Genomic DNA, 144,179 nt, shown 5'->3' on the forward strand with positions numbered 1-144,179 from the left:
ATTTTGAGGGTTTTTTTAAAAAAATGGAATGACAGACCCTTATCTACTGACTTGCATATACATCATCTGAAGACAATACTTTGCATGTTTCCATAGATTCAGAATACAAAGATTCTCTTTGTCTTTTTTTTCTTTGTGTCTGCATCCAATACCGAAGTTAGTTGCTACTGTCTATTAAAATTAAATTAAAAAGGGCTTCCTTCTTGCATCTGTATCAGAATTGCTTCATGAACAGATTTTACATTGCAACCTTAAAAGTAGTTGTGCTTCTTTCTTGCTTTGTTCTTTCATTATGTGAGACTCCCCGTTAGTCAGTATTTTATTCTCATTAGAGCACTGCTTGTCACATGTTTTCACCAGAAACATTCATCACCAAGGTCAAAGGGTGAATATCGTGATCTATTACGCTTAGAGGGATCTAATGAAAAGCCACATAATTATCCAATTTTAAGAGAAGCATGTAAAAAAAAGAAGGGGAGCATTTCCTATAATTTAAATTGTTTTGTTTCCCTGAAGCAAAATTCAGCACCTGATTGACAGGACATAATGATAATTCTTATTGATATGGTGATGTTAATTGTATAGAGATATTTAATAAGTCCCATATTCCTGAGGTAAATGCATGCTCTTAACCTGCACCTGAACCTGATTTTTGATGCAGTGTGAGGATGAGGCAAAGATACAGATAGCTGAGCACAAGTGGATTTTCAGTCTTGTGTGGCAGAATGGAAATTGAAATCTTCAGAATCTATTAGGAGGACAATTCTGCAGTTGCTCACACTTTTATAAATTATGCTGTATGTGATGCTGAGACACAAAGTCAGGGAGTTGCAACTGGGGGAAATTACCATGACTTTACTACAGCTCCAGGAGTAGGCTTTTTCCAAAGAGAGTTGGAAGCGGTTTATATTTTAATAGAGACATACATAAATTAGATTAAAAGCCTACTGACTAGCTGTGTGACACTTGTCCTGTACAATGTGGGGCAAATAGCAAAAATGAAAGACACAACAAAAATAAATAAGGCAGAAAGGTGCAAATAACATAGCAATTTAAGTGTGGTTTAAATTCATAGTTCTAGCCTTGTGATAGTAGCCAGCCAGACCAACAAAAGGTGGATGTGCACCATAGGAGCACCAAAGGGGCTGAGCACAGGACTGGGTTTCAGAAGATCTGGATTATATTCCTGGCTCCACCACCGATTTGCTTTTTGACCTTGAGTAAATCATTAATCTCTCCGTGCCTCAGTTTCCTCCTCCACTGCAGAGAGGTCATAATATTTCCCTACGTCACAAAGCTAGGAAGCACTGTAGAAGATGGTCATTATACTTTTTAGGATAGAGGGAAGCTGGGGATCCAAAACTGATTGACCCAATGGAGCCTGATCCTGTAAAATGCTGAGGACTGTGGCCCCAATCCAGTGAAGCACTTAAACATGTGCTTAAAGTTCATTAGGACTTTTCATGTGCTTTAAGTTAAGCTCTTGCTGGCTCGGGGACAGAGTGCTCAGCACTTTGCAGAATCAAGGCCATCGTGAGGACCACGTCAGAGGCATGCGTATGTCATTTCTTTTAAATGAATGGTGCCATTTGCTACAAAGGACTTGTTTCACTTGCAGAAATAAGGCTTCATGCTGCTAGGTTCTGAACATAGGGACAGGGCCTCTGATGCTGTGAGATGTTGTGCAACACTAGATGGGGAGGACTCTGAGTTACTACAGAGAATTCTTTCCCAGGAATCTGGCTGGTGGGTCTCACCCACATGGTCAGGGTCTAACTGATCATCATATTTGGGGTCAGGAAAGAATTTTCCCTCACGTCAGATTGGCAGGCCCTGGGGCTTTGTCACCTTCCTCTGCAGCACAAGGGCACGGGTCACTTGCTTGTTTGAACTACAGTGGTGAAGGTCAGACTGATTGTGATGGTCCCTTCTGGCCTTAAAGTCTATGAGTCTATGTTATCCCTGATCCCATTTCCTTCAGAGAGCGTGGAAGGCTCTCCGCACCTTGCAGGATTGTGCCCATCATTAGCAGGCCTAGTGTAAATCTGGAGACAGCCGCCCATAAAACCAAAGAAACACACGTGGGGGAATTCTCCATCTCTGGCAATTTTGAAATCAAGATTGGAAGTTTTTCTAAAAGATCTGCTCTAGTTCAAACAGGAACAAATTCCAGGAAGCGCTTGGAGCTGGAGGGGTGATTCCCAGTTCAAAGAGACATACTCACCTTAGCTCTGATTGAGCTAGTGCATTAAAAATAGAACGTGGCCATGACAGCGCGAATGGTAAGATGGGCTAGCTGCCCCAAGTACATACCGAGGGTCTCTAAAGGGCACGTCCTCAGGGGAGCTAGCCCCTCCCACTGCTTGTGCTGCCATCGCTACATTCTATTTTTAGCTTGCTAGCTTGATCAGAGCTAGCAGGGGCATGTCTCCTTGAGCTGGGAATCACACCCCCAGCTACAAGTGAGGACATACTCTAAGAGGGTGTCAGAACTCCCTAAATGTCCCTACACTGACTTCCCAGACTACTCAGGTGCTATACAGCCAGTTACTCCCCTACAAGGGAGGTTGGTGGGAAAGCATGGAGCTTAGACTCCACCCACACATACTGGCCAGAACAAATGAAAGTGCTGTAATTTGCTGCAAGTACAAGATAGAAGCAAATGACTTCTTCCAGGAGGAAACAGGGGAGGCACTGTAGCTCAGGTTTATGTTTCTGAATCCCAATACCTCGCTGGGGCACTCCTGTGATGGTGCAGTTATGCATCCCCCCTTGTTCAAGGCTATTCGAAATGCAAAGTCTAGCCCTTAAAGAGAGGTGGCGCTTACCCTACAGAACAAGTTACATGCTTTTTTCCCCCTAGCCCCTGATTTCAGGGGAGATTCTGATACCCTTACTCACATTGAGTAGTACCTTAACCCACAAATTGTCCCCTTGACATGAATGGGTCTACTTAAGGAATAAATAAGATGAGTAAAGCCCAGAATCAGGTCCAAAAAGGCAAGCAACTCTGAAAAACATAGCTAGCCAAACTGAACCAAGAGGGAAGGAAGGGAGACACAGAAGGAAGGTTGTAAAATTGAATGAAATACACTTAAAATAAACCCAAAGCCACTTTGATCTTCAATTCCTTTACACTACTAACACATTTAATAAACTGTTATAAAAATGCCAATAAATAGTATATTCACTTTTAAAAATATCAGTTGCAGCACTTATACATAAAACTGAAAGCCACTCCTGCTGCACTGTATAGTTTGCTCATGCGATGAGCAGTCAGGATCAATAACATTGTAGGGCAACTGCTAAGAATGGCTAAGATGAGATAATTTCAACTTTATTTTTTATGGACACAAGCAACTGATTTTTCAAATAATTCTGTGATGCACCATCTAACAGCGTCCCAAGAAGTTATTCTGGTTTACCCCTTACATTTTTAGCATATTTAGGAGGTGCAAAATAACAAATTATACACGAACATTTGCACCTTGAATATTATAAGGTAAAAAAACTGCCTGTAAGTGAAATTAATGATGAAATATATCAGGGGTAGGCAACCTATGGCACGTGTGCCAAAGGCGGCATGTGAGCTGATTTTCAGTGGCACTCACACTGCCCGGGTCCTGGACACCGGTCCAGGGGGCTCTGCATTTTAATTTAATTTTAAATGAAGCTTCTTAAACATTTTAAAAACTTTATTTACTTTACATACAACAATAGTTTAGTTATATATTATAGACGTATAGAAAGAGACCTTCTAAAAGCGTTAAAATGTATTACTGGCACGCAAAACCTTAAATTAGAGTGAATAAATGAAGACTCGGCACACCACTTCTGAAAAGTTGCCAACCCCTGAAATATATATTCCACCAAACTTAAAGGGAGATACCTATAAGCAGTTGTGGACAGCAAGACATGAGTTTGTAATGCAATATTTATTAACTTTATTAACTGCACCTTCCACAAAACAAGGGGGGCATGTATACAGTTGCCAAAATAAAATAAAATAAAATAAGCAAAGACTCTTTCTTTACACTGAGAGATGGGAAAAACAAGACTATCCCTATAAATAGCCAAACCTCCAAGCCACTCCCTCCCCAGCAAAAGTATATGGAAACAAAAAATCAAATATTATTTTGGGTTGCATACTCAGAATCCTCAAGTCATGGATCAGGGAAGTAATAATCCCTTTCTGGGATGGAACTTATGAGACTGCACCATGAATAATGCTCACGTGTGCTCAAACTGAAAAAGAAAGCGATAGCCTGCTCCATATTTTAACCCTTGTCTTTCTTTTTTTACCTTTTACCAGCTGTCAATCAGGTTTATGCTTCTTTCCAATTGTATAGGCATAACCATTTATGCATCCCCTCCTTTCAAATACACCTGTATCCCGATATAACGCAACCCGATATAACACAAATTTGGATATAACGCGGTTTCACCTATAACGCGGTAAGATTTTTTGGCTCCCGAGGACAGCATTATATCGGGGTAGAGGTGTATTAAGGTGGATGGTGCTGGGCATCTCAGTATCAGAAAAATGCCAACAAACTGGAGTGTGTTCAGAAAGAAGTAACAAAACAAGGGACAAGACTGATTTATAAGAAAAGATTAAGATAATCAAATAAATAGGGCTTGACGTTACCCTCAATCACACCAGGGTGAATTGGCAGTAACTTCACTGAAGCCAGTGGAGCTCACTAGTTTAGACTAGTGAGATAAGAATCAGGCCCATATTACTTGAACAGAGGACAAATAATGAGGAGATATGATAACTAGAGATGGTCTAAAGTCTCAGAGAAGGAAACAAACCAGCCAGTCACCAGAAGAAGGTAGGTTACAGGAATATGAACCTGCAGACTGGCCGCCTGAAGATGGTGGGGAAGCGGTCCTCTGAATAGCTCCCAGCCAATCACCACCTGAGAGACTAGACACTGAAAAGGCAATAGGACACTGGAGCAAGCTGCAGAGACTCTGCCCACTAAGACAACTTACCACCTATTTAGAAAGAGTTGATGTCTGTTGTGAGACAGTAGAGAGGGGGGGAAATAGCAGGTTGAGTTTTGCACATGAAACACAGGATCTTTGGCAGTGCAAACAGGAATACTACCCTGTGCACTGTTTACTCTACCTGATCTAAAACTATCCCTAGCAGATCATCCAGACCTCAGACCAATGCTCCTGCACAGTCCAGGGTCTCCTGGACCTGCAGCCAGAATGATAGATCCTAATGGCATGGCTGACCCCACAGCCAAAGAAACAATCGGTTCACTCACCATATATCTATTTACACAGCAGTCCAGCCAAGCCTGCCAGCTGAACCCAAACAAGATCCTCCTATCCCCTAAGGCCACATTGCATAAATAGCGCAAAGTGACCTTAACGCACCTAGACAGTGGAGAATTCCCCCTGTGCAGCAACTCCCCACACTGGCATACAGCGAGCCGAGACAGGCTAGCCACTTCCTGCATCAGCTGCCACTCCAATCCCCAGCAAAGGGAAGGAGGGGACATGTCAGGACCATTCCTAGGGTGAGGCATGGGCAGGGAGGAGGCATGGGACAGCAAAGCTCCACTATGCCCAATCCTCCACTGCCTCTGTGGAGCTCTAACTTGCACCTGGGCCAGGTGATCCTGAATCAAGCACCCTAGTCAGCTCCCGGCACCCACCACTCTCTGCAGGACCTCAGCTGTGCTTGAATGTAATGAAGAATCAGGGCCTGAACGTTTAGCGATTTCATCACCAGTGATCATCGTCTACTAGCACTTCAAGGGTATAAGGAAGGAGAGGAATTCTTTAGTGGAGTTCCAAGGGGGTATAACGAGGAGTAATAGGAGAGGGAGGAGAAAGGAAGGAGAGTTCAGTAGTTAGGGTACTTGCCTGGATTACAAGAGACCTGGGTTTCAGTTCCCTACTCTGCCACAAATTTCCTGTGTGATCTTGGCGAGTCACTTAGGCCCAGATTTTCAGATGTATTTAGGCACCTAACTCATATTGAAATCAATGGAAATTAGGTGCCTAAACATCTCTGAGGATATCTCTCTGTGCCCAAGTACCCCCTGTGCAAAATAATGATATAGTCTTTCCATACTTTATAGGATTGATAGGGGCTATGCACATATACCTAGGATGTTTTGCTTGATATTCAGCCTAAGTATGGAGTACTCTCACAAGAACAGTGGTGAACACCCTATCATCTCAACTGGACTGGACACAGCAGTGGAAAACACACATAGGGAACAATCCTTCAATGCCAACAGGATGGACTAGGTAATTGAGCTCTAATTTCCATGGGGCAAATCCTGAGAGGTGCTGAAATACCCACTGACTTCTCAAAATGTGGCCCAGGGAATCCTTACCACAGGCTGCTATTTGGCTGTACATATGAAAAAAGATACATAAATCCAGAGCTGCCTAATGCAAGAAACATGCACATAATTCCAGAACACCACATGATTCCCTTAAATCATATTGCATTTTAGGAATCCTACTCCTCCAGGGATCCAGAATTGCTTAGTTGCCCCACATGACATAGACGAAACCCCTACCTAGAGGATAACAACCTTAATAATTGTTCTGACCAGGATGTCGGCTTTTATCACAGTAGCCTGCATACATGTGGCTATTTCACTTGAGAAAGAAATAGCTTGTCACTCCATCAATTAGAAGGTCATAAGAAAGACCGACTTTGTCGTCATCCTCACGGGGAGGGGAGGATGGGAGGGAGAAGGAAATTACTGCAGCTCTTGAAAGGGTCCAATTCATTTCTCTGCTCACACCTGGCTAGCAGCTCTGGCCTGCAAGTAGGGAGGGCCTGATAGATTGGGGAGACATCTGTGTCAGATTATGAACTTCATTTTGTTTTGTGAATCCTATTTTGTTTCAGGGGCTCTACTTTGTACTGTAACTTTCATTTGAGAATATGATCTCCATGGTGTATTGCAACCGCCTTTGTGGATTATAGCAGCCATTTTGTAGCAGGAGCTTGACACCGAGTGGACAGACTATGGCTATGGTTACACTACAGAGCTTACAGTGGCGCAGCTGCACCCATACAGCACTGCTAGTGCAGACACTCTAAGCAGAGAGCTCTCCCGTCGACTTAATTATTCCAGCCCCCCCAGCGAGCGGAGGTAGCTATGTCGGCGGGACAGCTTCTGTCCACACCAGTGCTTAGGTCGATATAACTTATGTCACTCGGAGGGTGGCTTATTCACATCCCTGAGTGATGTAATTATACCAGAGTAAGTGGTAGTGTGTACACAGCCTTTGTCTGAGAAGCTATGGCAGAGCCACCAAGGGCCATCAAAACTGAATGACTTTTCCCTCTTGGAACAATGGCTTTTCTATGGGTAGAGCCAATGACTTTGAATGACTCTGCAGAGAAGCTAATGGGATCCGGCTATGGAGTCCAGAACTCCACCAATTTAGGCACATGGGCACAAGGGTGAGAGAGACTGTTTTAAAAGGTGGCTGTTTCTTGAAGCAAGAAGCCAGACCACTGGCATATGCAAGAAGACCAGGCTAAGGAAGGCAGGAAGGGCTGCCTTGCCTAAGGACACTGACCAAAACTGGGACTTATTGGGGAGGAGGGGTGTTGATATCAGGCTTGAGGGGATATTCAGGACTATTCATTGTTTTTCAAAGAGCTGTCACTCTAGTGTGCTTTGTTAAGAGTAAAGTGTCTATGGTTAAGGAATTCCTAGTGAGGCCCTGTTCTTTGCTTTATGCCACTTTGTCTCTAAAGGCTTTACCTAGAAACCAGAGCTCCCATAACCAGGTGGACTCTGGGGAAACATGTCTAAGCAACTGGAGGCTTGGTAGGGCTGGGGCACTGGTTCCAGGGTCTAAGGCAGCTGGACTATGGGATCCCACAGCCCAAGAAGGGTGTCAGATATGGGGTCTGCACCTGGGAGTGTGCCCAAGAGACCCACAGCTAGAACAAGTGACCAGCCTCTGCCCAGACTGAGGGGGGGTGTTTAGAAGCCCATGGGATCTAGTGGTTAGGTCCACTCACAACAGACTTGTGTCCATCCAGAGAGAAGGACTGGGCCAAGTTGTTACAGGGTACAAAGCCAATGTTCTGCCCACTGCTTATACCTCTTTACCCCTTTGCTCACAGCTGTATTGGGACAGAAGAGAACATCTGGGGAACAGAGGCTATGCCCCTCTGCAGCGCCATGAACCAATTAGATCTCACTCACTCAAGCAACAGGAGAGGATCCTTATTCCCTGCACAATCAAGTAAGACAAGGTCACAATCTAGTCCAATGGGACTATTTTCACAGTAAGTTACTACTCATAGCAACAGACGGTTGCTTTTTACAGATTCAGACTAACACGGCTACCCCTCTGATACTCATAGCAAGTTGCCATTCTTTGACAGCCTTGCCATGAACTCTTCAGATTAGAACAACCTGTATAACCCTTTCTGCCAGATGGTCCTCCCAGTAACCAAGATTCTCCCCCTGAGGTCTAGGGGCAAAGTAAAGAAAAGAAAGAAAAAAGCAATCTGAAAAAAGGTCTTGTATTAGTCTTTAAATAAAGAGAAACAGCCCCCTCCCAAGGGGGTTCCTGGGCCCCAGTGTTCCTGTTAGGAGCCCAGACTGTTAGGGAGTTAGAGTTCTGATTAGACAGAGAGCATTTCCTTGTCTCAGGCAGATTCAGAGTCTGGCTCCCTCCACAGTCTCCCTATTATGAGGGATGGATATAGCCCTGCCGCTCCCAACTGTGACTCACTTGGGAGGCCTACAAATTCTAGCAGCCCTAGGACTATATCCCAGGTTACCTTCTGTCTGAAAGAGAGGATAGCCTTGCCCCAATCACACTTCAATGCTCTGGTTCTGGGGTCTAAACAGTTAGCAGCTTGGGTTCTCCTCTTGCTCAGTGGTTATTCTATTTGTTTGATGGGTCTGCATTTGCAGAAAAAGACCTGGAATGGGATAGCATGACCATGGAGGCCTCCCTCCTCAATCTTAAAGTGCCAGCATATCAATGTGGGGGTGGCAAAATCTAGCTCTATATAAACTCTCTCTAAACAAGCATCACCAGGACGACTCATTTGTGAAATTGCACAGAGGGATTCACAGGGCCACAGCCTGAGATCTATGTCTCTGTCCTATTACCTAATATATAACTGCAACAAACGAGGAAATGCCTTCCTTTGCCATCCCAACCCAAGGAGGATACAGAATAAGACAGAGACAAATGGGGAAAGATAAAGATGCATACAATTTTGGATGAATATTTTTAATGTTTTCCTAGATTAATGGTATAAGAGGTGCATGAAATCCTCAGTGATAAACATGAGATAGATAGATTTGTTCAGTAATCCACAATCATACTTTGTAACTAATATTCTCTTTTTAGTAAGCAAGATTTCAGGTAGAACAAACTATGAACTTCATATGTATTTCAGTAAAACAAATAACTTTTTATTCTATTTTAGCTGACTGTTCCCCTGTTGTATTGTTTAGCCTCGTATAGCTCTGAATTTAAGACTCCGGGTCAAATTGTGCCTTCTATTACTCCAGGGAGAGGAGAATTTGGCCCTATTTTTTCTAGAATCAGAGTCTATCTAAGTAATCTGAAGTTTCCATCAGTTATGTCCCCATTCCAAGGCATATTGTACCTGAACTTACACTGAACAAGGCTGGAGAGAGAGAGAGAGGCATGGTCCACCTCTTCTTGTAGTTAGGACAGTTATTTAAGCTACAAGGAGTGGAGGGGCAGGGTGACCTAAGGTTCAATTTTAGGGAACCCAGAGAAAGTCCACTGGAGCAAACTAGGCACCATGAGCAAAAAGACTAAGGAGCAAGCATGTGTGTAAATGCAGTGATGAGTTTGCAGCCATTCACGCAAAACAACTTTTCCCCAGTTTCTGCCTTGCTGCATGTCCCATTCGAACAAAACCAAAAGTCTCACAGTGGAACTTATCTGAAGTCACCAAGTTTTTCCTCATTTCGGGTAAAAAAAAAAAATCACATGAAACCACTGACTATTTTGTTCTCCATTGAAAACCACAGCACAATCGGCATGAATTCTACATTAGCGGCCTATGTTTGACATTGACATATGAGATTCACTCATATATGAACTAACATGAAAGGTTCAGATGAAAGTCCCTACACATGTGTAGCACATATAAAAATGACTACATGCTCTCTGTGTTTATGATACATATGTTCTTTCCAAATAGGTTACCTCTAAACTTATCTAGGAGCGAACCCCAGCAAACAGCTAATAACAAAATCACAAATCAGATAAACGTCTTCTGGACTGAGGTTTCACAACAAAAGTTTTGCCTGGCTCTAGTACCAGTGGCTGTATACAATAGACTAGCTTGTAACTGTCCAAAACTAGTACATTTGTTGTTGTTAACTCAAACTATTACAATCTAGTGGGGATATAACACACCCAATAAAACAGTTACCTAATCATAAGGCATATTATGGATACTATAAGGCCAGACTGTGACTGCCCCTGTGAGTATGTGCTACAGAAGCAGTAAAAAAGCCCTTTCCCTTCTTAGAACATTCATTCAGGAGAGTGAACACTGGTCTGGATCCAACACCCACTGGAGTCAATGAAAAGGCTCCCGTTGGCTTCAATGAATACAGGATCAGGCCATCTTAGCACAAAGAGGGACATCTAGCACAGACAGCAGAATTGCATACCCCAAATTGGGCATGGTTAGGCAGGTAGGGGATGGGGGCCTAACCACCCAGGGTTCTTTTATGGCCTGGAGACTGCCCCTGGGGAGGAGGGCACATATTACTCCTTTTTTAAAATGAGTATTAAATACTGCTCCTGGCCCTAGTCCTCCAGTGCCTCTGGAGCCATTATGCAGGCTTATAGACTTGTGACAGTGCCACTAGAATGCTACACCTCCACTCCATCCCACATGCCCCCCTGACACTGGTTCTGATACCCATAATTTAGCTTGTGGTTAATACACATTTGACCATGTATTTATTTATTCAAAAAAACTACATTACAAAAGTAAGTTAAATACACGGAGCTATGTTTAAATAATTCCAAGGAACAAAAAGCCAGGAAATTCATTTAAACTCTACTTCTTTTCCCCCCTGCTATTTGTAGTGAGGATGAAGTGTCAGCCGTAACTTTGAATTTCCTGGCTTTCATTGTTTTGAAAAACTCAAATGCTTGGTGTTATTTAAAATGGGGCTGGTTTTGTGGGAGTTTTTTGCATTTAGTTATTTTACAAAGAAAAAAGTTATAAATATATATTCGTACAAGATACATTTTAAAGACTGCAAGTACCTGATCCTCAGCTGGTGTAAATCAGCATTGTTCCATTGACATCAGTGGAGCTGTGCTGATCTATGCCAGCTGTGGAACGGGCTCGAAATGCATTGAAAATACATCCCGGCTAAATCAGCTCTCAATAAACAGGGAAACATTATAGTTCATGTAGATGATCATTTTAAAATCTCTATCACCTGGTACAAAATTAGCTTTGTAACTCAGCACCACACGCCATCCTTATGGAACGGTTCTGAACACTGCATTTGCCTTATATTTCCCCAGCCATCATTGAAATGTAAAAGAGCAATTGACATAACAACATATCAGATGTGGATTATTGGTTTAGAACCTAATCCAGATCCCAGGAAACCTGTCAAGCAGATATCAAGAACGCCTGACAAGGAAGCGTGACATCTGCAGCAGGGGTGATATGCCAATTAAGAGTTCTTGTTTATAGCAACTTCACATGGCAATGTGAACGGTGAATGTAAATGATCAAAAGAGGCTGGGAGGCTCTCCCATCATTCACAAAAGGTGCTTAGGCGCTCGTTCCTTTGAATGCTGTTTTAGTAGTGGTCTAATACAATACATCTTAAGGAACATTTATACTGTGTTCACTGTGCATTCAACTGTGGCCACTTCAAAGGTTTAGCCAAGTATTTTATGGCCATGGTAAAGGGTTCTTATTGATTTAAATTACAAGCCTGGCTCCCGTCAGCTTCACTTGAGGGCAAAAATGCAATAAAATATCCCACAGCACAGAGACAGACATATTGCATTGACAGTCTTAAGAGATCCTTTTCATTATAATCACCCTCAGTGATATTTTTTTTAAGGACAAGTTAAGCATAGAGATTTTTTCCATTCTCTTTAGGTTTGGGGGGTTTACCCCTGAAATCTAGCATCAGGCCCATCCAAGAGAAGGCGCACATCAAATCCTGTGGGTTTTCGTTTTTCACTATTTGTCAAAGACATACAGAATGTTTCCAGAATGACATGGATATATTGGCGAATGTTACCATGGAGTTACAGGGTTTGGTCATAAAATCATTTGCATACACAGCAAGCAAAATCCAAATGTAATTGAAAGGAGTGACTGACTAGTTTCTCTCCGTGTCTGGAAACCATTCTATTCCATTGGGGGATTAGTTGTCATCCAGAAAAACTTCACTCGGGATGGGGGGGGGGAATGTTTTATATTGGTGTTCCTACAATTGAAAATTACGAGACATAGAAAAAGAAGAGAAGCCATCAAAATGAAACATTGTTTATTGTTTTCTCAGCACAGCTATATTATAATGTACTCACGAAGTAGGTTTCCTAACCAAAGGAGTATAGAAAAATAAAACTAAACCAGGCAATATTTTTGTATACTTTATATGCAGTTTCTTTATAATAAGTTACCTGAAATGCACCCTAGGTGGAGATAACCTCTGGACACACACGGAAAATAGCAAATGACTATTATATGTCTGACATTTGAAATAACATGTTTCTGGAGGGTTGGCATTACAAGAGTCATTTCACTTCAAAATGTTATTCCTAATGTAATTTTTTTAAATTCATAAGAGGCACTTGCTTGAATTCAGCATAGCACTAAAGTCACTCACAAGACAGAGGTCAAATTCATTTCATTTCTTTTATGTTTTCTTCTCTCTGCTGGATGAAATAAATGATTAAGCCTAGAACACTTGGCAGTTCAGTGAATGTGCTCGGTAGTACCATTACAAGATCGATTTTCTCAATACAGGAGTCTTTCTAGGGTGCACATTGCTTAGCTGACATCTGTCGCGGTTGTCATGGCAGCACCCTCTCCAGCATAGTGAGAGGTCAGGCCTGACAGGGAAGGCCTCGCCAGTTTTACCCTAGTCACTTCAAGGTTAACAGCCAATGGACCAAAGAAATAGGCAATTATAGTACAGTCAATTCCGGTTAAGGAAATATCTGAGAAGTAAATATATCTGATAAGTGAATGAAAATGAAACAGCCAGTGTTATTTAGTCAGGTCTGCATTATCATCAGTATCCTTTGGTTTGGGCTTAATTGTTTTCAAATGTAATTTCGCTATTAAAACTCTAGCAAAGAAAACGATACGTTAAACATACTCTGCCATCAAACCCTCAGACCTGCATCGTGTACCTGGAACTCTGGCTGGCTGGCTAAGTCTCCTTCGATAGCAAGTGGAAAGGAACCTTTATTTGTGCTCATAAATGGGGCAACAACTCCACAAACAAATGGGCACGCTGTTAATCTATGCATACAAATGCAGGTTGACATGATACGGTCATATTTTAAAATGTGGCCCAGAATATCCTAACATCCATTCTGAATTGTAGCAAAGCAATTTTTTTTTCCCAGTCAAAAGGACTAGATTTGTTTTGGGGCTCAAATGTAATTGTCATATAGAGAGAGTATTATTTTAATTGATACCCTTAGAATGGGACTGGGAAAATGACAGGTGGAACTAAAACGTAAAGATTTCCAATTACAACCAGCATATATCAGGAATTCTGCTCCTGACAATGCCTGCTCACAATGTCTTGAAGTTCATTATGGTAGATATATTCCTATTACCTACTCTTGATTAAATTCACTTTCAGGGCATAACTAGGGCTCAGAAAGGAACTCTCCCCGTGATAGTTTATTTCATAATTTTCCATTATGGGAGAATTTCAAGCTTACTGTGAAGCATTTGCAACTGACCTCTGATGCAGCCAGGGACAGGACTAGAGCAACCATTGTTCTGATAGATTCCTGGTATGGCCATCCATATGCTTAGCAGTAGTAGTAGCAGTAGTAGGTTAGACCATGTAATAAGGAGATATTTAGATTTTACTGCAAATTATAGGAATGATAATACTTTTGCTTTTATTTGGCCTGTTATTTGGAGAGGACGACAATGGCTAAAGTAAAATGCTATTTGAATAAAAAGGCTGTTTCCATTGAAGTTTAACTCCATTAGTGGTCAAGGTTCATGATACTTATCCTTCATGGGCAGTCATCGTCAGGTTTTCACTGACCTAGTAATTGCCCAGCATGAGTGTGATAATAAAAATGGGCAGAGTGAGTTGGAGTGCCTGGTAGCCATTCACTGGAGGAATAGGCTCCGGCCCTACTGTGACAGCTGAGAGGAGGCCCTGATGGCTTCCTCATGGTAGAAACAACAGGTGGGTGCTGAAGCTGTGGGGCAAGAGAATCCACTCCAGGGGCCCTGGAAACTGGCCAAAGGTTGGAAGGACAAGATCATGCAGTCCTACCTCCACAATCCTTCATCCCCACCTCAGTTAGGAGACCCTAACCCACCCCCCTGAAAGGGAAAGACAGCTGAGCAGGGCTGGGCAGACAATTCAAAGAGCTTCTGTGTCTACAGAGGGAGAGAGCAGGAGATGAGAGCTTTGGTAACCAGTCTGGGAAAGCCCCCACTTCCCCATGCTTCCTCTGAGCCTCCAAGTCAGCTGTAGCATTCAGGGGACAGGTGTTTCTCCTTAGTGCCCTCCAAACAGGCAGATATGCTTCAGAGGCTCCCTACCCCATGCACCTGTGTCTAACGATGCCTGATCCTTTCCCATTATCGCTGGGGGTGGGTGTCATTGTAGCAGGTCTCACCCCTCTCCACCCAGGTATGATTCTGGAGGTAAGGATGCTTTACCCTGTCCACACACACGTGCCATCTGATCCTGGAGTGGTTCTCCCTTCCTCAAAGCTTCAGCAATCATGCTACCTACGCCCACCTGCCCTTTGCTGCTGCCATGGGAGAGCCCTATGGGGAATTGGGGCTTCTCAGCCATCATAGCAGATGGGCAGGGCTTATTACATTTCTGAAGAAGAGGGTTCCCGGGGAAAACTGTCAGCGAAATGGTACCAACATTGTCCTTTACATCCCTGCTGCTGTCATTGCTGTTGCAGGTGTTCACACCAATCCGGATTAGAATATGCCAGAGGCTCTGCCTCCTGTGAATCCCCTGACTTCCCTCAGCTCAGCAGAATAGTGGATTGTTCATCCTGGCAGCTGTAGCTACTCCTGAAACAGGCTATTTAAATCAGTGCAAACATTCAGCTATAATAAGCAAACAAAGAAAAAGAGATATGGACAGAAGAGAATGGAAATGGAAGGGATTTGGGAGGGAAACCAGGGGGAGAGGAAAGGAGAATGAAAGAAGGGATAGAAACACAAGTGGAAAGGGAAAGAGCATATAAGGAAAGATGGGGAACAAAGGCCAAAGAGTGATCTGTGTGGAAATGGAGGAAAGAAAGAAGATAATGGATGACAGAGCAAATGGAGAAGTAGGGAGATGTGGCTAGCAAGGAACAGAGAGAAATGGAAACAGAAAGGAAAAGAGAAGGGGAAAATAGGGAGGGGAAAGATGAGAGGAAAGGATCTAGGAAGAGTATAGTTTTGTCTACACTCAGTTTACCCTCAAATAATGGTAGGAAGTGATGTGGCCAGTTTACTAACAATGGAAATTCCACAACACTGGGGCACAGTTATTGAGAAAAAAAAGACAATCTTCCTCCCTAAGCCAATGATTTAAATCCAGAGTCTAAATCAGAACAACATGATACTTTCCAAAGAACCCTATGCAATCAAATTTTCAGATTTAGGCACTGATTTTGGAGGCCTTCAGTTTTGGGGTGCACAGCCCTACAGACTTTGGGCCTGATTTTCAAGTGGACACCCACATGTACATAGCTATGGGGGGAAGGGATAGCTCAGTGGTTTGAGCATTGGCCTGTTAAACCCAGGGTTGTGAGTTCAATCCTTGAGGGGGCCACTTAGGGAGCTGGGGCAAAATCAGTACTTGGTCCTGCTAGTGAAGGCAGGGGGCTGGACTCAATGACCTTTCAAGGTCCCTTCCAGTGCTAGGAGATAGATAGGTATGAAGCCCCTGTTGTGCTCATGAAAGGTATGACATAGTCATGCAGGGAGGTGGGATTGGGGGGGTCTTACTCCCCCTTGATCTCCAGCACAGCCCACAGACACCCAGCCACAATCTAGCTTTTGAGAAGTAATGGGTCTACTCATGGTATCAAGCACTGTTCTTGGTAGCATGCACAAGTTCAGGCCCCTAATTTGCATTTCTCCTCAAATATATATCGATACAGAATGGACACTTTTGCTCCTAGATGTTGTGATTTTCTCAGAACACTGAAATCTGAAGATCCTAGGCCAAATTCTGCTCTTTAGTTTCAAGGGAGTTTCTTCAGATTTACGCTGGCGTAACCAAGATCAAATTTGGCCCAAAGAAAGCCTAAATAGAATGAAACTCAGTCCACCACATTTGTTATTGAAGACAATGGAACTGCAAGTGCTCATCATCTCTGAAAATTGGGCCACAGTGTTCAATTTTACACCAAGTTTTCAATACAACGTTGGCCTGACGATTTTTAAAACTTATTTAGAATTCCAACAGGCATACTGATTTGAATAAGTGGCATGGCCTATTGTGATGCTCTCCTGTGCCCTGCTCACCTTCCCATCCATCCTGTCCAGGAACTGAATGGTTTGACAGAGCCCTTCTGATGCCCTGTAGACTCATGGATGTGCCTCTTGATGTCCGAGTGTTACTCTCTCCGTCTGCTAAGAAATTAATTTCAAAGTACATCATGTTTTTCCTGAGAACTCCCATTAGGTCTTTAAAAAGAAATGTTTATCCTTAAGAAGGGCATAGACTCCATTTATTTACCTGTTGCATATAGTGAAAACGCTTGATTGAAAGCTCTCTGGGGCAGGGACTGTCTTTGTGAAATGTGCTTGTAGATATAGTGTATACTAAAAAGGGACCATGATCCCTGACTAGGGTCCTTATGTGCTACTGCAATAGAAATAACAAACAATAAATATGCTTCCCAGTTCTAGGGTCACCATGATACCACTGTCTCCCATTCTGGTCATGTTCGTTGTCCCACAATTATTCATATCATCATTTAATTTCCCAACCCTGATATAGTCTTTATGTAAACAAGGGCAATTTATAATGTCCATATACTCTATGAAAGGCACTAGTATGCTGTAGCATTTTAATCTTTTAATGTCCTGTATTTCAGCTGGCACAGGTGCTCAAACTTAAATCAAACAGATCGAAATCCAATCAGGTTCCAGGCTGTGAAATCAAGGGAGATTAAACAAGGTAGTGGTATAAATGTATGTTATTCATGAGTTAGACCTCAATCCTATAACATGGACACTAGGGGCAAGATTGAGGCATTTAACTACATGCCTAAATAGGGGGCATAATCCTTCCTGGAGCTACTAGGGAGATTGGGTCTGTGTGGAGTGGGGGTAGGGAGTACAGTTATGCAGACCCTGGGGTTCCCCAAGTGCAGGGGCAGTGATTGTCCCTGGCCCTTGTACTCAACGGGATAGTTGAAGGTTCTGTCTGCTGTCCTACTGCACAGAGGCCTAAGCACAGAAACAAGCTGCCTCCAGGCCTGTAATAACACCACAGACAGAACAAAACACACTCTCAGGGGTAGTTATTATTATAGCTATTTTACACAGCACAACAAATATGCATAGCATTTAACAGACTAGTCCCTGCACAGAGAGCTTAGAAGCTAAGCTATGACCTGATGAGGGATGTGATCAAACGCTGATTAGCAGAAGGAGGGAGAGTTAACAACAATAAGCTCATGTGGTTGCTTCAGCCATTAATGAGCACATCAGAAGAGTTATATGTAAGTAGGATGCCCCTAGGTCATGGTAGTATATTATAAGGCAAAGCAGAAATAAAGAGTAGAATAATTTCAGAGACAAAAACTGTTTCCAAATTTATCCACTAGAAATAAAAAAATAAATGGGAGACTAGATGCTCAAACCCTTGAACAGAGAGTTCCCAGGTATACTAATAACCAGCAGAGCTGCAGAAAAATCAGAAAGAAATCACTAAAATTTTGCAAAAAAAGATAATTTCTACTTTGTCTGAATTCCATTTTCATCACAACTTCCCACTAAGCTCTAACTGACCCAGATTCTGCATTGTGCAGTTCTCAGACAGATTTCTGGACACATGCAGAGCCCTGGCACTGGTAACAATCAGTAAACCACACATACCATATTTTTGTCATTGCTCCCAATTAACTTACTTCATAAGTTAAAAGTGCTCCACAAAACCTGGAGTGAAATTTTCCCAGTTTGCCAGATGGATGATAAAAGATGTTGTGCTCAATTTCTACAAAATGTTTGCTTTCACAGAAAAGTCCACATGCACTGCTCTATTTTTGAGGCTCTGGGAACTCTAAAGGTCAAATTTCAAATGCTTTCACTTTTGCAGCAAATATTTGGCACAGTTCTACAGCTGACCGTACAGCATAAACCCAACTTGTACTGACATCTTGCTAGGGCACCAATTGGAGTGAACTTGTGGTCTTTGCCTAGGGCCTAGTGGACATTTCATTACAATCACAAAACCGATCAAGCTGGCACCTTTTTTGGCATTCTCAGCAGCGACACAAGGAATATGAGTGGACAGGGAGACTGAACTAATGGACTTTAGTTTGCAGGGCAGCTGATGTGATGAATCTAGCAAGAACCAAATTCAATTTATAAAAAGAGAGATGTAGAATTAGAAAAACCAGTGAGTGCTGCAAGTTGGTAAGTATTAGTAACCAGTAAGCATTAGAAAAGGAGTGTGGAAGTTTACACAAGGCCTTCATTATACCTAGATCTAGCCAGTATTAATCATCCCTCATTTTCATAAGCATCAAATTCAGTCGCTTAAAAGAAAAACCCCAACTCCAAATACAAAAATGAACTGAATGAACATAGTAAGTCACTATGAACATAGTAAATCACTATGTTCATTCAATTCATTCTTCCTAACCCAAGGGGGCAGAAAATAAAGTACGCTCAGGTACTTACATATGCTGAGGCATCCAATTGGATCAGCTGAACACATCATAAAAAAGGCACTGTGGCTGAAATTCTGGCTCCACTGAAGTCAAGGGGAGCTTTGCCATTGACTTCAATTGAACCAGGATTTTCACTTCTCTACCTGTTTATTTCATTTCCTCCTGATTTCCCCTTCTCTCCTCCTTGACATTTCTCCTCCCTCCTTCCTCTCAACTCTTTTTTAACCTTCATTGTTCCTCTGCTCTTCCTCTTTCTCATTCGTTCTTTTCTCTTCTCTATGTCTTACAACCGATCTTTCTTTCTTTTGTCCACATTACACAATTTTGCCATGTTCCAACGTAGCTGTCAAGTTAGCTGACACAATGCTGGCTGCGACTTAGTCCTCAACAGCTTGTCAGGTAGCCAGAGTTAAACCCTGTTGGGATAAAAATTCCACCTGTCCTGCAGGGAATCCCCTGTGCAAAAACTAGATTTGCAAACGTCATCAATGTTTTAGTGTGGCAACAGTCTGTGCACCGTTGCCATCGGTTTTGCGCTCAAACGCGTTAGCACATGTTGCTCCAGCCCCTTCAGTCCAAAAATTCCATTGACTTCAGTGGTAGTTTTAGGTGCAGAGGGAATATAGAATTGGGCCTTGTGGGGAGGGGGGGAAAAAGTGAAGCAAACTTCTATGCTAATCAAGATAAATCAAGCCACGACGTAGAACATAAGCACCATGCTCCATTCAATTCAACTAGGGAGCTCAACTTGTTCAGCACTGTAGGTTATTTTCCATTTGTAATTAGAGCAACAAAGAAACAGCCTTTTCCTGTTCTGCTCCATCAGCACAGCTCCAGCAAACATCCTCATTTTCAATAACTCTTCCCCTTTATCTCACTCTGCCTGATGCCTAATAAGCTGATTGCTATTTACTTTGGACCAACAGCTAATCTGTTAATGATTGATTTTAAATTTTTACAGCCATTTGTCTCTGGCAGAACTTGAGACTGTGAGCAGCAGTCTTTTCCTACCTGATGAATGGCCTTTTCTTTAAAAAAAAAAAAAAAAAAGATTTAAGTCAAAAGTCTTCACTGTTATGTTTTGCTGACAAACAGCTGATACTCAGTGAGCAAGGCTTAGAAATAAATGATAAATCTTCATATAAAATTCACCAGCCTTTGAAACCGTCAGCAAATAATATAAGTGGATATTTTGTTAATAGTGGTAGAGGGGTAAAGACCTTCTACGTGTGAAGTAAAACATAATTGTACTATAAATTTACAGAGCTTAAAATTCTTAATTAACAAAATTGATGCTCATCAGCAGGACTGGGTAGGGGGAGTGTAAACTAATACAGTTACTGTCCTCGAAAATTATCTAAATTGTATACCATATGATATATGTATTGGCATGATATATGCCTAAACGGGAATTTCATTTCCCATTAAAGGACTGCCAAATAGACAGTAGTTATTTTAATTGGTAAAACACAGCAGTGCTGTGCAATTTAATTGTTGATTCTAAAAAGGGAAGAGTGAATAACAGCTGGGCCTATGTATTCGGAAAAGAATAGGCAAAATTCTACACCAGAGGGTATGCATAGTTATAAATACTGATTCTTCAACAAGCATTTAGGGATAGGCCCTTTAAGGAAAGAACTCCTATAGTGCCTTCCATCTGTGGAACTCAAAGCACTTTACAAAGATGGGTAAGCATCACTGATTGGGAAACTGAGGCAAAAAGGTCTGAATTCAGATTCCAAATCCCCTAAAATTCAGAAGTGTTCAGATCCAGAGTTTTGGTTCAGATCCACACCTAGATAATGATCTAGATCTTTGGATGAAATGCAGCAACTTTGTGCTGAATCATCAATATACTCTAGCTATAAACTCTGTCTTAACAAGCCCAGGGACAGTGGTACATAGTGCAAGACTGATCCTGCAGTAACAAAGACGCAATGTAAATGGATTCTATGCCCTGAGGGTGGCAAAGGGAAAGGGTGTGATCAGGACATTTCTATGCCAAGTCAATCCTGCACTTCATTTTGGCACCCTGTGGAAATTACAGGCAGGGTGTAAGTTAGAGCAACACAGCACCATAAGCAGGTCAGTGAACAGGGGAGCTTTAAGCCACCTTTGCACACCAACCATCCCATGCCTCGCACTTCATGCATTTTGGCCATATGTGAAGATCTGGACCAAAATACTTACCAAATTGCATCCATAACCTCTCAACTTCAGACAGAATTACACTAAACTTAGTATCTTCAACATAAACTTAACTCTTTCTAAGCATGACTTAAAATATGGAGTACCATTTTAACTAGATAAACAGGAAATTTACTGGTGGGTACAGTATAGCATTTTGGTATTACCAGTCAGAGTTACCAAATATTTTTAGAGAGCCCCTGCTTTACATTGACAGGCTGGCTATTTGCAGAGCACCAAAAAGGAAATGTTCAACTGTTTGAAGGATAAAAGCTCTAATCTTATTAATATTTTAGAAGCTGCAAGACACGGAGGCTCCATCTGCTTTCAGCAATATCATGGAAAGAATCAAGCCAGCTTGGGAGCAGAAATCATGGGCCTCCACAATGGTCTATTGACCTTCTTGTGAAGCAGATATCATGTGACAGAGATTGCCTATCTCAGCAGACACAATGGAAACAGGAGAAAATGTTAAATATAACCAGGTAGACAGTGATGAATTGACACACTGAAAAATCGAACGCTTCAGTAATCAGCCTAAGGATCTGATACCAACAACATTTTTCAGTTTTGTCCAAATTCATTGAAAGGTGTAGTTTAGCAAGTTCACTTCTCATTGGGAAGACCTTTAATCTTTATGCCGGTTTTCTGATTGGATTCTGTGCCATCATCATTGGATTCTGTGTCATTGTTGTTCTTTGCATAGCAAACAGACAAAACATTTGCATACGATCAAAATGTCCAATGGATCAACACAGCAGAAATTGTTTGTGTAGTAATACTCATTAAATATATATATATATATATAGCTATGGCCATGGGAGCTCAGAGTCAGATTGTGTCCCCACATTTGCATGGCTGCACAAGACCTCAACAACAGTGAAACTGTGGTTCAGCTACTATGTTCTGGAGACAGAACATGGAAAAGTCAAAGATGGAGAATCCATGCCCCTGGGGTAAGCGGTATTCCACTGTGGCATACTCTGCAGCAGTGTACAAAGGGAGGCTGTGGACAAGTCAGGCGTGGTCTGGAAGAGTGGCTGGGGTGTGGCCACTAGATATGTGGCTTCTCTGGTTATCACAGAATATCAGGGTTGGAAGGGACCTCAGGAGATCATCTAGTCCAACCCCCTGCTCAAAGCAGGACCAATCCCCAATTAAATCATCCAACAGATTTTTGCCCCATATCCCTAAATGGGCCCCTCAAGGATTGAACTCACAATCCTGGGTTTAGCAGGCCAATGCTCAAACCACTGAGCTATCCCTACCCCAATGTGTACATTGGTGCTCTGTGCCCCACCACCAGGTTGGGAGGGCAATTACATCTCCCCAGCTCCTGTATAGGTCTCTCGCACTAAGCCTGTTTACTAAAAATTTGAAACAATGAAATATTACCAGTGTATTTAGCATTCTGAAGCTATTGTAACCATAATTCTAAATTACAGAAGTCTTATTAATGTCTTTATGGCTTCATTAAATCTTTAGGATATTTATATTATCCAGAGAAATAATCTCTATCCATTAAGAGTATATAAATCCTTAAGTACAACTTTAAAAAAATGCTATAGATAGGCTTATTTCATTGCAAAATACATAGGAAATTTAAAGAAATCCATTAACAGGATTATTATACCTTTCCTCCAAAATATATTTTGACCGTAATATTTTACTACAAAGGTCTGACTACTTGTGAAGAAATGCAGGGGAGGATGTACTAAAGCAATTAGCTGAATGGTCAAATGGACAAAAATTATTCAACCAATGTTTGAAAGATCTTTCACCTGCAAAAAGTTTAGCATACCTTTTCTCGGTGTAAAAAGCCAGGTTCCTTTTACCTCTAAATTAAAGAACAGGGGAATTTTACTACGTATATTCATCTCAGTTATGCGTGTTGAAATAAAAGGGGCACATCAGCACAGTTATAACCTACATGTGTTAAAGCCCCAAACTACCAAAGTGATGCACACAACAAGTGCATGTGCCCACACAGACTCCTATTGCCCAGGCTTTGTGCAGGACCTGGGGGCTGCCTATATGCATCATATTGTAAGATTGGAGCCTCCCACATTAATTGCCTGAGTCTGACTCAATGCCCATTCAAATCAATGAAAAAAACCCTGGACGTCAATTTGGATCAGGCTCTGTGCAAGTATTAGTTGTGCAAGTACTGTATTAAATAGTCTCTCCAGAAGTTTGGAGAAAATGTATGTGTATAAAGGAAAGCAAGCACCACTTAGCATCTCTGGAAAATGTTTTGAACAGAAAACTGTGCTCACACACACATTGTTTGGGTTGCTAAGATCGCACGCACATGCACTCACACTTGCACACACACTGTTTCGGTTGCTAAGATTTAAAGCCATGCTTTCATAGACTCTTAGACTCTTTTTAAAAGTATCAAATGGCATCTTTCAATAGAGTTATTCCCCCCCCCCCTTAGTTTCTAGGATGAACCATATTGTTGTTGGGCCATTGCCACATGGGATCACAAGTCCATAAACCAATTTCAGGATCTGAAAAACATCATCATGCTGGAGAACTATCATCCTGAAGATATTTTGATTCAGCCTCATCCTGGTGTGGTGTGAGAGTGCAGTAATGTCATGATTTTGTAATGAATGAGTTTGTCCCAAATAGCAAGCGCACAAAAGTGTCAGCCCATATCCACCAGTCATTTCACATGGGATTTATTGTCCTTTAAGACAATTTTTTGGGATTAAACATGATTATTATTATTTATTTGTATTACTGTACCACCCAGTCATAGTCCAGAGCCCCATGGTACTAGGAACTGTACAAACACAGAACAAAGAGACAGTCCATGTCTCAAAGAGCGTACATGTTGTCCCTGTTATAGATATTCTATTTGTAACAGTCAAATATTATGATAAACATGTTTTTCCTAATCATTAACCTTTTAAAAACAAATTCACAGTTGTTGGTAATAATCGTATGAAGCTTGAAAATGCAATATATTTCCTTAACTATATTGTCTTCCTCTGTTGTACGAAACTCACTGATTGGTTATTGCAGGGTTACTCAGGAACACTAGACTGCTGGTATTTGCTTACTTTTAGAAATACAAGAATCAAACCATTTGGTTTTTAAAAATTTCTATGTGGACTTTGCAAACAGGTATAATGAAGAATAGGGCAAAGTTTTGGGCCTACTAAACTTGGATGAATGTCCTTTCGACCCATAACACTATCAGCATAACAACACTGACCCATTGCTGACAATGGTTGTCATCAATTTGTCGCCTAGAACCAATGATATTAATGGTTTTCACCCATCCACACTTTCAGTGCCTCTACAAAACGCCTATCAAACACTCTTCAGGGTGCAGAAAGACTTTGTCTTCAACAGATAGTTTCTTAGCTTAGACGGGAGTTTAATGTAGAAAATATGGGAGTAAATTCTATGGGTAGGAATGGGGCTATGAAGGGGGTGGATGGCACTGGTTACATCAAAGAGCAATGCAGGTAGGTGCTAATCAAACTTCCCTCCACATAGTCCTGTTGATGCACCATACATCTTGACTTGCAATACCACTGCTCAACTAGTCCTGGAATTCTTTTGAGCCAAGACGGAGAACTGTGCTAAGAGATGCACAAATATTCACTATACTAAAATGACACTACCAAACCAGTGCTCAAATTCAAGGAGAACACTAATTTTTAGAAAAAGATATTAGCTTAATATATATCTGGGGAGCAGATAGAAATTCAGGACAGCCTCATCTTGTTCACCATGTTTTTAAGAGCTCAGTCATTCTCAATGGGAATTGGTACAATTTTAGGGCCTTACCCCAAGCCCATTGAAGCCAATAGGAATGTTTACTTTGATTTCATTGGGTTTGGGTCATCTCCTTAGTACATCTTCTTGCACATTGAAGGCTGGAGAAAATACCTATCAGTGAGAGTCTTAAAGAGCTCAATTTCATTTAAGATTGAGAGGTGACTTGATTGTAGTGTATAAGTACCTTCAGAGGAAAAAGTTACTGGGTATTAAGGAGCTTTTTGTTCTAGCAAAGAAAGGTGTACCAAGAATCAATGGCTAGACGCTGAAGCCAAACAACTTCAAAATAGAAATTTGGCACAAATTTCTAACCGTGAGGGTGATTCACCACTGGAACAAACTACCAAGGGAAGTAGTAGATTCTCCCATCTCTTGATGTCTTCAAATCAAGACTGGATGCCTTTTTGGAAGATATGTGTTAGCCAGGGCCGGCTCCAGGCACCAGCCGACCAAGCACGTGCTTGGGGCGGCACCTTGTAAGGGGCAGCCAATCTTGGAGTGGCGGGGGGCACTTGGGGTTTTATTTTTTTTTTTGGTTCGGTGGGGCGGCACTCGAGGGTTTTTTGTTGTTGTTTTTGTTTCGGCCGGGTGGCGCTGGGGGGTGGGGGTGTTACGGCGGGGCGGCGCTCTTTTTTTTTTTGCTTGGGGCAGCAAAAAAGTTAGAGTCGGCCCTGGTGTTAGCCACACACAAGTTATGCTAAAGTCAAATTCAAGTTATACAAGGGTAACTAGGTGAAATTAAATGGCCTGTGATAGGTCACATTAGGTGATCTAATAGTCAGTCCCTTCTGGCCTTTAACTCTATGAAATCTATGAATATCAGTATATTTTCTTCACATTTGACCATAAAGGATGACGGCAAGGACTTTCTGAAGTTTTTACATTTTTTCTAGTGTCCTACTATAATGCTGTGTTTTTTGGCTAGACTCAGAACTAATGTTAGTGGGGATGAAGCAGTCGGGCACAGAAAATTCTATTTTCAGTTATTTTATATAAGTGATATTTGCAGCAAATATTCAAGCAGATTTCTCTTGGGATGTTTGTACTGGTATGAAAAATACATATATAAACCTATCTCCAGCTTGAAAATTTGTCTCAGTGATTTCCCGCTAAATACCATAGAAAATTTGTGGTCCTCTCCAAAAACTGCCAACATTTGTAATCCATACAGCCCATAGTCTCCTCAATCCTGCCCTCATTAGTTGACTAATTTCTTGCAGGCATCAGGATAGATATACACTACAAGTCTTGAAGGAGAGGATAGTTCCATTCACAAAGATCAGCATCAAAAGAGGTCTGCAGAAGTTAGGGTGACCAGATAGCAAGCGTAAAAAATTGGGACGGGGGTGGGAGGTAATAGGCATCTATATAAGAAAAAGCCCCAAATATCGGAACTGTCCCTATAAAATCAGGACATCTGGTCACCCTAGCAACAGGAGTGGCGTTGCAATAAGCAAGGTAAGAGCAAAGCTATACAGGACTTTGAAGCAATGACAAGGTAGCTTGATCTTAAATAGAAAAGGGGAAGTCGGAGTAAGGATTCAAAGTGGTGAGGGGTGGACGATGAGGCTAGATCAAAAGTCTATTTCCTCCAGGCTCCCTATGGCAGGTTCTCTTACCCTTCTGAAATTTCTCCGTTCATGGAGTAGTTTGGCCTTTTCTGGACTAAACAGCTTCTTCTTTGTCCCTTCCCAGGACTCAGCGTCCCCCAGTTGGTGTAAGACAAGTGGAACTTCCTCACATCCTCTCCGGAAGCCCCAGCTGTGGGCCCAAAGCTGCAAGACAATGCTCAGTTCCTATCCCGAACCATCTATACTCCTTTGCCCATATGCTCTTCTTTCATTTATTTCATCCCACCCAAGAGTCCTATCTATGCTTGTCTCCAAGCATTTTCTCATAGCCCCTACCCCAGGCTGCTTTCTCAGCTGTAAAACTTTCTTCATCCCTGATCACTCTAAATTAAGCAAGAAGCTTGACTTATATAGCCTCAGTCCACAGTCACACGGCTCCTGGACTACACTTCCCATCCAGACTACATTCCCCAGAATGCTTTTTTTTCAGGCCATGCTTGAGCGATAGCGTCCCTTAGAGGGCCAATGTACAGCCCATTACATACACTCCCCTTTTTCTGTCCTTTACCCCCTTTGCTCCCTGCATTCCCTTCTGTTTCCTTGCATCTCTAAAATCCACTGCCTCTCCCTGCTCCTCCACACCATTTCTCTCTCTTCTCTCCCCACAATCCCATCTCTTTCCCTCCAGAGGTCAGACTCCGTTCTCTCCTTCTATGCCCCTCCCATTGTGCCTCATTTCATCTTTGCTTCTTTATGGGGTTTCTATTCAACTCCCAAATATGCCTACCTTAATAAAGCCAAATTTTGCTACTGTTGAGATTCGGGGTAAACGGGTCCCCCTTCATTCTCACTGTTACTTCTGCTCTGTGTCAGAAGAGCTGTTGCTGCTAGCAAGAGTGTTTGTGGGGAGATTCCTCTATTCTGTTCTCCCCTGCAGCTGAGCCAGGTCCTCCATTATATTTCCTCCCATTGTGGTTGGAGGCTTCATTGGCAGTTCAGCAACTGGGGTGTCCACTGGAGTTTGGATAAGAGCTGAATGCCATCTAGAATCTGAGTAACTATAATAGCTGGAAGTAGAGCTGCCTGAAAAAAAACTTAACACATTGAGATAATTTTTCCCAAAAAAACTTTTAGCGGTGTTCCTCAACTATTAAAATTTCAAATCCCAACATTTGTCACCCAAAAATTTCAGGGATTTTTGTTTCCTGCCCACAATTAAATGACAATTCTTGAGAATGAACACTGAGTAATAAACTCTTATGTATTAATACTGTATCTGAGCCACTTTGAATTTGATGGGAGTAAGATCATGCCTGCTACAAATACAGTGACATTTTCCAATGTAGTTGCATATATCAGAGCTTTGCCATTGCAAGGTTGTAAACTGAAAAATTGATTAGCATTTAGGCACATATACATTATTAATGACATCTGGACCTTATTCAGTTTTCTTTAGGTTTCAATAGTGTGCATTTTCCCTCAGAAGACAGTTAGGTAGGGTTTAGGTTTCCATAAATGTAAAATTGAAAATAAAATTGAAAATAGCCCTAAAAACACATTTAATATGCACACAACACCTTTTTTCTTGGACTGTTGGGAGTCAAGGAATTTAAGCATTACAAAGAAGAGCATATTATAAAGGGAACGTTTATGATGAACTTCACTGGACCTGAGAAACCAATATATTGTGGCTAAGCAGCCTTTCACCAAAGGGGCTGGTAGTCAATGTATAATGTATTCGTTTAAATCATAATCAGAGTCAAAGAGGTTCTCTCTTTTTCAATTAAATGTATTCAAATTATTATGAGCTCTGTGGAGGTTGGTAAGCCTCAGATTGTATTTCTGTATTTAAAATGTTATATTTCCTTTCCTGTTGACCTTCTGAAACCTGCAATATAGTTTTTTTATTCAAAATAACTGAGCGCTTTAGTGCATTTTTGAACTCCGAAGAAAAACTTCAGCACTTCTGAGTGACCCTACAAAATTCAAAACATCCCGTGGTTCACTAAATGTGTATTAGTATGACAGAGGTATGCACATACTCATGCCACTTATTCTTAATGTGTCTAACTGCTCCACTCTTAGCAGTCACCAGTACACTCAAACTTTCCCAGGCCCCTCCTACTCTCACAAAAACAAAGTAGTCAGACACAGGGAGCTGAGCGAGTGTGTGTGAACGTCTGCAGTCCAAAACACAATGGGTGACTCACACTTTTGACCTACCAGCTTCGACAGCCATTATTTAGGGCCCAATTTTAGAGATGCTGAACACTAGCAGTTCCCATTGACTTCAGATGGAGTTGTGGCCAGGACTTCTAACATGTAAATGGCTTAATCTAAATGCTGTATTCAGAAATGGATGGGAATCCAGTGAATGTTTGTTTGAAGATCTTCGTGAGTTTTCATTACTCAGGAGAAACAAGATATATTTGTCATAACAGTTATGTGTTACACTGATTATTCAATAAAGCACTTAGATACCTTGATTCTTTCTCAACAAATCATCACCCTAATCACTCATTATCTGATTCTATTACTTGAAACGTGGATATCTATAATTCTACCCTGTGCCAACTTAATCCCATGCAATTTTGTACTGTATCTCCTCCCACATCACTCTGCTATATAAATCAGCTCAGGTTTCACCTACTGGAGTCTAGAGTGAAAGACAGAGACATGATGGTACAAACCAGAGCACTAGGACTGCAGAAATGTGAAAACCCAGGTTCTTTCAGCAATCACCAGTGAAGATAAAGGTGACTACAGTGTCTGTGCCAGCTACTGATTTCCAGCCCTTGCTTTCTGCCCATTCCTACTCTTCCTCCCAACACATACACTTTTTCTTTCATCCCTGTCTTCAATGAACAATGTGATCAGTTTGCTGCTTTCTTTCTTTTGAAGAAGAAGAAAACTGTATACAACTGAAAGTCTGCTTTCAACCCAGGAATCTCATTTTCCTCCTAACCTTCTGGTTCAGCAGCATCAAAAGACAGACTCCGAACACAGAGGCTGGTTTAAAAATGGGGTCACCAAAATCTTCAGGAGTCCCAATGCTTGGAGATCTTAGGGCTCTGGACACCAATCCTATCAGGCTAATAGATAATCTGACTCTAAACTTCCTTATCTCTACCTCCAGAACATTGTTAAAAATCATCCTCACTTTGACTCTGCCTCTGCTGAAATCCCATTTATACCTTTATATCTTCTGATCCATCCTGACTACTAAATTTCTTTTTTTTTTTCTGGGCTTTTAAATCCCTAATGACTAAACTTCAGGAAGGGTCTAGATCCTGACAACAGCAGACTACTTTCTTGCTGGAGGAAGAACACTATTGACCATTGTCTTCCCTTCTGTCTCCAAATCCATTTCCGTGTTGTCCTGCGAGTTTTCAAAACTCTCTATGCACATGTCAACTGTGGCTCACATAATCTACTTCCCAGCCTGTTCAATCTTTGTCTAGAGGTGAAGGAGAGGACTAGGGGCCAGTAATTTCCGCATTCAAGCTTCAGATGTGCCACTGGCCTTGGCAAGCCATTTAACCTCTCTACATTTTAGTTTCCCCATCAGTAAAATGGGGATAAGAATGTTTACTTAGCACCTTCTTAGGGTGTCGTGAGGATTAATTAGCTATTGTTGAGGAAGTAGTTTGAAGATGAACAGCACTGTATAACTGTAAAGTATTATTGTTATTTATCTCAACTCATTCGCCTGCCCATTATTCTCTGCACTGGGATGGAGGGGAGTTTTCTCTGATTTTAGTGCTACTCATCTGTCTGACATTCATCTTCACTTTGAATCACCTCCTCACTAAATTTTCCCTAAAAACCCAACTCTTCTCTTTAAATAATGATAGACTTTCTGTATAAAAACACTGATATTCTGTGGTACTCTAGATGAAGAAGCAATATGCATCTCAGTAGCATTACTCTAAACATATACCCAAGCGTAGAACGCAGACAGTGCAGTAAAAGTGTTGTATATACACCTTGGATGTGTTATGAAGCATGGGAACATAGGCCAAGCTCCTAGGGCACCCAAGAAGGGCAATATGACTAGAGTTGAAGAATTTTGTTTCTTCCATAACAGCACCAGTCTCAATGGACATGCACAAGACACTGTCATTATCCCTAGATAATTGACACGATAGACTGGAGTTGTTTTAGTCTATCATGTCAATGTGTACTTAGGGAGTCCTTAATCCATGGATCATTGGCATGCTATGCTGTAAAATCTCTGTAGGAGCTGCTATGGTCATGGTGTATCAAGTCAATGCACACTTACAGACTCCTCCATTTGTGGATCATTTACAGTGCATCGTGTCAAGTATATTTGGGGAGCCTTTACTCTACAGGACCGTGCATGCAGAGTAGCTCTGTATCCTAAAAATACAGATGGAATCGTTGTTTTAGTGTATATACATTTCTAAATGAATTTCAAGTTGTGAAAAAAGAAAATCATAAAGGCATAAACACTGCTAGTTACACTACTATGTATCCAGGGCCGGCTCCAGGCACCAGCTTAACAAGCAGGTGCTTGGGGCGGCCAAGGGAGAGGGGCGGCACCTGAGGCAATTCGGGGGCGGCAGGTCCCTCACTCCCCCTAGGAGCAAAGGACCTGCTGCTGAACTGCCGCCGCCGATCACGGCTTTTTTTTTTTTTTTTTTTCCTAATTGCCGCTGCCGATCGCGATCGCGGCTTTTTTGTTTTGTTTTGTTTTTTTTGCTTGGGGCGGCAGAAATGCTGGAGCTGGCCCTGTATGTATCATACACTGTAAATCCATGGACCTCCCAAATTTCTAGGGATCTGCAAAATCTCATTGTAAGAACAAAGGCAGAACAAAACATCAGCTAACTGAATTTTTTTTAGCCTTCTGTACCTTTTAAAATGCTTGAACCACTGTTTTTAAAATACTGCTTACGAAATAAATTACTCCAGTGAGTCTTCTGTGCTAAAGGATCATTGATCATTTTCATAAGGCTCCTGAAAATAATGAATAAATTGAGGATCCAGAAATGAGACTATCATGGCAGATAAATACTTATCAGTGGGATCAATTTTATTAGCCCCTAATTTTGCACCCTCTATCAATTACAGGCCCAAATTAAAGAATGTAGATTTCTAACAACCTGCCTGAACCTGCAAACCAATCAGTTAGTTGCCTAAATGTGATCATTTGCACCTACAATTTTGTAATCACAACACACGCCAAGTACAAAAATGGAAGAGAGATTAAGCTCCCTTTAAAAGTGTGGTCTCAAAATCAAGCACCTGATCCTCATCTGGTGTCAATCAGTATCATTCCATTGACTTCAAGGGAGCTATGCCACTGACACCAGCTGAAGATCGGGCTTCAAATTTGGAGTAACTGGTTTCCAATGCTACCAGGGCTGCCACCCCTTCATGCTGGTGTCAATATATAGAATTCCAGGGCAATCTTATCAGGAGGGAGTTTTTCAAATATGATCTTAAAAAAAATCGGGGCCCAGTCTTATCTGCCTTGGTATCAGGTCTGATCCCTCCCATGGCACTTTTTGCGTGTAGGGAGCAACTCTGGCCTCCTTGGCCAAAACACCCACCCTTTTACCACCGTCAACAGAACAGCCTGCTGCAGCACGCTGGGCATCGCTTGGCTGCTGCCTTCCCGCAGCAGGCGGGTTGTGTGGAGCTCTGGGGACCCTGCGGGAGCACGTGTGCAATCGAAATGCAAAACTACCCTGAGAATGCGACTGTGCTCAGTACCGGCTCATGCGGGAACCCTACGTTCCTCCTCCTCTCCCATGGCCCGTAATAAACCGCCCCCCACTTTCTGCTAGGAGCTCATTTGTTGCCCCATTGATAGCAACAACCCCTGTCCCACCACGCCCGGCCCATTCAGTACCGAAAAGGGCGCACAGCAGCGGGCTCCTAATGACAGCCCCGGCGCGGCCAGCTGGGGCCCGCGCCACTCCCCAGCCGGCAGCAGCGCACGTAGCCTAACAGAGCTGCACGCGCGCCCGCCGGGGGCTCCCGGGAAAAGCCGGCGGGCGAGAGTGCGCGCGCAGCAGGAGCCAGGGCAGCCGGGCTCGTTTGCAGAGCCGCGGTGGGGGTGGGGGAGGACGCTGGCAGGTCTATTTGAATAGCGGGGCTCCGCTGACAACTTCATTACCTCCGCGTGGAAAAATGACTGCAGGGGACGCAAATGGCTTTTGCGTCGCGCCCTCGCCTGCCTGGTGCGCGCGGGCTGCTGCAGGGACCCCCAGCCTGAGCCCCGAGGCAGCTGAGCTTTTGTCCCGTGTAATGAGCTCATACTCCTCCCCTCCCACTCCCCTCGCTGCATGGAGCCCGGGGACTGGCTCTTCAGGCATGGCGGGGGGGAGACCTGGCTCTGGCCTGACCTCGTCTGTCAATCAAAGCTGAAAGAAAGGGGAGGAAAGGAGGGGAGATGCCTATCTCGCTCTGTAAGAAATTCCTAATGAATGTTAAGCAAATTCCCTCCAGCCTGACAAGGTGGATCTAATTAATATCATAGAAATGTCAGCAGCATATCATTCTGCAGCTAGGATTTATCACCTTGAACTGCTGCATAAGGGATGGGCACCCCCATCAATAGGTTACTTATTGCAGACAGATATTTCAGGCTGTGGCTCCTCGGTTAATCCGAGATCTGGCTCTCAGGCTCCCACTTCTGCCTGCCTGATAACACAGGTGAAGGGTGTGACAACAGGACACTGTGTGGGGTAAAACAAAAATCCAGCCCAGGGTGGCTAAGGGGGCCCAGAACAAACGAGGGAGGGCTTAGCTTGGGCATTCTGGTCCTACCGCTCCTGCTGAAAGTTTAAAACAATTAAGGAGAATTTAAATAGCTTTGCCAATTAATTCTGCAAGGGATTAAGGTAACTGTCATTACATTTTGGAATGGTGAAACTACCAAGGAAAGGGGAATTTAGGGTTGTCCAAGAAGATGTAACTAGGAGTGCTGGGATGAAAGAGCACAGGAAAATGTTGGCAGAATAATAGGAAAGATTTCCTACCAGTGAGACCTGAGACTGTAATAGTCCCCCAAGGGAGGTGATAGAAGTCCTTGCACTTGAGTAATTTAAAACTAGATTGGGTAAAGCACTAGGGAATATTCTGCTGGGAGCAATCCTGCACTGGTAGTGGAATAGAGACAGGATAACCTAATTGGTCTTTTTCAGGCAGAACTGGGAGTCTGATATGAGTGATCTGCCCCTCAGGCATTAGGTCTTAGCACGACCATTTTGTATCACTAAATGCCTGTTCCTGATTTTATGGATGGACAACTCAATGAACTTCTAGGTTTGGTTAGCGGACATGAATATTGTAGTATCTGATGTGGGGCAAAGAAACGTTAGCCCTGTATTTAGCCCTGATGGCAGATAACAGGATTTGTGATTCTGATGCAGAATGTTGGGGTTGCAAACTAACTTTTTGCTGCAGAGTTGAATGGTTGGCTACCAGTTTTCTTTTGATAGTCTTGATATTTTGATGCCTTGAAAAAGAAAGCATATGCTCTTAGCTAGGGTCATCCAGATAGGCTGAAATATTTTTATCTTATGGCCATCCTGAGATGATTTTCATTCTGGATCCCAAAATATGACTTGGTTCAACAACGAGGTTCATATGATATTGTGTATTAAAATACAACAGAATGCCACTGATGTGTTAGCATCTCATGTGTAGATTATTGTCTTCTTATTTGCATGTGCTAATTATGTACTTCAGACATCATATTGAAAGACTTTTTAAACATAAATTTAGCAGTTAAGCTCAAAATATCTTTTTGGGATTGACAAATGTTCATTCTGAGTCCCACAATGACAGGTGTTTGTCTCAAAAAGGTATTTCTCTCACCTTTTTTTTGTACCCCAAAAGACATGAACTCATAGCTTTTGTTGTTGTTAAATAGAACGATTTTTTGTCTTCCCCCACAAAAAGTAGAGGCAGCTAGACATCAAGTTGAAGGCATGCTAATAAAGTGATACATTAAATTTTTTGATTGTGTGGACACAACTACCCAATGGCCTACTACCTATATCCAGATGCTCCAGTCTTCATTCAGCTAAACATAGCTTGTGAAGTCAGGTTATAACTGGCTACAGACTCGGAGTATGAGCTAAAGGATTTTCATTGCTCCACAATTAGGCATTTTAAATGAACTACACACATGTCACACAGACACACACTCCCATGTGTGACATATTCTGCCCAGTGCACAGAAGACAACACAAGCAAGTACATAACATGGCAAGCATCACTCTACGCATGAGTCTATGTGCAGTATTGTTCCTGTTGTTGTTTTTGAAATATGAGAATTTATTGCACATTTCTGATCCTAACATTCTAACACCCAAACATGGTTCACTTTATTTTAGTGTTTATTGGAACTTCAGTCTCGTAAGAAGTAAAACATGCAGTAGTCTATTGAATTTTAAGTTCTGGGTGGATGCAGAAAATCTCTACCTATACATTACTATAGTCAGATAGCTGTACATTTATTTACAAAGTGAAGTTACAATATGCATTCTCAACACCCTTCTTAGAGGATGCTCCTGTTACAAGTTCAAAGCAGGGAAGAGCAAAATGGACAGCAGTTTACCAACATTTTAAAACTATGAACTGCAGCTAAAGAGGACTAATGGCCACTTTCTTTTTCAGCAACTTCTCAAACCTATGCTAATGAGTAGACTTAGAGATTTTCTTCATTTAGCATTTCTCATTATTAATAAATTTTGCACTGACAACTACAAAGTGAACACTTTGGATTTATGCACCTAACCTAATTACATATGCTGCATGTACGCATTTCATTATTTACTTGACAGATTCATTCCTTGGCATCATAAATAATTAAAGAAGGATCAAATATTAACAATCAGACACATGTTAATTCTCCTCAAATCTGTGGAAACAAACACATTTTATTTTCTGTTCAACAAAGACTGAATAAAATGTTTGCATCGGAAGGGTTGATGCTTTTTGTTAATAAATAAAGTTCTTGATCTTCATTTTTATTTTACTTACAATGAAAACTTAAAATGTACAATGGTTCCATGGTTCCTGGAAAACTTGTAACTATTTTTAATAATCATAAAATGTTAGTAATTCCTTCCTGACAGCTAATAAATGAAACATTTTGGTTTGGTATTTGTCTGGCAATTTCAAAGTTAGGAAATTTCAAAGATAAGGTCTGACCCTACTCGCATTAAAGTCGATGGCAAACTCCTCAGCTGGGACAGGATTGGTTCCATAGTTTTCATTATTAGCCAATAGCAATAATTTGTGCCTCTCTACAAAATGAATAAATAAATGTGTAGGCAAATTATTTGGTGTTTGTTTCATCAGAATAAAGACCTGATTCTGTGCTGAATGCCCACAACTCCCAGTGAAGTCAATAGGAGTCACAGATGCTTAGCACCTCTCAGGTTCAGACCCCAGTATTAATAAAGCGCCAGATTCTCCCCCCCCCCCCCCCCCCGTCCACTTATTCACTCTGATTAGTATCTTACTCTGCAAGGAGTTCCACTGAAATCAGTGGGGCTTTCCATGAAGTAAGGTACTACTCAATGGGAGTCAAGGTAGCACAGTCTGGCCCAACAGCCTGTATGGTACAGTGTGCCTGCTGTGAATTGCTAGCGCCCGTAACTCCCAGTCTCAGGAGGCACTCAACACCTTACAGGATTTGGTCTGTTACCTTTTACTGCTTAAGCTTTAAATTATAATTAAATCTTCAAGTGAATTATTTGTGACCAGAACTACTTCCCAATAACAAACCTATCTGAACTCTCTTGCTTGCTGTGTGAACTAAATTGATGTTTAAATATTTTTCTACACATCATTCAATCTCTCCATTTGATCAGAAATATTCTCGGATTTGATCAAATTTACTTTTGGATATCACCTCCCACAATTTCATCATTTTAAAGGTGTTAAAAATTCATAAATTGCCACATTATTCATCACGCAAGATTAATGTCAACCTGACAGGTTTTGTAAAGATACAATTTTTTTTTCCTGAGTGCACATAACCATATCTGTGTGAGATATACCTTGGTTGTTGAATATTGATTATTCCTATCTCCTTTCTTATTTCTGATGCTAAAGAGAGAATATTAGGGTGTGATTGTCAGGGTTAGTGTCTCTCTGACCTACACTTGTACGATTAATAATTTATGAGTTGATTTGAAATAGATCTCTGTGAAATGAGCTAGCAATAAGCTGAGCTGTCTGAGATGACAAAGATTCAGAACAGGGCAACTCATGTACATCAGCTTCTCAGGTTCAATTTAAAAGCAAAATGAAACAAAAACTCAATACGCCTGATGCAGTAGTTAGGAGTTTGTTATCTGAATGCACAAAAAATATCACTGTTCCCTATTAAAAGTTAAATCTGGAAAACAGTTGATTTATCAGCTTTCAGTCAAACTTTCTAAAGCATTCAGTTTCTTTATATATATATATTTAGTGGAGAATGAATGAGCACTGCAATGTGAGAGAGAAGAGAATTTGTTGGTTAACCCTATAGCTGCTGACTATAATTGAAGTGTGAAGCAATATCAGTTCAGGAACACAAACCCACCCTGCAAACCCGTATTCACATGCGCAGTGCTCACGTGAGTAGTCTCCTTGACTTCAAAAGATAACTCTGAGGCAAGTAAGGATCAGGCCCCAAAAATGAGATCCTGCTCTGTTGTGCAGATTTGGTACAAGTCGGAGAGGTGCTGTAGCACACCTGCTGAATGTCTACACTACCATTTATGTCAATATAACTTATGTCGCTCACGGGTGTGCACCAGTTCTAAGTCAGCTGCTAGGCGCCGGCTGAGGTGGAACGCCGCCCCCCACCCCATCGCCGCTGAGGGAGAGAGGGTACTTGCATCTCAAGGAAGCCACTCCTTGCAGCATTCGGCCCTTTAATTTTCAAAGTCCATTGCATTTGTTTTGCAGACTAGGTTCATCAGTTAGGGTAGGATCCTGCAAACATGTACTCACAACAGTCTCTCTGAATTAAACAGAGCCACGTCCTGATACCTTTATTCACGTTCAATACTTTACGCCACAAATAGGCCCCTTGACGTCAATAGGATTATTTTGAAGTCATGTGCTATTGAACAAGTAAAGGTATCAGAATAGGACCCATAAGGACCACCCACATGAATATTTACAGGAGGGGCCTCAATGGGATTGCTTCTCTGAGTAAGGTCCAGGTTATTGATTACCAACTCTCAGAATGATCCACTTCTCCTGGAACAGTGGTAAGTCCAAAATTATACAAACATGATACAAGCATGATGTACTCACTGTATACACAAGCAAAAATAAGAGAAACACTTGGATGAGCTGCCCATTGTTTTTCAAAGGATATTCTCAGTAATTTTGCACTAAGAAATGGACTAGCTGGTGGTTTACCAATGAGAGAGAGTCATATTACTGTAGTAAACTGATCGCCTAAATTTATAGTATTTGGAGTCACTGCATGGACAATGTTCTTTTCTCAGTTATTTGTAACCCATTGAAATAGTGTTGTCTAGTTTGCCCATCAAACTCATTTATGTGATCCTAAAATGCTTAATCTGGATGGAGACGTCACAGAGCTTTTTCTTCTGTGATGTGCTACAAAATATGTGGATCAAGTAAACGTGTAGTTTACCTTTATGTGAAGGAGAAAGGAGAATGTTATTCAAAGCAACATACAGCCAACATGCGGAAACCTAGAAACTAGTTAATGCCTTGTAACAAGTCTGAAATGAAGATGTTCAACCAAGAAAATGACATTAAGCAGCACTAGCTAAGGCAGAAAAGAACAGCTTGTCAGAATCATGTGAGTGTTGTAGTGACATATAGACAATAAAATGGGATGACACAGGCTCTTCTCAGTGGGAGTGTTTTCTCCTGCTGTCTCTTGGGAGCTTCAGTGCACTTTCTTTGTAGGAAAGCTTTCCACTAAAAAATGGCAGCAAGCCCCTTGGAGGTCTTATTAAAATTCTTCCTCTGTGCTGTAAAATATGTTGTATATGGCAGATGACAGTACCCCAACAGTTAATGCTGTATAGTGTAAAAGAAAGTAGCAGAGGCCATCATACCAGCTACTGACATATTCCAGGAAAACTGCACAGTTGGCATCTTGGAACAGGAAATTAATCAGGAGGGAGAATCAGTTCATAATCCCATGTGCAGCAGGTGTCTAAAGTCATTATTTATTATTTACTATACATAGCATCAAATGTGTGTTTCACAGACAAATACAAGGGCAAGGTCCATGCCCGGAAGCACTTACAATTTATACATCTAATCCTGAAAGATGCTGAGGGCCTCCTGGGACAAACTGAGTACCTTCACCTCTAACAGAAGATAATTTTCACACATCTCAGGAGGTCCTGCTTGCCTTTCTCACATGAACAGTCATACTGACCCCTAGGGTCTTCTAAGTCTTGTAAGTAAAGGGAGGATTTGTCTCTTGCCATGCGACCTTAGGTAAGTCTAACCCTTGAACTCTCTGTACTTCAAGTTTCTACATCCATATACTATTAGTACCTTCCTACATGACAAGAGAGCTCTGAGACTTAAGCCTGGGAGAGACTGTGAAACATCATGGTCTCACATGCCAAAATATGCAGACAACACCCAGATCTTAAACATCGCTCCCATTAGGGATCCCAAAATTAGCATGTGGTTGAAGAACGGCTGGTGGAAGCTAAACCAAAGCAAAACAGACATGAGTATAGTGCAACAGGGAAAGCATTCAGAGGACTGGCTGAAATGATAACAACTGAGGGTGTCGCTCCTCCAGTCATTCAGAGAATGAACAGTCTCTGGGTCATTCTAAACCAGAAAATCTTCCTCCTGCTAGCCAGAAGGCTTAAACCTCATCTAAACAGACATGGACCAAGCCACAATGATCCACACATTTGTGACCTCCTGCCTGTTACTGCAATGCACTGTAGCTGGGAATTAATCCAAAGTCTCTGAAGAAACTTCAGCTGATGCACAATATGACAACTACCCTGTTAAGTAACACAGGTCAATGCAAACAGCCCCTCAATGCTTTCCGCAAACTGCACCGACTTCCCAAAGAATTTTGGACTGAACTCCAAGTTCTGGTCTTGATCTTTATGGTTTCAATCCTGCAAATGCTGAACTCTCTGACCCTGATCCAGCAAAGCACTTAAGCAAGTGAATCTTCAGAAGGAAATGTAAGACCCAGATCTTTCCCACCAGAACCAACCCCACCCAGGGAGATGGGAAACAAGGAGGGGAAGACTAATATGAAAATCATACTAAGCGAATGGATGTTACTCAAGGGAAAGAAGAGAAAGAGCCTCTTACTACAGGCTCATGGAATAGAGGGAGAGAACAAGAGTTCAATTATTTACAAATTCTGGCCTTTATTAAATTTATTGTAATGCATTCAGAGGCCACTGTGATTAGACAGGGAGACAGACAGACATATGGTAAAGGATCTGAAGTCTTCAGATGCAGCCCCTACACCAATGGGCACAGCAGAGGGTGAGCGGGAGTAAAGGAGTCAATTGTGGTTCCTTGAGTCTCAGGCTGTCTTTATGCCAAGTCCGGCATAGTTAAAGCTAATGAAAAGAAGCTGTATTGTTTTATGTGAAGAATACAAAATCAGGGCCAATCCTGTAAAATCCTACTCAAGTGTGTCTTAGTCATAGGCATAAGGACTCTTCTTGTCAGTCAAGGCTGCAGAAATGAGTCTTAAATATAGAACAAGAAAATATGTGTTTCTCTGTAATTGCTTGATAGCCACTGTGTTAGCAATGGAAGACAAAAATCTTACTCTGTAAGTGCATGTGATTTCTGGTAACATGCAAACACATACCTGTGAAATAAGAAACAACATTTTGTTTTGTTTTTAAATACAAGCTGTTTGCATAATTCTTCCTGGCCAGAAACCTGTACAAAAGGCATTAAGGGGAAAAGACCTGTTCAGAAAATAAAATATAGATCTCAACACATTTTCAATGTATTTGGTTAAATTGATTGTCATGTGCTATAAGTTTTATATCTCTAAAATAAGAAGTTGTAAAATAAGATCAATTTTCAAGAACTAATTTTATTATAATATGAGAAAATAATAATGGAGGGCCATATCATAGCAGAATTTGAACAACAGAACTCCCACTTATGGGGAGTTCTGCTTGAAATTGACAATCCTATGTGGCCCAGATTTATTATAAGGTATATTTAAGAGCTGATTCTGCAACACTTACTCAATGAGTAGTCCTTACTTATGCTAGTAGTCCCAATAATTTTAATAGGGGCTACTAATGACTGCAGGATTGGCCCAAAATCAATCTCTTTCCTACAATTTCTAATCAACACCAATCTTGCTTTCTCAGGCACCAATTCCAATGATAACACCTATTGATATTAACAAGACTACCACATTGCTACTAACTTCCCAAAAAGGAAATTCTGTCGATGCTGCTCATTTAACCAATATGTACAAGCGTATACTAATTACCTCCCTCTTCTCTCCCCTTCTCTGACTCTGTAATCAGCAAGGTGAGTACGCTGCTTCTCCCTTCCCCAAAATAAATACAGAACTCTACTATGGGTGCTGTAGCCTGAAAAATACTTTGACCAATGTTATCAAATGTGACTAGTAATTTTGGATGCCCTGGTGTTTGAGTGCCCAACCTGAAATGCACCAAAAGGGACCTGATTTTGAGTGGGTGGGTGCTCATTGCCCTCTGAAAATTAGGTGTTTTTGAGATGTCTTGAGTTGCGCATCCAAAAATTGAGGCCCCAGAAATCATATTTTTAAAAGTACTCTGCATCCACAATTGTGGCCAGATTTTCAAAAGAGCTTGTTACCTAGCATCTCCCACTGGGAATGGGAAGTCCTTTATAACACAGAAAGAAATAAGAAACAGACGATTGCTATTCCTTTCCAAGATCGCAACAGACTTTCTGTGCAACCATGGGTAAGTCACTTAACTGCTCTACGGCTCAGTTTTCCCATCTGTAAAACAATAGTACCTACCTCCTGAGGTGTTTTGAGACTTAATTAATTGTTAACAAAGGACACTGAAGTGCCATCTTTTATATCAAGAAGTAGCAGCAATAATTGGGAAGCTTAACATGAACAGTGTGTCTAATGCATTTTCCAGCCCTATACTATGAAACTAGCCAACCAATTGCTATACATAAGGTACAGTATGGATGAAGCTGTTTCTTGATGCTTGGTGAAATCAATGGGGCAAAATTCCCATTGTCTTCCGTGGAGTTAGGATTTCACTCTGAGAGTGCTGGTGAAAGTACTCCATGCTGTACTACTTTACTACCCATCTAGACGTATACTAAATTCCCCAGGGAGAAGAAATGGGCCCCAAATACCACAAAAAGCAAAATATAGTCCTGTGTCTACAAAAAACACTGAGGACTTATCTACATGGGGAATTCACAGGGTAGTTAGTGTGAAACAGCTAGCGTACGCATTAAAACTGCAATAGCTGTTCCACACTATCGCTCTGGAGGGACACTCTGATTCCACACTAGGGCTCCATCTACACTGCACATGACTGGCATAGTATGTAGGGTATGGGGTGAAATCCAGACTAGTAAGGGGTTGTGTCACCACCTGCCCGGTAATCCTCGGTGCATGAAATGCCCCACTACTGTGGCTCACAGCCTAGACACCAGCAGCTAGGGTGACCAGATGTCCCCATTTTATAGGGACAGTCCTGATTTTGGGGTCTTTTTCTTATATAGGCTCCTATTACCCCCCACCCCCTGTCCCGATTTTTCACATTTGCTGTCTGGTCACCCTACCAGCAGCCAACAGACAAACATGCAGGTCACACCCAAGTGTCTGCGTGCTGCACATCCCTGGATCAGCAACTCTGGCTCCAGCATCCTGTCTGTAGCACAACAGCCTCACCCTGGCCTCCACCAGCCTTAGTTACTACTTACAGAGTGACCTCAACACACTCCCAGTCCCAAGTTTTCCCCAAACCATGTGCTCTGCAAGTGCCCAGCCCTCTCCTGAACAATTCAGAGAAATAATAATAAGGTCCATTTGCTCCTTAAAGAGACAAAAACACATTACAGCTTATTAACTTGACTGAGGTAAAAACACCTTTCCCTTCAAACAGCACTGATTTGGTTTATAGTAAAAATAAAACAGATCTGTTAACAATAGGACATGGTTAAGTGATGCCAAGTGAAAGAAATAAAAATAGAGATACACCTCTACCTCGATATAACGCTGTCCTCGGGAGCCAAAAAATCTTACTGCGTTATAGGTGAAACCGTGTTATATTGAACTTGCTTTGATCCACCAGAGTGCGCAGCCCCGCCCCCCCCCGGAGCACTGCTTTACCGCGTTATATCCGAATTCATGTTATATCGGGTCGCGTTATATCGAGGTAGTGGTGTAGTTACAAGCAAATAAAAGTGAAAATGCATTTCAAAATCTAAAACTTAATCTAGCACAGTACAGGCTTTGTTCAAGATGGTTCCTCTTGCCAGTCATTCTTCTTCCCAGCCATGGCTGACTTTCCTTCAATCAGGACCTTCCACGGAAGCACAAGGTGCTGGGTTCCCTTGTCTTCCTAGGTGAAAGATCTTTGCCCATGCAGGTTTCTCACCTATATTCAGTTCTCAGAGACTGCATTCCCTCCTTGGTTGAAGGACCCATCTTTCTCAGCTTGCGAGAGCTCTGGCCCCTTGTGACTGTCCAGTGATGGATGCCAAAATGGCTTTCTGTCTCTGCTTAAATCTCTCAAAGTTCAGTGACCTTGTTTCAAGAGGCAGGATGACCTCATGCTGTTCTTCCCTTCCTGTGGGCTTCCCATTCCTTTGCTGATTTAATGTAAATGAAGCTTCCATTGTTGTTGTCACAGCTTACTTAATTTCATTGGTGACAGATAGATTGCTGTGATGGTCCCTCCTGTGTGGGAGAGACGTGTTTTTCCCTTTGTTTGGTCACAGATTGTAAAGCATAATGGAAAAAAGTATCCATAATTCTTTATGTAGTATTAATACATACAATTAACAATGATATTAATCACCAGTGGATCATAGGCTTTCAGAAAAAACTTCACTCGTTAAACTTTTATCGTATAGTAATATTGTACATAATCAGTTGAGTCAGCTGCTTGTCACTTGAGGTTCAGACCCCTCTCTTGATAGCTCAGATAAAATTTCTCTCTACTGCTGGTGTGTAGACGCCTCACCAAGCTGTCTCCTTCCCCTCTTGTTAGCTTTTTTTACCTTATATGTAAATGGATCTTCACTGTGTCTGCCTGAAGACCAGACTGGTCAGAGAAGCAAACACTTTCCTTTTGTCTAGAGTAGACCTGTTTACCAACTCCCCGTGACATGCCTGGTTTAAACACACTTTAGTCATAATTTCAGCATATGTCCATAACTCTTAATACACACCACAACATACATCACACAAGAATATTAATTATCAGTGAGTTATTAGATTTCCAATGACATATTACATTATACCTTTTAGATACCATTTATAACCATGAGTTGGGGTACACTGAATTGGTTAGGCCAGCTGAAATTCATTACCTGATACCAGTGAGATCCTTGCCCTCTGGCACTGGGATGATCTTAGGATAACAATGGGTAGCTATACACTGCAGTGAAGAGCATAGGTAGATGTAACTTGAAAGTAGAAATATGAGAAACAGAAATGAGAATGGTGTTTACAGCCCTACTCATCATTACTATTTATTATCCAACATTCAAGAACCAGGACCTAGAGAAAAAGTAGACATCTAAAAATGTTTACTACATGAAATCAATTGCATTACAATACAGATTAGAAAACAAAATAATCAAAAGTTTGTCTACCATGTTTTGCATAAATAAAAATACATCCTGATAGTATTTGAAAATGTTCCTAAGATCAAATCAGACTTTCATCGGTGTACAGGAAAAAATTAACTACAAAAAAGGCCACCTGTTGGTTCAAAGAGGACATAATTTTAACCTAAGTTGCATGTAGGAAAGGGCACTTTTTCAACTTGAGCATAAGCAGCAAACAAGATGATACTAAAATAACGGTAACAATCCACCATTTGAATTAAATCCTGGCCCCACAGAAATCAATGGAAGTTTGGCCATTGACTTCAATGGGGCCACCATTTCATCCTTCATCGGGTCTAGGCAGAAATTTGTATTTACCCTCTATAAATAAACTAAACTTTTAATGAGCCATATATGTTTGTATTCTTCAGGTACAAAATATCTGAAGCAAAAATGAATTAGTTTGGAAGGTTTGACTATCTGAATTATAATATACACAGTTTTTGCCTTGCATTGTATGTTAATCATCTCAGAACAAAATAAAAATCTGATCTTAAACTTTCTATGACACTTGATGTTTGTTTTTTTAACCAACATTTATCTTGCAAAAACCTTCACTCTTACTAATAATAACCACTAACTTTCATTTTGCAAGCATACAAAATACCAGATAATATTAAGTAAAGAATGTAAATGATTCATACTTTGAATTTGTTCACCTGAAAGAATCAAAGAGGATGAAAATACTTAAAAATACAGGACCTACAAATAAACAAAACCTTAAACATGCTTTGGTTTGTTGTTTTTAAATAATGTGAAGCTTCACCATATGCCAGCACATTTAATTTAACAAGGAAATTAGTTATGCTTGATCAACACTTAATGAGAGTAAAAATTTGGTAAAATGTATACTTACAGTGTAAACTGAGCTGTTTGCTGTTCTTGATCACTAAGAAAAGCAAGTACAGAATCAGTGAAGCGACTGTTAAGACAGATTCATGTAAATCTGTAAAAGATAAATGTTGTCTTACCTGTGGATAAATAAGGTCTCCATGGCATATGTTAAGATTAATTTATCGGGAAGCAATAAAAAGATACACTTTAAAGGGGTATGATCAACTTGCAATCTGGTCTTTTTTAAATAAAATGAGTTAAACCTATTATCAGTATTATTATCTGACATTTATATGGGCAGTCTAAAGGCCATCATTGTGCTAGGCACTATCCAAATGCATAATTAATCATAGATCTGCTTAAAGAGCACAAATCTGACTGTATTTTTGGTACCACATTTGCCCCCTGCCAAATGTTGTGGTTTCACCGCCATATTTGCCTATTTTTAATGCTGTTCTCTCTCTTTTGCTATTGTGCAGAAGACCCACACAAATAAAAGAGAGATCTAGTGCAGTGACTATGCCGGGGAACCACTGAAAGTGACTAGATACAACTTGCTGTCAAATGCACAAAGTAGAGAAACCAGAAAAAAGGGAGAAATGTCTAAGACTGTTTCCTTCCAGATATAAGCTGGAGTCTGGATACCTTATTATTACATTAGTGCCCAGAGACCACAATGGAGATAGGGGCCTCTTTATGCTAGACACTGTACAAACACATAGTCAGAGACAGTCCCTAAATAGGGAAAACAGACAAAGGATGGTAAAGGCAGTATTATTATCCTCCATTTTAAAATTGGAAACTGAGGCACAGAAGAATTAAAAGCTTTGCTAAGGTCACACCAGTAGTCTGTGGACAAGCCAGAAATTTAACCTAGATCTCTTGATCCAATCCCTTAACCATAAAACCACCTTTCCACACTGCTGAAGAGATGACTCATAAATTCTGCACAGAGGGACTAAGGCACATATTAAAGTGCAGGCACCTCAACAGATTCATTATTTTTGCACAAGACTGTGTGTAGCCCACTGTCTAGGAGACAGTAAGTGTGCTCCAGAGAAGGCCAGCCTCCATTATGAGTTGCCCTGGTGTGCTCACTTACAACTAAAGCATTGCACCAACTCCCTTTTGGCCTAAACCTAGAATCTCCTGGCTTCTGCAGCCTTTGACTCTCAGGCTCTGTGCTACAGGCAGAGAATGTTTTGCAGAAATGCCTGCCTCCTCACATTTAAACCTTAAACTTCCCCCAGAACATCTTCAGCCTGTGGCCTTGTCCTCTCCCTTTAGCTCCAGGTAGCTGCACTCTCATTATGATTGGTATTAAGGTTTTCATTCAGCTGCAAATGCTTGGGACTTATATAAATATTAGCAGAGTGAGCAAAAGGGCCACTCTTCCCTATACCACCAGGGTAATATCTCCCCCCCCCCCCCCCCCGACACACACACACACACACACACACACTTTTTTTTTGTCTCCCCTATCACCCATTATCCCTTTAATGCAGAGCAGGGCTGCTGATTACAAAAGAGGCAGTTTGACTCCAGCAATAGGTCTTCTTCACTAATCCTCACTGTCATGGAAATTCCAGCTGCTGCAAGAATAAGAGGTTCAATCCATATTTGCCAGCTCTAATATGAAATCTGTCAGGGCCCAAATTAATGAGTTCCAAATTCCTTACATCACGATAACAGGTTAAGACTGGTCAATTAATTACATAAATCCTTCCCGATTCATTGTGCATTTGCAGGCGAGATTGTGTCTTACATTACTCCATGACACAGGGCCTTTTGGCTCTTGTTGTTCCGCAGAAAGGGCCCCATTTAAAAGCAGCCTGCCTGCCACAGCGAAGTGTTAAATGTCACGCATTAGATTTGCACTTTTCTGTAATTGCTTTAGTTAAAAAAAATAAATTAATTAAAGGGCTTAGAGCTGCTGTGTGTGGGAGGGGCAGGGGAGGAATTAAGGAGTGGGCCCCTCAGAAACCCATTGTCTTGCCTCACACAATCTAACACCCCAGCAATAACTGCCATTGCACATGGGGAAGGTGGATCTATATGTATTTTATAGCAATGGATCCTTTTCCTTGGCCAAAGAGATGCCCAGGTCTGGGAAGGGGTGTGTGTGTGTGAGAGAGAGTGAGTGAGTGAGTGAGAAATGCAATGAACTCATTAATCTCTCTCTCTCTCTGGTACATACTCTGTAATCTCCACCTCTTGGGCGAGTCCCATACAAACCAGAAGGGCCCTGTCACCCACCACAGAGATTTAGTGCATTGTTAAGAGGGGCTGCGGAGCAGATTGCTGGAGTCGAATGTCCCTGGGAGGGGAAGGTGGCGGCGGCGGCTCAGTTTTGGGCTCTGCTCTCAGCTCGTTCAATCTACCCGTGCGGGCTCTCTGCCTGGCAGCGCCTCCTTCCGGCCGCTAGGTGCATTACACACAGAGGTACCAAGAGATCTCTAGGCCCAATAGGGTCAGGCAAACTTAGCGCTGGGAAGCAGTGCCTGCCCCATGCCCAGACAGGATAGAGTCTCCCCATCTTGCACAGAAGCGATGCTCTCTTCCCAGCTGAGTCTCAGGCTCCGCACTCTCATTGCAGGCACTAGGTTTTCTAATCTAATATAAAGGAAGGACTGACCAAATTGCATTGGCTTGGCATGTGAGCAATGCACAGCGGTTATTCTGCTATTATTTTACTTTAAAATAATAATAAAATAAATAAAACCACCTCACAACGCATCAGTTCCTTCCAGTCCTGGGGGAAAGAATTCATGGGGGCACAAGTGTCGCTGCAACTAGATAAAGCCATAACGATTTGATGGAAGGTGGGGATATTGAGGGCAGCAAACAGGAAAGTGTTGGCCATGCTCTGCTAATTGCATTGATTGGGATTTGAAATGTAACTGCAGAGAGGAGCAGTCTACCCCAAATCGAAGGGACCGGTCCGGGACACTCCTCTGGGATCACACGCACTCCGAGCTGCCGCTCCTGGGCTCCCCCTTTTTGCTCTGTGTACACACACACACACACACACACGTTTCCTCTGGCTCGGAGCCTGCCCGGAGGAGCCCAGCCGCCTGGGCTTTTGCATAACAAAGAATTCCATCAGCCCAGTGACTGGCAATAGAGGCAGCCTGCTCCTGCAGCATCCCATTATCACAGCCTGGCTCGCACGCACGCACGCACCCCCCTCCCAGCCTTTTGTTTTACATTCATGTGAAAAGGGGGGGGGGCGGATACATTTAAAAATAAATCAACAGCGCCCTGAAAATGTCCGATCCCTGCAGAGCCCCCCAGGCACCCCCCTTCAAACTCTGCTTTCTTAGGGGTTGAGGGGGATGCTGCTGGATTCCGCCCCCCCCCCTCCTCCAGCATCTCCTGGTGCTTTTGTATTTTTAAAGTGGGGGCGGGTGGGTGTCTAGACCCAGATCTCATGCATGAGACTTTGGGGTTCTGGCTCTTGGGGCTGAGAAGCTGCAAATTGCTGCGTCTCCCTCCCCACCCCACCCCTCCCTTTTCCACCCCTCCCCCGCTGTTGCTATGGGATGCGGTTGCTACGAGTTACCGGATCAAGGCCGGCTACTTCTTTACCTGACAAACAGCCCCCGGCAGAGCCTGGGCGCATGGAGGCGCCTGGAACACACTCACGGGCGGGGGGAGGGAGGGAGCGAGCTGCCGCGAGAGCCCCCTGCACACACAGTCAGTCTGTGCTTGCAGCTGCAGGAAAAACTACAGCAAGTGGGGTGGGAGGGAAGAGAGGATGAAGGCCCTGAGGTAAGAAACTAGCAAAACTCAACTGAAAGTGGTGCCAATGCTGCCTCCAGGAGTAAAGGCAGGAGGCGATGGGGGGGCTGCTGATGACTAGGCACTTGTTGGAGTAACTGTTTGCCTCTTAGCATAGAGCCAGATGGCTAGTGAGGGGAATTTATAAAGTTAGGAATTCATGGCAGGAAAAGATAGTTTGAAAGCTTCACGGTGGCCTTGGGAGAGAGTACAGGCAATGAGAGGAAAGAAGCAGGCACTGGAAGAGTTTGTGCTGCTAGATCAATTGGTGGCAAATGTCAAAAACTGTGTTCCTAACAGTGAGGAAAAGTTTTACAGTTACAGTATCAGTTAGTGAAAGGTTTGCCATGTAGCATTCTACAGGCAAGGGGAACTGGTTACTAAGATATAGCTACAAAGAGATAGCAAAGTTTTGGAAAGTATATTTGGGTTGGTAAAGTTTATGATTTGCAGGTTTTTACATATGCTTTCCAGTAAATGTGCTCAGCTTTGCCTTAGTACTTGCAGTGATTTCCTCATGGAACTGGAACAGTTTTGTATTTGCCAAATTGTAGATGATGATTTTAAGTAGTATATATTGTAATTGCAAACTTAGATTTTAGAGGTATCATATCAACGAGGTATTGTTATTTAACTTTCCACAAGTAATCCTACAATAAAATTTCAAAGCTGCAAGCCATATAATATAATATTGTATAATTGCTCATGGAAAGTTGATAGGATAGGAATACATATATGTTATGAGTATCTCACAATTCAAGAACTCTAAATGTTCCAAACCAAAAGGAGTATTTTTGGTTCCTGTTATAAAAGATAATTTAATTATCTTCTAGATATGGTTTATTCAAATAGGCAAAAAAGCAATTTAACCTGCAATGGAATATTTTTAATTTTAAGAGGGAAAGTATTTTTCTTTAAGTATTGAAGGCCTTTCATGAGAAGAATCAGTCTTGACACTGGAAGTACTGAATTACATTTTTGTGTTTAAAAGAAAGAGTGCAGCATTGTAAAAGTAGTTTAACAACAACAAAAACCCCAACCTTTTTGGGATAAACATTGATCATCATTATTGATTCTACTATTGTTGTTATAACTACTTAGAAACATAAGGTTTTATTTTACCCATTCCTTGAAAGGGTTGCTAACTTTACATGCTTCTTGTATTACAAACAGATAATGTCACAAATATAATTGGATAGTTTTTCAGAACTATATTAAAAAGTATCTTCAACAAATCACAAATATTTCAAGAACAAAAATGCACAGAATTTGGAAAAGGTGGGCACAGAATTTAGAAATGTGTGTTGAGAAAATAAGACTGTCAAGTTTCTTACTCTTAATGTTTATAAAAAAATAAGCTGTGTTATTGAATGAATTATTTTCTTTTAAAAAGAGGATTTTTGTTACCTTGTTTATAGAAATGTTTCAGTTGCATTACGAGTAACAGGTTGTTGGAATGCTGATTTAGAATATCCTTAAGTATGCATTACAATTCAAAAATATAAATGACTGGGGGTATTTATGTTTGTTTAACAACATATAGCACACACAAAAATATTTGAGAAACAGAAAACCGTGTAGAGTACTAAAAGTCATGAAAAAAATAAATTAGGAAATGGATTTTAAAAATAAATCTCATTTACAAGTTAAAACATAGAGCAATTTATTTTTGTCTTATTTAATTACTTAAGAATGTTCTGTTTCTACTAAGCTTTCTTATAAAAGTATAAGTGTAGCAAAGCAGGAACAATTAAAGTGATGTAAGATTTTGGATGCAGGAGTGGCGCATTAAAAATCCTGACTGTTTGAAAAACTAGACAGAAATGTCACTTATAGTCAAAAACAACAACAAAAATCAAGAATCAAATCCCCAACAAGATGAGTTTCTTGTAGAAAAACAATATTTGATGTAGTGCTAAAATCACAACACACTAATCAAAAATTTTAAGAAGTTTTATATTTAAATTTCACAAAATAAGAAACATATCCTCAAACATTTACGATTGTTTTTTCTTGGTAAATAAACCCTAGAACAGAATATTCTTCATTATCATTTAACACGAACGTTTTCACTAATACTGGGTACACAGAGAACTCAAAAGAGTAACATTTTAAATAAATTTCCATGCAGGATAGGAAGAAGGTAATGGAACAGATTTTACAGCACAGATATAACTTGTGAAGAGTGTGATAAAGTTAATAACAATACAATTATTATGAATCCCAAGTATTTATCACTGAAACAGGCTGCTTTGCAAAAATCTCCTTAATACACAAAAGACAAGATCCCTGAATTATAATAAGTAGTCACAAAGGTTCTCCAACTCTTACATTTAAACAGACAGTCAGGATATGTGTTAGCAGGCCACAAAGTGTAAAGTGCATTCAATGATCTAGCTCAACATTAAAAAAAAACAAAAAAAAACAATAGTATGGTAAACAAAATGATAATTAATTTCCTTCTCTAAAAAAATATTCTAGTTCTCAGTTTTTGTTCATTTCAAGATTTCTTCGCTGATGTTATGGGCAGCTTTGCGCTAAATAATAATGCCTCTATCAATGAGGCAACATCTTCCAAAAAAAAAAAAAAAAAAAAGTCTGCACTTTGCAATAGAAGTTATCTTGCCATGATAACTTGTTGCTTTAATTAATGTTAGTGCTGTTATATGAAAATATTTTGTTGACCCTTCTACACACAAGCAGAGATGGTGACTAGATATATTTGTGCAATTCAACAAAACTGAGCAAAAGAAACAGATATTTATCTTATGAAAGTGCTACCATGATGAGAAAACTGGTTCAGAGTATTTACCTAAAAGATGAGATGTTATCCTCAAGCTCTTAAGACACACCTTTCTAAAACTAAACAGGTTCCCAGCTGGATGCTTTAAAAACACATCCACACTAACTTTTATTAGCTGGCCAATTAATTATATATTGTTTCTGTGTAATTCACAGGTTAAAAGATACTAACTACTGTATCTTTGTCAGAGACAAAATCCATACTGGACCTGAACTTGCAGCACTGAAATCCAGAGGAGTTTTGCCATTATTTCAATGGGAACAGGATCAGACCCACTGCCTTGTCTTTAATAGCAGTTAAACGTCAAATATAAATAAACATTGAAACATTTTCTATTGACAGGCTCTGGGACAAGTTAACTCATAGTTGCTGCTATAAAGAGCAAAAGTAGATTATAACAAATGTTTGTGATTAAAAAGTTGTGTTCAAGCCTACCATTTGTGAAAAAATCAATACTTCAATGTGTTTACTACAGTAAAAGTGAAATTAAAAACTCCAGTTATTTCAGTTTGTACCCAACAGCTTAGAATTCTATATTTGAACAACGTGTTATATCTATGTGACTATCATCCTTTCGGAAAGACAGTTTCACTTCATTTAAAATGTTAACCTAGAACACTTAGCTAACATTTTCAAACATAGGTCCCTAAAGTTAGATACCTAGAGTGAAATGTTGGCCCTGTCGAAGTCAGTGCAAAATGCCCATTGACTTCAGTGGGGCCAGATTTTACACATGATTTTCACAGGGAGGGAGCAACCATAACTCCCACTACCTTCCATGAGAGCTGAAGGTTTTCAGCACCCCTTGAAAATCATGTCACATTTATGTGCCTAACTTTAGGCATCTATGTTTGAAAATGTTGGCCTCTGGCTCTTGTGCATGATAAGAGCAAGTTTTCCCATAAACATTGGAGAAAGGCTGAGGGAAGATAGTCTATATCTCCAATTGTCAGCAACAAATAGTACAGATTCTGTTTTCCTTAAGTCACCATGCTATTTTTAAAAGTTAATACCCTCTGGTCTATATAACTTCATTACCAATGTCACACAACTGGTTAGAGTGAAACTTCTCTGGTATAAAGTACACAAAATTGCTTTGAGTATATTCTCATTTGATACATCACTTTTAAACTAATGTAAAATACCTTTATTTTTTAAGATCTAAAATACATTGTCACCCAGGGAAATATTTTATCAGCCATACTTGGCAATAGAGCACCACTAGCCCAATATTTGTCAAGATTTTAATGGCTGCATAAACCTAAATGTAATAGGCAACATGTAAAAATAAATCAGTGCAATTTAATAAAAGCAACAAACAAAGAAACAGTTTCAAAGCTATGGTTTGAAAATTGAGAGAGAAAATTATTTTGCGGGTCTTAGGATGGCAATATACAAGTGATTTTTCAGGATTCTTCAGGGACTGTGCTTGCTTTACATCCATGTGAAATGCTGTCATCACTACTGTGTCCAAGCCCGGAGGATGAACTACAGAGAAGGGGAGAAAAAAAATAAAGAAAGGAAATTGGTTTTCACAACACACTCAAAGCCTGAGTAACAGAGGAGAACTTTAATTATCTCCAGTCACAAAGAGAGACAGGAAATTTGGACTTTTAATTAGCCATTTGGAGTGCAGTTGGATATTTTTTTTAGCAAGATAATTTAAACGCGAATAATTCAAGTCTGACTAAATGAAATTCACATAATCAGAATGCAGATAATTGAATTTCTACTGCATTCATTAATTCAGTGTGGAGGTGTGTGTGAAGACTTCTATGATGAGCTGTCACAGCTCAATAAAATCTCAGTCAATTAATTTTTTCATTATCTTAGTATTACATCAACAAAAAAGTGAAGTCTGTGTGTGTGTGTGTATATATATATATATATCGGAATGTAAAGAAGAAAGTAACCTCTCTGAATCAGAATCTGCCTCATTTTTTCCTCTTTTTCTCTCTTCATCTTCAATAGGAAAACGTCGTTTCAAAGAGGCAAACTTATGAATCGCATCAGCAACAGAATATTTTGTCTGTCCAGATACACAAGCCTCAATATCTTCTGGACTTAGCTGAGTCTGTAAGAAGAGGTGAAGTCTACTGTCCGAAAGCAATAATGCATTTTGTAGGATCCTTCAAAAAAAGAAAAAACACACATGGTTACTAGAATCATTTCTCAGAGGTGTCCTGCTTTTAAATGAATCCCAAATTAGCTTCAGAATGCACTGCATATAATAAAATGATTAGGTATGTGTTACCTTTTTATTACATTATCTGGAATTTTGGGAGAGTAAAAACATGAAGCTAATAGTTAAGAACATCTGTTATACGAATAACTTCAAGGGCGTTTCTTCCATTTAACCATCTGTTATTACCATGTGGATCAATTAATGATTGTAAGGGGGGCAAAGGCACATGCACTTATGGAAATTTGGTCTACATTCAAGAATTGTCTATATTTAAAAATACTAAACTACTTTAAACATTTCAACTGCCTGATTTCTCTTGGGGGAGTGGAAGAAGATGAAGGAGTTTAGAAGCATGAAAAGTCAGGACTTTGACATATCAGTGAAATAGAATGTGTGTGCACCAACAAAAACTAGAAGTACATATTTACACTTTTACAAATTTGTATATATTTAAGGGATAGTAAAAATGCCATCGATGTACATTGATTTAAATCTGTTTGTAAAATGTTTTCAGTAAGTTCTGACAATACTCTTCATTTTAGCTGTTTTTTGAAAAAGTCTATCTTCAACTGCAGTTTATATTTGTGAAAATAAGCCTTCAAATGCATTTAGCATAACCTTTTTAATCATGTGAACTGTGTAATCCAAGTACAATGCATTCAAAAAAATTGGAAAGTTAGAGTTACTCTACAAGGACTGAAATCTGAGCATTAGCATTGCTACTCTGAAAATGCAACGCTCCTGCAATATTTGTATAAGGAACGAATTGCACAATAGGTCTAGTCTAACATGATCAGCAGCAGACAATAAGAGCCCATTCCTACAAAATGCTGATGTGCATGTGTAACTTTACTCATGGGAGGAGTCTTTTTGAGCTCAGTGGGAATACTCAGCATTTGCAAAATAAGGGCCTATGACACTAACAACTAACATTGCGGGCAAATTTACTGCAATATATTTAAGCAAGCCAGAACCGTTGAGAATTTATGTTTGCCTACTTACAAATATTTAGGTTAGCTTTTAGTTATCAATATCTTTTCCATTTATTTGGCAACATTACTGAATATAATCAGATACAAGAAACAACATAAGAACTGGTGAAAGTAAAATAAATAAATAAAATTCAACTGTATTATAACTACCCGAATTAACATGAAGTGTACAACAGACTGGTTCTTCCAATATTAACCACGTGTTTGGACTGTAATATTTTAAATATAAATGAACTCTGAAAACTGTTCTCTGTTGTGACCAATATACTGGTAATATTTAATTAATGTAATATACTTAAGGATTTCTGTCTTTAGGTTAAAGGACAGCAAAATGAAAATAGACCTATATATAAAACTTGAAATTGATAAGTTTGCAGTAATGAAAAATATTTGCAGTGGCCCATAATGATCTACCATATTCCATGTGAAATTATCAGACAGTGGGGCTGCAACAGAGATCACTTTTTGCTACTGTTCAAGATAAGGACATTTTTAAACATTGATAAAACCCAGCTTTTACTCTGATAAACCCACACATAGTTTTCTTAACAATAGACATCACAAATATAGTCTCCCTTAAAATACATGCCTACAAAGTATTAATGCACAGTACATTTAAAAACAACTTCTCAGTAACCCAAAAGAAACCACCTAATAGTGTACAAAAATGAATCAAGCCACAGAACCTACAAATCCGCACACCTCCCTCCTCAACAGCAATAGCTTCATGAATACAGTTTGAAAAGCCATCATTCATTGGCCACTCTTGGTCAATGTGAAATCCCAAACAAGAAATGACACAAACATCATGAAACAAAAAGGGGGAAAAAACCCCAATCATACCGCACAATAAATACAGATTTATAGTGTAAGCACTGGATGAGCAAACTCATTCCTTTTGTTTGTTTTCTTAAAGTAAATCTTACTAGAATTTATGTTCCAGATTTTAAAAAAACAGATAACAGTGAGGAGATTCACATTTTTGCAATACTAATGTCTGCATTTCTAATTCAGAGTAATATAGTAAAAAGCCAGCCCATTAAATTCAACATGCATAAGCTTAAGTTTCCCTAAAGATTTTCCTGTATTATACCTTCAGTAGCTTCCTGCCACCCAGGCTAAAGCGCAAGTAACTAACTGTTCATGAGATTACGCTATACTTGCAGCTTTGTTGCTGTTTGAAATGTATTTTATTTTCTTTATAAAATAATGGGTAATCTTTAAAATTGATTTTAGATGGTTTGAGGCTTTACACCACAGAAGTAATGAGCACTAATGTCAATGATATTGGACACAAATTCATTTTAGCTTTATTTCATGTCCACAGCAATTCTACTAAGCCTTGAACTGCTGAAGCACTATTATTAACTTGCTGGTAACCTAACATATGGGAACAGCAAACAAAAGTGATAAGAGTACAGGTTGATCAGAACCTCAAGGCTACTGTCCTTTTTCTGCAGCTATAATTCAATTTCCAATTTTACTTTACATTGGACTCATTATTTCACAGTTATTTTCTCTTCTGCTTAATAGTGCCATCTGGAGGTTAAATGCGTGAAGAAACACAGAGAGGAAGAATTAGAGAAAGATGTTCATTGAACCAATCACACACAGTCCGTCTATAAGGGAAAACATTTAGAGTTCTTTACTAACCACTGTAAGTCAACATGAGCAGTCATAGAAGCACTCTTCACCTAGGTATGCCCTTGGAACGCCTGCTCTACTCTTTAATTGAGAAATGACAACTTTTGCTTTCTTCCTTCTGCACCAGCCGCTTACATTGCTTGAAGGATGTAATTAAAAAGCCATCAAAATGAAAAATAATGGGTCTGCACTATTCAGATCTAACTTTTAGTTTTTATGTTCAAAATATTCATACCTCCAAAACAAGGACATGCATGGTTTGTCGCCCGTTGTCTTAGTATTGTGGAATATTATTATTACAGTAGCACTCAGGGGCCTCAACTAGGTCGGGGCCCCATTGTGCTAGGTGCTGTACAAGCACATAAAAAGTGACAGTCTCTGCCCCAAAGAGTTTGCAGTCTAAACAACAAGACATGACATGTAGCTGAGACAAACAACTGGGCAGGAAGAAGTGGAGGAGGCAGGGGAAGGTAACATACAATTAGGATGTTTTAGCACTGACTAACCATGTGTGTAATTTTTAGCCAACCAGCAATTATCACAATGTTCGATGAACATCAGCCTGTTCATTATGGCAAATACCAACACAGGAACAGATTCTGAGCCCAGCTGCTCTGGTGTAAATCTACAGTAAATGAGATCAAAATCTGGCCCACACAGTTAATTTATAAAAAGTCACAGCTCACACTGATAATTCTAGTATCACCTGAAAAAATTGACTGGGCAGATTTAAAGGAAAGTCAAACTTTTCCTATACCTACCTAGGATAGAAATTAATGCCCTAATCCTGCAAACCTTTCCCCACTGAGTAGTCATTACTCTCACATAAGAACTCCCTTACATGAGTAAGCGTTTGCAGAACCAGGCCCTACGTTTGAATTTGAGATAAAAATCTTTCTTATTTGTTGTCAGGAGAATCGTCGTTTGTAAGCAGCCTTGGTAAAAACGTATCATATCTCGACCTTCACAGAAAGAGGGCATAAAATACGGAGTCTTGCAACCCGACCCAAACCCAATGGGACCTAACTATAGGTGCTGGGTTCAGGTCAGTTTGGAGATGAAAATGAGTTGACATGCTTAGACTGGGTTCGGGTCAGGCTTTAAAATTAGGCCTGAGCTGACTGGGGGCAGGCGCAGGGTCAAAGGCAGTCATAGGGATGGCAGGGTGGTGGTAAACAGTCTTTTGTCTACATGGGTCAGTGACTGGTGGAGGTGCTGCCACCAGGAGAAGCGGTGCTGTATTCACATCAGCGGTTTCCTGCCTTAAGACACACACACACACACACACACACACAGTGGTTCAGGTGTGAACAGAGAGAGAGAGAAACAACATGACCAGCTGGGACCCCACACCAGGCACTGCCTGCCCTGCACCTCACCCGTCCTGCCCAGCATGGAGGCTTTCATGGGGCTCTGCAGATGGCTACCCACCCTGCACCACCCCTGGGCCCATGCCCCCACCCACTCTGCAGTAGGGCCAGGCAGGAGGTGGCAGTGGAGGAGAGAAGGGGAGCTGCCCCATGCCTGCATGGCAATGGGTCTGTCCTGCCGTGTGGCTGCCCTGGCTGGAAGTTTGAGGGACTGAGGCTCCACTGAGGTATGGGCAACCCTGGGCTTCTTGGGGCAGCTGCAGGGGAGGGAAGGGATGTGGGTTTGTGAATGGCAGAAATACCTGGGTCTGTTTGCAGCATCCTAGACATGCTGTTATGCTAGCTCCAGTTCCTGCTGCTCCATCCCTGACCTTGCAACCTGACGTGGCCTGACTATAAGGGTCAGTTGTGAAAATGCCTTGACACTCTCAGCTTTGGGGTGGATTCAGATCAGCTGTGGTCTAGTTGGGTTCAGGTCGGCCTTTAAAATTAGACCCGAGAAGACCTCTAATAAACTTCCAGTTGATACGCAAAAGAAAGAGCATGGCTTTTGAGGAGATGCTGTATGCTACATGAGGAATGTTCCCTCTCCCAAGCTAAAGAGAGAACATTTACAAAAGGCAAAACATGTGTTGTGTCTTATTTGGATAAAGGCCAAAATCTGGTTTTCTTCAATGTGATTTTATTAGGTATATTATACACTGTTCTGCTGGAGGAGAACAACATATGGCTGAACAGTACAACTTAATCCTAACTAAAGATTTCCTGTATCTACTGTAACCTAATACAATGACTGATGCACACTTGAATGTGTGTGGAAGGTTAACACTCTGATTTCGTTTTCAGCAAATTTACTCTGCCCATTTACATCAGATCATGAGAGGGTGAAAAAATAAAACCTACCAAAAACAACTGATCACAGCCTGTGTTCTGGTGCCCTCTATTGAACACACACAGAGATTCAGACAGGGAGAATGCGGAGGGGGCACAGTCATTAAAGCTCTATTTCCTCCTTTGCAAAATGTCCTATATTTCCTCATACTTTTTATCAATACCGTTTCCTCTTTTCTAATAGGCCAGTGTGAAAGGTAGCAGGTGCTAGCTGGGAATATGAACGAGAATTTAACTAAATAGAGAAGCTAGGAGGGGCTGCCAGATCCCATACTCACTTCAGCACAACTCATCAAATTTGAAATATTTGGAGCATTCTATTCAGAATAATGCTAATAGAAAGATGGGGCCCGATTCTGCATCCCTTATTAGCGTGAGTAAACCTTACATGTAGTCAATGGCCCTGGTTCACTATTGCCTTGTACCTTGTGTAGTCATTTGACCAGTGCAAAGTGAGAGTAAAGTACAACCAGATCAGAATGGTAGTGTTTAATACCCACTTTGCAGTGATGCAAATGACTACACAAGGTACAGGGCAAAAGTGAACCAGGCCCAATGGGACTACACACAATATTTACGCATGCAAGGTAGAGAGGCAGGATTAGGAACTGGTTTGGTGAATCAGCAGCGGACTTTTAAAAATAATATGGAAACAGATTTAAATAGTAATCTCTTGTCAGGAGATGTAATATTAATAAGCATGTTTCCTGTGGTAATTGCCAGGAATAGCCACTCTCAAGAGATTACTAATAGATATTTACCTTTTATTTTAAACCACACATTGGTATGAGAAAATAACTCCAGTTTCATTCAATTAAAGCAAAATAATGGAATGCAACTTAAATAAAATAAATTGCTTTTGGTAAATACATATTGGAGTTATAACAAACAGGAATGCAAATCATCATTTTAGGTAATTTTAGGCCCCAAAATTAAGTTTTGTGCAGAACAAATGGGTGAAAAGGAAGAGGGTCTCACAAAATTTCTTGATATTTTTTCAATTCAGTAATAAGCTTTTTTATTTGAATTTAAAGGAGAATTCATCAGCATCAGAATACAATGTCTTCAGAATATTTCCAATGGGAAATGTGTAGTTTTCCTCATTCCCAAAAAGCAATTTATGACTGAAAGATCGGCAATCTGACATTTAGCTAATGGAGGCAGAGTTCTCAAACACTGAACTTGACAGTAACAAGGACTGAGTTATACAGTTCTTTTGTCAATCAAAATGATAATCCCCTATAAGACAAACGGGATCAGTGCTGGAAATATATGATAAAGCCAGATTCATCCAACCTCAACTTCCAACGTGAATTATAATGCTTTACGTATGTTTCAAACTAAGTGTCAAATCCTGGCCCTGATTTATGCAGCAGGAAGAGCTGCAGAAACCCCCTATGTCTAAGTAACTAGCTGTTCACAGAGTTAACTAATCCAGAGGATGGTGTGTGGAGGTGGGGGACAGAGATCCACATCCACTCTCCAGTTGGGTATTACAGAGGGCAAATGAGCCTCCTCTCCCCACCAGCCCTCCATAAATCCTCACCCCTCTGTCTTCTGTGGGTGCCCTGGGAGCTGCTGCAGTAACCTTCCCACACAGAGAGGTGGATGGAGGAGAGGAAAAACAGAAAACAGCTAGGGATGAGGTGTTACATTTTCAAAAGTGACTAAGTGATTTGGGAGCATAGGTCACATTTTCAAAAGAGACTTAGGAACCTAAGATTCAAGGAGGGTTTTTTGAAAATTTTACCCATGGCCCCATCTTCCTCAAGCTGGTTAGCACGTGTGGCTTGTGATCCCTGTTCTGCTCACTCCCATAAGCAATTGCCAGTGGGGGGGGAGGGGAAGGGGGGGAAGAGGGAGAGAGCTGTGTGTCATTCTGCCTGACAGGCACCTGTCTCCTTGCCCTGGCTAATAGCCCACTTTTGCTGTTTTGGCCTGTAGGGTCCCATTCAGTTTCTCCAGGACTGATTTCCCCTACTGGAGCCACCTGCTGTGTGGGGGTGGAGAAGGGCAGAGCATCAGCATAAGTGCTACCTTGCTGTCTCAAAGGATGTTCCGTCTCCCACAAGAAGTGGTTGTTTACAGATGCACAGCCTGGGGGCCCTGGGGAGCTGCTGAGGGCTCTGTGCTATAGGCACTGTGGGGCCCAGAATTTAGACCTAAAGTACTAAGCAATGTCTGTCTGTATAAATACATACATACATACATACGTATATAAAATCAAGGCAGAGGAATTTGAAAGGCCCCAGACTAACCATAGGTCAGTGCCACTATTTTAAATTGTTGGAGCATGTATCATACGAAAAAAATCTGCAGTGATCCAGTGCTGGAATTATGCAGATCTCAAGCTTGTCAAGGAGTCACATAAATGCAGCTTCGGGGAAAGAATTCATGACATTTTGTTCCAAAAAAAAGAAAAAACCCACAATCTCCAAAATAGAGGCGTCTGGAGCAGCCTCTAGTTCAGCTAATGGAGAGAACCTTTCTACAAACTGGGACGTCTGACGTTCCATCCAGCGGAGGGCAGCGCCACAGAATGTCAATGCCAAGCCAATTTATCCTAACAACTATATTTTTAAAAACTCCTTTCAAGTCTAGCTTTCCCCTGTGGCTGAGAATGTCTGGGAGAACGGTGCCACCTTTCATGCAGCACTGAAGCGCAAACATTTAAATCATTACTATAAGAGGAAAAACCCAGTTTAAAAACTTTTATGCACCGAACACTAATCATTTTTACGTTCATGGAGCAATGTTCTTGAAATGCTCAACATTCTCCTATCACAATACTCAGTTAAACTATAGGTATCCAAAAAGCTGAAAGAAAGTACATTTCTGTTTTAATGTCATTTCTGGAAACATAGCCACTGGATGGAAATACTTTGTGTCCTGTAATAAAGTCACTTTGGAGCAGTTTGGGCTGATCAACATTCCTACAAGTTTCATTTTAAAATTAGAGTATCTTTAAAAATAACAATTATCCACAACATGGCACAGAGAAGGCTGAGAGCTCAGACAAGGATACGTGAACAACCACAGGCTTTGTCCAGCCCATCAGTATTCCCAACTCTTGAGTTGTTTTTAATCAATGAGGTTGAGGGGAAATCCCTAGATCCTCCTCCACTCTCTGTATTAGTGTCATGTACCCTCAAGCAGAGTCATGACTAAAGTCCTGGCCAACAAAGATTGGATAGGACTCTATGCAGGAACAGATAAGACTGTTCCTGAAATGACTAATGGGGTCAGTATAGATACACGCCCTGTTCCCAGTTATTGAGCACACTGCTAACACAGATTTTCCCTTGCTCTTCCCAAACTGGGAGCAAAGGACTCAGCTTAAAGCTACGTGACACTGGCCAGGAAGAGCATGTGCCAAAAAGCATAGTAACTTGCTTTAAAATTCCTGCCTTTGCTATTACTGGTAGAGCTCCACACTGGTAAGTGCTAAGGAGACTGGTGTTCTAACCATGCTCAAAGTAGCTCTAAACAAAACAATGGTTAAAAAGCTGGTGGCTGGTAGCAGCCGGACTTCACTAGTGCTCCTACCACTGCAACCACAAATTGCACCAGTGATAACAATGGTAGGACATTTAAAAATGGTAGAAAAAGCCACAAGATGGTACAAACATGGCTGGTCTAGTGCAGGAGTGGGCAAACTATGGGCCCGCGAGCCGTTTTACGCTGGCCCGCAAGCTCCTGCTGGGGCACTGGGTTGGGGGCCGGACCACACGGCTCGGCCCCGCTCTGGCGCTCCGGCCCCGCTCTGGCGCTCCGGCCAGGGTGCAGGGTTGGGACTGCCCTACGCAGCTCGGCCCCACTCCGGCCGGGGCGCTGGGTTGGGGGCTGCTCCAGCACTCCAGCCAGGGCGCTGGGTTGGGGGCCGCACCACATGGCTCCCGGAAGCCAAGGTTCGGCCCCACTCCGGCGCTCTAGCTGGGGCGCAGGGTCGGGGGCCCCTCCACGCGGGTCCCAGAAGCCACGGCATGGCCCCGCTCCAGCTCCTACACACTCCAATGGCCCCCTCCGGCGCTCCAATGGGAGCTGCAGGGGCGGTGCCTGCGGATAGGCAACATGCAGAGCCACCTGGCCGCCCCTCTGCGTAGGAGCTGGAGAAGGGATATGCCACTGCTTCCGGGAGCAGCTTGACGTAAGTGCCACTCAGAGCCTGCACCCCTGAGCCTCTCCTCCAGCCCCAGCCCTGATCCCCCTTCCCCTCTCCAAACCCCTCGATTGCAGCCCGGTGCACCCTTCTGCACCCCAAACTCCTCATCCCCAGCCCCACCCCGAAGCCCGCACCCCCAACCAGAGCCCTCACCCCCTCCCACACCCCAACCCCAATTTTGTGAGCATTCATGGCCCGCCATACAATTTCTACTCCCCGATGTGGCCTTCGGGCCAAAAAGTTTGCCCACCCCTGGTGTAGTGGCTAGAACACTAGACTCGGCCTCAGGGGACCGGGGTTCTATTCCCAGCTCTGCAGCTAGCTGCTGGATGACTTTGAACAGGTCTCTGTGCCTCAGTTTCCCCATCTGTAAAATACAGATAATGATACTGACCTCCTTTGTAAAGCGCTTTGAGATCTACAGATGAAAAGTGTTGTATAAGAGCTAAGTATTATTAAACAGCCAGAGTGTTGAGCTAAATAACCATGTTTAAGCTGTTCTTAAAACCTTTTTCTAGCTCAGGTTGGAGCCTAGCCTAGGAGACTATTTTAAAAATTCTTTTCGTCCATCCCTTTAAACAATGTTTTCACACAACATGTCCCTTGCAAGAAGGCTACACTGGGGAAATTTACCAAAACATTTTCCACTGCTGTTATCACCGGTTCAGGTGAAGGAGTGTTGGTGCTATTTTAGTTATGCCTGCTGGAATAAAACTTATTTGGCAAAATGGTAAAAATGGTGCCAACTGTGAGATTGCCTTAGCTAAACTAGAGGACCCAAACATAAAAGTGTTAACCTCAGCTCAGCTGAACCAGCTGTAGTATTAGAGGGATTTTTTTTTTAAAATGATTCCTTATTACAGAGAGTTTCCCCAAGCCCACTGTGTTTAAGCAGAGTTTGCCAGAGAGGTGTTAACACTGGTTTCCTCACCACTGTAAACCTGTTTCTTTGTTTAAACATAGCTAGCTCGTTCTTGAAAGCTAATAGATTTCGCCAGAAGAGCATTTTTAACCAAAATAAGGCCATGAAATAATTTAAACACTGTGAAAAAGTTCCTAACTGTCAGGGTGGTTAAACACTGGAATAAACTGCCTAGGGAGGTTGTGGAATCTCCATCTCTGGAGATATTTAAGAGTAGGTTAGATAAATGTCTATCAGGGATGGTCTAGACAGTATTTGGTCCTGCCATGAGGGCAGGGGACTGGACTCGATGACCTCTCGAGGTCCCTTCCAATCCTAGAATCTATGAATCTATGCTTTACAAAAATGCCAATTTTTAATCAATACACTGAAATGTGAAGAACTTCAGCTGAAATTCCGTTGCAACAGTTCAGCTGAAGTGGTATATACAAAAATGTGTCAATGAGAGACAGAGGAAATCTAAAAGAGCAATATATAATGCTGGCCACAAGATGGCTCTCCCGTACAAGAGATGAGCTGTCTAATACAGCAAATTAGTGACTTCATTAACAATAAAAAACACACTAAGATGCAGTACTTACTTCTCAAGAAATTCTTGTAGGCCCTGTCGACGATGGTCCACATGATGGGGATTATTCATATTAAAAAAGGGAGTTTTAGATGGAAGTTCAGGTAATTGGCTTTAAAAAATAAAATACAGAGTTAAAACCAAAAATGATGTGCTGAGAAAAATAGTTTATGCAAGTGATCTAATTTTAGGAGGATAAATTACAACATCAGGCCAAAGGAAAAAATATCTTGGACAAATATAAAGCAAAGCCAGTCTCTGCTGAATGGAGGGGGGAGAGAAAGAGATAAATGTATCTTTGTGTACACATTTTATCATTTTGGGAGGTGCTCAGATACCACAGTGATAAGGACCATATGAGAACCTTGGTATGTAGACACCTAGACTCCAAGGATTAACAGTTAACAGTCGCATGCTCGGGGTTCAGCTGATCGCCATATTTGGGGTCGGGAAGGAATTTTCCTCCAGGGTAGATTGGCAGAGACCCTGGAGGTTTTTCGCCTTCCTCCGCAGCATGGGGCAGGGGTCGCTTGCTGGAGGATTCTCTGCGACTTGAAGTCTTTAAATCATGATTTGGGGACTTCAACAGCTGAGTCAAGGGAGAGAATTATTTCAGGAGTGGGTGGGTCAGCTTTCGTGGCCTGCATCATGCGGGAGGTCAGACTAGATGATCATAATGGTCCCTTCTGACCTTAAAGTCTATGAGTCGGGTCAGGAAAATGTAGAGCAGTGTAATTTACATTTTTTGTTATCTTAAATGGTTTCTCAAAAGCACTAGCTGTTCAAACTTGTATGCAACAAAATATAAGATTAAATGTGTTAAGCCTTACTAGTTTGGGGAATAGCTACCAAAAGGTAATGGTGGAAGCCCCATTGCTTGAGATGTTTAATTCCAGGCCAGGCAGGGGTACGTCTACACAATGATAAAAAAACCTGTCAGCTGACTTGGGCTTGGGCTCTTGGCTGAAAAACTGCTGTGTAGACATTCAGGCTCAGGCTAGAACCCAAGCTCTGGGACCTTGTGATGGTTCCAGCCTGAGCCCGAACATCTACACAGAAATTTTTCAGTCCCGGAGGCCAGGTCAGACGCGAATTTTTTATTACTGTGTAGAAGTACCTGCAAACCACTAGAAAATATATTGTGGAAAACAACCTTGCACTGGTAGGGTAGAGAGTATATGGGCTAAAGTCTTGCCCAACTCTAACTTATATGATTCTCTAGTAATAGTTCAGAACAGATAAAAACACTACCCCTGTGTGTGTCATCTGCAGAGTATTAAACTTGTATTTCATGGAAGAAGGTAGATTTTTTTTTTTTTTTTAAGTCACTCACAGTAGCACAGCATTCTTCTGAAGTCTCTGCCGCAGCCATACAAATTCTCGAAAGCGTCGTCTAACGCAAGATGTTTTCCTTGTAAAGCACATGCTATTTGTCTGTTGGGAAATGAGACTCACTTTACTTGTAAATCCTTTAGACTTAAGAAAACAGCATAGATATTTGATACTAAAAATGTTTACTGAGAATTCTGTCCCTGAAAACTGAAGGACTGATTTCTGTTCAGTTCAGTGTAACAGCTATGTAAACAGCTGTATCTTGAACCAGATCAGGATCAGTTTCTAACTTCTCAGGGAACATATTTTTCTTCAGAAGAAAATGACCAGAATGAAGACGTCAATTACAGCAGGTGAAAAAGTTTGTCAGAAAATGATTTCCAACAGAAAACTCCAATTTTTGCATTAAAAAAAAAACATTTTTTTTTTAAAATAGCTCTGGTCATTACCCTGCAAACACTTACTCCTGCACGCATGCTTCTTCCAGTGCATAGTCCCAGTTAAATCAATAGGTAGAGCCCTGCAAATCCATGGGTATCCACTTTATATCCGTGGACCATTTCTGTGGATACCAGCGCGGATGCAGATGCAAATTTTATATCCACGCAGGGGTCTGACGGTAAGAGCGGGCAAGCACTGTGAGGAACCGCGGCGCGGATCCTCCACCTGCCTTGGGAGGAGAGCCTGGGGGGCAGGGACAGGGGTCAGGGGCTGCTCGGGCCCCACGGCCAAGGCAGGTGGAGGGTCCACCACGGCTCCCCAGCTGTTATTGTGGCTGGGCTGCGGCTCTGAGCTGCCCCCCTCCCCGGCCGGAGCCCGGTCAGGGAGAGCTGCACTGGCAGCTGTGGGGACCCTGGATCCCTCCCTCCACATGCCCTGGGTGGGGGGCTGCTTGGGCCCCCTGGCTAAGTTCCCTGTAAGCTGTGCAGCCGCACAGCAGCCTCCTTTGCACTGCGCAGACACTCAGGGAACCCGCCCGGGGACCTGCCACGGCGGGGGGAGGCCCCAACCTAGCCCGGCCCCAGCCTGCTGCGGTGGGGGCACCCTTCCCCTGGCCCCAACTCTGCCGCGACCGGCCCGGCCCAGACCCAGCTGCAACCAGGGCAGCCCTCCCCCGGCCCGAACCCAGCCCCAGCCTGGACCTGCTGGGGAAGTAGCACCTATCCTGCAGCCCCAGCCCGGAGCTGCTGCGGTGGGGAGAGGCGCCTCTTCCGCCCCAGCCCAGGTGCTGCTGTGGGGAGAGAGAGCTGAGGGGAGTCCTCTCTCCCCGCCATGGCCCCGGAGCACCCTCCTGCACCCCAAACCCATCATCCCCAGCCCCACCTCAGAGTCCACACCCCCAGCTGGAATCCTCACACCCCTGCACCAGCCCTGAGCCCCCTCCCACACTCCGAACCCCTCGGCTCCACCCCCACCACATGAATTTTGTTATGTGCACCAATATGAAGGTGATGTGTCACACATTACCTCCATATTGCTGTACATAACAAAATTCATTCCGCACATGGGTGGGAGAAATGTGAGGGAACACTGCCCGCTTCCCCCCCCCCCGGACAGGTGGAGTGTCCGTCACGGCTCCCCACAGCTTCCAGAGCATCTCTCCCCGACCGCGTTACAGACAGGGGGGTGCCTCAGAGCCTCAGTCCAGCCCCCGGTGTAGAGCTCTGCAAATCTGCGGATATCCACATCCGCAGATAATTTTTGCAGATCGGATGCGGATACATATTTATGTATCCGCGCAGGGCTCTATCAATGGGACTAGCATGAATACTTGCTACACAGGGGAAAGCAGTTGTAATGATTGGCCCTTAGTTACCAGTCACTTGATTGTTTGCCCTTACTAAGATTAATGCTTTCCTCCCACACACACATAATAAGTGCTGATAGGCTTTTGGCTTTATTTAGCAATCATATGACTTCATGATCTCAAACTCTCACCTCAATATTTGAGTAATTATGCAAGTTTTTTTTAATTTATATTTTCCACCCAAAAAATAAGAAAAAAGGGAGGGAAAAGAAAGAAGAGGAGAGCATTACCTCACGGGGCTGGCTCTGGCTTTTTTGCCGCCCCAAGCAAAAAACGCCCGGCCGGCCGGAGCAGCAAAGGGGGGGAGGGGAAAAGGAAAACAAACCTGCCCCCAGCCAGAGCGGCAAAGGGGTGGGTGGGGGGAGAGAACAAACCGGCCGGCCAGAGCGTCGAGGGGGGAGGGGGGGAAAAAAGAGAACAAACCGGCCGGCCGGAGCAGCGAAGGGGGGGGGGGGGGCGGGAAACAAACCTGCCCCCGGCCGGAGCGGCAAAGAGGGGGGGGAAACAAAAAAACAAAAACAAACAAAAAAAAACCTGCGGGGCGGCGGGAGCATGGGTGCAGGGGGACTCCCGGCCCTACAGACCCCGGGCAGTGGAGTGCACACCCTGGCTAGCTGGGGGCGGGGGGGGCGGAAGAGAGAGAGAAGGGGGGCAGCCAGGGCTTCCTTAAGCGGGGTGCTTGCCACGCGGCCCCTCCCACTGTGCCGCCTGCTGGGAGGGCTCCGCGCCGCTCCGGTCGGCAAGCAGGGAAGGACGCGGGCTGCCCTGCCGGGCTTGCTGCAGGGCGCTCCCGTCCTCCGCCCCCTACAGGGCGGCGGGAGCAGCAAACCAAAAAGAAAAAAGAAAAAACCTGCAGGGGCGGCCAAAGCGGTGAAGCGCAAAAAAAGGATTAGATGGAATGCCGGCCCTTGGAATCTGCCGCCCCAAGCACGAGCTTGCTCGGCTGGTGCCTGGAGCCGGCCCTGTTACCTCAGTTTCCATCTGCTAGGAGTTAATCAAAGACTTCTAAAAAGTCAGACCAAATCTGTTCAAATCTGTTTGAGGTCCTTCTTCTCAGAAATGTTACCTGCTCTTTAGCTGCCAGGTCAGCCCAGTTGCTGAGCCAAGCTTCTAGCCCTGAAGGCAGTCTGCTCTGCCACCTAAGCTGTATGAGTCATTTGGCTACCAGCACTGCTCTAGAGAACAAGTTTTCCGTGAGTTGGAGAGTTTCCAAGATGATGCGATATATCCCAAAACACAGTTCTGGGAAGTAATTTTTAAAGAGGTATCCATGATCATATTAATCCTCCTGCCCACTTCTAGCCAAGAGAATTGTATCCTGGGACAGTCCCAAAACATCTGAGCTCTTGGAGACCCAGATCTCCAACAGCAGTTTCTTTTGGCAAGGCTAAGGCACTGTAACCTGTGCAGTGACCAGTGTGAATGAAATACACCTCTACCCAGATATAACGCTGTCCTCGGGAGCCAAAAAATCTTACCGCATTATAGGTAAAACCGTGTTATATCGAACTTACTTTGATCCGCCGGAGTGTGCAGCCCCGCCCCCCCCCCAGAGCACTGCTTTACTGCGTTATATCAGAATTCGCGTTATATCGGGGTAGAGATGTATAATTTTCTGTTGAATCAGCCTTAATCATAGAAACATACAGTTTTTAATGCTTTGCAGGGCATTTCTCCATTGGCTAGGTTTTAGGAATATATACAAATCTCTGTTCAATGCTTGTCACTAGCAATCTAAATTAAGGAGAGGTTTTTGGACCACAAAGTCGTAACAAGCTATAACTGGTCAGGTGAACCTATGGAGTGCTCTCCAGATCTGCAACAATTCTGGAGTCTCTGGTGCTTCCAGCATAACAGGACCAAATAGGTCCTTCAAGAGATGCTTAAGCTCCAGGTAATGACAGGCAGCTGGACGAGGTATGGTGTACTGCTGTTGGAGTGCTTGGAATGGCAGAAACTGAACCTCTGAGACACCCAAATTATCCTCTTATGCATTCACTCTGTCCACATTACAAGTTTCTTGTCAATTTTCCAACAATGGGCTGCCCCAAAGTACAGCATCAATGTGTGACAAAGGATGGAATTTCACTTTTCTACCAAAGTGATCTATGTTTGTCTGGCAGCCAATATTGTAGGGGACACTTTACACTCAAAACAGTAATAGGCTGAACCCAGTAATCCTGCCAACATGAGGGGATGGAAGATATTTTTCATACGTCATATTTTTCAATTTTAGGATCTAGATTAAGGAAATTATTATAATCCCTTCAACGTTTCATCCAACAAAGTACGGTAATGGAAGAATAATCAGCAATATTTAATTAAATGAAATGTATGGCAGATTTAGGATATGATAGAATCACAATTTCAAATGTATCCTTATTAGAATGCAGTACACTAAGTGTTTTTCTTAATGCTTATAATTTTAAAGTACCCAGATACCACAGAGCTGGTCACAATATAAATGTCTAGACACATTGAACATTTACACAGTTATGACAATCAAATAGCGTGGTAGATAAAACGGCTTCAGGAATTTTGATTATGAAGCAAGTAACTGGATTATTCATTGAAAAGAGAGTTGTATAAACACGGATGTTTGAAATCCAATGTTTTTTCTTACTATGATAAAACCAGTGACCATGCAAAGTCTGCCACATCGATCGTCTTGTTAAGAATTTGAACCATGAACAGTATCTGTCAGAGGACAGAGCATCCTAGAGCACACAAACATGAGCCAGTGTGTATCATGAGCCATCTGTAGAAGGAGCATAATACCTGCTGATGTCCCAGTGGTACTGTAAGGCTTAAATCATTAATATTTCTGAAGTGATCACAGCCTTGAATAGATGTGCTACATAAGTGCAAAGTATTTTTACTATGTTATTTTTATACTTACATGAATGAATATCTCATAGTCTATATGTGAATGCCAAGAGTCTTCCTTCTGTATCCTAGGGTCCCGTACCAGAACAGTTACAAATTCCTGTAAGTGCATAATAAATCAAGCAATTAGTTTTAGAATAAGAACGCAGCTTGAAAGATTCTTTGATTGTTTTGCTTTTCTGTGTTCAGACTAAAATCTGAACTGCTGCTTTATGGAATGTTGCAATCCTTTAAAAGGAGAAGCAAAAAGCAATGAATCATCTGAACTACAGTACATGTCCGGGAAACTCTTTGCCACACAGCTAGCTAAAAAGGGAATTTTTCAAATTAAATAATATTGTAGATTTTTGAACGGTCAAACACACCACATTCATGGGGACTCGGTATCTGAGTGGCGACAAACTGATTATCTAACTTGTAAATCAGACTAAAAATAGTTGTGCAGCAATTTTTTCAAATGCCAATCATTCCATTAAATAAAAGAGGCTTTACAAAAAATACTCGGTGGTATAGAATGACGATTACATTTTATTAGCATGCTGCTGAATCTACGTTTCCTCACCACTCTACAATTTTTTTTTTTTTTAAGAAAAAAACACAATATTTTAACAATCAAAATCTCTGAAATTAAGATATATAAATGCTTTACACCAGCCCAAGGAGGCAGGAATTGTCTTTTTCCTATGGTCTAGATCATCTCTTTGTGATCCACACCACAGTAAGGGGCAGCACATCACAGGCTGCTCCAGGAGCAACACAAGTGGAGAGATTTTGCCTTGCAAAAGTCACAATCTCTCTCCTAGCTGCTCTGGGGAGGGAGGTCTACACCTATCACTGCATATGCTCCTTGATGCACCAGTGAAACTACATAATTGGGCACACTGAAGGGGAGCCAAGTCAAGGCTCTTTCCCACCTACCTGAATGTAGTGGCTCTTCAGAGCCCACTTCTCCCTACACACAGGAAGCGGTGGTACAGTGCATTGGCCCAAGGGAATAAGGGATACATGCCTCCTCAACAACTCCCTGGGCTGGCTTGTGGAATGGACCATGATGTGGCCCAGTATTTATCCAGTGCCCAGCAGAATGGAGTCCCAGTCAGGACTGAGGGCTTTGGACAATACTACACTATAAATAAGTACTGCTAATAATAACTGTATGAGATTGAAGAAATGCAGACACTTTCACCTAATATCTCTGGAAGATCCTACATCATGTTAAGGAAAGTGGCGTAGCAAGCCCTAAATTCATATGTGAATATGAAAGTAGTAAATAGTAAAGTATCCTTTAAAATAAAAATATTTGGCAGTGTCTAACTAATGTGTTTGTATGGTAATTTAATAACCAGTTCAACTTTTGGAGGTTAGTTACTGAACCAAATCACTCGCCCAGAGAAGTGCCCAAAATAAATAGGAAAAACTGGACAGGGTGCTCAAAGACATATGAATACATTAAGAGCTTGTCAACACATTAAATCATTGCAAAAACTGTCTCTAGTGTGGACAGTTATACTGGTATAAAGGTGTTTATATTAGTATTTGTGCCAAAACAAGCTATACTGATATAAACACCTCTGTAAATACCACTGTAATTTCATCCACACTAAAGGGTTGCACTGATTTAACTACATCATTTTTTTCCGATCTATTTAGTAAAATCAGAGAAAATACTGTGTTATAGTCAATTCTCCATGTTGGAGACTTGTCTGTCCCATGCCTGCAGGTGTGGTGATAATACACTTTAGAAATGCTCTAAATTACATAAAGAAACAAAGAAAAGAAAATCACTTTAAGTTATATTTTTGGGGCAGCAGGGGAAGAACAGGAAGGGGAGAACTGCATCAGCTCTGTGGGTAAGTGAAACAATTCTGGAAAGAGGGGCAGAGTTATTGACAAACAAACTTATTTTAGAAGGAGGTGGTGTTAAAAATGCAATGATCTATTTAGAAAAAAATGCATTTTGCATAGAGATGGCTAGACTGTCAGCTGATGTAATTTTTACTTCAATAGAGAGCCACACTGATTGACATCTGCTGAGGGTCTGGCCCAGAATTCTGAACTCAGTGTTATTTATAGAATAATTTACACTTTTCTTTTCAGAAACCAAAAAGTACTGACACAGAGAGCTCCCAAGAATACTTCTACCCCCAACCCACAGATACCGGAAAAGACTGCTTCGTTCTTCAACTGAATTCCTCTCTGCCTCCAACCCACGCAACCCATATACTCCCACCAGTAAACTGCTAACTAGATAAACAAGTGGATGCTTAGGAATTGTGACATCTGAGAGAGGAAAGGGTGTATTCAGATTGAAAGAGCATTTGTGCATCATGTGTGCAAAGAGGCATTTGTGGTCTGGATTAAATAATTCATCACATGGAACAACTGTTTTCATGGCGATTCCATTTCCTCTTTCAGCACCAGAGAAACATTCAGGACCTGATTCTCCATTGCCCTGCACCCTGTATAGCTTTTAACTCTAGTGCCAACTGGATGTAAAACACCACAATTCTGATTTGGTGGCATTTTACATAGGTGTCAATGGCACAGTGCAGAGCCATCGGAGAGCATAGCCTTTAGGGCCAGATTCTCAGCAATGTAAACGGACGCAGCTCCACTGAAGTCAACAGAGCTATGATGATGATTTCAACCAGCTGAGGACCTGCCTCTTAGTTTGCAGATCTATCCCCTCTAGGATAACCACAGGTTTAAAATGAAAAAGACACCACACTGCTGGAACATGCAATGGGAGAGTTGGATGGGAATGAGCACTCCCTCTCCAAAACAGAAGAACTCGACATGTCAAGTAAAAACCAGGGCAGGAGAAAAGTTCATCTCCCAGTCTCAAATGTCTATCCTGCATTTTCAATCTCCCAGTCTAATCCTATTTTACTGTCTGTATATCTTGCTCCCCCATGCCTACATTTTGCTCTTCTCCTGCTAGATTTTCTGTTTCTTAATTTTGTTTTGTCTTCTCTTGTTTGAGTTTTATCTCTGCTCCTCACCCTTCTCTCTCCCTGCTCCATCTTAGTGCTATGTACTCTTTTACTCTTCTCCTACATGCTGTTCCCTTTCTTTCCCCACCCCGCAAATACATCGCTTCAGCCAGCTGAAAGAAGAGGTCTCCATCAGGAACGGGGGTCACTGTTCTTACCTTCCACTAAAGGCTTCCACCCCGTGAGGCAAAGTGGGTTGAAGTCTTCTTGCAATCTGACCTTTGATTCCTTTCCCTTCACCATTCTTCATATCATCTGCCCATAATACCTCCTTATACACAGGTTCCCCAAATTATATTATTTTCCAATAAACTTTAATTCCCCCACCCTTTGCAACAGATCAAAAGAGCCATGTAAGTAAAATGCTGCTTTCAAAATCTGTTATTCCAAAGTATTGACCATTTAGGGTAAATACCTCCAAATACCCCCAAACCAACACCCTAATCATTTTATGCCCAAGGTCTGATTCAGCCCTAACCTCTATGATCCCATAGTAGGGCAGTAATATACAAGCTAGACATCTTTCACATTCTATTTGTACAACTAACAAAACAAGAACCGGGTTCTGTGGTGATTATGTACTTAGTAGCTGCTGGGTTCATCATAAGCTGTACCGTTTTCCAATGAGGAAGTGTAGCAAAGAGCTAACTCAAAGCTCAGCTAATTATATCATTTTATTGGACACAGTGTGAATGAACACAATCTCAAGCTAACAACATGTAGCAGGTTTTTTTTTTTTTTAAACCCACAAAAAATACCAAGGCTAAAAGGAAAGAAGGAAGCAAAACAAATATTAACTAATGGGAAGAAAAGAAAATGTACAGCATTTCCCAAGATCTATGAAATTTTCAATATTAGTGACTTGGCTCCAAGAAGTGGTGAGCAACCACAGCTATTGTTGCAGTCAGTGCTCCTCAGAGCCAGGAACTGAATGCTTGGAATGCCCCAACCCCTTTTAACTCTTAGGCCCTGTCTACACTAGAAAGTTGTACTGCTTTATGTAGACTAGTCGAATTAAAGGTTTCAGAGGGGTAGCTGTGTTAGTCTGTATCAGCAAGAACAATGAGGAGTCCTTGTGGCACCTTAGAAACTAATAAATTTATTTGAGCATAAGCTTTCGTAGGCTATGACCCACTTCATCAGATGAATGGGGTGAAAAATACAGTAGGTAGGTATAAATCAGGGATCGGCAACGTTTGGCACGCGGCTCGCCAGGGTAAGCACCCTAGCGGGCCAGGCCAGTTTATTTACCTGCTGACGCGGTAGGTTCGGCCGATCGCGGTCCCCACTCGCCGCGGTTCGCCGTCCCGGGCCAACGGGGGCGGCGGGAAGCGGCGCGGGCCAAGGGATGTGCTGGCCGCGGCTTCCCGCCGCCCCCATTGGCCCAGGACGGCGAACCGCGGCGAGTGGGGGCCGCGATCGGCCGAAACTGCCGCGTCAGCAGGTAAATAAACTGGCCCGGCCCGCTAGGGTGCTTACCCTGGCGAGCCGCGTGCCGAACGTTGCCGACCCCTGGTATAAATATACAGCACATGAAAAGATGGGAGTAGCCTTAGCCAGTGGGGGGTCAGTGCTAACGAGGCCAATTCAATCAGGGTGGGTGTGGCCCATTCCCAACAGTTGACAAGAAGGGGTGAATAGCAACAGAGGGAAAATTACTTTTTGTAGTGACCCAGCCACTCCCAGACTTTATTTAGGCCTAATTTGATGGTGTAAAGTTTGCAAATTAATTCCAGTTCTGCAGTTTCTCATTAAAGTCTGCTTTTGAACTTTTTTTGTTGAAGAATGGCCACTTTTAAATGTGATATAAGCCATCATGTGCCAGCAATGCCCCTCTGCCATGTACACTGGCCAAACCGGACAGTCTCTGCACAAAAGAATAAATGGACACAAATCAGACATCAAGAATTGTAACATTAAAAAACCAGTAGGAGAGCACTTCAATCTCCCTGGCAGGGCCGGCTTTAGGAAGTGCGGGGATTCAAATAGGGATGACTCACCCAGCAGCGCTCCGGGTCTTCACTCCGGGTCTTCCACTGAAGGACCCGCCGCCGAAATGCCACCGAAGACCCGGAGCGAGTGAAGGACCCGTCGCTGAAGTGCCACCGAAGACCCGGAGCGCCGCCGGGTGAGTAAAAATTTTAAAAGGCGCCTAAGTTAGGCGCTCTTCTTTAGGGCTCGGGGCCCTCGTAGGTGTGGGGCCCGATTCAGGGGAATCGACCTAAAGCCGGCCCTGCTCCCTGGACCCTCAATAACAGACTTAAAAGTGGCCATTGTTCAACAAAAAACATTGGTGCTGTAAATTGAGGCTGCCTTGTGATTAGTAAGGCACAAATGTTTCACAGAATATATGCTTATGGTGCTGTTATACTCTTAAAAGTATCATTATTTGTGCTGAAGTAGCACCTGGAAGCCATACTCAGGGATGAGAGGCCCCTAAGTGCTAGGAACTGTACAAACATAAGAAAAAGACAATGGGGAAAATGGCATCATGAGGTTCTCATTTATTCTCTCTGAGTAACTTTATAACAAATAGCTAAGTTAACAAGTAAAACATTTCCCCCCCTAACTGCCGGTCCTGTAACCTTCACCTGGGATCCAACAGTCATGCTTGGTGTTTTCTGGCTCAGACACCATGGCCAGCAGTACACATTCTGCAATTAGAACTTAGGACTCATCTACACAGGGAAATTAAGTGGCAACACCATACCAGTACAACTATACTGATAGAGTTACACTGGCATAACTCCCTAATGTCTGCATAAAAGTGGCTTTTTCTGGTATTGCTTAAACCACTTCTAAAGTGACATAAGCTGACCCAGAAAAAGTCACTCTTATTCCCCGTAGGGAATTGCCAGTATAACTATAGAGGTATAAATTCACACCTTACCTTAGACCAGTATAACTTTCCTGTTTAGACAAGGCTTTAGTTAAGAACATTGTTGATTGCGAGTGAGGAGGAATGCAACCTCAGCTTACTTTCCTATATCTGAAATAGCTACGGAGAGCTAACATATCTTTCAGAACAGCAAGCAGACAGGGCCTGGAATACCAAGAGAAGTCCTAGCTATTTAATAAGCAGGTACCAGCATAGCCTCTCTTCTGACCATAAATGCACTTTAATGCCTCTCTGCCTTTGTCTATACTACCCTTTTCATCAAAATATTTCTCTCCATTGGTGCAGCTCCACTGATAAGTGTAAACAAGGCACCAGTGATGTTATTACACTACCATGTTGTCTGGAATAGGGGCATTCTAGACATGTAGGGATACATGTGCATGACACAGTGGTAAAGACGATGCAGGTGGCTTTTCTACACTAGCCCTCTCACTGCTGCTTCCCATGGTGGAGCTGCAATGGTGAGCAATATGTAGGGGAAAAGGCTAATGTAGACACAACCATTGAAAGCTGAAGGTATCAGGAGTCTTCTTGTTATGGTTAGCCACAAAGGAGAGAATATGTTGCAAAAAGGAATTGAAGCAAATGCAAGAAATATTCTTAAGGTTTGCTTCTGCTGCCAATTTCATTTGTTGACAATAAAGCATATTGCCCCGCAATAACTGACAAACCAGGTGCTCTGTACAAAGTTTGAGAGCAAAAGCACTAGGTGTCTGAGAAAGCATATATAACATGAAGAATTATGTTGGGTTTTTATACTTATAATCATAAAATAGGATGTCTGCCATGGAAATAACTATTTTTAAAACAGTAAAAATTACTGTGAAGGATAAAAAAAACCTCTCATTGTTTAGCTATTTACTTTATCTATTCAGTTGTGATTTCAGTCAAACCATTGTAATGAGGGAAATATCAGATGATAACCTCATGTTCTAGACTGCCTGAAACCACAACTGGTACTCATCTGCTTATTCACTAACTCCAGTCTAGTCATTTTCCATGAAGCTCCCTAAAAAAAGTTCTTCCAATCAGCCTGCCTATTATTAGCAAAACAATGACATAACTTCAAGGATAAAAATGGCTATGTAGCCATCCCAGCACTCTGTTACTGTTATACTACATGTTCAATTCTCTTTAGTGAGTCTCTCACCTAACAGATCTAATTCATACTTTAAAAATTCAAATGTCTCATATTGCCCTCCAAATTAGCCAATGGAGCTACTTTGACATACATAGTGGAATCTATTTCACCACCTCAAACACAACAAAACAATGGGTGAAAAAGGAGGATTTGGTTCCAAAAGAATTTGGTCTTGTATTGCATACAGGGTCGAACTATGTTTTAATCATTTTCCAAATTGTGTCAAAGTCCTGGACATAGAATCGTAGAAATTTAGGGGTGGAAGAGATCTTGAGAGGTCACCTAGTCCACACCCCCATGCTGAGGTAGACTAAGTATACCTAGACCATCCATAATAGATGTCTATCTAACCTCTTCTTAAAAACCTCCAGTGATGGGGATTCTACAACCTCCTTCGGTAACCTATTCCAGCACTTAACTGTCCTCATAGTTAGACAAGTTTTCCTAATACTTAAATTAAATCTCCCTTGCTGCAGATTAGGCTGATTACTTCTTGTCCTCCTTCAGTGGACATGGAGAACAGTTGATTACCATCCTCTTTATCACAGCCCTTAACATATTTGAAGACTGTTATTATGTCCATCTTCACTCTTCTTTTCTGAAGATTAAACACACCAAGTTTTTTAACCTTTCCTCATAGGTCATACCTTTCTAAACCTTTTATCATTTTTGTTGCTCTCCTCTGGACTCTCCAGTTTGTCCATATCTTCCTTAAAGTGTGGTACACAAAACTTGCCACAATACTCCAGCTGAAGCCTCATCAGTGCAGAGCAGAGCAGAACAATTACCTCCACAGTCTTGCATACAACAATTGTGCTAGTAGACCCCAGAAGAATATTTGTCTTTTTTGCAACTGCACAACATTGTAGACTCATTCAATTTCTGATCCCCTATGAATCCCAGATCCTTTATGCAATACTACTGCCTAGCCAGTTATCCCCCATTTTTGTACTTGTGCATTTGCTTTTTCTTTCCTGATTGTAGTACTTTGCACTTGTTTTTATTCATGTTCATCTTGATTTTCAGACCAATTCTCCAATTTCTTAAGATCACTTTGAATTCCAATCCTGTCCTCTAAAGTGCTTGCCACCCCTCCTAGCTTGGTGTCATCCACAAATTTTATAAGTAAGCTTTCCGCTCCATTATCCAAATCATTAATGAAAATATTGAATAGTACCAGACCAAAGAAAGATCTCTTCGGGACCCCTCTGGATACATCCTCCCAGCCAGACAGTGAACCACTGATAAGTACTCTTTGAGTATGGTCTTCCAACCAGTTGTGCACTCACCTTATAGTAATTACATCTGACCATATTTCCCTAGTTTGCTTATGAGAATGTTATGTGGGACCATATCAAAAACCTTACTACAATCAAGATGTATCATATTTACTGCTTCCCCCATCAAGTTGGCCAGTAACCCTGTCAAAGAAGAAAATTAGTTTGGTTTGGCATGATTTGTTCTTGACAAATCAATGTTGGCCCTATTATTCTCAAGGTGCTCACAAACTTATTTTTATAATTCATTCCAGTATCTTTCTGTTAGGCTGCATGACCTATAATTCCCTGGTCCTCTTTATTTCCCTTTTTCAGGGCAGAATCATAGAATATCAGGGTTGGAAGGGACTTCAGGAGGTCATCTAGTCCAACCCCCTGCTCAAAGCAGGACCAATCCCCAGACAGATTTTTTTGCCCCAGATCCCTAACTGGTCCCCTCAAGGATTGAACTCATAACCCTGGGGTTTAGGAAGCCAATGCTCAAACCACCAAGCTATCCCTCCCCCCCTAAATCTATTGTGATAGACTGTACCCCTGTATTCACCCCTTGCACACTATTATAAGTCTTTGTTCAAGGTATGCCTTCTGAGGTATCATTTGAAAATTTACAATTTTGGTCATTATGGTCAATAATGCTGTTCATTATTGTCCTGGTAAAATGTGTGTGACAATACTGTTTAATGTAAAATGATAAGATTGCATTGTATGGTGTTACTAACACATGTTCCAAGTCTGGGCAGCAGCCAAACCAGTTCCTCAGAGACAAAGGGTAAGCTGGCACCTCAACCAGGTGTAAACAAGGCCAATGGGCCATTACCTGCTAAATGGCCTTTCTTTGGCAGGAAACAGGGCATGGGCAAAAAACTCTACATCTTAGCAAAGAAACAGTATGGGGTTCCCATCCACACAGACTGCCTGTCACCATGCTCCCAGCTGGAGATGCTTCTCAAAGGGGGGAGAGGACTATAGAAAGAAAGGGGAGATACCCCAAAAGTACCCCTCTCTCTCGCTCTCTTCCCCAGAACCTGAAGGACAAAGGAAGCAGCACTGGACGGGGGAGGGGTCCTGACCTAAGAGTTTGGTCTCTAATCTACCAAAGCATGTGGTGAGAAAACCTTGCTTTGAATTTAACATAGTTTGTTAAATTAGGCACCAGTTGTGTTTTATTTTTATTTTGCTTGTAACTAACTATTTCTGACTTTTATGCCTCATTACTTGTACTCACTTAAAATCTCTCTCTCTCCGTAGTTAAACTTTATTGTTTTATCTAATCCAGTGTGTTTGAATTGAAGTGTCTGGGAAACTTGATTTCTATTAATTAAATAACAGACTTTTTATAAGCTTGTACTGCTCAGGGGAGGGCAGGGCAGTCCAGGACACACATTTCTGGGGGGAAATCTAAGACTGGGAGTGTTTTGGGGTCACCGTGCAGTATAAACAAAGCAGGTAAGAGCCAATGTGTGGCTCGCTGCAGCACACACACACAGCTGGGAGTGACTTACATGCTGGAGGCTATTTGTGAGCAGTCCAGACTGGAGGCTACAGCAGCAAAGCAGTGTAAAGGGCACCCCAGGTTAGAGGGCAGGGGGACACAGCTACTCATTAGTCTGGATTGTACCCTGGGTATGTCACAACTATGTTTGTTCTTCTCCAGTCCTTGGGACCTTAACCATCCTCCAGGAGTTCTCAAAGGTAATTAATGGTTCCAAGATTGCTTCAGCTAGGTCTTTAAGTACCCTAGGGTGAATTTCATAGATTCCAAGGCCAAAAGGGACTATCGTGATCATCTAGACTGAACTCCTGTATAACAGTCCATAAAACTTCCCCAAAATTATTCCTGGAACATATATTTTAGAAAAACTTCCAATTTTAATTTTTAAATTTCCAGTAATGGAGAATCCACCACAACCCTCGGTAAATTGTTCCATTGTTGTTGGTTTTTACTTTCACCATTAAAAATGTACACCTTATTCCCAGTCTGAATTTGTCTAGCTTGAACTTCCAGCCACTGGATCATGTTATACCTTTCTCTGATAGACTGAAGAGCCCATTATCAAATATTTGTTCCCCATGTAGGTACTTACGGACTAATCAAGTCACCTCTTAACCTTCTCTTTGTTAAACTAAATAGATTGAGCTCCCTCAGTCTATCACTATAGGGCATTGTTTCTAATCCTTTACTCATTCTCATGGCTCTTCTCCAAACCCTCTCCAATTTATCAACATCCTTCTTGAATTGTGGGCACCAGAACTGGACACAATATTCCAGCAGTGCTCGCACCAGTGTCAAATACAGAGGTAAAATAATCTCTCTACTCCTACTCAAGATTCCTCTGTTTATGTATCCTAGGATCACATTAGCTCTTTTGGCCATAAATTCACACTAGGAGCTCATGTCCAGCTGATTATCCATCATGACTCCCAACTCATCAGATCCTGCCCACCTGAATACATCTAACTAAATATTCTTTAACCTGTTCTTTCCCTATTCTGGCTTGTGTTCCTTCCACATTGTTGTTATTATTAATTGTGTAAGCATCTGTCACCATTAACCTTTTTAGTGAAGACTGAAGCAAAATAAGCATTAAACTCCTCAGCCTTCTTGGTCATCTGTTATGAGCTCCACTAAGTGGATCTACACTCTTCTACATCTTTCTCTCACTCCTAATTATAAAACCTTTTCTTGGGTGCACCTCATTTTGTCCTTACATGCTTGTGCTATTCTTTTGTACTCCTCCTTAGAAATTTGTTCATGTTTCTACTCTTTGTAGGATTCCTTTTTGATTTTGAGGTAATTAAAGAGCTCTTGTGGAAGCCATATTAGCTTCTTCTTATTCTTCCTATCTTTCCTTCGCATCAGGATAGTTTGTTGTTCTGCCTGTAATATTGTCCCTTCGAGGAACTGCCGAAGCTCTCCTGAACTACTTTTTCCCTTAGTTCTTCTTCCCATGGGACCTTACCTACCAGTTGTCTGAGTTTGTTAAAGTATGCTTTTTTTTGAAGTCCATTGTCCTTATGCAGATGTGCCGACTTTCCAATGTGCTGGGGCGTGTTTGACAAACCCCAGCTCAGCCCCAGGCCCCAGCCCCACATTACCTCTTCCCGCCCTGGCTCTTCCCACCCTGTTCTGCCCCCTCCCCCAAGCAAACCATGCCCTCGCTCCTCCCCCACTCCCTCCCAGCGCCTCCTGCATGCTGCGAAACAGCTGATCGCAGCGGGCAGGAGGCACTGGGAGGGAGGGGGGAGGTGCTAATCGGCAGGGGCCACCAATGGATGGGAGGTGCTGGGGGGGAAGGGAGGTAATGGGGGACTGCCGGTGAGTGCTCAGCACCCACCATTTTTTCCCCGGGGGGTGCTCCAGTCCCAGGGCACCCACAGAGTTGGTGCCTATGTCCTTATGCTCTCATTTCTTCCTTGCCTTAGAATCTTGAGCTCAATCATTTCATGACCATTTTCACTCATTTTGCCTTCCACCTTCAGAGTTTCAAATAATTCCTCTCTGTTGGTCAGAATCAATGATTGCCTCACTTGTTACTTCCTCCATCTTCTGAAACAAGAAGTTGTCCCCAGCTGTGATGGAGTTGTGCTCCCCACACTCACCCTGAAGGGATTAACATAGGCCAGAGGGTGCAATTAACCGAATAGGCTGCAAACCGTGAAACATTTAAGCTGAGAGGAGAGCCCTAATTAACGGATGCTCACCTGTGCAGGAACAGATGGGGCTTCTATAAGACCAGGGAGCTGGTAGCCAGAGCTGTCCCTTGGGTACAGAGAATCGGGGCTACCACTCCAGGCCCCACGCTTTGAGGGGCCCTGCGCTTTAATGTGTGTGTGTCATGCGGGGGGCGCTAGGCCGGCCCAGAGGGTGGGTGCTTGGGGGGCAAGACCAGCCCAGGGGGTGGGGTTAGGGGTTGGTGGTCCAGGCCAGCTGGGAGGTTAGCGGGGGGCCTGGCACCGGCAGCGGGGGTCGGGCCCGCACTCACCAGCGGGAAGCACCCCCCAGCACATTGTATTTCTTTTTCTTGCTTGGCATCGCGGGGCTTGGGCTCAGTCTCCAGCAGCGGCAGCAGGGATCCCAGCCTGGCCCCGCTGCCTCCTGGCATCGCTGGCCGCCAGCATCCTAGTGCTGCCGGAACACACCAGCACCAGGCTGACCCCATCCATTGCCCTTCCGCCCTGGACCCCTTCCTTTTCCGGGACCCCCCAGCACAGGGGGCCCTTTCGCCCCTACCACAGGTGCCACCCTGTGACTCTCCATCATCCCTTGCCCCCCAGCACTGGTGTCCCCTCCCCAAACCAGATTTAACCTGTATAAAAAATGTTAAGTGGAGCCCATACAGGCTGATTTGTCCTGAGCCCCGCACCCCCCTAGGGACGGCCCAGCTGGCAGCAGAAAAGGCGCTGCAGGGAAGAGAGCTGCAATCACTTTCCCTGGGACAACGAAGAGAAAAAGAGGAAGAGTTTGTCTAGCAGACCAGAGAGAGGGGTTTAGCTAGTAGAGCAGACAATGCAAGCTTAGGATAGCCTAGGCAGAAACTAGTCCAGGGGTGTGACAGGAAGGTTCGTGGTAGTACTGACCTTACTGCTGGAGACAGGGCCCTTGGGCTGGAACCCAGTATAGGGGATGAGCCTGGGTTCCCTACCAGCCACTGAGTGAGTGGCACAATATGGGCAATGAATTTGACGATTATCTAGGATCGTTCATTCTAGTCACTGCGGGAGCGGCTCAGCTAAGGCAATGGAGTTAAGGACTGCCTGGGGTGGTGTGGAAGACTGACCATACCCCAGACGGGGAGGACTGGTTTGACTTGGCTGGAGGGCTAAGCCCCGAAGATGAGGCGTAGCAGCTCCCGAGGAGCAAGAGAGAGAGGCCACAGAGCAAGAGCCTGAGATGATGGGCTGAACAATTGCAAGAAGAGGCTCTCAGGCTGGCAGAGCTACTCCCCAGACATGACCAGAAGGAGGTGCTCCGGAGATGAGTAGAGGTTCCCATGACACCAACACATTCCAAGAACTCACTGGACGTTTTGAGTTTCGCTGTATTACTTTTCCAGCACATATCTGGGTAGTTAAAGTCCCCCATTATCACTAAGTCTTGTGTTTTGGATATTTGTTATTCTAGAAAAGACTCATCCACCTCCTTTTCCTGGTGTGGTGGTCTATAGCAGACTCCTACCATTACATCACCCTTGTTTTTCCCCTCCCTTATATCTTCACCCAGAGACTTTCAACTGGTTTGACTCTCACCTCTTTCTGAACCTCAGAACAAGTGTATATATTCTTCATGTACAAAGCAACACCTCCTCCCTTTTTTCTCCTACATGTCCTTCCTGAGCAAGCCATACCCCTTTATATCAATATTCCAGGCATGAGATTTATCGCTCTTCAAACATAGCTTCCCAATTTGGTTCTAGGCCAATGCAGGTGGCACGTAAGGGCTGCCAACACAGCAAAGATTATCATTTCCGGGGATTCTTTTATAACACAATAGTCCCTTAATCACGAGAAAACAGTTTGGTCTTGGCTACGTCAAGCAAAATGCACCCATCCCAGCAGCCAATTACAAGTGCCCCAGACCAGTTCAGCGGCAGAGCGTTGGAAATGGAGCCAAGACTCCACCCAATCCCCACCTACCTGCTCTGAGTGCAGGGAGCAGCAGGCATGAGCACTGGCTTACTCTTGTGTGCCTGGATCCAAGACCTGGGGGAGTCCAGATTCTTACTCTTCAATCACCCCGTGTGAGCTCCTAGTTCAAATCACTAGCCATTAGCGAGAACATGCAATTTGGAGTGCTCATCAGCTTAAAAGGGAAATATTTCATTAATATACCACTAAAACTAAACTCCTTAGGCAAGCCACTCAACAGAAAAAAATACCAGCATGGTACTTCATGGCATGAGCCACAGTAATGGAAGCAATATAAAACTCAAAGGAATCCTACAGCAAAACTGCCTGCTAAGTTTATTTTTCAGCTATAGCAACTCAACTTTCACACGGTTTGTGTGTTTTTGTTCTGTCTCATTAAACAGAAATGTTGATTTAGTTTGGGCCAATAGATTAGTTGTCATTCAAACCCATAACCATAGATATATATTTTAATTGTAAATTAAAGCTGTGTTCATGAATGAATCTATGAATTCATTTTAATGTCTAATAAATAAAAAACCACCCATATGTAGGGGTCTACCACATTCATGACTATGAAAATTATGTAATGGACTGTAAAATCTGGTCTTTTGGGTACTCTTACACAAAAAAGTAGGGTAAAAGTATACAGAAGTACACAGCATTTCTCAAAGTGGGGATCCTGACCCAAAAGTGGGTCCCAAGCCTATTATGGGGAGCAGGAGCGGGGGGGGGGAGTGTGTCACAGTACTACCAACCTTACTTCCACACTGCCTTCAGAGCATAGCAGCACCTGGCCAGGTGCCCAGCTCTGAAGGCAGCATCACCTTCAGCAGCAGCAGAGAAGGAGGGCAATACTATACCATGCCACCTTTACTTCTGTGCTGCTACTGGCAGCAGCATTGCCTTCAGAGCTGGGCAGCTGGAGAGTGGCGGCTGCTGGCCGGGCACCCGGGAGTGTAAATTATTACAGACACACAGAAGAGGGGCACAAACAAATAAGTATGAGAACCACTGCCTTCGAACAGTTTCCCCGCGTACCTCTAGCTATAGGAGGGATCCAGAGTTCCTGGACAGCCTCCTACCTTTTGTTCCCCAAAGATCTGGATGCCCTTCAGTTCAAACCCCTTCCATTTCAAAAGGGTTTGCAGGGTTTTTTTCTTCAGTCAAGTGGGGAAAACTCCATTCTATCTTATTTTTTGAAGACTGAGGTTTTCTTTTCAGCTTTAAGCTGTTCCCATTTGCTTTGATGGTTCCTCATTGTTTTTTCCTGGGCTAACATTAGCTAGGTGCTTGAAGCCGGTTGTATCTTGTTGGGGAAGTTGCCCCTCTCCAACTGATTACTTTACTGCCCTGTTATGAGGTGATGCTGAAGAAGTTGCACCACAGTTGCAATTACAATTTTCTTCATTATATACATACACACACACACATAGATAAATACATACATACACACATATACACACACTCTCACACTCCACCATAACCAGTATACACATCTCATCAGGACTATTAAGCTCAGTGCATTACAAGCTTTCATAAAAGAGCTTACTCAATATACTCTGACTGTTAAATATCACGGTATGCAAATAGTTGTTTTAACTGCTTATTTGAAGTGGGGGGTTAAAACTTCATTTTTTATCCTTGAGGTGCCTGGACTTTCACAAATGTATTCCCCTCTTCCTCCACTACCATATATCCTTTTTCTATCATCAGTTTTCCATTGCTCACCCAGCTCTAATGCAGTGGTCCCCAAATTGTGGGACATGCCCCCCTAGAGGGTCACAGAGGAATGTTCCAGGGGCCATGTGGTGGGGCCCAGGCCAGCCCCCAAACGGGGTGGGGAGGGAGCACCGTGCTTCCATCCTTGCTCCATCCCAGCCTCACTCCTCCCCCAACCCCATTCAGCCCCCAGTCCTGCTCCGCCTCCAGGCCCAGGACAGCCCCCCTGGGGGCTGAAAAGGGAGCGCCATACCCCCAACCCAGCTTTTCCACCACCCTCATACAGCCCCCAGTCCTGCTCTGCCTCTGGCCAAGCTCTGCCTTCAGGGCAGATCCACCCCCTGTCCCACTCCTCCCCCAACCCAGCTCTGCCTTCATTCCCTCTCTGCCCCAGACCAGCTCCACCTCTAGCCCCAGCTTCTCCCCCATCCCCAGCTCTACTGTTGAGAAAGCCTTGGCTGTGCAGTAATGGAGGGGGGACACAGACAGATTCCGCTGATGGTGGGGCGGAGGAGGGGCACGACTGGAAAAGTTTGCACACCACTGCTCTAACGGTTACCCAACAAGTTAGCTTGCCCCTAGGATCTTCCAAGCTCCGGTCTACAGGGCTTTGTACAGTAAAATTCTATCAATACTCACCATGAAACTTGGCATTTATTTATTACCGTTAAAGTCACTTACCTGTTTTTCGTGTTTTGGTGTCATCCTCAAAACAGAAGATAAAAATCAACCTGTAAAACAAAATGGGCAGACTAGTTAGCCCTTAACTTACTGTAAAATAGGGCTATGTAATCCTTCTGCCACAAGAGAACGGGCCAGCCCAGGTTCAATATAATATGGTGCCTAGGGTTACAGCTAGGGGGTCTCTGGGAGAACAAATAACAAGTGGCTTGAACCCCTACCTAAAACTTTACACTTCAGATGGAAAATGTCAACAAATGGAGTGGAGGCACAGTGCAAGTTCCCTCATGGGCATTTCCCTGGCATGCAGGAGTCCTTTGTGGACATAGAGATGGAGTAGGTGCTGCCTCTGCCTTTCTCCCTGCAGCCTCTGCACAGTCCTGTGTGTCTGGGTTGGGGGAGTGGAGGACGCGATACACCCCATCTATCTCCAGCTACAGATGGTCCTTTGAGGAACTACAGCAAAAACTGGAGTCTAAACTGTACCCCTGGAGCGGGGGCCAAGCAGAAATTCGAGGAGCTGCAAATGGCTTCCTGACACTCTCCTCTGCTGTGTCCAGCATGATCTGGATTAAGCAGAGTACCTGACTCATTAACTTTCTTTGCACAATAATTTATAAGCATTCATCTGCTCTGAAACAGGAACTGGAAAAGCATTTTGCAAAATGTATTGTGATATCTTATTTCATAACTGCCTACAGCCTTACTTGGTGAATCACATAATATGCTCAGACCAATTATACCAGAATGTTACCAAGAGCTTGTCCACCATGCCAGCAAGAACCATGACATAGGGTTGTTACTATCTGGGTTCCAGCACAGCTTCCCTAAGGAGTGTGGAAAGGGGTCCTTCCCTCCCCACCTGCCCCCCAGCCACAGTATAAAATCACTAGAGAAACGTATGAGGCAGATGAAATATTAATAAATACTGTGCAAAACAAGTAGTATGAATAGTAATGTAGGACTTTCTTGTGAGAAGCAGGGATTGTAAAACTGTGCTATAAATTACATAATCCATAGGCATTCCTCATGATTCATAAGGTCATACCTATAGGCATAATATGGATCATAAAGAAGCACACCTATATGAATTCAGTGCAGGACTATTTTTGGAATCATATTACATTAGGGAATAAGACAAAGAACATCTGCATTAGGATTCATATAGGGATTTTTTCATAAATATGTATTAAAACATGCCATAGATAACTAGTCTAGAACATGATTGTAAAGAAAAATCTTCCCATGTTATGAGTGACCTACTAGCATACATTGGCTTTAGGTGTGGGTAAATTTCATGGAGTCAGAGTTGTATTGTGTTTGTGTGTGGGTTTTTAAAGTTATTTTCTAAAATTAGTGAATGTGTTCAGGATAGATGAATACCCCTGAAAAGCTAGACTAGGTTGTATGCAGTTTATATAGATACACACACACCCCTATGTGGAAGTGGTGCCCATGTCCAAAATTAAGTTATCATGCATATGGCTCTACAATGTTGCATGCACCTCTGACCATTTCACCTACATTCTACCCACTAACCTAGTCTCTTCCAGGAATACATTCCAAATCTCTGAACAGCTTCAAAACAACTTTTTCTCTCCAGATCTATCTGAGAGAGTACTATTTCTCCTTCACGATTACCCAGGGCCCAGAATGGACAATATTTATCTGTGCACCAGTGAAAGGTTTAAGGTTCAATTTCACATCCTTAAAGAGCAAAAACAGGAGCTTATACCATTAAAAAGGGTAGACTACCATGCCATTGGTAGCTTCCCAATGATATGGACAGCACTTGCTTCTCACTCTGGAATCTCCTGAGCTATCAGACTTTCCAGTCATTGCACGTTATATCTAGAAAATATACTACTAGTAATTTTTAGAGGAGTCTTACATGTTATACAACCTTATACATATGGAAACTGGAACCAAAATAGCTACATTGTACCTAATTCACACCTCTAATTATTTAGGTGCAAGTCTGTGTGTGGACACTCTTAGGTCCCGATCCTACTTACACACATACTTAACTTTACTACAATGAGTAGTTCCATTGATTCAATGCAACTACTCATAGTAGCAAGTTTAAGTATACATGTAAGTCATTTTGGGGTCAGAGCCTTATTTTGGAATAAGAGTGTCCAGACTCAAGCCTTCACCGAAATAACTAAAAAGTGAATTGCAACAAATTTAGTTATTTCAGTTCCAGTTTCCATGTAAATAAGGCCTTAGTTTTATTTTCCCTGCCCCTGAAAGTCCCCTACAGTTGAATTCACAGCAGAGAGATACAAAAATGTATTCCCAATATATTTTAAAAACCGCTACAACATTTCAAAAATACTTTTTCTGCAACATATAGCATATACATAGTATATGATGGTATTGTTTGGCATAAAGGTTTTATTAACATGCCTGTGGGAGGAAATGATTAGCATATTGTGTTTTGCCACTCTGAAGGAGAAAGTTGTCCTTCAAAGCAGACATAAGATAACATGTACAAACCAGTTACCAACAGGTCCAAAACACTTTGGAGGAAAAATTATTTTATTACATCATTAAGATGAGGTGACCCGTTGTTTACGATGAGAACTAAGGCTGGGCAAAATTTTTCCAAAAATAAGGGTGGCAGTGGGGAATTTTGTGAAAATGTTTACTATATATTTTCCCCTGGTTTTCAAGCTGCTCTATTTGTGAAGTCAGTAGGTTCTATTCTATAGGTCCTTATACCACCTGTGATGATGTATGATTGAAATATAACCATTTGTCCCATTAACATTGCCACTGTTAGACAAGTGCAACAAAACTTGTACAAAAGTATATCATGTAAGGAGTCAATGGAAAAGTTATGATTCACTAAAGATGATTATCTTCTTTAAATCCATGTATCATCACTTTATCTGAAGTTATCAATATTGGCAATAGATCTGTATCCCAAATGTGTTTGTTCCTGGGCTAATACCCACCCAGTAAAATCTACATTGAAGCCAGATAGCTTTGTGTTGATGGCCCATCAAAGGCAATTAACTCTCACAAATGGGCCACTGAAGAAACTTATTCTGCCCAGATGGCTCTTCCTGCAGATTCCAAATGGCCAATGGCTGCACGGAGTCAGCAAGCCATGTAAGGGCATGTGACATGATCAGGTGACCCTGGACTCCATCTTGTGCCACTATCTTTCCACAAACTAGGCTATGAGCTTTGTTTGAGATAGTAAGATTCCATCCACATGGCAGAGGATATAAAAGACCCTTGGAACATCTCCATGTTACCTCTTTCCTGTTCTAATACTCTGGACTTTGGACATACAACTAAAAAGAGCACTCTAACTATGGACTGAAGACCTTCCAATCTTTTGGAAGTTACCAGAGACTTTTCAAGCCAACAGTCTGTAACACCACTGCTATAACCTAATCCAAAGGAATGATGTATCTATATCTATCTATACACACACATTCTTTTCTCTTAAACCTTTAGATTTTAATTACGAAAGGATTGGAAGCAGCGTGATTATTGGATAAGATCTGAGTTATATATTGACTTGGCTACGTGGCTGAGCTCTTGAGATCAGAAGAACCCTTTGTTTGATTAAATTGGTTTTCAATAACCACTCATCAAAGTCTAGTGTCTGGGGGGTGAAATAAGTGCTGGAATGCCTAAGGAGACTGCATTTTTGACTTCTTGTTAACCAGCATGTTGAAACATAAGTTTACTTTTGTTACTGGCTTTGTATATCTAATGGTAGAGTAACCACCAGTTTAGGGGTGAGTCTGCCTTATTTCTCAGTTTGTCCTGAATCTGGTATTCTCAGCTGGTACCCACTGAGGCAAGGTGACACCACCCTCATCACCACAGCATCTGAACAACTTTTAATAGTGCATTAAACAACAGGACTAACATCTGTGATTCATTTTCTCTCTCATCCTCCCCTCATGGGGGAAGCTGTGTGCACAATGTAGAGTTTTGGTAATTTTGATTAGGTTTTTATGTATGTTAGTGAAGGCAAGGATGAGGAAGTGTGCCTTGCACGTGGAGCGGAAGATAGTAAGGTTTACATTGGGCCTTACTTCCTGCGGGAGTCAGTTCCACAGTCTGGGACCAGATGCTTGTGAAACTTGGGTTACACAAGCAATTCATACAAACCTGAATCTTTAGAGAAAACTTCTGTCTTCAGCTGCTAATGTTTGAACTCAGGTTTCAATAAATAGACTGAGAGGACTAGAATGAAGCCAAATATTTGTCTCTAAGACCAGGAAGCTGCAATGCCATCTCCTCCATCACCTGTACTTTAACACTGAATATATCTGTGCCTAGTATCTTTCAAATCAGCTGGCTCTCTATGTGCCCATTTGCAACCTTCACCAACCCTATTATAGCATTATATGGGGGAGAAAAGCTGCACCTTTCTGCCTCCCCAAGACTTGTACCCAGGAAATTCTATCTGCTTCCTTCATCCCCTTTGGGAGGCCAGAGACTGTTCACTCAGTGTGTCAGATGCTGGCTATCCCCAGATAAGTAGCTCAGACCCCATTTCAGTTTTCAACAAAATAATATTTTGACAGTTGTAAAGAAGAGAGACTGATAAAAATAAATCCAATATTCAAATGCTTTTAAAAACCCAGGGTCTGATTCTGCTTTCCCTTCCATCAGTTTTACACCAATGTAACTGCCTTGACTTCAGGGGAGTTACTCCCATATATGCTAGTATAAATTAGTGCAGAATTAGACCTAGTATCTATCTATCTAAGCAAGAGTCCACAAAACTGGCCTACTGTCTATTTCAGTAAGGGTACGTCTACACTTACCGGAGGGTCCGGCGGCAGGCAATCGATGTTCTGGGATCGATTTATCGCGTCTGGTTTAGACACGATAAATCGATCCCGGAAGTGCTCGCCGTCGACGCCGGTACTCCAGCTCGGCGAGAGGAGTACGCGGCATCGACGGGGGAGCCTGCCTGCCGCGTCTGGACCCGCGGTAAGTTCGGACTAAGGTACTTCGAATTCAGCTACGTTATTAACGTAGCTGAATTTGCGTACCTTAGTCCGAAGTGGGGGCTTAGTGGGGACCAGGCCTAAGCCTACCATAAAACTAACCTGAGAGCTCAGCAGAAAATGAGATGTATTACTGCTTGCTCACTCCAGCAAGTGTGAGCTACAGTGGGATCCCCTTTCTATGGCACAGCTGATTTTTTTAAATTGAAAAATTCAGATAAGTTAACAATAGAATTATATGAAGAGCAAGAATGTCATATATGCGTGGTACTTCACTAAATCTATTGAGCATAGAAGTAGTTTAGGTGGACCACGAGCCAAATCCAGACTGCCAGATGCTTTTGAACAGACCACAAAATCATTTTACTTAATAATATAAAACCAACAATGAGTATTTTCTCTGGAGTCTGGACCTTGACTATACCTTGACCAAGACATTTAGACCTTGACCAAAAAGTAGTTGACTACCCCTGGCATAGACCAAAAGAGTAGTCAGAAACAAGGGGAAAAAGCCTATAAATTTGCAAATCAGACAAAGCTCTTGGTATTTGAATGCATGAGAAAAGGAAGAAACTTTCCAAACTTTTGTAATGCAATTACTATTATTACAGGGGATCTTTTGTATTAGAAACACTAAAACTTGCATCAATTTTTTTTAATTTCTTTCATTCAAATGGGAAATGCAATTTACTATTTCACAAATTATGTAGTCAGGCCAGCAAGACAGCAAGATTGAATTGAATTCAATGGGGCCAAGATTTCATTCATAAAATTGTAAACATTTTGTAAAAGACATTTAGTGATTCTTTTTTTCTTCTTTTGTAATTCGATATAGGGATTTCATATATGCTGCAGTTTTCTAGCAAGTGCAGGAGTCACTGAAGCAGATCAACAGTTCAAATATCAGAGGGGTAGCCGTGTTTGTTGCTTTTTACAGATCCAGACTAAGAGTCCTATGGCACCTTAAAGACTAACAGATGTATTGGAGCATAAGGTTTCGTGGGTGAAGTGGGCATTCACCCACGAAAGCTTATGCTCCAATACATCTGTTAGTCTTTAAGGTGCCATAGGACTCTTAGTCTGGATCTGTAAAAAGCAACAAACACGGCTACCCCTCTGATATTTGAACTGTTGATCTGCTTCAGTGACTCCTGCACTCTGACGAAGTGGGCATTCACCCACAAAAGCTTATGCTCCAATACATCTGTTAGTCTTTAAGGTGCCATAGGACTCTTTGTTGCTTTTTACAGATCAAATGTTTGCTTACGCGAAGATCCTCTTTTAAAAAACCACAGTTGTGACTGAGAGAAATGGCCTGTAGAAGCAAAGCAGAAAGCTGCTAATTCTCTTGCTCTTTATAGTGAGTTTCCATTGACATAGTAGGGGGAAGACAGAGAGAGGTGTACATGATGGGGAAGAGAAATCAAGAAGTCAAGAAGAAGCAGGCGGTGGGGTGCAGAGGCTGCAGGGCGAGGAGGAGCAGGGCAGGCAGGGGCATAGAGGTGGCAGGGGGGCGCAGGGGAAGGGCAGGTGGGGGGCGCAGAGGCTGCAGGGGAAGGGGGATGCAGGGCCAGTGGGGAGCAGGGAAGCACTTAGCAACCCCCAACCAAGATCAGAGCGGGAGGGAGGACGGGGAATGTGGGGTGCTCAGAGGAGGGGGCAGAGTTGGGGCAGGGACTTTGGGGAAGTGTGGCAGGTTTATAGTCTCGATAAAGTGTTTTCTGGCCTGCAGGGAGGAAACCAACTGATTTAAATAGAAAAATGTGTTCCTTCCCTGTTTTGGTATCAGCCTGAATACCTTTTATTTACTTAGATTTAGATATAGATCTATTACATAGAAGTACCTATCCCTTGCTCTAGGTCAGTGGTTCTCAAACGTTTGTACTGCTGACCTCTTTCACATAGCAAACCTCTGAGTGCAAACCCCCCCCCCCCCTATAAATTAAAAACACTTTAAAATATATTTAACACCATTATAAATGCTGGAGGCAAAGCGGGGTTTGGGGTGGAGGCTGACAGCTCGCGACCCCCCCATGTAATAACCTTGTGACTCCCTGAGGGGTCCCGACCCCCCAGTCTGAGAACCCCTGCTCTAGGTGCTCCTTGACAATTCTTAAATACACACCATAAAACAGACCATTCATGTAAACCTTTTGAACCATTAAACCAAACAGAAACTATATTTAAGATCATCAACCAGAGCCTTACTATTCCCTTACACTGGGCCATGTAGTGTGCTCTGAATGTTAATAAACTAGGGGTATTACAGTAGGGTTACCATACGTCCGGATTTCCCCGGACATGTCCGGCTTTTTGGTACTCATATCCCCGTCCGGGGGGAAATGCCAAAAAGCCGGACATGTCCGGGGAAATAGGGAGGCAGCATAAGCCAGAGTTCGCCTGGCCCCAGCACGACCCGCCGGGTCCGCAGTGCAGCCCAGCCGCCCGGCTACATTGTAGCGAGCTCGGGCGGGGGAAGGGGAGGCGCAGCCGCAGAAGGCGGCGAAGGGGCTGCTGCTGCCCCCGGAGGCCGGGCGGACCGCGCGCCCCAGCCGAGCCCGCAGGACCATGGGGAGGCTGGGCCCAGCCAACGGCTTGGGCTTCCCTCACGGGCGGGGACTCCCCGGCCACTGGGGGACCCTTCCTACGGCCCCGTCACCCCGCACGGCAGGAAGGAGGCTGCGGGGCAGGGAGTGCGGCGTGTGCCGGGGCTGCAGGGACCCACGCTGCCCCGGTCGCCGCTGAGCATCCGAAGCCCCCATGGGCGTGTGCCGGGGGAGCTGGGCAGGCGTGGGGGTGCAGAGGCTGCAGGGCGAGGAGGAGCAGGGCAGGCAGGGGCATAGAGGCTGCAGGGGCAGGGGGGCGCAGGGGCAGGGCAGATGGGGGCGCAGAGGCTGCAGGGGCGGGGGGGTGCAGGGTGAGTGGGGAGCAGGGGGCACAGGGGCTGCAGGGCGAGGAGGAGCAGGGCAGGCAGGGGGGTGCAGGGGCAGGGCAGGCGGTGGGGTGCAGAGGCTGCAGGGCAAGGAGGAGCAGGGCAGGCAGGGGCATAGAGGCGGCAGGGGGGCGCAGGGGAAGGGCAGGTGGGGGGCTCAGAGGCTGCAGGGGCGGGGGGGATGCAGGGCCAGTGGGGAGCAGGGGGCACAGAGGCTGCAGGAGGGGGGGTGCAGGGGCTGCAGGGCGAGTGGGAAGCAGGGAAGCACTTAGCAACCCCCAACCAAGATCAGAGCGGGAGGGAGGACGGGGAATGTGGGGTGCTCAGAGGAGGGGGCAGAGTTGGGGCAGGGACTTTGGGGAAAGGGTTGGAATGGGGGTGGGGAAGGGGCGGGGTTGGGGCAGGGCTGGGGGCAGGACCGGGGCCCCGTGGAATGTCCTCTTTTTTAATTGTTTGAATATGGTAACCCTAATTACAGATCAAGAGCAGGGCAGAGTGAGTTCCAAAGCTGAGGGGCCCTCTCAGAGAATGCTTAGTTCAGACACTATCCAATAGAACATTCTCAGGAATATCACTATTTTGAAAATTAAGTTTTGCCATTAGATGGGTAGCTGTGACACTGGCAAACCAGGTGCCAGCTTATGCCAAGGTTCCCATGCCTCACTTGAATACTAACACACACATAGCTGGAATCAGTCTGGTTCACCTGTGTGTTAGTATTGTTAAAATGGGTGTTAGCATTATAAAAACAGGTTTAGCCTTTATTGAATGCTTGTAAGAATACTAATAAGAGCTGTGTGATCATGGGGGACTTTAACTTCCCAGACATAGATTGGGGAACAAATGCTAGTAACAATAATAGGGCTCAGATGTTTCTAGACGTGCTAGCAGATGAATTCCTTCATCAAGTAGTAGCTGAACCGACGAGGGGGGATGCCATTTTAGATTTGGTGCTGGTGAGTAGTGAGGACCTCGTTGAGGAAATGGTTGTAGGGGACAACCTTGGCTCGAGTGACCATGAGCTAATTTGGTTTAAACTAAATGGAAGGGTTAACAGAAATAAAACTATGACTGTGACTAAGGTTTACAATTTCAAAAAGGCCAACTTTAATAAATTAAGGCAACTACTTAGGGAAGTGGATTGGGCTAACATACTTAGAGAGCTAAAGGCAGATGAGGCCTGGGATTATTTCAAGCTGAAGTTGCACGAGCTGTCCGAGGCCTGTATCCCGAGAAAGGGGAAACGGTCAGTAGGCAGGGGAATTAGACCCAGCTGGATGAGCAGGCGTCTCAAAGGGGCGATTAAGAAAAAACAGAAAGCGTACAAAGAATGGAAGAGAGGAGAGATCGGCAAAGAAACCTACCTTATTGAGGTCAGAGCATGTAGGGATGCGGTGAGAAAGGCCAAAAGCCGTGTAGAGTTGGACCTCGCGAGGGGAATTAAATCCAATAGTAAGAGGTTTTATAGCCATATAAATAGGAAGAAAACAAAGAAAGAGGAAGTGGGGCCACTGAAGCTTGCAGATGGAGTGGAGATTAAGGACAATCTAAGCATGGCACAATATCTAAATGAATATTTTGCATCGGTGTTTAATAAGGCTAATGAAGGGCTTAGGAATAGAGGGAGCGGGACAGAGGGGAATAAAGGAGGGGCAATTGACATTAAAGTATCAGAGGTGGAAGCCAAACTTGACCAGCTAAATGGGACTAAATCGGGTGGACCGGATGATCTTCATCCTAGAATATTGAAGGAGCTGGCGCGAGAAATTGCAAGCCCCTTGGCGATAATTTTTAATAAATCTGTAAACTCGGGGGAGGTACCGATGGACTGGAAAATAGCTAATGTGGTTCCTATTTTCAAGAAGGGGATAAAAAGTGACCCGGGTAACTACAGGCCTGTTAGTTTAACTTCTGTAGTATGCAAGGTCTTGGAAAAAATTTTGAAGGAAAAAGTAGTTAAGGACCTTGAGGTGAATGGCAATTGGGACAAATTACAACATGGGTTTACGAAAGGAAGATCGTGCCAAACCAACTTGATCTCCTTTTTTGAGAAAGTAACAGACCTTCTAGATAAAGGAAATGCGGTGGATCTAATTTACCTAGATTTTAGTAAAGCGTTTGATACTGTGCCGCACGAGGAATTACTGGTTAAATTAGAAAAGATGGGGATCGATATGAAAATCCAGAGGTGGATAAAGAACTGGTTAAAGGGGAGACTGCAGCGGGTAGTACTGAAAGGGGAACTGTCGGGTTGGAGGGAGGTCACCAGTGGGGTTCCTCAAGGTTCGGTTTTGGGTCCGATTTTATTTAATCTATTCGTTACTGACCTCGGAACCGAATGTAGGAGTGGGCTGATAAAGTTTGCGGATGACACAAAGTTGGGAGGTATTGCCAATTCGGAGAAGGATCGGGATATTTTGCAGGGAGACTTGGATGACCTTGTAAATTGGAGTAACAATAATAGGATGAGATTTAATAGTGGGAAGTGTAAGGTGATGCATTTAGGGATGACTAACAAGAATTTTAGTTATAAGTTAGGGACGCATAGGTTGGAAGTGACGGAGGAGGAGAAGGACCTCGGAGTCCTGGTTGATCGCAGGATGACTATGAGTCGGCAATGTGACGTGGCTGTGAAAAAAGCTAATGCGATCTTGGGATGCGTTAGGCGAGGTATTTCTAGTAGGGACAGGGAGGTGCTGCTTCCGTTATACAAGGCACTGGTGAGACCTCATTTGGAGTACTGTGTGCAGTTCTGGTCTCCTATGTTTAAAAAGGATGAACTCAAACTGGAACGGGTACAGAGAAGGGCCACTAGGATGATCCGAGGAATGGAAAACCTTTCCTATGAAAGGAGACTCGAGGAGCTCGGTTTGTTTAGCCTAACCAAAAGAAGGCTGAGGGGGGATATGATTGCTCTCTTTAAATATATCAAAGGGATTAATACCAAGGAGGGAGAGGAATTATTTCAGCTTAGTAGTAATGTGGATACGAGAACGAATGGATATAAACTGGCCGTGGGGAAGTTTAGGCTTGAAATTAGACGAAGGTTTCTAACCGTCAGAGGGGTAAAATTTTGGAACAGCCTTCCGAGGGAAACGGTGGGGGCAAAGGACCTCTCTGGCTTCAAGATTAGGCTTGATAAGTTTATGGAGGGAATGGTTTGATGGGATAATGTGATTTTAGTCAAATAGGCATTAACGGGCCATCGCGGGTAAAATGAGAGTCCGGCTGTAGAATCTTGCCTGTATGCTCGGGGTTCTGCTGATCGCCATATTTGGGGTCGGGAAGGAATTTTCCTCCAGGGTAGATTGGCAGAGGCCCTGGAGGTTTTTCGCCTTCCTCCGCAGCATAGGGCAGGGGTCGCAGGCTGGAAGATTCTGTTGTGGGTGAGTCAGCTTTTGTGGCCTGCATCATGCGGGAGGTCAGACTAGATGACCATATTGGTCCCTTCTGACCTTAAAGTCTATGAGTCTATGAGTAAGTTGCTGCATGCATTAATCTCACTTATAACATCTGTATTCCATATGGTAAAGTAATATGTGAGCATTTGCATTGTAAGCCTCTGAAACTGTGTAAATCACCAGCAGGGCTGGCCTTAGCAAGAGCGGGGCCCGATTACTGGGGGCGGGGCTTGCCGCCGGCAAGCCCCACCCCCAGGAATTGGGTCCCGCTCGGGCTGGGGTCGCAGGGTTTGGGTCCGGCCCGGAGCCGCTGGGGCCGGGGCCAGGTCCGGGGGTGCTCGGCCGGCTCCGCTCGGCTGGGGCCGGGCCGGAGTCGCTCGGCCGGGGCGGCGCGCTCGGCTGGGGACGCAGCTGGCGCCCTGGGGCCCGAGCCAGAGCCGCCGGTGCTCGGGCCGGGGCCGCTCAGGCGGCGCCCCGGGGCCCGAGCCGGGCCGGGGATGCTTGGCCGGGGCCGTAGCCGTGGGGCCGGGCCGGGGGTGCTCGGCCGGCACCGGCGCCCCGGGGCCTGAGCCAGAGCCGCCAGGGCCTGAGGTGCTCGGGCCGGGGCGGCGCCCCGGGGCCTGAGCCAGAGCCACCGGGGCCGGGGCCTGAGGTGCTCGGGCCAGGGCCGGGGCCGGTGCCATGGGGCCGTGCTGGGGGTGCTCGGCCGGAACTGGGGCCGGTGCCCCGGGGCCCGAGCTTGGCTGGGGCCGGTGCCCCGGGGCCCGAGCTTGGCTGGAACCGGGGCCGGCGCCCCGGGGCCGGAACCGGGGCCGGCGCCCCGGGGCCCGGGCCGGCGCCCCGGGGCCCGAGCCGGGCCGGCGCCCCGGGGCCCGAGCCGGGCCGGCGCCAGAGCCGCTGGGGCCGGACTGGGCCGCGCCGCGCCTCCCCGGAGCCCTCCTCGCGCCCCCCCCCCCGCCCCAGCTTACCTGCTGCTGCCGCCTGCCCCTGCTTCTTTTCAGACTTCCCGCGAACATCTGATTCGCGGGAAGCAGGGGAGGGGGAGGAGCAGGGGGCGGAGCGTTCAGGGGAGGGGAGGAGGGGGAAGTGAGCTGGGGGCGGGGTGGACAGCTGCGGGGCCCTCTTAGGCGCGGGGCCCAATTCAGCCGAGTCGGCTGAATCGACCTAAAGCCGGCCCTGATCACCAGACAGGAAATGGGTTCTAATTACTGTGAAATGCTGGCATCAAAAAGAAGGTGTTAGGTCAGGGGTGGGCAAACTCTGTCCCGTCAGACCTTTTGATCCAGCCCTTAAGCTCCATTGCCCCGCTCCAGCCGGGAAGCGGGGTCGGGGCTTGCCCCGCTGCACGAGCCCAGCGCTCCAGCGTGTTCTGACTGCATAACCCAAACGCGCCTCATGCGCCGGCAGAGCCTGGAACATGCAAGCCCATGTGCCTGCTACTTGTTGGCTTAGGTGACTCTGATGTTTTAGTAGTGTTAATTTTCCATTGTTGAGGATAAAACGAAGAGTAGTTGGCCAGGGAGTGCTCAGTGGCAGTTTTCAAAGTTATGGGCTGTCGAGACCTATGTGGAGGAGGAGAAGGAGGAGGAGGAGGAGATTTCTGAGGGCAGGGGGCTGGTGAATCTCAATGAGTTCCAATGACAGGAAGCTGATGCCCAACAAATCCAGGCTAGAGAGAAAGGGCATGGAAAGGGTGTAAGTTTGGTTTAATTATTGTAATACTATTATAAATATACCATCATAACAACGTAAGTAAGGTTTTATGTTTATTTCCACTATAATGTATCTTTATTAAATAAAGTTTATTTGAATATCTCTGAATTGTTAATTTTGTGAGCATTCATGGCCCGCCATACAATTTCCATACCAATACCCAAATTGTGGCCCTCGGGCCAAAAAGTTTGCCCACCCATGTGTTAGGTCCTGCCAAACAAAGAAGGCCCATAAACACCAAATAAACTACTGTGGAACATCAGAGAACAAAAGACTTTGTTGATTGCGCTCTCCCCTCTCTGCCGCACCCCCCATGAAAAGGAGGCATGCAAGTGAATTCCTCCCATCAGCTAAGTTTGCAACTTAGAGCAGAAGGGGGAAAAGGAATAAAAAGCCCTAACAAGGAGGAACAGTGTCTCTATGCTGCTTGGACTCTGGAGAGCAAGGTTTTCTAGGTATAAACAAGAGATCCCCAGTGTTAAGTCTGGGTTAGCCCTAAGGAACATATAGAGCTTGTTTATTATAGAAGCTTCTATTACCTTTTGAAACTTAAAACTAAGTCATTTGTGTGTATGTTTACCTGCTTTAATCTTGTAAATAACTCGTTTCCTTTTCCTAGTTAATAAATCTCCAGATAGTTTATTATAGGACTGACTACAAGTGTTGTCTTTGGTGTGAGACCCCGGGTCAATTGCACCTAAGTTAAGTGAGTGGTCCTTTGGGACTGGAAGTAGCCTAAATATTTTGTGATTTTTGGTGTAAGGGATCATCTATCACAAAGGCAAGCTTGCCTAGATGGTGAGAAAGGTCAGAGTACCCAAGAGGACTGTCTGACTTCAGGGGTAGGCTGTTACAGTGCTTGAAGAGTTTACACTTGATGATTGGCTGGTGAAATCTAAGTACAGAACTCTCAACCAATTTGACAGTTTATACCCTGCTTCTTAACAGTTTCCCCTGAGATTGATACACTCTTGAGCCACTACAGGACAGGCTGACAATTTCCCTACACTCACAAACATAACTAATAGCCAAAAACTTAAAGCAATACTATAAAGGCACAAAAAATTGCCAGTGTGCAAGTTCAGAGCTGGCCTGAGCACTAAGCAAATAAATATGATCAAAAAAACCAATTGTTTTCTGCCCCAGCATCCTATTCAAGCTCTGCAACTCACTCAAGGATTGGCGGTCTCTAAATCACTGGCAGCAGAATATGGAATAAAGGAGAGAGAAATCCCTCACCTCTCCCAACATCTTAGGTTGTATTTATATTAGATTATATGGCAATGCTATGATCAGCCTTTTGTTATTTGGTGGCATCTGCTGGTGCTTTTGTGTGTTCTGATATTATTATTCACAAGCCTCTAGTCCATTCTACAAATCCTTGTTATGCTTCCCACAAACAAGAAACACTGATCCTCTGCTCAATATCTATCCATCCATCTTTGGATCTCTCTAAAGGAGCCAACCTAACAACCAACTTCAGTTGTTGCTAGGGAAGAGTAATTTTGTTTTCAGACCTGGGTAACAGTTGACCATTCACTACCAAAATCTACCACAAACAACCAAAGTCCACACAAGCATTTTCTGATCATTATTTCATGGAATTTTCCTTCAAGCTGCAGGCCATTTCAGGCATTCTTGTCGGGGGCTGGGGGGGGGGGGGGGGGAGCTAATTGTCCTAGGTGACGTGAGTTGATCGTCTCTGTTCACGTCACTGTAGCCATCACCACTAGTTTCAGCAGAGGCAAAGGGTGTGGTGCTGGGACTGCCCTCTCACCCCTAGAGTAGTCCTTCCAGTAGAACAGGGTTTGCAGCACAATGGAGAGAAGAGGTGGGGAAAAAAGGCTTGGCACTGCCCAAAGCAGGACTAGTTCTGTTTATTAAAGAGCTTTGGTTTCCAATGTTACCAGTCTGGCATCTCTTACGGATACTAGATATTTAGGCTAGGCAGGATTTGATATAAATCAATAGATGTCAGTAAACGTGGATTTCAGTTGACACAATGAAATCAACAACAAAAAAATATCCATTGGTAACAAGCGAGTTCAGCCTCACCCCCTCCCCACACCATGTGCCTTCAGGGATTGGTGGTCACCAGCCCTGTGGCAGTGCAGAGAGCCCTCCGCAATCCTGCTGCCCTGGGGGTGAGTGAGAGGAGCTGTGCGGAGCTGCAGAGGGCTCCCTGTGCTGCAACAAAGCTGGCAATACTCACACCAGCAGGTACAAGGAAGGCTGTGGTCCTGGTGGGGCAGAGCAGAGAGCCCCATGACAGCAGGGCTGCAGAAAGCTCCCTGCAGCGACACAGGATCCCTGCAGGCACAAGGTGCAGGGCAAGCTGAGGATGCTCTTGCCAGGGCAGAGACCTCTGGCCAGCAGTGCAAGGAGGAGCCCCCGGGGGGGAGGCCACTCTGAGGCTGAAGGGTTCAGTCCCTGGGTAGGAGTCATTCATCAGCCAGGTGGTCTCCCCCAGCTGGGGGCTTGTCCTCCACCTCCTGGTCCTGGCTAGGTCCTGTCCTTCCAGGACTGCAGTCTTCCCTACACCTTACACCTGCAGGGATCCAGTGTCACTAGCCTCTCTATATTTAACATAAAATTCACACACACAAGAACTACACTGCATTAACCAGCAACTTCTCACATCACAATAAGCTCTCCTGTTTCAATTTCACTTCCTCTGATGTTTCATTCACGTGTGCTTCCATTACTCCACATGCAGACCTCGCTAGAAAATTTTGAATAAATTCAGCTCTGGTGTAAGCTATTGACTTCAACCAGTGTTATACCAGCAATGAATATGACCCTCTGACTGTATTAATAAGTAGGGTTGCTAGTTTCCTTTTGGCTATAGCCTATGACACTCAAGTGGGATTGTGAAAATACTCATTTCGAGCTGTCGGCGGAAGTCAAGCTGTTCTTTCGTAGATTATAAAATCAGAAGGGATCACTGCAATCATCTAGTCTGACCTCCTGCCTAACATAGCCCATAGGATTTCCCTGGATTAATTCCAGTTTGAACTACAGCATATCTTTTAGAAAAAACATACAATCTTGATTTAAAAATTTCTAGTGATGGAGAATCCAACACAACCCCTGAATTGTTCCAATGGTTAATTATTCCTCACTTAAAATTGTGCCTTATTTCTACTCTGAACTTGTCTAGCTTCAACTCTCAGCCACTGGATCTTGTTATAGCTTTGTCTGCTAGACTGAAGAGCCCTCTATTATCAAATTTTCTGTTCCATATGTAGGTACTTATTAACTATGATCAAATCACCTCTTTACCTTGTTATGGTAAACCGATTGAGCTCCTTGAAACTTTTGCTGTAAGGCATGTTTTCCAATCCTTGGATCATTCCCTTGGCCTTAGAGGATCAGCTGTGGTAGATGCAGATGGACCCCATCACTCATACGTTAACAGACACAAGACTACTTACATAAAACATACAATAAGTTACTTCCTGCAACAAGGAAACAACTTAGTATTAAAAATTTTAACAGACAACCATATAGGGGCATTTGTGCCTAAGTCTGAATCGTTCTTCCCACAGACAAAGGATTCTGTCCAGTACTGTAGGCCATGGACATGTCCATTTGTTTGTCCAAACAGAATCTCTGCTTCTCTCATATACCCCAGTTTGGCATTCACAGCATCAACTTGTCCTTCTCTTGCTGCCAAGCTGCAGTGGAGCAGTTGTTACTGGAGCACTGCCCCCATTGAAAATATAAGGAAATAATCAAAGGAAAATAAATGTATCCTCATCTTAATTCTATGCAGTATTCAGATGTTAATTTAACCAAATTACAGATCCATGAGGACCAGCTGTCCTTGTGCCTCAGGTTGCCAATGCACATTCCAGTCATGGTCTTCCACACCAGCAGCAGCAGCACTTAATTGACGTGGCTATTAAAAGGAAACAAGGACAGTTTCAAATGAAACTGGGCACTTTTCCATAAGGGACTTCAAATTATCAGCAGGATTTCGACAGCCACAACCAGTGCTTAATTTGTGCCAGGGCTCAGCTCTGGCACTTCTAGGTTTGCTGCACTGGTTATGAATGAAAAAAAACTGCTTGAGCCCCGGCACCTCTTTCATTACAATTTAAGCACTGGCCACAAGCCAGAAGTGAGGGACAATTTCAAAAACAGCCCTTTGGTAAAGCGTGCTAAAGCAAGTTACAGAGTTCCTCCTGAAATATGGACTTTGAGCAGCCACTGTCAAGATGCCTAGGTGAAACTGCTCACATTCATGCAGGACTTCAGCTCAATGGCTGATGAAATGCTCATCTTATAGAAAGACTTCTCTTTAACGTTATGATGCCTATTTCCAATCAAGCATGCTCACCATTCTACCACATGGCAAGCACCCTTGCTATCAAGAACTGTTCTATCAGGAAAATGAATTGAAATCACCTAAAAAAACATTTATCTAGGAGAGTGTCATGCATTACAAAGGAACCTGGGAATCAAAGAGCCATTTAATTAATCAAACTTGAACATCATCAGCCCTCCCCCAAAAAATAATTATACACGCACCAGACATGTGGCAGTGACAGCCAGGTGATATTACATGATGCTGTAAATGAAACTGGGATTTATTAAGCAAGTCTGACTGTGTCACCTGCACTCTGTTTAATAATCCCTCTCTGGCTGCAGAATGACTTACATTCCAAACCTCTGAGAAGCTTCAAGATGGCCATAATTTAAAAAACAAGACATTCATACACAGCCTACAATGTATTTTCTTTTTCTCCCATCTTCCCATTGTAGAGTCCTCAGATAGCAGACATAAGCTCTATCAAGGGAGCTCACATACTTTCTGCTGTTTCATCTGGTTTCTTATCCATTACGTCAGTCTAATCTTGGTTAGAGAACACTCAAAAGGCCAGAGCAATGCCAATTATTAGGCAACTATTGGAGATGGTAGGCATGGGTGATGGGACTGATTTTGTGATACGTGTCAGTTTTCATCATGACAACTGGTTATTAATTGGGGAAGGATGTGAGTTTGTTGCAGTCATTCTGGAAGCATTCAAAATTCTTCTTCTATAGCTCCAGCTCTCCAATAGTGCTCCATGCAAAACGTGCTACTGGTCTACAGAGAGATGGATTGTCACGTGATGCGGGCTCTGCTACTTGTTTGCAACAGCCAACTTGCATTAAAAAGCCAAAATTACATTAAATAAATTTTCTAAAAGTTACTTTTCTGTGTAAGCAATTGCTGTAGCTGTCACAGGGGTATTAGACAATTGTTAATGAGAGGAGAGGTGATCTGCACAATTATGAATAGAAGGGCTGGTAGCTCACAAGACGATTTCTGTTAGTATGTATTCTTGCTTTAGAAAATGAGAAAATGCTGTTTTTATCTTATCTTACAGCACCTATTGCTTCAGTATCTGAGCATCTTCCACGTAAAATCAAAAGTTTAGTGTAGGGAGTCAAATGTGTGTTGATATTTTGTACCTGAATATAAATAATGATACTACAGGTTAAAAAAATACAAATACATAGATACACATGTGCATATATACACTTCTAAATACAAATATACATAAATATTTATATATATTTAGATCAGGTGCTCAAATACTATTGGTGATGGGCAGCAGTATCAGACCCTAAGACAGACATTTTTGTATGATGCAGTTACAAACAACTAAACTGAAGCTTTGTCACTTATACAAGCTACGGTCGGAAACAGAGGCAGCAGCAAGGATCCCAGGCAGATAAATAGAGACTGAGGCCTGGATCCTCGAAGGTATTTAGGAGCCTAGCTCCCAATGAAATCGTTGGAAGTCAGTTAGTTACACAAATACATTAGGGGATGCGAGCTTGACCTATCAGACTCCTGGAGCCTTGGCCAAAATCCTTGGTTAGAAGGAAGATCTTGGACCTATGTCAGAAACAATATAGGCATGTTTAAGGAGTTAAACATTTTATAAATGAAATGTAAGTCTATTCTGAAAAGTATTACTTGCTCTAAAGTATGTCTCTGGCATAACAACCTTGTAATTATGAGAAGGGTTTAATGCTAATTGAGTAGAGCAGAAGCTAATGAACACAGTGCATGCTTACTGCAACACTACTTTTTCAAATAGACTCATGCATGCAAAAGCTGTCACCATCTGATCCTTCCCCTCCAGACTTGCGCCTTTTAATGTTCTGAACCTTTTGCATACTTGTGGTCTGAAGTTCCAGCTTGGGCCTAGCTCCAATCATTTCTTAAACTTCATCTTATTTTTTTCTGTATTTAAGATTTCTGCTACTTTGAATTGCCTTTCCAAAGAGTTACATAATCTTTCATCTTGGGTTTGGTTTATTGGTTTTTTTATTTTTTATTAAACTGTTGCAGCCTTCCTTGTTCTGTTTTGCATGGCATGTCAAAACCGGTATTTTTGAGAAGCAGGGTCTGGTCACCTGCAGGAGGTGTGCTACGGTCTAGTCTGTTTCCTGAGACCAGCAAAGTAAAATGAAAAGGAGAAGTCTGCTCTGAAGTACAGAACTAGAACTGCCAGCCCAATATCAGTGGTCTGAGGAAAGGTCTGTAAAGGCAGACAGGGCACATATGTTGTAAAGTAAAATAACCATAATAAATGCAAAGGTTCTCATCTTTTGAATGACAGCATCTACTACACTTCCCTGAGACTGACCAGTCCCAAACAGCTTCCACAATTGCACCACAAAGTAGGAAGAAAGATATGAAAAAGAGTTTAGCAAGTGGAGTCAGCTCTCTGTGCATACTCCTGTGTGTTTAGGAGAGGTAGCAAATTGGGCCTTGTCTACACAAGAAACTTTCACGAGTTTAAATCAGTTTTTTAAATGATTTAAACAGGTGCAAACCCCTGTGTGAACATTTCAGTTTAAGAGTGGCTTATTTTACTTTATTTTAAGCATCAACTTTAAAGCTAAATCCAAATTAGTAACTCTTAAACACCACCTGTTCCAGCCAGCGGTACATCCTCAGTGGGTGGCACTGGTCAGCTTTGGCCTCTGCCCGAAGCCACTACAGGGAAGGGAGACCAAGGCAGGCTAGACCCATCCCTGTCTGAAGGCAAGAAAGTACAAGGAGCTGTGCAAGATAACACACTGCAGCCAAGGTGAGAGCACTTCAGGTCACCCTGGGTGGAAAAAGGAGGAGGTTTGGGACTGGTTACCTGCCCTAGAGGCTACGGGGTGCTGACATCCGACCTTTGGTCATTGCCTATCCACCATAAATTGGGACCCACCCAAATTTCCCATCCTAGCTACAACACTAGTGTGGACAGTATTTAGCCTTGCTGAAAGCAAGTTCAGTCACAATGGCAGCTGCGAACACTTGCGCACTGTTGCAAATTCTTGTGAGTGGGGATGTCACAGGCACGTTAGACATGTTGGCACTGCCAAAATGCTCTATTATCAACAAGGCTTATGACTACGTATGTTACTTAGCTATTGCCCTTTCCCCTGTGAAGTACTGTCTTCCATTCAGCTTTTGAATTTACCCTTTAATGCTGGATTTTTAGAACCTCTTTCTCCCCTGGTCGGAGGAAAATATCGTGGGTGAAATAAAAATTCCCATTCCCAGAATGTGACCAGATCTCATTACAAGAGATTCCAAAATTATGACTAATCCAAAACTTACATTCCTACTACACAAGTGATTAAAAATGACACGTTTATTAATAGACATCCAATTCCATTATAATGATTGTTATTGTGTGTATACAAAGAATTGGCGAGGAGTTAGGACCCTGAGGGAAAGGAGCAGCAGGTAACTGGAGTTAAGATTTCAATAACCTGTTGGCTGCACATACACGGAAAGGTCACAGTGTTTCTCCCGTAAATGAATCACTGTTCACATTCCAGTAAAGCGGATGCTGTGTTATAAAAATATAGTGTTTCTCTTCCATCTGTCCACTCTGGTAGGGGGGGGGGAAAAGTATTTTCTTAAGCCAGAAAACCCCCAAAATACTAAAGGACAGACACTTCAAGACACATGGTACAAGACAACAGCAAGGAAAAAACATCATCATGCTCACAAGACATGTTTTCATTTCACACTCAAAATTCCCCAAGACATCTTATGGAAGATCTCCATAACAGAACCCTTATGTTTCAATTTATTTGTTCTTAGACAATAGAAGTACATCAGCACACATCCTCTAGACCTCTCTGTGGCATTGTATGCCACTGAACACAAATAAATCCTGCCTCTAAGATGATGCAGGAGCAAACAGAAACTCATTTGAAATGGCTTTCAGACCAAGACTATAGGGTCGTTATGAGCCCTCTCCTGCAAAGTTCAATCCTCTTGCGCTTATTATTCAGTATCTAGTTGTTGAAGCTACTGAGAGCGGTGCCAGCAAGATGCAGACAGTACCCTACAATACACCTCTTTTACAGCAAATGTAAACAGCACAGTAACAGGGTGGTCTGTCCACTTTATGAGCAGTGGAGCCTGGGGGCCACCCAACCCGTTCCATGATGTGCCCTCTTTATGAAAACCGGTGTTCTAGGAATCAGCAGCCAAGCTGGGAATGGGGCCAGATGTTAATCAGGTGCCTCCTGACATGCTAAAACCCAGTTCTGAGCTGGGGAAGGGAAACAGAAGCATAGGGTTAGGGCCCGTGGAAAGGGTTCCTGGATGGGAACCAGAATCTTCATGTTGGTGGACTGAGGATATCTGCCATAAGTAAGCCCCTTTGTTTTCAGTTTAAACCGATTTTTACAGAAAAATTCCCGGGTTTTACAAAAAGTATTATTCATTTTTTTCTGATTTTCACCTACTTTTGTATCATTCAAATATATAAAAAATAACTTGTTTTATTAGGAAAATACAATACCTTGCATGAGATTACGATAATACATTAGTCTTTGTCTAAATGCAAAGCTGCCTGTTGAAGTAAGGCTATGTATTAGTCTAGAAGATACACACTATAAACAAACAGGCAGGCACACAAGCTCTGAAGTGTGTGCGCTTCTGAACGTACTGATGAATTTCACGCCCACCATGTACACATTTCAAGCTGTTCGCAGATAACAGTTTAAAGATTTGACACACTAAAATGGGAAAACAAAAATCTCTATCAGAATATGTTTCAGAACATAAGGAAGTGCTTTAAAAAAACAAAAGCTTTAAAAAAACAAAAACAGGAGAAAAGGATGAAGTTGAGTGTATGCGCTGCAAATGGTGTGGCCCAATTATTAAATGTAAATATTTACGGGCTAATAGTTCTAAGTCTACAACAGCAAATGGTTTATTCAAATGAAAAGTTTTATTTGGGGATTAGAGATGTATTGTTTTCTTAAACTCAGAGGTGGCATTGTGTTTTGAGTTCTGTTTTAGTTCTGAAGCAAACCACATTGATGAACGGAATTCAAAGCTACTGAATACTTTCCCCCCCGTCTTTCCATCCACCAAAATAAACCCTGATATTTACCCAGAAAAATTAATAGTTTTTGCCCTGATTTTCACCTGTTTTTATTGTTGTGGTAATGAACACTGATAAATTCCCAGGAAAAATTAAATAGAAGAAAAACTGAAAACAAAGGGCCCTAGCCATAAGCTACAGCACAGCTGCACACCAAAGGAGAAATAGATTGTGAGTCTAGAGACCAAGGGAAGCTCCTTGGAGCAGGATCAGAACTCAGATGCTGGTGGGATGAGGAAGCCTGACTGAATCACAGCCCAGCTGTGGAGCTCCTAAACCAGGGGTCGGCAACCTTTCAGAAGTAGTGTGCTGAGTCTTCATTTATTCACTCTGATGTAAGGTTTCGCGTGCCAGTCATACATTTTAATGTTTTTAGAAGGGGTCTTTCTATAAGTCTATAATATATAACTAAACTATTGTTGTATGTAAAGTAAATAAGGTTTTTAAAATGTTTAAGAAGCTTCGTTTAAAATTAAAATAAAATGCAGGGCCCCCCGGACCGGTGGCCAGGACCCGGGCAGAGTGAGTGCCACTGAAATTCAGCTCGCGTGCCGCTTTTGGCACACATGCCATAGGTTGCCTATCCCTGTTCTAAACCAAGGGGAAGCAGTTTGTGAGTCTAAAGACCAGGGCACAAGAAAACTGTGGGAAAGACTCCCCAGAGAGGTCAGGGGCTGGAGCATGACAGTCAGATCTCCTGGGCTCATAGAAACTGGGACCTGAAGCCCTGGAACAAGAGTGAACTGGAAGCCCAGAGAAGGAAGGATAATGGCTCAGAAGGGCCAAAGGGGACTGTAATAAGTAAGGACTTAAATTAGGTCCCAAGAAGGAAAATGTAGTTTTAGTATTCTACACTGCTAATGAATTATTGGGGAAAACCCTGAGGGAATTGAAGGCAGGGTGCCTGTACTGCCTTACCATGCCCTAAGGGGATGCGCTCTGGGACTGAACCCTGCTACAAGGACGTCTCCCAGTTATCTTAATGTCAGGAAGAAATCAGGACCTGGATGAAGAGCAGCTGGCTAAAGCTGAACTCAAGTAAGATTCAGGCGATGCTGGTAAGAAGAGGAGAAGGCTTCAAAGAACTTGCCTCTTCTGTAACACCCCTCACTGATGAGGGCTTGATCTGTCCTTGGATTCTCAAACTGGTTTTCAGGGTTTGGGATCTTTTTGCAATTCTCAGGGCCAATGGGTGCCACAAAAGCCATGGGGGTAAACAATGTCTTCTTCCAACTGCAAATGGACAGAAGATTGTGTCCCATCCCATTGGACATAGGCTGCTCATAGAGATCCATGAATTCATTACCTTTTGGCTTGATTACTTCATCTCATATCTAAGAATAAAGCTCCAGCTCATATAAAAAGCAGCAGCCAGTTTCCTTAGCATCACAAATCACTGTTAATAAGTCAGTGCAATGTTCCACTCTCTACAATGACTTCCCACTGAATACAGAATTTGGTTCAAGATTAGGGTGACCAGACAGCAAGTGTGAAAAATCATGACAGGGAGGTGGTGGGGGGGGGGGGGGGGGGAAGAATAGGAGCCTATATAAGAAAAAGACCCAAAAATCATGACTGTCCCTATAAAATCGGGACATCTGGTCACCCTATTCAAGATCCTGTCTTGGTGTTCAGAGCCCTCCATTAGGACTGTTCATAGCTAACCAAGCGACCTCCTCTCTTTCTCTCTCCACACTATATTTCAATGGAACATTCATCCTGTTGACCAACAGAGGAAGGTTTTCTTAAGAGATATGCACCTAATTATAGATCTAACTCAGTGATAGGAGTGGCCACAGGCCTACCTACTTCCAAAAACTAAATGCCAAACTCATTTCCTTGACATAGCTCTGCTTCAATAAATTCTTCACCCACACAAATACATGTTTCAAAACCATATACATCAACCAAGCTATTTTTACAGGCTGGGAAAAGAGAGGGAGAGAGATTAATTGTTTCTATTTTTAAATAGTGGGCAGAATTTAGATATTATATTGACTGGATGGACAATATAAACTACCTAGACAGACAGATTTGGGGCTAAATTCTTACACATAGCTCCTTTGGCTTCTTTAGGGTCTTCTGAGTGAGTGAGTAAGATGAGCAGAATTTAACACTCAAGATCAAGACTTATTTTGACTGGAGCCAGGAATTCCTGGAGGATACAGCTACAGTTTTCTCCTAGGCGCAGATCCTCAAAGGAATTTAGGCTCCTAACTTCCACTGGTTTCAATGGAAGTCAGGAGCCTAAATACCTTTTAGGATCTGGGCCCAAGTACTTTTAGTATCAGAAAAAATAAGCTAAAGAGTTATTTTCCTGTGATTAAATAGGTTTTAGCAGAATATTTAACTAGGAAAAAGATCACCTGATCTTAAATTATCCAAATGGAGCACCTTTCCTTGATTCCAAAACCAAGAGCCTGTGCATGCTACAGACCACATGTGGTGGAAGTGATATCAATAGGATATATTGCAGAGCCATGACGCATCGAATTAGTCACCTGCCCTCTGCCAACGTCTCCATTTGGGCCAGGATTACTTAAAACATTCCACACCTCTGAGCAACTTCTAACAAGTTGTGTTTTGTTTTTTAAATCAACCAGCTAGAGAAATGTTTCCTTCTTTTCCCCCAAATGTCAAGAAATTACAAAGAGATATGATAAACATGTAAGAGTTTGTGGTGTCCCACACTAAGGTAATCAGGGATAGAATTAAGAGGAGTTTCATTAAAAGAAGTTAGAAAAAGGAGCCGGTACTTCTTGATAGCAGCATATACCTCCAGGACAACAGCCCCACAGCTGATCTACCAATACCAAACTGGTTAACTAAAGACCACTAGCAATCATGATGGCAAGGTTCCAGATAGCAACAGCCACATGCATCTCCATGCTGAAGGGAGCTCTCATGTAGGTGTTCCACTACTACAGCTCTGGGGTGAGCTCTGCACAGATTTCTAGTAAAGTGGGCTCTCTCATCCTTAAGTACTGCTAACACTTCTGATCTTCCCAGGTCTGCAGCACTATCCTGTTCCACCAGTAAGTGCTGGTCGCCTGAGTCCAGAAGTGGCAGCTCACTGAGAGAAGCCAATCCTGAAAAAGTTCGTACAGAGGCTCAATTTCATCCTCCTCCTGTGCTCATATTGCTACAGCACCACCATGGCTGTCTCTCAAGTTACCCAAAGCATGACTGCCAATACATGTGCATCTGCCAGCTTATATTAACTACCATCAGGATCACAGCACTCAGTCATGTCTCCCCCATGCTGCCTGATAGCAGTTTGACAATGGCGCTGGCTTGCAAAAGCCAGATGAATGATGGGATAAAAGGAGAGGAATCATGGGAATTTTTTCATTTGACCCCAAGTCCCAGAATTCCAGTGGTTTCTAGTAGGTATCCTATTATGTGCCACAAGAAAAATCCCCAAATGCATAGAGCCTAGTGGCAGAACATTGCACCATGGGATTTCTGCTCTGAATGCTGTCCACATATTTCAGTAAAACACAGCACCATGTGGACAAGATGATTCAAAAGGGAAGCAGCTTCAATTGGCATAAAGCAGAGAGGACAAGCTGTTTTTGGAACAATTGTTCCTGATCAGTTAATACACAAAAACAATCTGAAACAACTTTCAAGTGTTGACAAGCCCGGAGAGAGATCTTGGAGGGTAAAGATAATATTTACCCAGCCACATCACAAAATCAGGGAGCAAGAAGAAACCAGAAAGTTTATAGAGGATCAGACTTAAGCATAATATTTCATGTACCACAAGGACAAAAAAGAAGTGATATTTTTCCATTGGGATGGCCTTAACAAATTATGGGCAAAATGCACCTTAAAAAAAAAAAAAAAAAAAAAAAATCACATAATTCTAATGACTATCTTTTTCAAACATGCACTTCAAAGAAGATATTATTTCAGCCATCACAATCTCAAAACAACTAGATCTAGGAAGTAATACTTGTAACTTTATCATGTGAAAGTGGGAACTTCTTCTTTCAGGTGATATAAAAGCATTAATCGCTAACTCTAGCATTCATGTTGCTGCCAAAGAGGAAGAAAATGAGGGTTTTAAAATACACAAGCAAAATTTCAATGGTGGCTATCGATTAACTGCCATATCTGGAACTCTGGACTTCTCCTCATGAACTCGCCTAGAAGTAGTATAAATACATGCAAGTAATACAGCTGCATTATTTATTTAGGCATATAAATTCAAAATCTATTAAAATGCTGGCAGAATTTCTTAATGAATTTTCAGTTTTATGAACAGTTGTGGATACATTATATGCCATATTAAAACAAACTAATATTGGGTGTTCAGTACTGGGTTTATAAGAAAATGACAGAAAAGTGAACAACATTGTATGAATTTGTGAAAACCAACATGGCTATTTAAAAAAAATCAAGATGGGAAAGAAGAGAGCAGAAATGTGTAGGTGGAGGCAAAATTCAATAGGGGAGGAGTTAAAAAGTTATGTTATAAGTAGTAATGAATATATTTGTCTATCCATCAGATGTCTCTTACATTAGATTATGAGCTCTTTGGGCCAGGAACTGTCTTTTTGTTCTCTGTTTGTGCAGTGCCTAGCACAGGGGTAGGCAACCTAGGGCACGCGTGCCAAAGGCAGCACATGAGCTGATTTTCAGTGGCACTCACACTGCCCGGGTTCTGGCCACTGGTCCGGGGGGCTCTGCATTTTAATTTAATTTTAAATGAAGCTTCTTAAACGTTTTAAAAACCTTATTTACTTTACATACAACAATAGTTTAGTTATATATTATAGACTTATAGAAAGAGACCTTCTAAAAACGTTAAAATGTATTACTGGCATGCAAAACCTTAAATTAGACTGAATAAATGAAGACTCAGCACACCACTTCTGAAAGGTTGCTGACCCCTGGCCTAGCACAATGGTCCTGGTCCATAAGTGGGGCTCCCAGATGCTACACTAATAATAATTATAATATTTTAAGGGGCCTGATTCTGATCTCACTTTGCTCCAAGTTTACTATTTACACTGATGGATGTGAGACCAGAATAAGGGTCAAGCTTTATGCCATCTGGTGCCCTAGTGACGTGGATATACCACTTACAATGTTTTTAGAAAAGCTCAGTGGAATTAAAGCCTTATTTGATAAAGCTGGGCATAGTACAGTACATGACTTCTTATTTATAGCCAACGGCGGCGGTTTATCAAAGAAAAAAAAACCTATGAAGTCACAGTAACAGTGTTGTGTGTGATATAATTTTGCTTAACAGTCTAGTACAGGGAGAAATGATTTCTCTGTTGTTACAATTAGTACTTTATACTATACTGGAGAAGCAAGTCCTGTGATAGCTAACAAATTTGCAAGAAAGGCATATTCTGAAAGGGAATCAGCAATAGTTTTATACCAAATGTGGGATCTCAAATGGAAAAAGTCCCCAGTATACATATAACAATCACACCCTTGAGCACATACTGCAATAGTTCAAATCTAATTCATTTACCTATGTTTCATTAAAAAATAAAAAAACCTACATCCCTTCACTCCAGTAAACCCCAAACCAGTGGCCCATTCTGCAGGAACTGGGTCTAGCAATAACCACTATGCACTGATCTATACTACTACTACACAGTTGTGCCTTGATTGTGTTACAATATGGTTTGATTTTCCTGCATGCACAAGACCAAATCCTGTTGCACCTTTGGTACATGTAGTACAATTACTGTATCATTTGCCCCAAACCATATAGGCTGGGTCTGCACTAAGATTTTCTTAAAATCTCCCACCCATTGCACTAGCTAGCACTAATATTGCTGGTGAGAGTTCTAGCCTAGACCTGTGGCTAGCTTGGCTCAGGGGATCCCCCCCTCACGTGACTTAGTGATATGAATACAAATAGTCAACTTCCACGTTTTCCCTCACCCTTGCTACTGCAACAGGGGGAGAGCTACCTAAAATTGCAAAGGTAGGCATGGACTTGAAGAGAGAATACCAGAGTATATAGCCCATGGCACCGCATATGACCGTTCCTATTAAGTGGAAGTGGTGTGGCAGCGGTGCATTAACATCCACTCGAACACATATCAAGAAACTCATTATCCCTTTTGGCGCTTCAAAGACGATTAACTCAAGACACTAATTGCTCGTCGATGGGGGAACTGCTAAATCTGACCGGCCGCCCCTGGTTCTCAGCGGTGTTGGCAGCAGCTCCAGCTTTAGTAGGGGAGCCAATGATTCCCGTCCTAGGCCACCCTAAAGCAAAGGCTGCTCCCTTGGACCCAGACGGTTGTGAACGGGGATTCCCTGTCTCCAAACCCCAACATCCCCATCCCCGGCTGGCGCTGAGCCCCAGACCCAGGCTACCCGGTGCATCTGCCTCCTCCCCACGGGGGCACGAGCGCCTCAGGATGACAGCCACCAAGTGCCGGCCCTGGCAGAGCAGAGAATGAAATGACCCCCCCGCGGGGCCATGGAGCCCGCCCGCCGGGACTGCAGCGAGGGCGCGCCCGCCGGACAGCGCAGCTGGGGCCCCTACGTGCCCCGCTAGCCCCGTCCACTCGGAGGGGCAGCTACCAGCCTCCGCTCGGAAACGAAACCCAGCTCCGCCCCGCTCTCGGCCAGCAGCCGCGCCTGCCCTACTCACATCAACAGCGGCGGCTCCCGCGCTCCGCCCGCTCCCCAGCAGCGGTGTCGGCACGGGCTCGGCAGACAGCAGCCCCGGCACAGCCGCTCTCCTAGCCTAAGGCAGCCGTGGGCGGGGACCCGGCGCTCATGTGACCCGCAGCGGGAGGAGCTGCGGCTGCAGCCGGCTGCAGCGAGGGCTCGCTTGGCTGTGCCCCGCTGGGAGGGCACGTGGGTGTGGAGGCACACAGGCGAGGCCGTGGAGCAATTGCTGAGCGCTGCTGGGGAGGCGGGAAGGAGAACAGTGATCTGCGCTGGAGGCGGATGGGGTCTGCTGGGCACCGGCGTCTGCGGCTGCACAGTCTGACACGCCATCTTGCGGCGGCTGCAGCAGCACAGCTGTGCTTCCTGGGGGGTCACAACAGGTGCCTCTGGCTGGGTTTCCTGTGTGAATCAGGTAGGGTGACCGCACAGCCGGATATGAGGGGCGTTGTCTCATACATGCAACTATACTCCCCCTTCCCCCCCCCCCCCCAAAAAAGTGTCCTGATTTTTCACTCTTGGGATCTGGTCACGCGATCTGATTTAGCATAAAGCAAAGTTCAGTACTGGTGAGCTCTGTGCAAGCCAAAAGCTTGTCTTTCTCACCAACGGAAGTTGGGCCACTAAAAGATATTACCTCACCCACCTTCTTTTTAAAACATCCCCTTTATATTATTCTGCACTCCACTCTGGTTGCCTAACCACCCATTTCAGGATCCCGCTTCTTGTCTGCAAAGCTGTAAATAGGCTAGAGCAGTCGTTCTTAACCTTTACTGCAGCTTGCACCCCTTTGGTTCTCAAAATATGTTCTCGCACCCCTTATCAAAAAGCGTTGAAGTAGTTCAGTTCTTTAAACCTAGATATATTTTTAGTTTGTATATTACAGTAATCGTTAAAAAATGTACAATGTTAATAAATACATAGGTTTGGTAAAACAAAGTAGTTGTACTTATGTGCCTGTGCTTAATTTGTGTTTTTAATGATTTACCTTCTAAAAAAATCTGGCATGTCTCGCACCCCCAGAAAGGGCATCTCGCACCCCACTGGGCTAGAGCCTGGTTACCTGAGGGTATGTGAAAATGCAATTAGACACCCATGACTGATGCTGCTGCAGCAGATGTTTTCAAGGGGACAATAAGGCTGATGGACCCCAGATTGGGGACAGGTACTCTCAGCTGTGGAATTTATTGCCTCCACGAATTTACAACCTCTGGAGCCTGAGTTTTGTCACCTTAAGGGCATCTTGCAAGGCTTATCTCCTTCAGCTAGCGTTTTGCAGAGCACTTAGTTGTGAAATGGCCAGTTACATGCCCTAGGGTAGAGGTCACCTATATTTTATTTCTGGTGAGTTAGGCCCATTTGGGGGCTTAGAAGTACATGGGGCCACAACAGACTGGCAACCATACAGTGTACCAGACTGTACCAGGCCAGGTTGTGACAAACAGAATTAAGGAACAAAAGATTTTCTATCTTAGATATAAAATAAATGACCCAAGACTGCAGATACCTTCATATGTAGAGATTTCACTCAGGCATAGTAGCACTCTGAATCTCTCAAATGTATCAAGGCAGAACATCTTTTCTTCTAGGAGTCTAGCAAATCAAACTTCCCTTTATTCCTTCTACAAGAAACGTTGTTGTTTTTTTAAGTCTTTTATTTAAGAAAAAAAAAGTTAATGTAAGAGAGACACGACCAGCTCATTTTAATTTAAATATAGATTTTGGGGAGGAATGCATTCTGAATCCAGGATGACAACAGTAGTAGCTGTCAGTGAGGAAAGGCAGAGGCAAGCCGCAAAAAACACATTTCAGGAATCTACCCCAATTGTTACCGTAGATGTTGTAGTCTAGCAACTTCTTTAAAAAGAGGGAGGGATAGCTCAGTGGTTTGCGCATTGGCCTGCTAAACCCAGGGTTGTGAGTTCAATCCTTGAGGCCATTTAGGGAACTGGGGTAAAAAAATCTGTCTGGGGATTGGTCCTGCTTTGAGCAGGGGGTTGGACTAGATGATCTCCTGAGGTCCCTTCCAACCCTGATATTCTATGATTCTATTCTAAGGAAAACAATGAGTAAGGAATTCAGATGGGTCCATAAGCCAGTGATCAGCTAAGGCAGGGGTGGCCAACCTGTGGCTCCTGAGCTGCATGCGGCTCTTCAGAGGTTAATATGAGGCTCCTTACCTAGGCACGGATTCTGGGGCTGGAGCTATCGATGCTAACTTTCCGATGCTCCCTGCTCTGCCCCAAGCCCTGCCCCCACTACACCCCTTACCTCAAAGCCCCTTCCCCTGAGCCCGCCATGCCCTCGCTCCTCCCCCCAATAGCCTCCTGCACAGGTGAAACAGCTGATTGCGGGGGGAGGGGAGAGTAGGTGCTGATTGGTGGGGGCTGCTGGCAGGCAGGAGGCACTGGGGAGCAGATGGGGGGCTGCTGACATATTACTGTGGCTCTTTGGCAATGTACATTGGTAAATTCTGGCTCCTGCTCAGGTTGGCCGCCCCTGAGCTAAGGGGTGCGAAGTATAGTGTAGAGTCCAGGGACTTGGTAAATCATGCCCTGCTGTTCTCATGTCCTTTTGGAATGTTTTTCTTGTAAGGATATTAAAATAGCAACTACTTTCATCTTTAGTATTTTTTACCTAAATCACACACTTGATTGCTGTCTATTAGAGTTTACAATAGATTATTGAAACATACATGGAACATTGTGTGAAAATGCTGGGGGGGGGGGGGAGGAGTTCTCAGGTGCAGTTCAGCAGCTTTACTGCACATTCTAGTGCAGTGTAATCTCTCCCTAAAACCATCTTAACCAACCCACAGAGATCACCCCAGTGTAAGGGTGATCCTCCAGTGCTGACAAAACAATACAGGGACTCTTACTCCACTCTCTTTCCCTACTACCATAGCACGGAATACAGGACATGGCCTGAGAACACCCATGTGTGACGTTGCACTCCATATGCTCTATGGAAATATGCTTATGAATATGACATAACTGGAATATGCTTTATGCTAAATACCCCTTGTATGGTGTCATTAGAAAACTTGTAATTTATTAAGTGTGTTCATCCTATTAGTTTGCATGTGTTATTTCTATATCTGGAGTTAGGAGAATAAGATATACATTTGTATCACTGATGTAAACATATGAAGTGAAGGCCATTAAGGGTGCTCCAGAAAAAAACAGTTACTGTTTCCGTAACTGGTGTTCTTTGAGATGTGTTGCTCGTGTCTATTCCACAATAGGTGTGCGTGTTCGCCACGTGCACCGGTGCTGGAAGTTTTTCCCCTAGCAGTACCCGTAGGGGGGAGCGCCCCCCGCAACCCCTGGAGTGGCGCCTGCCTGGCACGGTATAAGGGGAGCTGTGTGCTCCCCCCACCCTCAGTTCCTTCTTGCCAGACAACTCCGACAGAGGGGAAAGAGGATGGGATGTGGAATAGACATGAGCAACACATCTCGAAGAACACCGGTCATGGAAAAGGTAACTGTTTTTTCTTGGTCGAGTGATTGCTCATGTGTATTCCACAATAGGTGATTCTAAGCTATATCTGTTGGAGGTGGGTAGGAGTTCACAAGTTCCCAGGACGAAGGACAGCCCTGCTGAACCCGGCATCATCCCTGGTCTGGGGGACGATCGCATAGTGTGAGGTGACTGTGACGGCCCTACAAATGTCCTGGATGGGGTCATGGGCCATGAAGGCAGCCAACGAGGCCTGTGCCCAGGTCAAGTGTGCCCTCACAAGGGGTGGTGGGGGAACGCCCGCCAGCTCATAACAGGAACGGATGCACGAAGTGATCCAATTGGAAAGCCTCTGAGTGTAAATCGGCTGGCCCCTCGCGCACTCAGCCGAGGTGACAAACAGTTGCGAGGACTTTCTGAACAGCTTAGTCCGCTCAAGGTAGAAAGCCAGAGCCCGCCGCACGTCGAGCGTGTGGAGGCAGCGTTCCTCACTGGATGCGTGAGGCTTGGGGCAGAGGACTGGTAGAAAAATGTCCTGACTCACGTGGTAGGCGGGGACCACCTTCAGGAGGAACGCAGGGTGTGGGCGGAGGTGGACCTTGTCCTTATGAAAGACCGTGTACGGCAGTTCGGAGGTCAAGGCCCTGAGCTCCGAGACTCACCTGGCCGATGTGATAGTAACCAGGATGGCCACCTTCCACGAGAGGTGAGACCAGGAGCATGTGGCCAGTGCTTCAAACGAGGGCCCCGTGAGACGAGCCAACACCAGGTTTAGATCCCACTGTGGAACCAGAGGTCTAGAATACGGGAAAGACAGTCTAGACCCTTAAGGAACTGGCCAGTCATAGCATGGGAAAACACCGTGTGTCCTTGCACCGGTGGATGGAAGGCCGATATGGCCGCCAGGTGCACCTTGACGGACGAGGGAGCCAGGCCCTGGGCCCTCAGGTGGAGGTAATCAAGGATAAGCTGGATCGGGGCGGTCACCGGGGAGACACCCTGGTCTGTCGCCCACCTAGAAAACCGGGATCACTTCGCCAAATAAGTGCAGCAAGTGGAGGGCCGTCTATTTTCGAGGAGAACACGCTGAACTTGCTCTGAGCACGTCCTTTCCTCTCCACCTAACCATTGAGCAGCCACGCCGTAAGGTGAAGAGCCGCTAGGTTGGGGTGGAGGAGGCGGCCTGGTCCTGTGAGAGCAGGTCCGGGCAGAGTGGCAACGGCCATGGCGGAGCTACCGCCAGGCCCGTGAGGGTCCCGTACCAATACTGCCTGGGCCACGCCGGGGCAATCAGGAGGACTTGGGCCTTGTCTGATTTGATCTTCTCCAGGACCCTGCTGATTAGAGGGAACGGGGGGAAGGTGTAGAGAAGCCGGCCTGACCAAGACCGGAGATAGCGCCCCTTCCCAGCCCCTCCCCCTCGCCGAGCAGAACTCCAGCATCGCCGGTTCTGCCAAGTCGCGAATGGGTCCACCTGGGGAGTTCCCCACCTTCGGAAGAGCCAGTGGGCCTCTTCCAAGTGGAGGAACCACTCGTGTTGCGAGGAGAAGTCTCTGCTCAAGCGATCTGCCCTCTCGTTGCGGGCGCCCGGTAAGTGGAAGGCCTTCAGGTGGATGTCGTGAGCTATACAGAAGTCCCACAGCCTGAGGGCTTCGAGGCAGAGGAGTGGGCCCCGCCTTGCCTGTTGATATAGAACATCAAGGCCATGTTGTCTGTGAGGACCCTGACTACCTTGCCCTCCAAGTGCGAGCGGAAGGCCATACACGCCAGCCGCATCGCCCTGAGCTCCTTGACGTTTTTATGTGTAGGGTCAGGTCCTGAGCCAACCACAGGCCTTGGGTCTGAAAGCCCCCCACATGGGCCCCCCAACCCAGGTCCGATGCATCGGACACCAGCTCCAGCAACGGGGCCCTGTCCCTGAACGGGACCCCTTGGAGCATGTTGTTCGGGGTGGACCACCATCACAGGGAGGTAATCACAGCGTCCGGCACGGTGAGGACCTTGTCCATCCTATCCGTGGCCTGGGAGAAATTCGAGGCCAACCAGAGCTGGAGGGGCCTCATCCTGAGTCTGGCGTGATGGACCACGTACATGCACACCAACATATGACCCAAGAGCTGCAGGCAAACCCTGGCTGTTGTCACTGGGAACCTTGTGACCGAGTCGATGAGACGTTTCAGGGTCTTGAACCTGTCTGGCGGGAGGGAGGCCCTGGCCGACACTGCATCCAGGAGCGCCCCGATAAACTCTATGCGTTGGACCGGGACTAAGGTGGACTTGGTGTTGTTTACCAGTAGGCACACGGCGGTGCCCATGGACAGAAGGAGCGCCATGTGATCCCTCACCTGCGACCAGGAGGTGCCCTTGACAAGCCAATCGTCCAGATAGGGAAATATCTGTACCTCCTGCCATCTGAGGTAGGCCACTACCACCGACATGTATTTTGTAAACACTCTGGGGGCAGTGGACAGCCCAAACGGGAGGACCGTAAATTCGTAGTGATTCTGTCCCACCACAAAACGGAGGAAGTGCCTGTGCCCCTCGAATATGTGGATGTGGAAGTATGCGTCCTGTAGATCGAGGGCAGCGTACCAGTCCCCGGGATCCAGGGAGGGGATGATGGAGGCCAGGGAGACCATGCAGAATTTGAGCTTCACCATGTGCTGGTTCAGACCCCGTAGGTCCAGTATGGGCCTGAGACCCCCTTTGGCCTTCAGAATAAGGAAATAACGGGAGTAGTATCCCTTGCCCATGAACTCCTCAGGCACCGCCTCTATCGCTCCTAGTTCTAGGAGCCGCCCCACTTCCTGCTCGAGCAAAGCTTCGTGCGAGGGGTCCCCCAGGAGGGACGGGGGCGGGGGGTGGTTGGGCAGGGAGGAGGTAAACTGGAGGGTGTAACCCCAGGAGATGGTGTTGAGGACCCATCGGTCCGAAGTGAGCCGAGACCATTCCAGAAGGAAAGCACACAACCGGTTGGAGAAGGGAAGCTTTATTGGGGTTGGATCCCTGATGAGGACTGGCAGATTGCCCCCGAGCATCCCATCAAAATCGCCTTTTCTCCACCTGCTTGCCCTCGGAGGGTCCAGGCTGAGGGGCAGGCCGAGACTGCCTGTGAGGGCGTCTCTTATAGTCCCGTTGCTTCTTATGGGCGGCCTCGTACTTCGGGAGGGCGGCCGGGGTCGGAGTCTGCTGCGGCTTGAACTTAGATTTTACCAGAGCCGGGACATAGAGACTCAGGGTCTGGAGGGTCGTGCGGGAGTCCTTCATGCCATACAGCCTTGTATCTGTTTCCTCTGCAAACAGAGCTTTCCCATCAAACGGGAGATCCTGCATGGACGATTGTGCCTCGCTGGAGAGCCCGGAGAGCAGGAGCCATGACACCCATCTCATGGACACCGCAGAGGCCATTGAACGTGTGGCCGTGTCCGCAGCATCAGAGGCAACCTGCAGGGAAGCCCGAGCTGCCGTTGCCCCCTTCCTCCACCAGCGCCCTGAACTCCTTCTTATCGCGCTCCTGGAGGGAGTCCTCAAATTTAGGCAGGGAGCCCCACAGATTAAATTCGTACCGACCCAAGAGGGCCTGATGGTTTGCCACTCATAACTGGAAGCTCGAAGACGAATACATTTTTCTTCTGAAAGAGTCCAGCCTCCGAGAGTCTTTGTTCTTTGGGTTCAGTGCTGGCTGACCCTGTCGTTCCCTGTGGTTGACCGACTCGACCACCAGAGAGTTGGGCACCGGGTGGGTATATAGGTACTCATGCCCTTTAGTGGGTACAAAGTACTTGCGTTGTGCCTTTTTTGATATAGGGGCCAACAAGGCTGGTGTTTGGCACTGGGCATTTGAAATTTTAGCCACCCCTTCATGGAGCGGCAAGGCCACCCTAACCGGTGCCAATGGGGACAACACATTGAACAGGGAGTCCGAGGGCTCCTCCATCTCCTCTGCGTGGAGGTGGAGGCTTGCTGCCACCCTCTTTAAGAGCTCTTGGTGGGCCCTGAAGTCCTCCTGCGGGATGGAGGGAGGCGGGGCTGCAATCGCCTCCTCCGGGCAGGGCAAAGTGGCCGGTGCAGTGCTTTGAGTGTCGGCTGGCACCGGAGGATCCACCACCTGGTGGGACTCCGGGCACGGTACCGAGGACGAGCGTCCCACTGACTCCTTTGTTGGGGGTCTGGAGAGGGAGGCCGATGGTGCTTCCGAAGCTCCAGCCACCAAGCGAGCTCCCACCGGGGGCTGCGCCGGAGGCCACGGTGCCCGCTGGTACCACTGGGCTGGCCTCGATGCTCAGTGCCACTGCACCTGCTGTGGCACCGCCAGGGCCGGCTGCCCAGGTTGGCCGGTCTGGCCCGTCGAAGGACGGCTACGAATGGAGACCGGGCTGGTGTAGGATCCGCTGCTGTCTCTCGACCGGGAGGAGCGGCGGTGCCGGGATTTGCAACAGTCACAGGACCGCGATCTTGACATGGAGGACCGGTACCGACGGTAATAGCTACTCCACGAACGGCCTCAATGGGCGGACCTGCGACGGCGAGGCGCCGGTGATCGACGCCCGGGGCTGTGGTGGCTTGGCGGAGACTTGGAGAAGGAGCCCAAGCGGGAACGGCGTAGACGACCGTGCCATGACCGACTGCGGTACCCTCTCCGGGACAAGGACCGACGACGACGTCCGCCCCAGTCCCGTCGATATCCACTCTCTGAGGAGGACCGATGCCGCAAGTCCCGGATGGACGGAACCCAGCCCGAGAGTCTGTTCGGTGTCTAGGACGATCCACATGGACTCTGCCCCGAGTGGTCGCTGGGCGGTGATCGGCATCGGGAACGCTCCCTCGATCGAGACCGGTACTGAGCTGGGGGCGACTGCAGAGATCCCAGCGGCGGCTTGCCTCTGGAGCGTGGGGCTGACCTCGGCAGCGCTCTGGGCACCGGCATGGACAAGACGTCCCGGGCCGCTTGGAGGGCTTTGGGCGTGGATGGCATCCGGACATCCAGAGAGGCCTGTTCCGAAAGGGCTGGGCTACTTCGCTCTACGTGAGTAGGAGGCCTAGGGCCCGGTGGGGATCGGGCTCAGCGCCGACTCCATTAGAATGGCTTGGAGCCTAATGTCCCTCTCTCCTTTTGGTCCGAGGCTTAAACAATTTGCCAATCTTGCACCTCTCACTGATATGGGTTTCTCCCAAGCAGCGCAGACAGTTTGTGTTCGGGTCACTTCTTGGCATAGAACGCCGACAAGAACTGCATGACTTAAATCCTGGGGCTTGGGGCATGCCCTGGCCCAGGCTCACTGACTAACTAAACTAACTAACTACAGGTACTAAATGAACTAACAGTCCTGGGGACGAGCTACAGCAAAGCTGGAGCAGAGCACTTCCGATGCACCTTCACTGGCAGCAAGAAGGAACTGAGGGTGGGGGGAGCGCGCAGCTCCACTTAAACCGCGCCAGGCAGGCGCCACTCTAGGGGTCTGTGACTGTGAGGTGCTTACATTTGGACATATATGTATTAGTGATGCTGTTTTAATATTATGATATGCAGTGTTGTTGTAGCTGTATCGGTCCCAGGATTTTGGTGGGACAAGGTGGGTGAGGTAATATATTTATTGGACCAACTTCTGTTGCTGAGAGAGACAGGCTTTTGAGCCTTACACAGAGCTCTTCTGGTTTGGGAAAGGTACTCAGAGTGTCACAGCTAAATACAAGGAGGAACAGGTTGTTTAGCATAAGGCGTTAGCACATATCTACACCCCTTTGTTTTCAGTTTAAACCAATTTTTACCAAAAAATTCCTGGGTTTTACAAAAAGTATTATTCATTTTTTTTCTGATTTTCACCCTACTTTTGTATCATTCAAATATATAAAAAATAACTTGTTTTATTAAGAAAATATAATACCTTGCATGAGATATATGTATTATGATAATACATTAGTCTGTGTGTATATGCAAAGCTGCCTGTTGAAGTAAGGCTATGTATTAGTCTAGAAGATACACACTATAAACAAACAGGCAGGCACACAAGCTCTGAAGTGCGTGTGCTTCTGAATGTACTGATGAATTTCACGCCCATCACGTACACATTTCAAGCTGTTCGCAGATAACAGTTTAAAGATTTGACACACTAAAATGAGAAGAAAACATATTAGAACATGTATTAGAATATGTTTCAGAACATAAGGAAGTATTCAAAAGTTTAAAAACAAAAACAGGAGAAAAGGATGAAGTCGAGTGTATGCGCTGCAAATGGTGTGGCCCAATTATTAAATGTAAATATTTATGGGCTAATAGTTCTAAATCTACAACAGTAAACTGTTTATTCAAATGAAAAGTTCTATTTGGGGATTAGAGATATGTTGTTTTTTAAACTCAGAGGTGACATTGTGTTTTGAGTTCTGTTTTAGTTCTGCAGCAAACCACAGATGTACAGAATTCAAAGCATTAATCTACTGAATACTTTTTCCCCCTGTCTTTCCATCCACCAATATAAACCCCAATATTTACCCAGAAAAAAATTAATAGTTTTTTTCCCTGATTTTCACCTGTTTTTGTTTTTGCGGTAATAAACACCGATAAATTCCCAGGAAAAATTAAATAAAATAAAAACTGAAAATGAAGGGCCCTACACATATCTCATGGGACCATTAAAGGTGAAGCGGCCCGTTAACACTTCTCCAGTCATAGGGGACAGAGGGAAAAAAATGCTGGTGGGGTTGTTAGTGATTCTGCTTCAGTTTGCAGTAGCATTAGCAAGCAAGCTTCAGCACTGCTGCACAGCCCAGGCACTGGGATGTGGTGTGGACACCTTGGCCTTCAATGGGTTCTGCATGCTATTGTCTCACCAGCAATGCGCAAAAGTGCTGCATCTTTGTCTGCCCACTCGTTACAAACTTTTGTCCCAATGGACAAAATGGCCAACAAGGATGAGAGAGTGTGACTAGTTGTGCATGACCTAGTACCACTTTAAACAACTCTTTGTGCAGGTCTCCTATAGCTCAGCCATCAAACTCAACAGAGACTCCATCACTGAAGGCAAGAGATGAGTTGTGAATTTAATTCTGAATATAGGGAGGCCTGGGATCCTTTGTTTTCTTACTGGAAAGATGAGATAATATTTTATATAAACACTAAGTAAGACATTGAATTGGAACAAGTTCTAGGGGGAAACTATGTTGTATGCCCTCAGACAATAGAAAGAAGATGGTTATTATTAATTTGAATGACAGTAGTACGCAGAGGTTTCAATCAGATTGAGGTACCATTAGGTCAGGCACTGTGCAAACTCTTAGGGACAGATGTGAACAAAGGTGACTTCATTGTGATTACTTATGGAGCAACATGCTATTCAGAATGAGTAAAGGTATGAGAATCTGGGCCATAGCAGGAGACACTCCCTGCCCCAAAGACCTTTCAGTGGATGTAAACAGTGTAATACCCAGCTTGTGTTTATATCAGCCTTTTTTTCTGAAAAATTTGCTGTTATTGCTAAAGCTGATGCAGTGTTAGCAATGATGGGAACACTAGGCAGGATTCTGGCTGGCTGCTGGCATTTTAAATCACTGCATCCTCTAATCCTGCTCAGTGCAGATTTATATGATATGATGGTGTAGTGGGGCGACTGCCCCACCCCCATGTGAGTGGGGGCTAGAGTAGGCCAGAGAGGCTGCGCAGGCAGCAGCCAATGAAAAAAGGGCTTACTGGAGGCCAATCAGAGCCAAGATTGGAGACAGCCAATCAGGGCTCGGCTTGGCCCTATATAAAGGCTGCCCAGGAAGAGCAGCGGGCAATCTGTCCCAGACCTTCATGGGGGAAGGTCTGCATCCAGAGCAGGAGACCAGCACCTCGGACAGAGCAGTGCTGGGCAGGCTCAGGGGGAGCACAGTCGGGCTCCGGCCCAATACCTGCCAGACTGTGGGCCCTGAGAGAAAGGGCCTAGAGGGTGCGAGGGGCCAGAGGGGAAGTGGCCCAGGGACAGTTGGGCAGGGAGGCTGCCACTAGAGGGTCCCTGGGTCGGGACCCAGAGTAGTGGGTGGGCCTGGGTCTCCCCCCCCCCCCCCTTTCCCCTTGTACTGCACCTGGCCATGCAGTAGGGTGGCTGAGACAAACTGCAACTGCCCTTGAGACAAGGGGCTAGACTTTAGAGGTTGCGGTTGGCCACTGAGGCCAGTGTGAGGACTGCTGAACAGCCCCCCTCCCCCCGCTGGAAGGGGGTGAGGATGGACTAAGGCCACTGCCGGAGGGCAGTGGCTCGAAAAGGATGCCGTGAGCTGGTGAGCGACACGCCCTCAGATGCCAACTGAGGGCGAGATGACGGACGGGACACCACCAGGAGGGGGCGCTCCACTAGACAGAGCTAATTCCCAGAGACAACCAGCAGGAGGCGCCAGGTGGTGAGTCCCAACCCAATCACAAATGGTAAAAGCACGGATGTTCACCAGCACCTTGTCTACATGAGGGCTCCCAACTTTGCCACGTACTAGGGAACTTTTCATAGATTCTAGGACTGGAAGGGACCTTGAGAGGTCATCGAGTCCAGTCCCCTGCCCGCATGGCAAGACCAAATACTGTCTAGACCATCCCTGATAGACATTTATCTAACCTACTCTTAAATATCTACAGAGATGGAGATTCCACAACCTCCCTAGGCAATTTATTCCAGTGTTTAACCACCCTGACAGTTAGGAACTTTTTCCTAATGTCCAACCTAGACCTCCCTTGCTGCAGTTTAAGCCCATTGCTTCTTGTTCTATCCTTAGAGGCTAAGGTGAACAAGTTTTCTCCCTCCTCCTTATGACACCCTTTTAGATACCTGAAAACTGCTATCATGTCCCCTCTCAGTCTTCTCTTTTCCAAACTAAACAAACCCAATTCTTTCAGCCTTCCTTCATAGGTCATGTTCTCAAGACCTTTAATCATTCTTGTTGCTCTTCTCTGGACCCTTTCCAATTTCTCCACATCTTTCTTGAAATGTGGTGCCCAGAACTGGACACAATACTCCAGCTGAGGCCTAACCAGAGCAGAGTAGAGCGGAAGAATGACTTCTCGTGTCTTGCTCACAACACACCTGTTAATACATCCCAGAATCATGTTTGCTTTTTTTGCAACAGCATCACACTGTTGACTCATATTTAGCTTGTGGTCCACTATAACCCCTAGATCCTTTCTGCCGTACTCCTTCCTAGACAGTCTCTTCCCATTCTGTATGTGTGAAACTGATTTTTTCTTCCTTAGTGCAGGCCAGTAGCAGAGTCCACATGGGTCAGTTAGTGCACAACACCTTAATGTGGAATAAAATTTACACCCCTCTGGTATGGACTAAAGCACTGTGTAGGGACACATAGTTACGTACACAAGCTATGTGCACAATTTTCAGGTTTCAAGTCAATTTTTTTATATGGCTTAAATAAACCAGAAATCTCCTTGAGACCGGTAATCCCCTACTGGCCACTTGTGAGTCATTTGGTCCGATTTTCTGCCCTTGCAGTAGATTATTCTGGCAATGGTAGTTTCAGTTTGGTGATTCAGGCCTGTAGTAAAAAGTCTGCCGGCATAGCTATGTCAATTACAAGTATGAAAAAAATCACACCCGTAACCGGTGTAGCTGTGCCAGCAAAAGCCCCAGGTAGATGCCGTTATATCGGCAAAAAAGTCTTTTGCCAGCTTAGCTTATTTCGTTCAGGGAATTGGTATAAGCTATACTGGGTAAATGAAGCTGGAATTAGCTGTATCTCCACTAAGCAGTTTTGCTGGTATAGTCTAAGGCATGGTCTATACTTAAAAGTTTTACCAGTATAACTATGTTGGTTGGCAGTGTGTGTGTTTTTTTTTTTTTTTTTTTAACTGATACAGTTATATTGGTAAATGCCCTAATGTGGACGCAGATATACTGGTATAAAGGTGATTTATCAATATAGTTATTCCCCTTCCCATACAGGAATAGCTACATGGGTATAAAGCACCTGTATACTGCTATATCTGTAGCAACACTAGGGGTTTTGTATCCTTTTAACCATACCAGTGTAGTTAATGCGGTACAATTTTCCAATGTAGACATATAATCACTTCTTTCCTGGAGTGGTTAAAATCTCTTAGAAGAACTTAAGACACTTAAAGAAAAGTATTTTTCACTTGCAGCAATTGTTCTTCAAGTACCACTTTCAGTATTTACATGTTTTAATGTAATTTATTTTATTCCTCTTTCAGATTTTTATATTCTGTCTCTCATTTTGAATTGGAACTATGCACTACATCTTGCTGTAAGGACAGGGATTGCAGACATTTTCCAGATGGAACAGAGGTTGGAAAACATCAAGACTAACTCAGATGACTGTATGAAGTGAGCTACAGAATGTACTTGTGAACTATACAAACTTTCCTATGGGACTATTTTGCTCTTTCATACTCGTATGCTATAAAACAGGGGTGGCCAACCTGTGGCTCCAGAGCCACATGCGGCTCTTCAGAAGTTAATATGCGGCTCCTTGTATAGGCCCCGACTCCGGGGCTGGAGCTACAGGTGCCAACTTTCCAATGTGCTCGGGGGGGTGCTCACAGCTCAACCCCTGGCTCTGCCACAGGCCCTGCCCCCACTCTACCCCTTCCCGCCCCCTCCCCTGAGCCTGTTGTGCCCTTGCTCCTACCCCCCAGAGCCTCCTGCATGCCATGAAACAGCTGATCGGGAGGTGCGGGGAGGGAGGGGGAGGTGCTGATTGGCGGGGCTATCGATGTATTACTGTGGCTCTTTGGCAATGTACATTGGTAAATTCTGGCTCCTTCTCAGGCTAAGATTGGCCACCCCTGCTATAAGAGGACCTGGGCCAAATCATTCCCTCATTACAAAATACAGGGTTCATGGAGGGTACAGTGTTCGTGGAGTGAAAGACCTCACCAGGATCTCCTTGATGAGTTTCCTCAACAAGGGGGGGACAGCGATAGCTCAGTGGTTTGAGCATTGGCCTGCTAAACCCAGGGTTGTGAGCTCAATCCTTGAGGGGGCCACTTAGGGATCTGGGGCAAAAATCATTGCTTGGTCCTGCTAGTGAAGGCAGGGGGCTGGACTCGATGACCTTTCAAGGTCCCTTCCAGTTCTAGGAGATAGGATATCTCCATTATAAATAAATAGATGGGTGGGGTTTGGATAGCATTCTGCTTTCAAACCTCATGGATTCCGAGGGATCTGCAGGTAAACACACATGACCAGTCTACCCTACAGCTTTTGCCATTGCTACTATCCTGCACTGGTGGTGAATTGTGCATCCTGTTTTTGCCAGTGTAGACCACACATGCCTATTTCCAGCTTTTGGCTGGTGGCTCCAACTTTATATTCTGTTCTTCAGCCACCACCATCTCAGGCTTTTGGCTAGCTGTGGATGAGTGGGGGCCATTGGCTCAACCTGCATTCCTTCCGTCTCCTGCCAGCCAATCAGGCTGCCCTCAACTCTTTCATGATCTCCTGTGAGAGACTCAGAGAAGGTTGCGGGGGAAGAGCTCAGAGTAGGAACCACTGACCTATGCCAAGGAAGGGAGCCATGAGCTCAACAGCAAAAGTAGGAGGAGCTGCTGCAGCTGCTAAGTAAGGGGCCCCGCCTAGCCCATGTGGGTTCACATGGGGGAAATGGTGGTGGGAAGGACTGAGGGGGCTGGAGGGGAAAAACCTGAGGATTAGGGGGAAGGACTAAGGCCCAGATGCTCAATGGTATTTAGTCACCTAACTCCCATTAATGTGAGGTAGGCGCTTAAATATCTTGCGGATTTAGGCGTAACAGAGAGGCAGAAGAGGGGGACTTAATGGACTGTAGGGAGGGACAGAAGTGGAGGAGGGGAAATTAATGCAGTTGGGGTTAAGCAGAAGACAACTGTATTTGTGGGCAAGTTTTGCATGGGGAATATTTGCAGCAATATTTAAAGTTTGCATAAAGGAAGCAACTGTTCTTCAAATATCACTATTTTTGTCAGACTTTTTGTACCTATGACAGATTTTGCATAGACACAACTGCCTAAAACAGTGTCTACACCAAGATTTTTGTGACATTCTCTCATAAGTGCAGCCCCAGCAGTCATAGAAATGCTGTAGACCAGCTGGTGGTGTTTTTAACCACCCCTTTTCCAACCCACTGTGTGAAGGGCTTGTCTACATGGGGAAATTGACCAGCAAAGCTATAGCAGAATAATTATAATTACTCCACTCAGAGTGACCTGAAGAAGAGCTCTGTGTAAGCTCAAAAGCTTGTCTCTTTCGCTAGCTGAAGTTGGTTCAATAAAATATTTTACCTCACCCACCTTGTCGCTCTACTATACTGGGACAAGCACAGCTACAACAACACTGCATCTACTCAGAGTGGTTATTCTGGAAAAGGTCACTTTTATTCAGGAATAAAATAATATTGGCAAAGATATCCTATGCCGGTCATTTTCCCCATGTAGAAAAGGCCTAAGTATCACAGTGGTTAAAATGTGTCTGTTGTCAGGTGTGATGGGTGGGCGCTGAGTGGTGTTGGTGGAGGTCAGACTCGATGATCTAGTCGTCCCTTCTAGCCTTCAACTCTGACTCATTAGCACCTTGCCTGTACTGTCAATTGTCCCTTCAATTGTGTTCTATCAGTGTGGATCCCATTCACCTGAAAAATGCCACATTGGTGTCTGGTTGATCACTTTACAGGATCTCGCTCATATGCACCAGTTCATATATGGGCAAGCTGTACTTCTTTGACCTTGCCCTCAATAACAAACACACACAGGATAACACATATTAAATAAAAACTAAAATGAAAAAACCTATCCTGTAAAATTTTGCCCTTGAAGAGAGAGAGAGGGAGTCATACATGACAAATATTAATCTATTGTTCTGTTTTTGTACCGTGCCTAGCACAATAGGGTCTTGGTCCGAGACTTTGACTCCTAGGCACTACAGTAATACCAAAAAAAAAATAGTAGTCACACTGCTTAATGCATTTCTGGAAAGCCTGCAGATCGGGTCATCAGTGGTATAAGAATCTGAATAGAAAAGAATGTAGCAGTTTGTTTAACTCAAAGGAAACCTTGTCAAATGCTTTATATTATTTATTACTGTTCAATAGCTGAAAACACTTTCCCTCACCAATTTTGTCCTTTGCGTTTGGCAAATAGTGATTTATGTTGTTTGTTTTCAGTTAAACAAGCATGACACATTTGGTTTATTCCATGTGTCCTACTAATATATATATTTTTATCCTATTTTCAGACATGTACAAAAATAGAAGGAAGGAACTGAAAGCAGTTGGATAATATTGCTAACCACAAAGAAACTAATTCCATCAAACTGTTCTGATAGATAATCTCGTATCTAAAATTGCCAGAGGCATGAAGCTGTTGGCCTTGGTTTGCCCTTGTGTGCGTTTGTGACTGGGGGAGGGTTTTGAATAGGACAGAGGACAAACAAGTTTAAGATACACAGTCACTAGGAATTCTAATGACACAAATGCACCTGACTCAAATTACTTTTTCAAGTGAAACACCATGTATGTTTAAACAGTAACCCAAAACTTGCAGTCTTAAAGCTGACCTGGTTTAGAAATAAAAGAGTTTGTGTGTTTGTGGCCTGTTTTGTTTGCCTTATTTTTTTTTAAGAGCATGAAAGGGGGTTGTTTTGGTTTTTAAAATCTGCTTGGTTTTATTACATTAGGAATTCTGATCTTATGTACCCTATTATTCTTGGATTACTCCATGGAAGACTTGATAACTAGTAGGAATATGAACCACTAGTTTGAAGAGAAGAAACTGAGCAATGGAGAGAGGAAAGCTTGTTTAATGAAAAATGGGTGATCACAAAATCAAGTTAACTCAAAGAGCAGACAAACGCTTTGGGAAAGATTCAATATCCCTACCTCCGCCACTGAGAGCTATGAAAGCTCCAACTCCAGCTCTCTGGTACTCCACAGAGTCCTCCAGCAAAGAGGGAAGATGAGCGATGATATTCTCTCCGTTTGTTTTTGCAGATCACTTTTAACAAAATCACACACATAAATACTGAGTTGAATTGTACAGATTTCTTGGTTCAAAAGTTGTGACCATAGTTTGTTAAAGTGGTGGCTTTGGTGTGGTCAATTCAGTGCCATAAAAGGTGGTGTGGAGGATGCAGGACATAAACTCATGTTGTAACTGACTGGCTGTTGAGGTGGCAGCAGTGTCCTTAATCCTACAACAGGGTCTGGATGCCCCCCTATTTCTCCAATCCCCAGGGTGAGGGAGAGGGGGCATGACCCTAAACCCTAGAGCCAGCCCCACCTCAGAGACCCCTGGAGGCCCTGTGCAGTTCTAGCACTGCCAGGTTTACCCTATCCCAGTCCTGCATCCAGCACAAAGCATAAGCCCCAGACTCTGCCCAGCCCCGTTCACTGAGGCCTTCCCATAATTGGGGAATGGGGCTTAAGGAAATGGTAGGCAGCAGCAGGGGAGGGTTTGGGTATGGGAATGTGGGGCTTTGGGGAGTGGAGAAAAGTGGTGGGGGAGGGTTTTGGCAGGACGAAGTTTTACTGGGGGCATTTACTGGGAGGGTTGTGCAACAGGAGACTGTGGCAGGAGGAGGGTTTGGATCATGGGCGGCACATAGCATAGGCTGGGGAAGGCTGTGCCTCCCCAAACAGCCCCACGTGGCTCCGCCCATGTTCCACCCCAAGGCCCCCTCCTGCTGGCCTCTAGTTGCCCCAACCCCCAGCCCAGGCAGGCTGCCTCCTTTTCCAGGAACCCTACTGGGTGGAGCTGGGGCTACGACTTGGGGTGGCGCTGTGGCCACACCACCTGGCACTCTGGGGAGGGGGGGCGCATCACCCACCCACCCGGCGCTCCAGGGTTGGAGGCGCTCAGGTGGCCCAGGGCTGGGGGGATGCCTGGCGGCTGTGGGGGCGGGGAGAGGAGCCTTCTGGGCTTCGGCAGGGGAAGAGGGGGCGGGGGGAGCAGGGCCTCAGGCAGAACAGGTGAGCCGAGGTGGGGACTAGTCCTCCCCGTGCCCAGGGTTCACACACCACCCATGATTTGGGTTTATCTGGGGCCTGGGAGGGACTTGGGGTGTGTAGAATAAATATGAAATTAAAGAATTAGAGTTAGCTTAAGTTCGGTTAAGGAAATATATATGTATTGTAAAGAAAGGCCCTGACTAGCAAGTAGAAGGAAGGCCTTGAAAATAATAAGTGTAAGGCCAGAAGGAATAAAATAGGGAGGATGTCAGGTTCAAAGAGGAAGTTTCTAAAAAGAAGGCCTCTGACCAATAGGGGTAACTGCAGATGATTTTAAATAAACAAAGAGAATCTGTCTTAAAATGAGCCAACATGCATAGGCACCGACTAGGAGGGTGCTTTGAGGCTGGAGCACCCATGTGGAAAAAATGGTGGGTGCTGAGCACCCACTGGCAGCACCATATCAGACCCCCCTCCCATCCTCTCTTAGTGCCTCCTGCCCGCCGGCAGCCCTGCCGATCAGTGCCTTCCCCTCCATCCCCATGCCTCCTGCCCACCGCGATTAACTGTTTCGTGGCGTGCAAGAGGCTCTGGGGGTGAGTGGGGGGAGAAGGAGCAGCAAAGATGCGGTGCACTCGGGGGAGGGGAGGGCGGAAGGGAGTGGGGACTTGGGGGAAGGGGTAGAGTGGGGCAGAGCCAGAGGTCAAGCACTCCCCGGCAGATTGGAAAGTCAGCGCCTGTGCCAACATGGACCTTCCCAACCCCCACACCAGCGTTAAAGCCAATGTGAACCCACATGCAATGGAAAAACAAACAGCAAGAAGGAGGGGAGGAAAGGCCTTAGGAAGAAAGGAGATTGTAAATCTTATCTGGATTAAGACTGGAAATAAAGGCGAACTCAAATTGGTTTTTAGCTGAGGTCAGAATTACATGACTTGTTTGCTGAAGAGTATAAAAAAGTAAACTCTTAGAGGCTTCATTGCTAATATTTACCTGATCACACTGGGGCCAACCAATATGGGTCTAAGCACCCCGGGGTTAGCCCGTGTGTAAATATCTTGATAAAATGCTTATAAATGTTTTGTAACGTAGTAAATTGCTTATTGTTTAGGCTTTTTAAGCATGTTTAGAACAATTGTATAAGTCCTTTACATTAGTGTTTGGTGGTTTCCCATATTAATAATTTCAAATATTAATAATTCCAACTGGGTGTGTTTATTTGGGGATGGGGTAGCAGGGGGCTGGATGGGTTTAAACAGGAGCTGAGGGTTGTGTGGGGCTGTGGGAAGGGGGTTGAGACAAGGTGGATGGGAGCTGTGGGAAGGGTGGGTTGGGGGTTTATAGCAGGGTGCAGGGGTTGGGTGGGAAGCTGTGGGAGGGGCTGGGAGCAACAGGGAGCTGTGTGATGGTACTGGTGGCCACAGCTGCCTATGGCAGTGCCTGGCTCCCTCCTCCACAGACATTCCCCCTCTCCTCTCCTCCATCTACCTCATTTGCTCACTCGATGGCCCCAACCCCAACTTCACTTGAAAGCACCTGGGAAGGACGTATTGTTGGCCTGCTGCACCAGGGACAGGGCTGGCTTGCTGGGAGCTGTCTGCTCTCAGGACAGCCTCTGTCCATAGCTCCATGTTGGGGCCCTGCAGACTCACCTCGCTGCCCGTCACCAGGCTCCAGTAACTCTCCCCCCTCATCTTGCTGCTGGGCAGCCAGGAGACTCAGCACCAAGCCGGCCCCAATGCTGCGAGCAGCAGGGCTTTGCCTCCTGAGCTGGCCTGTGCATGCGGGTGGTAGGGTAGCTCAGATTGGCATGGGGCTGAGATCCCTCTAGCCCTAGCTATCTGCCACCTATGAGGAGCTCCCTGGAGAATTATGATGAAGGGGCAGTCAGGCCAAATTTGAGTGAGTGCTGTTGCAAAAAAGTTGCAGTGTGTGTTGAAAGTTGTGGTTTCCACAACAATATCGTGGCCAGTGATTTTCTTACAGTCTTACTTATCTATCAGTCACAAACATAAGTAAACAAACAGCAAGTGAAAATGATAAAGCTATAAAATATATTCACGTCAATTCAATTTTCACTTTTGTGACAATAACAAAGCCAGACTATTATCATGTAAAATAATGTCTGTTAATCAAATTTGTGTGGTTTAGGTGCTATTTAATTTGTCCAGAAGTTTCTTATTACATCACCAAATAAATAGCTTCTACGTTCGTATTTTGCAGAACTTTAGATCAGTGCTTTGGCTATTTTTGTTCAAAAAAAAAAGGACAGGCGCTCCTCCTCTACCTCCCAGTCCTCCTTCCTCCCTGTGGCCCCAGCCCTCACTGGTTCTCCTACCTCTGGTTCCCTGTAGTAGACATCCAATAGTCCAAGGACAGGAAGAATAGGCAGCTGGGCCTATTCCCTACTGTGCTCTTCATGGGCCATCTTCTTGGTGGGAGTGTTAGGAAAGATATGATCCACTTCTGAACTCAGTCCATATTCCCTTACTAAACAAACATTGAACAACAGGATTTCTTGAGGATACAGTTTCACATGGAGTGACTGAAAGTGGCATTCCAATGAGCTGGCATCTCAGCAGAGGAAAACATGCATGGATCTTGAAGATAATATGAGAGAATGGTGCATCATTTGCCTCACACCACAGTCCTGATGTCTTCAGGGATAGTAAGAGTAAGAAAGAATAAGAACAAGCTACCAGCAGTCTGGTGCTCTGTCAGGGAGCCCAAAGGCCCATGCTACCACATGCAGGGCCGGCGCTTCCACTAGGCGACCCTAGGCGGTCACCTAGGGCGGCAGGATTTGGGGGGCAGCATTTTGCCGCTCTCGTTGGAAATTTGGCGGCGGGTCCTTCACTCGCTCCAGGACCCGCCGCCGAAGTGCCCCGAAGACGCGGAGCAGAAGGACCCACACCGCTGAATGCTCAGAGGAGGAGCCTAGGGCGGCAAAAACCCTGGCGCTGCTCCTGACCACATGTATTTGTCCTTTGTTTCCTTTTTTCCTTTAAGGCAGTGGAGCCAATGGAATTTGAAGAAAATTCTGCTGAGATGTTGCCCTCAATCTGCAGAATTTTGTGATGATTAATCCGACCTCACAAACCTTCACAAAAGAGCTGCTTTTGTTTTACAGATGCATTTCTAAATGAAGATCTCTTCAACATGGCAGGTTACCCCAATTTTCCACTACAGGGTTTCTTGCACTTTCTCTGGAACTGGACACTGTCAGAGACAGGATACTGGGCTAGATGGACAACTGGTCTGATCTAATATAGCACTTCTTACCACCCTATGTTATCCACGTCACTAGTGCCTAGCTAAATACTGTTGCTAAGACAAGCTTTCACTGTCCCAGGACAGAAAACTCAGGTGGGTGTCGGAGTCTCCAGGATTATTGTGGAGAGAGCACACAGGGAGCCTAGAGTAGGGAACAGATGTCGGGGGAAAGTTTTTCTGAGGCGAAGAAAACAGGAAGAAAACAGGAAAGACTTGTTGAGGTGATATGCTCATCCCAGACTCAGTGTGATTCCTGGGAGGGGTGGAATTGAGAAGAACATGCAGGCTTACTGACCAGGTTGCTGTGGGAAGCTGTAACTGGGACAGAGAGACAGGAAATGCTGGAGCTGGGAAAGCACCAAGGAAAGCAGAGATGTCAGTTATGGAGGGGAGTTTGGGGGAAGGCCAGAGCCTGGAGCTATTGGGCAGAACCTCGAGCTATTGGGCAGAACCTCAACAAAGTTTATCAGATAAAATGGCTGCATTACTACATGGATTGGGGAAAAGGCTGGTATCCATCACAACCTAGGAGAGTATAGTTGTTCTACTGGTAAAAAGGAAAAAAATTCCATGGGTGCATTGGCAGGGAAACTGTCCCTTTCCCACACCGGCATGGAGACACAGAACATTTCTGATTTAGGGAACACAAGAATGAAGAGTCCATTCTAAGAAAATCATAGGGGGAGGGCATAAAGCAAAGCACCTTTAAATGTGCCAGTAATGTTGATTTTTATTATTAGTTTATTCATTATATATAGCAGGGGTTCTCAAACTGGGGGTCGTGACCCCCCAAGGGGGTCACAAGGTTATTACGTGGGGGATCACAAGCTGTCAGCCTCCACCCCAAACCCTGCTTTACCTCCAGCATTTATAATGGTGTTAAATATAAAAAAGTGTTTTTAATTTATAAGGGGGGGGTCACACATATAGACTTGCTGTGTGTAAGGGGTCACCAATACAAAAGTTTGAGAACCACTGTTATATAGCTCCATAAGGGCTTGTCTTCGCTAGATTTTTTTTATCTCGAGTTAATGGATTGTCAAGTAACTTGAGTATATAACAAAGTTTGTAAAGGCTAGAGTGGATACTCCCCACATAGTCCAGGCTATTGTTCTTTAGACTGGGGTAAAGATGTGTTTACCCTACATGTGTATGATTTACAATATAAATAAGAACAGATTACCTGCTCTGAGAAGCATGTTTGTTTCTACACTCAATTTTTGTACTGCTATAACTATTTTAGTTACGGGTGTGATTTTTTTATCCAAATAGTTGCACTGGTACAATCCCAAACGTGGATGGAGTTATACTAGAAAAAGGTGCTTTGGACTGGTACAGTTTATTTTCTTTCCCTGATGGGCATAATATACACAAGCATAAGACCCCTTTACACCAATATAATTGTCTCCACATTAGAGGAGTTGTACCACATTATCTATACACATATAGTTAAAGTGTTACAACTTGTGTATGTAGACAAGCTTTTTGGCTGCCGAATTTAACATTAACATTTAAATGGCTGTAGTTAAATGATGATATTAACACCTCAGTTACGATATTAACACCTCAAGGTGGTAGGCATCCAGGGGAGTATAGTTCATTCTGATTCACCTGGCTTGTTTTAGCAGAAAGCAGGAGGCAAGCTGAAATGTCCTAAGTTGTTATTGGGAACTACCTCTTTTTAGAATCCTCTCAGCAGCACATTTCAAGTTCCCTTCACAGCGGTCTTGGCTTCGTAACAGGTCGTCTGCATCAGAAACAGCACAGTACGTATTTTAATGCCACAAACCTGCTATTGTCAGATAAACTGCACCATCAGTACTGTCCATGTATCATGTACATCTTAGAAAAATGATTCCACATTCTCCTGTCCCACAGAGGCTATCGCAGAGAACTAGGACTGTTCTTAAAGAATAATTTTAATGATTAGTTTTTACTTAATCTCTGGCTTTTATGGCACAAGGCCACAGAGCATTTATGAAAATATGTAATAGGATTTTTCCTCACATAAATGTTTGCATGGCCATTTTATAAGTGCAATAACATTTTAGGGCATGTGTGATGCTGGATTATTGCCTCTTCTTGGTAGTGATGGGACTAAACTTTTTGAGCCTAATTGCCTAAGGTGCAGCAATATCTCATCATCACATGAATCATTACAAAGCCAGGAATTCTATTGTCTGATATCCTCTGATATGAAGATTCACATCAAAGGAGGTGGTGTACTTTGCATTGCTATGATAAACACAGACTGTTGCTTTGTCTGCTCTAAATTACTTGCTTAGAGGCTTGTTTGATATTGTCTTAGCTGGCCAAAGACTTTCAGGCCAAGGAATATTTTAGGTGTGTAAATATTTCTTAGTTATCCATTCTTTAAGACAGTTCATTGATTCATCACTTTCAAAATATGGTTTGATTTACCTAGTTCAGATTACAAATCCCAACACTCTACAGCCATGTCTTCATTACATCTTCTAGGAAAAAAAAATATTTGGCAGCACTAATTAAATCCCTAGTGTAAAAAAGGCTCTGGCAGTTTTAGGGCATTTTAAATCATCTGGTAACCACCAATGCCAATATTAGTGCAGCCAAACCAGAGGGGGTGCTGATGGGAATTTTTTTGAGTAGACAAAACCTATTGGATTCTCAGCCTGAAGAATTACTGGGGTTGTTTTGTTTTATTGGAACCAGTGTTAAAATTCTATTAGAGACAAGGCACAGGTAGTTTTTACCTTGATGTAGCTAGGTGGATAAGGGTTACAGTGTCAACCTCACTTAGCTACCTCAAAGTAACAACTGTGTCTTGTCTCCACTAGGATTTTACAGGGAGACAGCTAACTCATGTCAGTTATAACAAGGCTGCATACTTCCTGGTTTGCCCACTGCCTTCTTTAACAGGATCCTTTTCTGACTCTTGGACACACACCAGGGTAACATCCTCCAGCATAAGGACAGCCTGCAGATGAGCACATGCAATTACTAATCTGTCCCTTGGGAACCCATATACACTTCTCGGGGCACCCACCAGGACTGAGAGTCACCTGCCTCCAGCAGGTGAGGAGGGAGTCTTGCCTGTGCCAGATGTTAGCTCCCTAACACAATTAGCCTGTCAGCCACTCAAGCAAGCACTCTCCTCTGAGCTATACCAGCCCTGCCTGTCTTTGCTAGGGTGACCAGATGTCCTGATTTTATAGGGACAGTCCTGATTTTTGGGTCTTTTTCTTATATAGGCTCCTATTACCCCCCACCCACGGACCCGATTTTTCACATTTGTTGTCTGGTCACCCTAGTCTTTGCCCTGCAGGGTGACAACAGATGCACCCTAGCCCCCTAATCCCTTCAAAGTATCCCCCCCGTGGTATCAAGCCCCTGATCACTGGATACCCCTTAAAAGTCCCAGATCCTCTGTTCCCAAAGGAATAGTATCCTCCAGTTTAAAGTTTCATCTTAGCCCGCAACTCCTGTATCCCACACAGCACTTGAGTTCAATTATACTAAAACAAAATGAAATTTAAGAAAGAGTAGACATTCAGATAGAAACAACTCTGAGTGATGGGGAAACAACTATACAACAAAATCATAAAACACAAACTAGGACCTTTACTTATTAATAGCTATCTTTCCTATCTAATGGCTTCTCACTCCAAAGTTCAGTCTTTTGCAGCACTTGCAAGCCCCAAGGAACTAGGAGGACCCAGTTTTTCATGGAGCACCCCCACTCATCAGGGTACCTGCTCAGAGAACGGATCCAGAACAGAGTGTCTTTCTCCACTCTGTGATATCCTGAATCAGTCTGTCGTCTTTATTCACAGATCCCCTCCCTGTGGTAGCTTTCCTGTTCTTTTCCAAATGGTTTTAATGTTTATAGTTTGTGTTTGATGGTTTTCTATTGACTTCTCTGGGTTGGTGCAAAGGTAGACAATTGGACAATTCATTATATAATCAGCTAGCCAAGGAGGGCCGACAACTCCTTTCTGCTTGAATGGGCCCATTACCAAGACATATTATTTCCCGCTGACGCACTTTCACGCCAAGATAAGAGCATAATTCTTAATATAATTGCATAATTCCTTAAATATTACCCATAAACACATCTCACAATGATTATGAATATCTTTAAGTTACAAGCTTTCAGTAGAGACCTCACATACTATCCTTTATGGATAAATACCATAAAAGCAGTGTATTAGTTGTAGTGAGTTTGTCAGGCCTGAGACAGGAGCAGCTTGCAAAGAACAATGAATTCTTCTGTTGACCTAGCTACCACCTCTTAGAGAGGTGGATTAACTACAGCAATGGAAAAGCCCCTTCCGTCAATGTATCAGTGTAGCTGCAGGTCCGAAGCTATGCCTCTGTAGCTGCTGTGGTGTAGACATGGCCTAGGAAGAGTAGAAGGAAAAGGAATTCCAGCACGGAGAAAAAAGCAACATATTTTCATTCTTGCCACGAACACTAATATTGGGACAATAGCTAATAATGTAAGGTTTCTCTCTTCTCCTGGCATCTGATGTACCACAGACCTCACAGAGAGAGGCATTATCAGTTGCTGAACACCTGGCAAAGAGAAAGAGGATGAAGGACATGTTTGCTGACCTTGTGACAGCATCCTAGCAGAGGGCCAAAAAGACAGAAGAGTGGAGGGAAGGTTTCATGCTCTGGAATAAGAGTAGGGCGCCATCAAGGAAATATATGGACAGAAAAAGGGTCATTCAGGAAAAGATGCTGGGCACGATGCAGAAGCAGATCAACTTACTGGAGAACACTTGCACTTTGCTCATTGCAACCTAGCCGTGTTCTGCAGCTGGTTGAGAGCCCTCTTTAAATCCTCCAGCTACAAAGGGCATGCTATTTCATCCCCCAAGACAAGGAGAACAACCACAAGCCCACCTCTGTCCCCCCTACTCTCACAGATGTTGTGGAAAACATAGCAAGCAGCTATAACACAAGGCCGGCCCTGCTTAAAACCAAGAGTCACAGCAATATTCAGGTTAATCCTAGTCCTAGGTTTGTTTGAAGCACTAGAAAATATACTGCAGGCAGGGCTGGTGCAACCTAGGTCGCTAGCATTTGGGGGGGCGGCGTTTCGGGTCCTTCGGCGGCGACCGCAGCGGCCGGATCTTCAGCCGCCCCGGTCATCATCGGCATTTAGGCAGAGGGAGCTGGGGCAGGGGGGCGCGGGGAGGGCCGCCTGCAGCAAGTGTGTGGGGGGGCAGCACGCAGGGGAACTCCCCGCCCCAGCTCACCTCTGCTCCGCCTCCTCCCCAGAGCACGCCGCCCCGCTCTGCTTCTCTCCCTCCCAGGCTTGCGGCGCCAAACAGCTGATTGGCGCCGCAAGCCTGGGAGGCGGGAGAAGTGGAGCAGCGACAGCGTGCTCGGGGAGGAGGCGGAGCAGAGGTGAGCTGGGGCGGGGAGCTGCCTCACGGCTCCCCGGGCCGGGGGGAGCTGCCGCGGGGGGGGGGAGCCTCAGGGCAGGGGGGTGGGGAGCTGTCGCGGGGGGGCGCCTTAAGGCGGAGGGGGGGCAGAGAGCTTCCACAGGGCTCGGGGAGGGGGGCTGTGCAAGGTGGAAGTTTCGCCTAGGGCGCGAAACATCCTTGCACCCGCCCTGACTGTAGAGAACAATTCTTCACTGGTGGCTGTGAGCATTTCAGATTACTTATTATTTCTACTTAATATTTACATCACAGTAGCTCTGAGAGGCCCCAGTCAAGACTAGGATCCCACTGTGCTAGCTAATGCACAAATACATACAAAGACAGTCTCTGAGAGATCTTCTCCATCTCTAAATTTTATGCAACTTAATTTGTATTCACATCTGCTTCGTAGCATAGCTCTTATCATCCAGATTTCTCAGAATGGTTCTTATAGAAGTTGGCACTTGTGAGAAGACAGAAAAAAAATGTCTCACACTGAGAATGTGGTTTGGCTTATTCCCACTTCCTCTCTCAGCAAGCCCTGTGGTAGTCCACTGATCAAGGACTAGTCACAGTTACTCACAGACAGCACCTGAACTCTTCTAAAAGGCCCAGATAACCCATTAGCAAGTATTGTGGCCACAGGTGAGTTTGATCATCTGCTATGTGCTTGCTGAAGGATACTTTAGAGCAGCGATACTCAAACTGAGGCTTGGGAGCCGCAAGTGGCTCTTTAATGTGTCTCCTGCAGCTCTTTGCAGCACATGATACTAAAACACTGCGATTATTAACTAATCTAAGTTATTAACCAATCAGGATGCTTTTACTATGTTATTAACCAATTGTAGTTGATCAGAATAATACCTGGTCAGTTATTTTGCTGTGAGAAAAAATCGAGATAGTAAATGAAACAATGAATTCACACGACTGTGGCTCTTTTGGGTAATGTTGATGGCTAAGTTGGCTCCTGAGCCCCTGAAGTACGAGTATCACTG

At 44.1% G+C, this 144,179-nt stretch overlaps 1 protein-coding gene across 1 annotated transcript; it reads right to left on the reverse strand.

Annotated features, from left to right (window-relative positions):
- Positions 1 to 52,689: 52,689 nt before the first annotated feature.
- On the reverse strand, positions 52,690 to 116,120 carry SNX10 (sorting nexin 10). Its single transcript, XM_065398808.1, has 7 exons — positions 116,106 to 116,120; positions 87,037 to 87,086; positions 70,712 to 70,798; positions 66,007 to 66,107; positions 64,687 to 64,785; positions 53,853 to 54,068; positions 52,690 to 53,427 (listed from the first exon to the last, which is right to left on the reverse strand). The coding sequence occupies exons 2-7, from the start codon at positions 87,058 to 87,060 to the stop codon at positions 53,346 to 53,348; spliced, it is 609 nt and encodes a 202-aa protein (XP_065254880.1). The 5' UTR covers positions 87,061 to 87,086; positions 116,106 to 116,120; the 3' UTR covers positions 52,690 to 53,345.
- Between the last annotated feature and the right edge of the window lie 28,059 nt (positions 116,121 to 144,179).

Source organism: Emys orbicularis, chromosome 2, assembly GCF_028017835.1.
Source record: "Emys orbicularis isolate rEmyOrb1 chromosome 2, rEmyOrb1.hap1, whole genome shotgun sequence".
Lineage (NCBI taxonomy): Eukaryota > Metazoa > Chordata > Testudines > Emydidae > Emys > Emys orbicularis.

Bases quoted from the DNA above. Each gene is read 5' to 3' on its own strand.
- SNX10 (XM_065398808.1), bottom strand. From the start codon at position 87,060: ATGACACCAAAACACGAAAAACAG. The intron at 70,799-87,036 runs GTAAGTGACTTT...ATGCACTTACAG, and splicing joins CACCAAAACACGAAAAACAG to GAATTTGTAACTGTTCTGGT. The intron at 54,069-64,686 runs GTAAGTACTGCA...CTTTTTTTGAAG, and splicing joins CTACAAGAATTTCTTGAGAA to GATCCTACAAAATGCATTAT.